General features: G+C 39.5%; 4 protein-coding genes across 15 annotated transcripts; 2 read left to right on the top strand and 2 right to left on the bottom strand.

Annotated features, from left to right (window-relative positions):
• Nucleotides 1-1,965: 1,965 nt before the first annotated feature.
• DCUN1D2 (defective in cullin neddylation 1 domain containing 2) lies at nucleotides 1,966-26,889 on the bottom strand. Of its 7 annotated transcripts, XM_030964271.1 has the most exons (8): nucleotides 26,645-26,889; nucleotides 25,363-25,407; nucleotides 24,035-24,251; nucleotides 20,805-20,973; nucleotides 18,186-18,316; nucleotides 7,114-7,196; nucleotides 5,778-5,874; nucleotides 1,966-5,116 (listed from the first exon to the last, which is right to left on the bottom strand). In XM_030964271.1, exons 3-8 carry the CDS (start codon nucleotides 24,207-24,209, stop codon nucleotides 5,037-5,039), a joined length of 735 nt encoding a protein of 244 aa, XP_030820131.1. In that variant the 5' UTR covers nucleotides 24,210-24,251; nucleotides 25,363-25,407; nucleotides 26,645-26,889; the 3' UTR covers nucleotides 1,966-5,036. The 7 variants fall into 7 exon arrangements, with proteins under 7 accessions (XP_030820131.1, XP_030819807.1, XP_030819969.1 ...); XM_030963947.1 differs by lacking the exon at nucleotides 25,363-25,407; XM_030964109.1 differs by lacking the exon at nucleotides 25,363-25,407 and having other exon boundaries at nucleotides 24,035-24,431.
• Nucleotides 26,883-60,128, top strand: TMCO3 (transmembrane and coiled-coil domains 3). The gene is made up of 13 exons (XM_030963828.1): nucleotides 26,883-27,114; nucleotides 29,699-30,241; nucleotides 34,871-35,050; nucleotides 36,673-36,864; nucleotides 37,652-37,780; nucleotides 40,761-40,853; nucleotides 42,009-42,195; nucleotides 43,133-43,250; nucleotides 43,842-44,037; nucleotides 50,134-50,284; nucleotides 56,574-56,653; nucleotides 57,161-57,310; nucleotides 58,967-60,128. Exons 2-13 carry the CDS (start codon nucleotides 29,795-29,797, stop codon nucleotides 59,078-59,080), a joined length of 2,037 nt encoding a protein of 678 aa, XP_030819688.1. The 5' UTR covers nucleotides 26,883-27,114; nucleotides 29,699-29,794; the 3' UTR covers nucleotides 59,081-60,128.
• Nucleotides 60,129-65,697: 5,569 nt separating this feature from the next.
• On the top strand, nucleotides 65,698-103,950 carry TFDP1 (transcription factor Dp-1). Of its 6 annotated transcripts, none has more exons than XM_030944244.1 (12): nucleotides 65,698-65,783; nucleotides 67,220-67,301; nucleotides 80,001-80,067; nucleotides 90,435-90,541; nucleotides 93,469-93,590; nucleotides 94,988-95,153; nucleotides 95,346-95,492; nucleotides 97,502-97,570; nucleotides 98,870-99,021; nucleotides 99,598-99,764; nucleotides 100,329-100,410; nucleotides 102,616-103,950. In XM_030944244.1, the coding sequence occupies exons 2-12, from the start codon at nucleotides 67,290-67,292 to the stop codon at nucleotides 102,761-102,763; spliced, it is 1,239 nt and encodes a 412-aa protein (XP_030800104.1). In that variant the 5' UTR covers nucleotides 65,698-65,783; nucleotides 67,220-67,289; the 3' UTR covers nucleotides 102,764-103,950. The 6 variants fall into 6 exon arrangements, with proteins under 6 accessions (XP_030800104.1, XP_030800097.1, XP_030800106.1 ...); XM_030944237.1 differs by having other exon boundaries at nucleotides 65,747-65,783; nucleotides 67,190-67,301; XM_030944246.1 differs by lacking the exon at nucleotides 65,698-65,783 and adding an exon at nucleotides 66,248-66,423 and having other exon boundaries at nucleotides 67,190-67,301; nucleotides 95,349-95,492.
• Nucleotides 103,951-113,286: 9,336 nt separating this feature from the next.
• Nucleotides 113,287-120,115, bottom strand: ATP4B (ATPase H+/K+ transporting subunit beta). Its single transcript, XM_030955502.1, has 7 exons — nucleotides 120,004-120,115; nucleotides 118,481-118,609; nucleotides 117,242-117,355; nucleotides 116,196-116,395; nucleotides 114,817-114,873; nucleotides 114,229-114,324; nucleotides 113,287-113,445 (listed from the first exon to the last, which is right to left on the bottom strand). Exons 1-7 carry the CDS (start codon nucleotides 120,113-120,115, stop codon nucleotides 113,287-113,289), a joined length of 867 nt encoding a protein of 288 aa, XP_030811362.1.
• Nucleotides 120,116-141,707: the final 21,592 nt, after the last annotated feature.

Below are 141,707 nucleotides of genomic sequence, written 5' to 3' on the forward strand. Positions count from 1 at the left end.
AGGAGACCATTGTTTGTGAAATATACCTATAAGTCTTAAACAGAGATAAAATACAGTAATTCCATGAAGATGGGTAACTATTCACAATAGGAAAAAAAATCCCTAAGCAGAGCTAGCAAAACTATTTGGTAAATCATATTAAAATGCATCTTTGATGTCTTTTCATTAGTGTACATATTACAGCTTTCAGATGGGGAAAATCCATAAAAAAAGGAATAGAAAGGCAGGACAGAGAAAAGGCTTGTCTGTGTTGGTGACAACCCACTGTTGTTTCAGCTCAACTGCATTTGGAACCCGAGGTGAGAACATGAAAGCAACCTGTGGCAAACGTGGCTCCTGTGCCTTCTCCAGCAGAGGGAGGTGCATGGATGGGCTCCAGGCCCAGGACAGAGCCCGTGCACGCTGCAGGTGCTGAGCTCTGCTCTGAACCAAGGAACTGGAAAATGGAGCTGGACTGATGCTGTGTCCACACAAACCCTTTTTAGGTTAAAAGAGGACTGCACCCCAAATGCTTCCACCATGACTGAGTGATCCTTTGCCAGTCAAAGACACTTGGCAGAGAAATGCTCTTGATTCCAAGTTCACCCATCCAAAGGATGCAGAGCCATATCCAGGAAAAGTAAGGTTGATACCAGGTGGGTGCCAGACTTCTGTCAGAGCTGCATTTTTACAGCTCTTGAAAGTGAAGGATTTTACTTGAGCATCAGGATCATTCCTTTAAAACACATTCATTGAGATCCAGGAAAAAAATAAACTGGTTTTACTCAATTCTTTAACAATGAAGATGAATTATTTCCATACAGCTTTACACCACTGCCTTGAAGGAAGAAGTTCCTTTAACACCACAGGATGGAGTTCTTCTTTACTGTCTTGACAGAAAGCTGAAGTCATGACATGAAACCTATAGGGTTTGCCAAACAATAGAGTAGTTATCTGCTGGGAAAAGGAGGCACAAAAAACCCTCCATGGGAATTAGTCAAATATGTGCACCAACGAGAGGAAGTATCCCAATGCTCAATCAAAATGTGAATGCCCCTGAATTTCCCCAGCACTTCTCGTGAAGAGGAGAACATTGCAGTTCACCACTTGTCTGAAATAGACTATGTTCTGCATGTGGTTGTAGAGGCAGCTGCAGTTGCAGATCCCTCTGTCAACAGTTTAGAACAAAAAAGTTAATTTTAGAGGTGTGTCACCTAGTTCTACCCAGCATGCTGCAGAAGTTCAGAAAACATGTTTTGCTGAACAGGTTTATGGCTGCAAAAACATGACACTTTTTCTCTTTCAGAAGGGCTGTGCCTTTTGGTGAGCGAGATGCTGGCTGGCATCAGCTGAGGGAAGTCAGTGGTGCTAATACTGTAATGAAAACAGGCTTGCCATGGTTCAATTATCATCTGCAGCTTCACTGTCACAGGAAAAGACAAAACTTGTGCAACACCAAAGCAGCCCGTGGTTGGTGAAAGCACTGGAGAAGGATGGCAGCTGGCTGAAGATAGAGGACAACTTATTTTGACATGAACTTTCAGAAGAGAATTAACAATAGGTGAATGCATAACTCTGAAGGTCTTTGCGCAGATTTCTGAGTATGCTGCTTCTCCAACAGAGCTCAGAGCCAGGACTGAGCAGCACTTTCCTGCAATTACAGCTCCCACTGCCAGCACAAACGAATGACACAAATTGTGGAGAGTCTGGTGACCAGCAGATACATGCAGTGAATACAGCACTGCAGCTAAACATGTCAAGCATCTTAAAAGCTTAATGGTGAGGTGACACAGATGACCAAACCAAATATTTATAAAGGCCATTTAAAAATTAATGAGTTACATCCTTACCCCCTTCTGACTGGTGGAGTAGTAACACAAGAACCTAATAAATGAACCAGAAAACAACAACAAAAAACTCCCACTAGACCAAGACTTCCAAAGCAGAAAAGTGACAAGAACCATACTGACTTCAATCCTTTGACAGTCCATTTATTCCTTTTTCCAGTGCCAAAAAATACACACACATGTACAGCTTACTCAGCAGCAAATCTCCCAGGTGCATTGAATGAGCAGATGCCTGCAGGTTTGCTCTCCTTGGCATGACACACATGATAAATTACGTTTAAATTTAGAATTGGCAAGTACAAATCCTATGGCTCAGTTTCAAACCAAACAACTTGGCACCAAGTTTAAAAATACATGCAGCATATCTGTGAAGTAATACTGTATGCACTGAACAACTTGAAGACATCTGTACCATTTAGGATTATAAATGGAGCAGCCTAGGTGTTACCACTGTATCAGCTTACTTAAAATGGAAGTCAGAGTACCCTGTAAAGTGAAACTGCGGACAACAGCAAATGATTAAAATATGTAAGAAACTTGTAAGGTGAAAGCAGTTTATTTGCATTTTTTATGACTGTTCAAGTGTGAAGGTGTTACTTCATACAGGAATGTAAAAATCACATGTGGTTTAAAATGGGTAAAGGACCAGGAAGAAGAAAAGAAAAAGCATAGCAAGCCTCAAAGCCTGGCTCACAAGGATCAACTACTATCTCTGGAGTATTTTGCCCAGTGTTCCACTGTCACCCATGAAGGATTCCCCCAGGAATGAGATTTAAGACTAAGTGTGTGGGTGTATATATATACACGCACACACACACTGAATCCTGGGCTAAGCATCCCTTCCTTCTTGCTCTGATTAACAAGAAAAAAACCCTCAACCCACATGCATTTTTTATGCTCTATTTATTCTAAAAGGTAGAAGGTTCATCAGAATGATTTGATGGAGCTCTCATCATGAGCAAATGTTTGACAAGCTCTAGTGCTATGAAACTTCATTTACATCACATACGAACAGATTAAGCTACTTCTGGTCTGTCATATTTTATCTATGTATTTTAAATGGCAGTTGTGTGAGTAACAAGCATTCCATTGCTTCTGGCTAGGTAAATGCACCTGATGCTGTACGATGTTACGCATTCTGCAAAGCCTGTGGGACAGATATAGAAATGGCTTCTTTTGGAGAGGAGGCATAGATAAATCAAAAGCAGTAAAAAGAGTATAACTGCTTCTAGCTCTCTGCTGACTTCTGTAGAATACTTGGATTTACACAAATGCCCTTCGAAAAGGATGCAGTCATAAAGCAGCAATTTGGCAGAGCCTCAGTGGGTAACTCTGCACAGGAGCTTCAGGCAGCAGCGGGCTCAGACGCTGACACCTGGTGGCTGTTTGGCCAGGCTGACATTCACAAAAAGACAAATATTCATAGCAAATCACTCACAGGGCATTTGTAACTTGCTTACTAGGCTCCTACTAAGAGAAAAATCACTAATTTGTTCCAATTTTCCCTCATCTTGCTTTTTAAATGCCATGCACAACTGAAATTGTAGCAAGTGGAAGAACAAAGGCAGTCTCTGTACACAGAATATACACTTGTCCTTGCACATTGTGTTGACATAATGCTTGTATGAAACTCTAAATATTAGAGTTTAAGAGAATATTGTAAGCTTTTATACCCTGGTAACTATAAAAGAAAAGAGTCTGCTGTCATGCAACACTTCAACGATCCAAACAGATATAATTTATACAACTTAATGCACTATTTTCTCCAAAATTCTTGCATCTATTCAGCCTTAAATACAGAAAATATATTGATCATAACTGTACATACTCTCTAGCAACTCTTCATTTTAACAGACTTGTACAGTTGACAAACTCATTTTGATGAGGTAGCATTTGCAAGAGCCCTGTGTGAAGACACGCTGAATAGTTTCTGGTAAAACCTTTTTGTGCTCAGACATCAGAAGACACTGATGAGAAACAGAAGACTGACACCACTGTGCACTTCATAATCAGTGGCTGGCAAAAGGGGAGAAACAAGTGATGGAACAAATTCAGATTTGGTGAAAAGTAGTCCAATTTCACCAGCCTTGAGATCACAAACTGCATTCATTTGCTTTTTAATCCCCTTAAATATAATTGAATGCACAACACATTCATAGGCATGAACACTTGTAATCATTAATTTAAAGTCTCCTTATCTGTCTAACTATTTCTCCACCATGGAAGTCAAGTAGTTAAGTCTTTGGGCTTACTCACATCTATTTTCTCTGAGAAGTGCCAGGAAATGAATTTACAACTATGTTGCATTTAGCTAGAATTTATGATATGTTTCAAGCTACAAATAAAATACATATTCCACCAGTTCACTATTAAAAATAAATAAAACAGATAATTAGAGACTAACTGAATTATCATAACTAAACATGAATTATAAAAGCATCTTTGGTTGTTTAATGTCTGCTTTAAAATGGTTACTAAAAAAAGCTGGAGTTGTAACACAGCATAGAGCAGCAGCCTGTCCTCAGCAATGCTATTATTACATGTCCAAGCACTTCAAGAAGAAAAATGAGGAAGTCAAATTCACTGGGAGAGAGCAAAAGGCTGGATGTAATCACTGTATACATCTAGGATGTGAAAATACAAATTTAACATTTTGGCAATAAGTTAAAAACAAAAAAAGCATACGTTCATTTGGTTGGGGTTTTTTTTACAATTCTGTATTAAGACAGATCCACAGAACTAACTTTTATAAAAATACAACATACTGCATAAGTTTTATTTATGGATTTAATTTATATACCACAAATACTGCTTTTAATATAAGTACAATATAATACATTTTTATTTATGTAACTGCTGGTGTTCACTTTGGATTATGAACTGAATGGCATGCTGTGCTGTCAAAACTTCAATAAAATGGCCTCTAGTTAAACTTCTCCAAAGTATAAAATCATGCAAAATCTACATCCTATATGATACAACCAGTACAATAACTGAAGCCAATAGCCTACAAACAGCTTGGATCTTCTGAGTTTGTTCTTGAAGTGTCGACACATCCACCATCATTTTCCTTAGGCAGGAAGGAGGAATTGCAGTTTTGTCTGCAGAATGTCATCATGACCACTGAAACCAGCACCAACGTGCAGTTATCAGCTAACAAATCTTCATTACCCACTGCAGTTCACTTAGTCCAGATCAACAAATCTGGGGTTAGGAAGTTTTATGTTTTCCTCCTGTGACTACTGGTCGTGCATATTCCACAAAATCATCTATTAGAACAGGCCATGCTCCTACAGAGAAATCAAGCAATTGAGAAATTAGCCAACCATTACCAGCAGCAAACTGGTGTAGTCTACAAATACAAAGGATTAGAAACTCATTTTGACATTTCTGGCCTTGTCTTTAGCTTTAATAGGCACAAAATAATAAAATACTTGAAAAAAAACCACCTAACTAATAAATTCTACATTTGAATCTCTTCTTTCAGCAACAGTTCTTAAGACAACCAAAACGTATTTAAAATGCAGAACTCCACACTACAAATATAAACATTAGCTGATAGCAAAACCATGACATTCTTATTATAGCCATTCATATCTTAGGACTTATTTCTGCACGCATTCCAAAACAGAATTAGTAACAGGGTAAACTGCATTTAGGGTAACAAAAATTTTGTACAAAACGTTGCTTCACTCAGAGGTCTATAGCAAAACACATTCAAATAACGTGCTCTATAATGGTGTGACTGTATCTTTACCCACTTTCAAATTAATTAAACCAGTTAACCTTCTTATCACTACCATTTTGGCAGAAAGTATGACACAGTATTGGCAGCTGAAACCTTAAGGGTAAACAAATTAGGACACGAGGTAACAATATGTTCTCTTGTTTATTTATAGCAGTATTTCAGTTCTGCTGTACCAATTTTGAAGATATTCAGGTACTGCTTACCTTCTTCATCATAGTTGGACATATCATCTGCAATCATATTTCCAAAATCTAACAAAAGATTCCAAGTATCTTTTGGAATTGATCTTTTATGATGTTCCTGTACAGAGGAATAACAGTACTGTTCAGTCCAAACTACTTTCAAATTCTATAGCAGTATTTTACATTGACATATACAGAAATACACCTATTTCAAACATTTCTTCACCTTCTTTATCTTAAAAAAAAAAACAATAACAAAAATAAATTCATCTGAAAGACTTCCTGCTTGCTTCTTTCTCAGGTTGAAATCTTTTAATTTACGTATTTCTTCTCAACTAAACGTTCAGGTTAAGTATTTCTTCTAAAGTAACACACTTTAATACCAGGTCATAAACTTGCAGATTTTTCTTCAGTTGCATCTACAGATCTGAATTTGGATGTCTTACAGTGTACTGAGACAGTTAAAACATGAAATGGTTTCAGAAGCCCTCTTGATGAAATTGGTACATTATTCAATGATTCAAATAAATAGAATACCAAAAAAATTAGAAAAAAACTACAGAAAAATATTTCAAAAAGTGTACACCTTCCCTATTAAGCACTGGGGGACAAAAATGCAGAAACACTTTTGATTTCTCCTAAACTACAGATCAAAAGATAAAATGAAGAAAATCAAAATAAATTATATATTATGAAACTTCATTTTTTGTAATTATATAGACATGGCAAATGTAGAAATATGGATGAGTGAATCGGTCTTTTACAAGAATATTTTTGAATTTCTAAGGTTTAATTCATGCATCTTCACTGCCCGCAGAATTGCACTGGTAATAAGGAAACTGTCAAGATCAGTTCACTACTATTAGCTAAAAAATTAATCAACCTAATTACTCAGGCAAAAAATTTTGTGGAAAATGGAAAGTCTCTTAATGTTAAATTCTGGTATGACTGATTTAAAAAGACCGAGTTTATGCATTAGTACTAAAAAAGACAGAGCATGGTAAAATACATAGTTGACAATAATCACAGCTGTCTTGAGAATCAGCAGTACCAGATCCATCTACAGTCATGGCTCCCTTTCATGCAGAAACTTCCCTAAGTAGGAGGATACAGGAATAAGCAAGCAGAACACTCTATCACTTCGCTGCATCTTTTTGCATTCTTCTAAATTAGAAAGCCATAAAGAGAAGATTTAATTTGGCTTGAATTGAAAGTATTTTATATCAGTTTTCAAAAAGGAAAAAGTTGGAAGGAAGTATAGAGATATCCCATCTTTTTGTTATTGGAAGCACACAGCTAACAAAAGCCAGACTACTGTGGAATAAGATAGGCAGTAAGGAATGAAGTACATACTTACCAACAAAAATTTATTCCAAAGATCTAGAAATTTAAACCTTCCTGACAAGACTAAATTCCAGTACGCAATTGCCATTTCGAGATCTGCAAAAGATAAAGCAACACAAATACTGCAGTACATTATAAGCAATAACCTCCTTCTGGTTAAACTATTAATGCTTCACCTAGTATATTATAATACAAATAAATAACATTCTTTCAAAAATCATTAAAAAAATATAAGGAATTGTTTTCTACTCTCCCTGACCCAAAAGGTAGAAGAAAAACAGTAACAGTATAGATTTTGTATTGAACATCAAGGTCAATAAAACTAAAATATGTTTGTCGCCATCCACCAATGCCAGATTAAAGCTACTTTCTATCTACAGAAACAGAACACTTAATGATAAATCTCTCTGCAAAACAAAAAAGAAAAATATACACACATGCACAAACATAGCAAATATTGATAGAAATAAACATTTAAATCCACAGATGTCAACGCCTCTTGATTTATCACATTTTGTACTCGCTTGACTTTAAAGGGAATTTAGGGACCCGAGGGGACAAAAAGAGTCATTTATCTGTGGTATTATCCCTTACAGCAATAATTCTGGCATCATTCAGTGGACAAACACCTACACCCAGTACTGAAAATACAAGTCCAAGAAATCTGCATCGTGACAAGTGATCTGAAAGCAGGGTTCCAGGAAGATGCAGCACTGCCCAATGTTTCAGGAGAAAGGCAAAAGCAACATTACATGCAGCTTAAGGGTAGAAAGGATGTTTCCTTGAAGCTCTGTTTTCATCCTCAGCTCACAATACCTAATGGCTTTGGTGCTTGTACTAAGTACATGATCACTACTGGGCAACTATAAAATAAGGCACAGGCTTTCTGAAACCACAGAAATATTTCAGCTTGTGATTTCAGTATCAACAAAGTGTAAACAGAACATGAAGCCTGAGAGAAAGTACTGTGATAGCACATAAAACAGAAGCTCAGCCTGCACCTACAAGAAGAATGGTTTTTGAAATTGTATGTATCACACTACAAACCAAAGGACACTGTCACCTGAAATCAAGCTTCATGTCTGAAAGAGATGTTCCAGATTTTAACACAGCCATGCCCCTAGAGTCCCTGTTTCAGACAGGGCTGGGCCCTGGATGAAGTGCAGCAGTGAAGATGCAGAGAAATGCAATATGCCTCTACCTATGGACACAGGGACAGTGCTGCCAGTGTTTGTCCTACTATGGTCAGCGCTCTTCAGTACAGAAGTTGAATTATGCTCTAATAAACTTCCTTCAGCTCCTCCTGTCTATGCCACCACTTTCTCTCGTTTTTCACAAAATATATGAGAAAGAGAGTAATTAATAGCATTACCTGCTACTTAGATATGCAGATTAATTATTCTTATCTGTTATCCCAAATTAAAAGCAAAAAGAATGAAAAAGGAGAAACCTAATCATTTCTAAACTCCACTGTGAAGTAACTGGCTTTGATCCCACTCACTCATGCTTCTTTATGAAGACTCAAGCTCTCCAAGCAAACCTTGCAAATCTATCATGTGACAACTTTAAGCAAAATGCACTTTGAAGAAATAACACCTTAATAGTTGAAAAGTTTATACTTTGGATTGAAATATTCCTTGGAAAAAGGAAGAAAGTACAGGTAGGGAAAAAAAGATGATTAAAGATACCCCAAAAGAAGAAGTTAAAGGGAGAGAAGAGAGAACACTCCCTTGGTTTTTGTCAAAGTCAGTACTATGTTAAGGTGATTATTGCAAAATTGTGTTTAACACAATGCATGTGAAATAATGCCTTAAGCTGACATTCTAGGGACACTGTGTACATGTGTCTGCCAATGAATTCTCCTGCACAAAGATACAGAAGTGATTTGCTATAACATATGAAAAATGCATATCCCACTGAAAATGCTGCTCTGTAGTGGATCAAACAGGTCCACACTGGAGCTGCTCTTCCCAGTAGGTACATGGAGGAAAGTTCTCATTTCAGTAAATTTGCTAAAGCGGGGGGAAAAAGTCCATCTTTCTCATCTGGTTCAGTGTAATCCCACAAAGCCATCAACTAACACAAGTGTTATTTGAACACAAAGACTAGATGGGACTATAACTTTTGGGAGTGGTGCCACTTTATGCAGCCTGTAAGTACATGAGCAAATTAGGCCTTCAGGTTTGCCACAATCTCGGGGGATATGCCTACACTTCTGTTTGAAGACAACTCCCTACCTAGGTTGAAAAATCTGGCATTGGAGAACAGAAAAAGAGGCTTTTTCTGCTTTAAATGGAAGACCTAGTTAGAGAGTTCAAAGTCTACATTATCATGCTGACAGTAGTATCAATAAACAGTACTGCCGTGGATCTGCTACAATTAGGGCTGCACTGATAGATACTGAAAAAAGAGAAAAGCCCTTATGCCATTAGGGTTCTGCATTCCCACAGGAACATGCTTTTGCAAGGCAAAAATTCCTCAGGCAGTCTTAGGAATACCTCTTTCAATGCTGTATAGATATGAAGGCATCATTACAATAAGAATCAAACTACAACTATAAAATATGCTGGGTTTTTAATACCAAAATACATGCTATCCACATTATAGACCAATAATGTAACCTTAAAAACAGAAGATGCATGGATCTCTGAAAACACCTAGACAAGGATCAGCTTAAGAGAGACTTCATTGCTAACATCCACTTTCATATCCAAAGCATGAAATTGCTAAAAAGTTGAAGAACATAATAAAAAAACCCACATCATATACTGTACATTATATGGTTTGAGCTTTCCTTTCCATCCAAAAATATTTTTAGCATCAATATCTAGTGAGAGTTGTATGTCATGCAGACCCTTAAACTATCAGCTTTTCTCAATCAGAAATAGTATTTTGCATGCAGCATGATCTATCCTCAAACATTAAAACCTCATTCTAAACTGGCTTTTAAAAAAACCTTAGCCTTTTCTATCCTGATTGAACAGGATAGCGATAACAGCACAATTAATGCAGAAGGAGAAATACAGCCTGTGTCTACTTTTAAGATTTGACCAAATCTTGTTGAGAAAGGAAAAAAATTATTAGATTGCTGCATGAAAAAAATAAGAATCAAATTAAGTTCCTCATGCTACGATTTTGGACCAGGGCAATGAAGTTATTGCACACTGGAAATTAAGGAAGTGTGAAAACAAAAAGAGAAATAAGAGATTGCAAGGAATTGGCTGGAGAGCAGGATTTCTGAGGAACATGAAACGCAGCTGATTTACACCTGCTGTGCCAAAACCGCCCTCTGGGACTGCAGCACTCACTTGTCATCCTCTGCCAAACAGAGCTTTCCAGCTCTCAGTCTGCCCTACCAACAAGACCTGTTTGTGCACTCATGTTTGAAATGGATAGAATATTATCACTAATTCACCTGAATTACTAATACAGCTTTTCAGCACTGTGTTGGAACTGATGCACAGGTAAGAACAATGAAAGCTGGTGTCAATCTGTCCCAACAACAGGACTATTATACCTGCCTGACCAATAAGCATCAAGTGAATACTTGCAAGATTCAGTGAGTTAATAAATTCCTTGTTTCTTCATTTCTGAATGATTTTTAAGAGTCTTCTTTGGCCTCCAAATTGCTAAGAACACAGACACAATAATTAGTTTCTTCTTTCCTAATCAGCAAAAAACAAGAATACACCATGAGGATTAAACCTAAAAACACTTAATTGAATTGCCAAAAGCTTAGAGCAAAATAGGCTGTAGTTGCAACTGGAAGCTCCCCCACAGAAGACAGGCAGAAGGGGAAAGAACAAGTTAAGGGGGGTGATACAAGTACAGATCATGGCTAAACTCGGGATCTAGCTGAGCTGGATCCACTCATCCCTGCAAAGACATCGGCAAGGAGCTTCCCAGTGCCCTGCGCTAGGGGACAGACAACGCAGTGTCAGGCTCAAGTGCCTGTGGTGGACAGGAGGAATGGCAAAGCTCAGCACAGGGATTTCAGAGGAGCCCTGCAGGAGCCCAGCAGGATCTGGCTGTGCTCATTGGCTCTGTCTCAGCATCTGCCAGGCTGAGGCAGCCTGATTCCATGCAGAACCTTTCATGTTTATCTGTTTATCACCTTAAGCACTAAAACAGATGAACTGCTTTGGAATGCAAGTTACACTTAGGAGATGATTGTCAGAACACCAGTTTGAGTGCAGCCTAATCAACCTGACTGTAGCCAGTTCAAAAATCCTTTTGCCTCTGCAAATCTCACCATGTACCATTCAGATAAACAACAACAGAAGACTTAAAGTTGACTGGATATTCATTTCCCAAACAAGGCCCAAACATGAGCAAATAAATAAATGAGGCATTAGTAGAACTGGCCACACTTTTACTGATCAAAGCATCTCTTCTATACTAAGTTTTCCTTAAACTGCTGGCATTTTCAACATGGAAAATGTGAACAAAAATAAAGCAAGAACCATACACCCAAACCGAGGTCACTGGAACACCTAAAATACAGCATTTACAGACCTCTTACAAAATAAATATAAAATTTATTTATAGCCCTCAATCAACTTCTTCCATGCACTCACTCCTATAAATTGCCTACCAATCTAATTCTTCATTGAAAGGGGAGGACATTTTGAGAACTAGCTTGGAGGGAGGGCAAGAGTGAAAAAAGAAAACAGAACAGAAAGAAAAAATACCCTTCCCTAATGTCTAAAGATCTCTTCAAAGAATCTTGAGATCCTGCTATGATAAAAGCCCAGCTGATGTTGCTTCAATTAAAAAGAGTACATTATACTCATCTGCTTATAGGAGAGGAAACCTCCTTGAAGTCCACATACCGGATGCAAAGATAGTCATTCTTCTGGTCTTGAGGTAATATCTGATTCAAGTCTGAATGCCCTCCTCATCTTTCATCTCTTGCTTGATCCCAGGAAACTGGCAGAGAGAAGGAAGCACAACCTTTTGAGCCAGCAAGCAGACGAAGGGATCACAAAGAAGTGATGAAGGACCCAATCGGATTTTTGTTTCCATGTTGGAAGGTGAAGACCATGAAAGAATGCATTAAGCTCCTCCCTGGGGCTGAAACAAACTCTTAACGAACTCCTGAGCGTGTCTTTTTGGGGCTCAAAGGGAGACCCAGTAAGAGAATCAAAGCAAGTATCAGGCTCAAAAAGCAAACAACAACAACAAAAAAAAAAGAGATAGAGCTAAGGCCTTGTTTAGAAAGTGCCCTTGGAAATCTGAACTGTTCTGCAGACATGACAAAAGACCTATAATCCTATTCTTTAATACACTTACCAACAAGAGCTAGGATACAAAATTTCACTCAGACTGCAGTAGGAAAGCTGAACCTTGGGAGCAGAATGCAAGATAAACCTCTTCAAATCTACACTACACAAAAGTTAAGGTTTATTGCACTATATACAGTAGTAAGAACATAAGAAAGCAGATTAAAGACAGAATCACAGTTATCCATAATATTTATTTTTAAAGTCTCCTGGCAAACCAGATAACTTGATAAACTGCACCTTCAGAATAAAAAGACAAAATGCAAATCAAGTTTAATATATCTAAATATTATGTACTCCAGGTCCAACATGCAGCCCTTGAGATGGCACTGCTGTGCTGAAACTTGGCTGGCTTTTTTCCCTTAATTCTGTCCACCACTTACAGCATCACAGTTTTAACAGTTATAAGCATTCATTGTCTTCTTGGATAATGATCAAATATATTCAGATGTATTTGAAAGACACTTGACAGTTGGGTGCTTAGTAACATTCATCAGAACATCATTTTCTACTTCAAGATCATCATGGCAGATCCTATGCACTGAGCTTTTGCCTCCTGCCTCTCACTCCTTACACAAGATATCACCCTGGGGCACTGCTACTACTGTCACTTCTTTAAACAGCAGGAGCCCAGGCTGGAGCATTCCACCTGGCAATACTGAGCTAACAAAAGTCAATGCAAACATTCGAGTTGGATGAGACCACAGCGACCACGGAAGTCCCGCAGATACAAGGAGAAATAAAAATTCCCTACTGTCACCACATGAACTGTGGAAGAGAGACTCCTATAAAAGGCAGTCCTATTTCTAGGAATGACTATCGGTGTACTGAATTCTGTGTCTATTTTAGGGCATGACAGAACAGATGTAACTTAGTTTATTGGAGAGGATTTCTTCCCATCTGATTACATAATGGCAGAATTTCTTGCATTGGTTTTGAGAGGAAGTGGAGAAGAAGAAATTAAAAAGCAAGGGAAGACAGGCTAGTCCAAAAATAGATAAAAACACAGAACTACACACACACTCCTACTCTCCAAGACCACTTTCCTGGAGCAAGATCCCCTCTGAATTATGAAAACAGCTGTGTCAGGTATCATCAGAATTCTTCTATCACCCAAAAAACTTCTAAGAAGAGCTTCTGTGCCTTCCCACTCCTCATCTTACAAATGGCAGCTGGTGTGATAAAAGATACTGTGTCCTGCTGATAACTCCAGAAAGTCTGGGACACTCAGGAGATTTTTTCCAAGCTACGCTCCAAGCAAAAAAGATCCAATGAGAACCGACAGTTATTTCAGAAAAAAAAAACTTTTAGAAATTCTGTCTTCAAGCACTGCTGCCCAAAGTGAAGCCAGATATGGTGAAATTCACCTCAGTACACTGAAGCAATCTCAAACTCCTACTATGTCTGAAACTTCACAGTGGTCAAAGAAGTTCTGGAAGAACCTCAGGCATTCCCTGCCAAACTGGGAGAAAGTTACTCATCCAAGTAGGTCAGTCCTGCATCTAACACTGCCCAATACTTAAGTAACTCAGATGATACAACAAAGAAAACTTCTGTTAAATTTGCAACTCAGACAAAACCTGAAAAAAGTCTAACACAACAGAAGACAGGATTAGGATTCAAAATTATTTGGACAAATGGAAAATCATGTGGAAGTAAGTAAGAAAGATTTCATTAAAGGGAAGTGCAAAGTCATAGTGCTAATGAGAGTAATCAACTGCAGAAATATCAAATGAGAAAGGTCAGACTGGGTACATTGCAGTGCTGCAGAAACCCAACAGTAAAACAGACTGCAAACTGCAGACAGTATCAAACTTCAGCAAACTCAAAAGGATGCAAAACAAGAAGCAAAATACTTAAGACACATGGAAGGTTATCAGGCTTGTTTGGGTACTACATGACAAGAGAAAATTAGATCAATTTGATTGCAAAGGAAATGAGAGTTGGAAGACAAAATTCCAGTATCACAGAGCTAGGAGATAAAATTTATCAGGGTAGTTGGTTTTACTCAGTCCAGAGACTAAATGAAGGCACATACATAATCACTATGTAAGAAGTCGTTACTCACTCTAACAAAATGTATATTCTGTATATTTACTTTGGCTGGTTAAAGTATTAAACTGGAAAATTCAGAAACAGAGATTTAATTTACAGGCTAGAAAAAGAAAACATCTAACAATAGGTTTAAGCAAACATGGACAAAGATGTATGAAACCTGCCATCAAAAAGTTAAGATTATATTTTGTGAAGGCAATGGCTCTCAAACTTGTTCAGCCAGAGGACCAGTACAAATCAAACTCCAAATCTTATTAATACCTATTGAAACTGAAAAGGCAATTTAGCATATATTGTAGCATACCACAGAGCATTTGGCTAGAAAAGCATGTGCAAGAATTGGTTTTAGTAGATGCTGACCCTGTCTAACATAAGGGAATATACTATGTAAGTATTTCTCTACCTTCTAAATTTAAAGACAACCTAGCATATTAAAAAGGAACCCATAAATCACTACTTCCTGGTGTTTTTCAGAGGAGAAGGGACAATAAATAAAGTAATAACTGCTGCCTATCACTTCTTAAAACATCAGATACAGATTTTAAAAAAAGTAATCTGAAATGATGGAGCAGTGAACATGACTCATAACCAAGGCATTGCTGCTTGAACATTTTAACGATATTCCACTCATTTCTTATGGTTTCAATATGCTAAGATAATAAACAAGAAAAAAACATTAAAAATAATAGTGTAAGTCAGTCTGCCTATCACAGACAAATTTCTGGTAAGCTCTAGTCTCAAGAGTTATTTCTTTAAAAAAAAAAAAGATGCCCTATCACTTAGCCTGAAGGACCCAACAGAAGGAGTTTAATTACATCTTCTTTTGTAAGAGGTTTCTATTAGCAATCTGCTAAGAATATGAATTTCTTATTTGTCACTGGCACTATGTCAAACTCTGTTAGTTTTCAAATAGGCACATTTATAAGTCACATGTATATCCAAGAATCAAACAATATTCTTGTAGCCTATAGATCAGTCCCCTAACCAATGAGCACAATTACCAGACTTGGTGATTTAAGCTCCCAGCCTAATAAGAAAAAGCACTGACTACTTCAGACCCTAGGAAAATCACATTAAAATAGTCTGCAACTGAAATTTAGGAAATAATTTCTAGATTATTTCCACTCCATTAACTCAAACGATTCATGTATATCCTTTACTTGACATAAACTTACAGACACCTCAGTCTCCTCCAAGTTACAATTCACCAGTAAGACTTTAAGGCAAGCAGCTTGGGCAGGAGCTACGCAGCATCCTATACTGACTGACTATCATCTATGTGCATGTGGGGAAGAAGGAGAGGTGATCACTGTAAGATGACCTAGACAGAGCTAGGCACAGATTTCTACCAGCTCAGATGGTAACAAATATAATTATTCATTCTGTTTAACTATCTGGACATAATCAAAGTAAAGGCTCCAAACTGAGTAGGACAGAAACAGACTTTGTACATGGCTGATAAAAATTTCCACATCTCCTTGACAATATGGCACAGTCATTGGACACAAATACCAAACAGCCCTGGAGACAGGGAGGAGAGATGGACAGTTTCTCATTCCAGGAGAAAATATGTAAATGTATACAGAGAAGAGGATGTGAAATAAAAAAAGAAAAACCAACCTAAACCTGCATTACATGTAGCTGAAGCAACTACAACTCTCAGCTCATACAAGCACCCCAGTAAAATAACTGGTGGGATTTTCTTCCTTGGTTACAACATACTGCTTCCTTCTGTGGCTATTACAAACACCTACCTGTAAATTTACTTTTTTCCTTCACCTCTTAGCTCCACTATTATGGATAATCCCTGTAAAAATTCCAGCTCCAAACTATACAGTGCTAATTTTTATTTGGGTGAGCTATCACTGGCCTCAATCACTCAAAAATGTCTCATCAGTCTGTATGTTTGCTCAATAGTCTCTCTCTACTCAACCTATGGCGATCCAAGAAATGTGGTGTATCTCTACTGAAGTAAGGAAAGTGGCATCTGCTTATATTTCTTTACTATCTAGAATCATCTTAGCAAAACCAGAAAAAGTCTGATGAAAGGTGCCACCAATATACTGCCTTGTAAGAACTAAGTAGTAGAAATGAAGAGACTCTACATATTATTGAAATTACTAAAATTTCTGAAAACTGGAATCGGCAACAGTACCCACCAACTAATTCCACAGTTTAAGTTTTACTTCAGTTTTTGCACTTACTTTCTCCTGCTAATAGATCAACTCTTAGTGCAAAAAGGAACTTTGAAACTTTCTGGCAATAAAACATCTTTCTTACACAACAGAGAAGACAGACTTCTAAATGAAAGGACCCCCAATACAGAATAAAAAGAAGTACTGGAAAACAAGTCAGTTTCCTCCTCATGTCAAATAAACAGTACATTCGGTTCCAAATCTGGATTGTGCTGCCTCTCCTGATCCACTATTCATACAGGCTTAGGTGAAAAGCTTTTGAAATAGAAGTTCATGAATGTCATGTTGGAATGACCCAATTAAAACAGGAAGCTATCTGTAATACTTCTTTAGGTATCCCATAAATTCCAACTTCAGCTGTAACTGACTTACCTTTCCTGCAATTTGGAAGTACTAAGCTTTGTTAATGAAGACCTAGCTAAGGGATAGAATCCTAACCAACCTCACAGAGCCACTACAAAACTTCTTCATTTTCCTGTCAGCAAAAGTGGCACACAAGCCATGAGAGAGTGACAGATGAAATGAAAAATGGAAGTGCTGAAAAAAAATGAAGAAAAATACAAACTGGCTAAAGGCTGTCCATAGTTAAAAAAAAAAAAAAAGACACCAGGAAAGACAAGAGAGATTATTCAAAGTCAAGAATGTGGAACAGACACACCTGGTTGAGGTCTAAATTGATACTCTGCTCTCCTAACAGTTCTTGAGAAAAACATTTATCAACTTTCCAAGTAACTTAGACACAGATTTAAAGTGACTATGCTAAAAAAAAAAAAACCCCAAAACCCTAAAAAAAACCAACAAACCACTTCCTCTCACCCACAGCACAAAGAACAGGGATGATGATACAGTGCTATTCTACATACAAAACATTAATTCCTTCCTACACAGGATCTTCTGGAAGTGGACATAAATTTGAAAAGAGTGGGCTTCATCTTACTGGTTTTTTCATCTATTCACAAACTAGATATTTTTGATTTGAAGAAACAAACGGAATTTAAATGATGTATCAGTTTTACTCCAGCAATACAAGGCATGTATTGGGATAAAGCTCAAACTTTATGAAGAATAATAGTTTAAAACTAGTGAGTAAACATAGGCATATGTTTATACTAGTTTTAAAATAAGTCCATAATACTCTTTTTCTAAACTTTACATAAAAACTGAGCTAAAACGAAAGATTTTAAGAACAGTAACTTTTGCCCAATTTTCTCCCTCTTCCTCAGCTGATATGAACATCTTGTTTCAGTGGTTCTTAACACACAGAGCTCAATAGCTCAGTATTTAAAAGAAATAAAATTTGGCAGGTCTTGAAGAACTGCAGGAACTTCATTTGACAAGAGGTGAGAGAATGTCAATACTGCCAGAGAACCCCATTAAATTATCTGCACCAAGGGGATGTGAGTAAGAGATTAAATGAAAGAAGATGGGAAAGAGAAGTCAGTAAAAGAAATCAATAAAGAGTTTACTATACAATTGCCAATGAGAATATTGTAGTACTGGAAACAGTTGGAAGACTTCACTGACTGCAGACATTTTCTCTTTTTTCTACTTACCTAGACCTTTTTGTCCAGGATTTTTAGCAAAGTTAAAAGTAAACTGATAAAAATCTTTGAACTTTCCTGGATCCTTTAGCTCTTGTTCCAGCCTTGGCAAAAGAGCTTTTAGCTTTTCTGTGGTGTCACACCTGTTCAAAAGAGATTACATTATTTGCATACATTTAAAATTCCTTCGTACTTTCCCCCCCCATTCTTACTGTTTAGTTTAAGAGCAAAACAAAACAGTGGTTAAGATAAAAGTAATTATCTTTGTGGATAGCATTCTGAAAAACATAATGCTCATGTGCCTTTACTAAAGAATTTTAAGTGGAACATTGTATAGAGGCATCCATTAGGTACACAATGCAAGCAGGATTCAGTGGTTTAAGTTCTTTTCTACCTCTTGATGAATTTCTGAACAGATGCTATTCTGTTCTTAAAGAACACCCAACCCTCACTGAACTCTGTTATTCCTTCCCCTGAGACAGATGCTGTAACACAAGTGTGTGGTTTTGCTTTAATCTAGACAGACAATGCTTATTCCCTACTCTCCTGAATAAAGAGCTTCACACTACATTTTTTACAGTTCATCTTAACATTTGAGGACTTTCCAACTACATGAAGTATTATTTGCAGTCATTCTCTCCCTATCATAAAACAATTGAGAATAAAACTGAGGAACAAAATAAGTCTTGAATGATAGCCTGAAGGCTGGCAAACTATTGAACAGCCTGGCACAGGTAAGCTAAGACAGAATCAAGTTACTGAAATTCTAAGAGAAACACATCCCTGAATAACACCACCAAAGCATTTTCAGTGAAAACACCTGAGCTGAGAAGTCACACTTTTAAAAGGGAAAGTGTTTCTGCCACAACAAGGCATCAAATGAATATTCAAGGTTCACAAGGACAATACCAGTATCTTGAATTGTACCTAGAAACTCAAAGTGAAGCAAATGGGTTTCTAAAAGAAGCAGTATCACAACTAACACTGTGTATTTGAAAGTTCCCCATAGTTAAATGTTTGTATTTATTCTAAAGATTCAAGAAAAATTCTGTTAAAGGATGGGTAACTATAACAACATCCATAACACACACGGTCTTGACTGTCTTGCATGGTACAGATAAAAATAAGTACTTCTCTGGTCTCCAGCAGTACCTGGCAGAGAAAAGAAAGAATTCTGCCAACAATCTTCAACTGAGAAGCTCAGTTTGGGAGCTTCTTCTAGGGACTTGATCTAGACAATAAATATACCTACTCATATGCATCCTACAGATGCTATGTGATCTAAGCCTCAGAGAATGTCTTCCCATTTGACTGCTCACTTGTCTTCATTGCTAAAAACCACAGACACTGTGCCTCCTAGTACATAACAAAATCATTCCAAATTCTCAGTTAAGTTCTGTGGCAAGCAGGCACAGCCATATTATGCTCCTAAGAACAGCGGCTGCTCCAAGAACAGGTGGTTTAGCAAAAGCTTTTTAATCACTTCTATGAAAAAAAAATAAAATGCTGGCAACCTTTAATATAATAGCATGAGCACTTAATTTCTGTCCATGGTTAGAAAATCATAATTATTCTTGTCATTTCTACCCAAAGCTACCCAGTGGGAAAAAATAAAGCAGTGAACTTCAGATAGTATCAGAAATTATTTCATCACAATTTCCTAGAAAAGAAAGCTTAAAAAGAAATCAATAACTGATGAGGTCAGTAACATCAGACTGCTACAATCTCTGCTCAAGAAACAACCACTGCATTTCCTATAAGTTTGTCTTAGAAATGTATTGATGAAGGTGCCATTCTAAGATCAAATGAAATTGTTTATCTACAAAAAAGAGGAATAAGTAATAAACTGTACTTATCCACCCATTTAATGCAATCTGTTGAAAAGAGTCATTTGACATCTCTAAATATTAGAAATGCTGCTCCTTTTTCAATGAAAAGTTATACACAAAATACTATTTTATATGGTATGCTTGACTTTATTGGTAAGCAGAGACAACATTCAAAGTCTATTATCCAGAACAGCTCCATAACCCAGAAAGGAATTTTTTATCAGTTACATCACAGTTGGACCAATGGTTTCTACTACCAGTATCCTCATTTTTATTTCAATTCCTCACAGATATTTTGTACAAATGAAGTATCTAGTATGAAAGAGAGGAAAGTATAGGTGGTAAAATGGACAAAAAGAAAGATGGGTCCATTTGTTGGTGGCAAGGGAAAGAATTAAAGGCTCTTTTCTGTTTTCCTATTTCTTTTCTGCATCAACACTGACTTTTTTTACCTTTCATACACCTCCAGTGAATTTCAATTTTTAACAGCAGGAGGTCCAACTCAAATCCTTAACACAAATATGCATATGCTTACTATGTACTACATAAAAAGATACATGAATCATCTGACTCCCTTGCTGTACAGGTAGAAATTGTTTTGCTTCCCCATGCTGTGGTCATTATGGCTTTGCAGTAAAGCATCAATTTAGGGAAGACAAGACACTACAGGCATTTTGCACCTGTTAAGCTTGGCACTAGCCCCAACAGCTTTTTAAAGCTTCACAGAATTTAACTGAAAATGTTTTGAACAGAAACATAGTTCAGGCCTTACATTACAAACTACACAGAAATGGATACTTACCCCAACTCTGTCATGCCATCAATAAATTCCTTTTTACTGAATTCACACTGTGTGGCTGCCCTGAATTTCCATGCCACAACCAGAACACTGATACTGGCTGGGTCCAGGCTTAAATCATCACAGAACTGCTGAATCCCATCAATGCCAATTTTATTTTCATCTTGTGGGTCTGCAATTCAAAATACAAATATGAGAACTATAATTGTTTATAAAACATATTAACAAATAAGCATCTGACAGCTCTGATGTGCTGCATAATACAGGTATACATTTTTTCATAACCTTCACAAATGTTTTCACTTTAAGCCTAGGTATTTTTAAAAGAGAATCAGTAAATAGATTAAGCATTCTGTAAACTTACAGAGAAATTGGTTTGCAACTTTTCCTGAACTTACATGCTGACATCAACTAAATAATTTTGTTTTCCCTCCACAATCCCCTATAAAAGATTTGAGTTAACTCAGAAGATGCTGCCTACATTTAGAAACAGTAAGGGTGATAAACACATCAAAATGTACAACATAGTTATATTGGTCAGTGTGGATTAAGCTTAAAAAAAACCCCAAACCAACCCAAAATCAAGTCCAACAAAAACACACCTACCACATTAGATCCTTGATTTTTTTTTTCCTGATAGTGACATATGGGTATCCACTACATTTACTTAAAGACCACATCCAAACATTTTGGGAGTTTAATTAAAAGTCAGGGAAATCACCAAAACATTGTTCAAACAATGCCTTAGCATAACAGAGTCTTAAGCTAATTAATATAATTTAGTACAAGTGAAACACACTATTTCCCCAGTAGTACCTTTCTGAAGGTTGGTAGATGCCTTATAATAATTCTGTAACAAAATTCTCTCTCAAAAAAGCCCCCAAACAAACAACCCCCTGCACACTAACTTAGATAATTGGAGAAGAAAAAAACAATTGAAAACAAAAGAAAATAAACCCAAACCTCTAGTTCGCAAAGCTTGAGACTTTGCAAACCACAAAACTGTCTTTCCCAGCTTTTGAGAGGAAGACATTTCAGTATCATAAGCTGGGCTATGTAAAAGAAGTGTCCCTTGAATAGACTTAATACTAACTTCTTAAACTGCTACCATTTTCAACCATGCCATTTTTAAGTCCTGATCCAAGAACTTGATTAAAAAAAAAAATCAAGCCTAGATAAACCCTTGTGAATTTTATTTTAATTATTAAGCTAAGATCTCTTTTACTTTTCCAGCCAATACTACAGTGAAAGAAATTGCAAATTCCTGAGAGGAAGTTAATTTGGCAAACAGACTCACATCTATTAAACCAAGAATAACACCCATGGTATAATAATTCACAGACCTTTGATCCCAAATAACAAGTAAATATATCTATTCAACTACTTCTAAGACACGTAAAACATATTTCTTTGTATTTGGGGAGTAATTGAAGAACTGAAGGCAAGATGTGCACTATCTTGAAATCAGTGGAAAAATTCTGGTGGATTTCAACAAGGACTTTTCATCCCTATCATATTTCACATCATCCAGACAAGTAGTAACAAAAATGCAATGGTTGTTTTGACAGAGTTCCTCAGTAAACAGGTAGGAAAACAAAGAAAAAACAGCACAGAAAAAGACATTTCAGGTTTCAAGTATAGTGCACTATTCTATAGGCCTTGTAGAACAAAGGAATCCCTTACTGTTCAGGGGCCAGTGACTCAGGTTTAAGCCTGATATGAATTAAGGTAAGGTGCTTAACTAAAACTTTTATCATCTTCTGTCAAATCTTGTGAAAATTTTTAATGTTTACATCTTCAGTTTTTAGTGCCAGAACTGCAAAGGTGTGCTGCTAACTAAAACACTGACATAACCTGGCTAGACTTGCTTCCACCCAAGTCAGACGGTGCAGTTTGCCACTGCTAGAAATTTATAAATAACAAATAACATTTGTGATAATCTTCTTCCATTTCAGATAGTCTTAACAACACTTATAAATTTGAATATATATTTTTGACCCAGCAATCTCCAAGACTGACATTCAAGAAGCAAACAAAAGATTCAGATATATGCATATGCTATATATATAAAAATGTTCACATAGGCATATATAAACCAAAACATGGTTCTCTGAGTTTTGTCTCTGGGTTTTTGTTTTCACAAAGAAATGCTATAGCATTGCTGCCTCTTTGTCCCTACATAATTTATTACCACACAATAATGAAGTATTAAAGAATGTCTGCACTTAAAATAGAACAGATTATGCAAAGAAGAACAAAAATGGTGGAACAGTAACATAAAAAGATGAAGCGTACACAAAACATGCCATATATTTCAATTAGAAAAGTACATAAAATCATAGCTGGGTAGTGGTTAAGAGTTCATGTTTTCAAACATGAGATGTATGGATTTGAACAGGAGCTAGCAATGATTCCAGCCTGCACTGCTCCAACACAAACAATGCACACTCATGTCAGACGGCCCCAGCTCTGCAAGCACTGTCACCTGGATCACATACTTTATTATATTTAAATGCCTTTTTTTTTGTTGTTCTTTTTAACAATGACATAAAGTGAAACTTGGAAAAGAAACCACTCTGCCTTTAATCCACTTTCCTGTGGTTTTCCCTCCAAATCTCTCTGAAAAAGCACATCACTTTTGCTGTAATACGCCAGCATGAAGGAATTAAAAAAGGCCGTAGTACCTAGTTTTTGAGTTCTTATTTGACTGTTTTGTCACACTCCTAGCTGTAACATTTTTGATGATCTGAAACATTTTTGCTTTTAATGTATAGAAATATTACTGTCTCTGAACAGAACTAATTCCCCCAAATATTAGCATAAGAACAATATGTATTATTTTGCCATGGAAAAGACCATCATACACACTTAAGAGCAGCTACTGGCAAAAAAATCATGTAAATTGCATAATAAACTTTGCTACAATATTGACAGCTGGCACTTTTTCCTCACTGGAAGTTTAATTTCCTCCTTTAAAGTCTACAGAAATCTCCACAGAAGTTGTGTACAGATCATTAAGAGCGTTTAACACCTTTTTTCACTCTTATTACTATAAACACAGAGTGAGGAGCAAAAGCAAGCAAGCTTTACTTAAAACTCCTCAAAAATGGTAGAGGGCAAAGCAGAAAAAGTTGTCACACAACATAATTTACAGAAAAACAAAACAAAATCCACAACAACAAAAAAACCCCCAAGCTGACCAACCAAAAACTCACCAGAGAACGAAACCTTACCTTTATATCGATTATATAATTGTTCTAATTTCTTCTTGTCTACTGAGTTTTTCATGGATTCTTTGTAGTACAAGTCTGGATTCTGGAAGTAGTTGTCTGTTGCCACTTCTAGTTTCCATTCATTCTGTGTTAAGCAGTATATAGCAGTCCTTTCACCAGCCTGGGTAAATGCCATAAACTGGCGGACCTTGTCCTTCTGGGACGATTTAAGTTTGTGCTTTGGGATGCAAAAGAAGCAGGAAAGCCAATGAAGCTAATCCAGAAGTTTGTTTCAGCATTCTACCACTAATGCCTATCTTTTAAAGGTTTTACTTTTCTTGTTGATGACAACTTTCACTTCAGAATTACAGGAAGACAAAGCCTTGTTCTTCTGCAGTTAAATAGTCAGCATTTTCTTCTGAAAATTGAAATGACAGCATCTATATACACATTTTAGCAGCACATATTCTGTCAGTAACAAACTTGTATTTCTGCTTTATTGCTCACATATGCTGACGTTTTTTCTGTTCTGTAACAGCAGTAAACACAAGTTTCGTCATATTACAATATGGTTATCTTCTGAAAGATATGCCTAGTGGTTATAAAAAAGAGAAATTAAAAGGTGCAACTTACAGATTCTCAAATTCTGTGTAAGTCCATACATGGAGAAAAAATACCCAAGAGTTTTCCTAATATTTCTTAGCAACAATTAACAATGCAAAGTTCAATCAGTCATTAGCTGAAAAAGGCAGAAGCATTTCTCATATAATAATGTTATAAAACACTGCCAACAGAAGACATAAGGCAAAAATAAAACAGATGAAATGGACATATCGGAGACTGCTGAATGTTACAATGAAACTATAAGATTGCTGTAAATGTGATGGAAAGCTTTAATCAAACTTTGAAAAATATGTTTATACCACTAACACATTAAACAACAAAAAAGCCTGTCGCAGTGGTCTACAGGAATTAATATGATGTTTCTCTCAATTAAAACAACCACATGGAGACAATATCCCTAAACTTCTGGAACACCCAAGAGGTAGAAATGGGCATTTTATAGGGAGAAAATTTGCTAGTAACATTATTTCAACGTTATTCTTTACATGAAGTTGGAAGCAGAAGGAGATACCTTAAGTCAAACTCTATTTTTTATTATATTCTGTACTTTCCAATTTTGTTAAACCATACTTAACACATGTTCTGGGCCAACAGTTAAGCTGAGAAGTTTGTACAAATTTCCCACTACAGCTTAGTCAGGTATAATGGAAAATTTATACATCTCTTAAAAGAGAACTGAATTCTGATCCAGTGAGGAGTAAACATGGGACCATCTTTCAGCTTACTTTTTATCTCTTGTACCCATATGGACGTCTTGACTATAGATGGTCCTGAGACAAGAAAGACATCATGTAAACAAGATAAGGATTTTGGTCTTTCCTACAGGATTTTTTAATCTAATATAAGAAGAAACATGCCAGGTTTCTTTTTACACAAGAAATGTGTAAAGTGGGAGGAAAAACGTCCAAAATATAACTACTACACACTTTGGTAAGTAAATAACTAATAATCCTTTGGCTGCAAGCTCCAGCTCCAGCCTGCCTCCAAAATTTCATGAAGGTCTAAGGGAGTCTCTGCACCTAGATCTTCCTCAGTTACATAAACTTCTTCTGGGTAACAAACTTAGCGATAATCACTTCAAAACAGAGGGCTCTGCCAACAACGCCAAAGCAAACCCCGCGTCCTCTTTCAAGCCTAGCTAGCGCCAGGCATTTACAGATATTTTCCAGCGAAATGAAGCACTGAATAATTCGAAGCGATAAGAAACACACAGGGCTCTCCAGCCCCCTGCCCTGCCACGTAGCACGGTTCGTGCCGCTCACCCGCGGCCGGTGCCTGCGGCGGGAGCGGCACCGCGCACCTTCCCGGGCCGGGGCGGCTCCGGAGCTCCTGTGCCCAGCGTGACCCCTCGCTGATGGCTCCCGAACACGGATGCGCACCTCGCATCCAGGCACAGCCCAGCCGCGTTTCTGGAGTCCTGTCCCAGCGCTAATGACACCGTACCGCACACCCCAGGGAAGCGCTGGAGCTGCTGCAGCTGCACCAGGAGAGCTCTTCCTTCCCAAAACAGCCCCGGCCGACCCCGCCACCCCGACCCAGCAAGGGATTGGTACCGCACCTTTCCCACCGCCTCCGACTGCACCTGCCGCGTCCCGCGGCGGGGAGGGGACCGGTGGGAGCGAGGGACTCGCAGCTCCGGTGACCTGCCCCGCCAGCCCAATCCCAAAAAAGGGAAAGGTACGCGCTGCGCCGGCTGCCTGCGCTCGAAATACCCGCGGCGGGGCCCGGCCCCCTCCCTTCCCCCGCCGCCCCCGGTGACCTTCCCCGCTCCCGGCCCGGCGGAGGAGGCGGCGGGAGAGCGACTCCGCACAGGGGGTGCGCGTCCCCGTGTCCCCGCGCCGCTCGTCCCCCCCGCCTGGCGCCTCCCCGGGCAGGGCAATGGGACTCGGCGCGGCGGGAGGTGCGGGGGCGCCCGGCTCGCCGGCCCAGGGGATGCCTGGGGCTTGTTCGAGGCTCCCCCTCCACGGTTTCGCCGCCTCCCCTCCCCCCCGGGCTCGCACAACCTACCATTTTATCACCGGCGCTCCCACCAACTTCACCGCCCGGCGCCGCCTCCCGCGCAGGCGCGCACCGGCCCGCCCGCGCCGCCTCCCGCCGGGGAGCGCTCCGGGCACGGGCCGCAGAGGCGAAGCGCGGGGTCGCGGTGCGGAGCCCGCAGCGCTGCCGGGGGGAGCGGCGGCGGCCGCGGCGCTGGGGCAGCTGCGGGGCCGCGGCTCCGACTACAACTCCCGGTGTGCGGCGAGAAGCCGCGGTGACGTTTCCCGCCGCGAGGCGGCGCTCGGAGCGCGGGTCCCGCCCAGCTGCGCTCCGAGGCGCCGCCCCGGCGCTCGAGCACCGGCGCGGGGCGAGGGGCGGCCGCAAGGACGGGGCTCCTCGGTGCCCTCCGCCAGCGGCCGCCGCCCACTGACACCCGTGCCCGCCGCCCTGCGATCCCGCCCTCCCCGCCCCGCCGCTGCGGACCTTCCTCCGTCCCTCAGGTGAGCGTCGCTGCCGAAGCGCCGGGCGGGGCAGCCGCCTCTTTTCCCCCGTCCCTCCGCCGCCATGAGGGAGAGGGAGCCGGCCCGGTCTCCCCCGCGCTCCGCCTATCTCCTTCTCTTCTCCCCTTGTGCCCCGGCGCCCGCCCGGCCTGCCGCGGGGAGCGGCCCCGGAGCTGCCATCGCGCTCAGGTGCGAGCGCACCGGGGCGGAGGTGCCCGGCGGGCACGGCCCCGGCCCCGGCCGGCCTGCGGCTCCCGGCAGGAGCTGGCATTGGGAAAGGGGCGAGGGGAGGCGAACCCACGGACATTCCCAGGGGGGTTCTGGAGGCAGGGTCCGGTATTACCAGCTTGATGAAATCTGGTGCTACAGTGTCGTATTCAGGAAGGAAAAAGGGGGAAGATGAGCTGCCATCCAGCAGGAAGCAAATGCTGTTTAAATAAGGACTCCCCCTCCGATTTGATACTTACTGGTGGTGAATGGAGAGGAGTGTTAGTTTTTTTGCCTTGATTTGGTTTTTTTTGTTTTTTTGGGGGGGTTTTTTGTGCTCATCATCACATAATTTATTTTGGTACGTGAGATCTTTAATCCCTTACGAGCTTTTGAGCACTGCCCCAGGTGTCACTCCTCTAAACAGTTTTTGCTAGCCAAGTAAACAGCACAGAAACAAAATTGTCCCCATGTGTGAACCACAGTGCTAAGTTTGCGCAGCGCAACAAGGAGTGAACTTTGCTGGTGTAAATCTCTGCTCAAAATTTAGTTATGTGGTTTGATGTACCACGTAAGACGTGCAGTCTTTTACTCGCCTTGGATATACACTGGATGTTTTATTCTCCTTCTTTCTTGCAGAAATAGTTTGTAATATATATTTAGCAAAATCTCTGTCCCAAGCCTACTAAACAGGAGGAGCATTAGTTTGTATATATGAAGAAATATTTCCTTAAATTTCACTCTAGAACTCTGCCAGACTGTGAGGATTGTTATTTTCCTGATTCCTTAAAGGTAGTAAGCTCCACAGCTTTATCAAAGTCCTGGAATGTTTGTACTTTATTATTTTATTGAGATTATAGTGACATGCTTTTGCTACTTTGATTGCACTTTCAGCTCTTAAGTTTAAATGTTTTAGCTCTTTGTGTTATTAAACCCTAGCCCACAGTCAGCGAATAGTAACTAAATACTTTGGCTCGCATTTCACGCATTGAAAAAAGAAATAAACCAACCCACAGACAGATTTTCTCATTTCTCTCTGAAACAGAGATGGGAGGGCTTTTAACAAATGAAGGTAGTGCATGACTATGTTTGCCATGTTCCCTTGCCGGGGAATCACAGAATGGCCTGGCTTGGAAACGGTAAGGACCAGTGGCTCCAAGCCCTCTGCCGTGGACAGGGACATCTTCTACTAGACCAGGTTGCTCAGAGCTCATTCCATGTGTTGACGATGGCCGGCTTGGATATCTGGGACTGTGACTGCTACTGTCTTGTAGGAAAACAAGATTCTCTCTTAGGCAGACTGCTTCCAGATGCCCTTGTCCATGTGCTGATTCCTGATTAAGGCTGCTGGCCCAATGATCAAGACTAACTAAATTTTTAGGGAAATACCTGCTGTACTGATGATCTGTTAACATGTTGTGTGTGATGTGAATTTTTAGAAGGCCAAGTACAAAATTTTATATATTATGTGTAACTTTGTGGTGTGAGGGGTTTTTTGAGGGTTTTTATGTTTGTTTGGATTTTTTAAAAGAAAATAAAACTTTATTTTGTGCAATAATGTCAGTAGTTCCTTCTATGTTCTGACGGAAGGAAATTAGTTTTTAAATTCTGTCCTGCCTGGTGTTAAAATTAAATACAGCAGTTTGAGTATAGATTTTCAAGTAGTTGCTGGGAAATGAATTGATGAATTAATTGATTTAGTGTTTTTGTAATTTACTTTAAAATCTAGAAGATCCCTAATAGGTTTAGACATAAAGTACCTCAGGGCCCTGCAGCCCTTCAGGTTGAGGAGGTTTTTGATCCAAACTAGTAGCACTCAGAAGTCCAGGAAGTTTTGCTGTTCTTTCTTCCACAATCATGATTCATACTGTAATCTGATTCAGTTAAGTTTTTTATTTTTATGTTTGTTGAATGTCTGTAGTTGAATTTGTTAATGCTTCTGAGACTTTATAAATAACAAATGATTATGGTACAATGTTTTAGGATAGGTTTTAGAAGAGACAGGAGATTTACTGACAGCTAAGAATAATGAGTTCTAGTGCTGGGTTGAAATGCAACCTATGACATCATGGCTTGATATTTTTAAAGGCTTTTCTTTCATGTAAGAAGTGCAGATAAGCATCATGTAACGTGACTAAGCTTTCCAGTCACTGCTTTTAAAACAAGATATTATCTAGGAAATAGTCAAGGGGAAAACAAAAATCTGTCAGTAGCCTTGGACTATTTCTTGGTTTTCATAAACGTTGAGTGAAGAAAACTATGTGTGTTCTGTTAAGGCTTGTGGTGCAGGTGGCAGTCTTGGATTTATTTTCTACATTTCTTTGATCTAACACTGCAACATTACCATATTTGATAACTGATTGGTACTATCTTGCAGCCTGCTGTGCATACTGGAGATGCAGAAACCATGTAGCAGAAAGCTTTGAGCAGCTGTGGATGATCAGTTTCTCCCAAGAGGAATAAAAAGTGAAGGATGAAGGCGACTGGATTTATTTCCCTGTGGACGTTGTTTTCGCTGCCTTGTGGCCCGTTAGCCAGCCCTGCAGAACGTGAAGATGTGGTGAAACATGCAATCAAGCTGCACCGTGGGAAGGGGGCTGGGATCACTCAGAGGAAGCAGTGGGTGTTGGAGAGCTGCAGAAAACTCTCTGGTCTTCTTCGCCAAAAGAACGTTGTTCTCAACAAACTAAAAAATGCCATAAGAGCAGTTGAGAAGGATGCAGGACTGTCTGATGAAGAGAAACTTTTTCAGGTGCACACCTTTGAAATTTTCCAAAAGGAGCTAAATGAAAGTGAAAACTCAGTCTTTCAGGCGATCCATGGTCTCCAGAGAGCTCTACAGGGTGACTACAAAGATGTTGTAAATATGAAAGAAAGCAGTAGACAGAGGTTGGAGGCCTTGAGAGAAGCTGCAATTAAGGTTGGTTTCCCCATGTTTGTTACTAGAGTGTTCATATTCTACTTGTGATTTTAGCTTTATTATGGCACAGTTTCAGTCTGTTTTAATAAAAGAGGGTATCTACAAAGAACTTGCAATGTTTACTGTTTAATGAAGTATTTGTTTTTATTAGTAAATTTACAAGTAATTCTGGTATAGAGCTTAAAACTTATTAGCAGTCAATAGTTCTTATGTCAAAGCTAAACATAATCAGAGGACCTATGGCAAATATAATGTTAAAGGGAGAGGAATAAGAAGAGTGAATCAGTGCACATAGCAGAGTTGCACTAGACAAGCCAGTGGCACTAGCTGAGTGGAAATAATGCCATCAAATGGTGAAATACTGTTTTTTCCATTTTAAATGAGAATTGCTCAATCAAAGTCCACAGTTAAAACAGAGTGACTTGCTGTCTTTCATTTCCATGTTTGTATAGATATGAGTAAAATGGATGTGCAAAACAGTAGGTGACTAGATTTTTAAACTCAGTATTGCACTTCTAGCCTAAGAAGTGCGGGTTTGAAATGCAGTGCTTCCAAGAAAGAGTTAGCTGAAATAACTTTGCCAAGAAAAAACCCAGATGAGTAACAGTTGAACACAGATACTTCATGGAAAGTTTGAGTTCCTGTGTGCCATTAGGTTGAGCACAATCTGCCACTGTCTTCTGGACTTGGTAGTGCTCAGACTGTGTACTGAAAGTCTCCCATTGAGAGAAAATGCAATTTAGTGTATTTGGTATTTGAATTGCTCTTGTCCTTTCTCTACTCCTCAACCACTGGAGGAATATATTAAGAATTTTCTTTATATTCTGTCTTCCAAAAGAAGAAGCTGCCCTTGCACAAGGGAGCAAGAGAAGGAATAAAAATGTAATTGGCATTTAGCATTTGAGTTGTGAGAGTCTCTGAAGGGCATTTGTTCTAAGAAATGTGCAGACCTTGACAGGTGAAGTTGGAAAGAAATTATGTGCAGTAAAGGTGTCCAGTGAATTGTGCCAAGATAGGCTGGTGGAAGCAGAAATTAGGATGTAAACTTGGCAGAGTGGAGTGATTCTGTGCAGTGGAAATGAAGACAGAATTACAACAAATTTGAATAGGAGATAATTTGGATCTAGATGTATTCCAATGAACTGCTTTATATGACTTGTATAGTGATACTTTATATAAGGTAGTGGCAGCCTCTGCTGCATAGAAATTGTCATTGGCTTTACTTGGTTTTCCACCTTTTTTCTTTCTCAGAACTTGTAAAAGAGCAGCAGTGAGGCATTCCAGAACCTTCTTTCCCATTTACCTAATTCTTGGTAATGTTACTGTAAAATAATGAAGTCATTTATCCTTGAACTTGAGAATGGTGCTTCTTCTAGAAGGAGGGCTTTGTGTACAATTATGTGTTTTAGAGCTGTGTCCTGTCAAAAGTTTACTTTTGCTGAAGTGGATTGTGTAGGCTTTTTTTTGTATTTTCAAAATATTTACTTGAGTGAGCAATCTGTTGCACCTTCCTTCTTATGCCGTGCATGTGGTTATTCAAACAGAATATTTTTGGTTCTAACCTTATAGTTGTTGTATAAAGAGAAGCAAAAGATATGGAAAAATGCATGCCAAAAAGATTAAAATGGCATGGGATACATATGTTTTGGACTTGTACTTAGTTCATAAGACAGAGTAGGTCCAACTTTGTCCCAGTTTCATTTTGCTGTAATGATATTGTTGGTATTCTCATAGAACATCTATTTTTTAAACAGTGAATGAATGGAAAATACAAATAAATGTAGGGGGTGCTGGACTCCTCCCTTTATTATTTTATTTGTGTTGAGTAGAAATGCTTGGAAGACATTAGTGCTGGGATATGTTTGTATGTCCGATGCATTTCTTGCTGGTTCTGCTGCTGTGGAAAAATGTAGTGGGATCATTCAGAGTGTAGGGCAGGGGGACGTAAGAAAGAAGCACTGAAGATGGTTTCTGCTGTCTTTTGCTCCAGGATCCTCTTTGGAAGTTCAGGAAAAAGCAACAAAACCTTACCTACTTTTTAATTAGTTTCTAATTTTTTGGATGCCTTCTAATCAGACATGGGTGGAAAAAAATTACTTGCAAGTATTGCAAAGATGCAGCCTCTTCTGCATATGCTTTTGTCTCTGAATACACAGTGGAGAGCAACAGCAATTCTGTATTCTGAATCAGCATTGCCCCAAAGTCTTAATCTTCATTTTGCTCATATGTTTTCAGGTGTACACAATATTAAGTACACAATCCTTATCTGTATTACTTTGCTTAAGAGATTGCTTGTTATCCTCGTGATCGTGTCTCCCATCCCAGCCTGAGTTGCAGAACAGTGTTTGTACTGTGATGCACTTCTTCTTAGCATGTAGCAGGTTGTTTGAATTAACATTTTATGGGCATCATTGCCTGTGGTTGACCCAGTCTACTGCTATCACATTTGTCTCTTGGTGGAAACAGATGCCACTTTAATAGACTACAAAAACCTTAATCTTCATTAAGTGAAGGAACTTGCAGCTAAACTCTTATTTTTTCAAAGCTTTTCTACCTTGCTATTCAGGGAAAGTTGAATTCTTTGAAATTAGACATTATTTTTTATGTGGTTTGCCTTTAGCTCTGTTCACCCTGTTTGTCTTGGCCAATGGAAAGGACTAAGATGGGCTCCTTGCACCCAAAACCTCTTCCATTTTTGAGGGGAAAGAATCTCACCATTATCAATTTCACCTTGTGTTCTAAGCTGTTGCTGAATTAGCAGAGAATCTGCAGCTCATATGGGGGCTGTTTCTTACATCTTTTGAGCTGTGTCTGTTAGCAGAGAGCAACAGATAGGAAATGTTTTTCCTTGAGGCTGTATGAGAATGACTGTGTCTCCTATTTACGTGTTGCATAAGAACTAATTGTTGACATTGGGCCAAACACATTACTAGTTACATTTTTCCCAGCTCCAGCTATTTTGGGCTCTGGGTAGCTTTCACCATGAGGGTGTAACTATGATAGTTCTAAACACCAGCAGACACCAGTGCTGTGGTTTCCTCACAACCAGAGGCATTCATCTGACTGTCAAGATTTCAGAAGGGTTCGGCTACAGTTACTGGTTGTACTCAACATATTCTTTTGGCATCAAGGAATTGACTGAATTTTGTGCATGTTCTTGCAGGTTCCAAGGGGAAAAATGTCCATCTGCAAATGTGTGAGGGAGGAGACACTCCAGTTATTTAAGCATAGATGTTTAGGGCCATTTTATAAGCTCAGGTTATTGAAGATATCTATGGAGGGTAGGCAGATAAAACACACACCTATGGGAGCTCTGTGTTCTCTGATTTCTAACTGAGCATGGCAGGGGCAGGGCATCTGGAGACAGCAATTTGTGTTTTCTGGGAACTGAGTCAGACCTATAGGTTGCTTGCATTTTTTTGCCTTTTAAAATTTTTCTTCTTTCTAATAATATTGGCTCTTTAAAAGAGCAGAAGAAGGGTCTCTCTGATCCGGGTATTCTGGGAGTTGGTCAGGCCTATAGATTATTTGCAATGTTTTTTGCCCGTTTTTTTTTTCTTTCTTTTTAATTATATTGGCTCTTTAAAAGAGCAGAAGAAGGGTCTCTCTCATCCTGGTATTCTCAGCATCCAGAATCTAACTGAAAGGAGCCCTGCCCTTGTGTGTGTTTCCTTACAGCTGTTCTTTCAACAATCTTTAAAAGAATAGAGGCATATAAAGGAAAGAATCTTTTTTCCCCAAAACCCTCAAGTTGTTCTGTCAATACACAAAGTATTCTGCTTGGTTACTGTCATGGTAACTATGTAAAAGGTGTTAGACCCAGTTGTCAGTAAATTAAGCTTTTTAGTTATCTTTTTGAACCTGAAACATCATAACTTTATCAGGGAAATTACTGAAATATTTTCACACCATATCAAACCTTATCAGCATATTTTCTCTTTTTACTTCAGAAACCTAGTAATTTCAGAAGTTGTCACTGCAAGTTGATAAGAGGCCCAAACTGAAATAGGGTGAAAAGTCACGTGTTTTAATTCTGATTGGAAAAGTGCTTTTTGGGAAACATGAACAGGAAGCTTGGCTAGGGTGATTGGCTGCTCATCTCTACCGCAGCTCTTTTTTTCTTCCTGTTTCCACAGTTACTGTAATTTTTGAAAACCATAAACAGACCTCTTCCTATGTTTATAAAAGGGCTTATAAAGTTAAGATGCATTGTGCTTTACATTTAATTTGTTTGTTGTAGATAGTATAGCTGTGCTTTCAAGGTATTATGCTTCACTTCAAAAGCACGAAGTTCTAAACTTTATTTGGCTCTAAAATGTTTCCTAGAGTTTCTCAAAGTAAATCCTTTCTTGTATTTTCTGGATCATAATCTTGGGGCAGGTCTTATGTTTAATGTAATAGAAAAGGCTATTGGTGGATATTTTGTTTGGTTGTTTTGTTTTCTTGCCCACTTACCCAATGAAAATTGGCACAAGAAAAAGCAATCTTTAAATATCTTTATTATGTTTATATTGCTTTTGCAATTCCACTGATAAAATGTTTTGTGTCAAAAGAAGCACACATTTATGTCAGATGTTTTTTCTGCTCAAAGGCCTGCCAACACTTTATCTATGTTGTAAAATTCAACAGGAAGAAATGGAATATGTTGAACTCCTAGCAGCAGAGAAACACCAGGTTGAAGCCCTTAAGAACATGCAGCACCAAAACAAAAGCCTGTCAATGCTTGATGAAATTCTGGAAGATGTCAGGAAGGCAGCTGATAGATTGGAAGAGGAAATAGAAGAGCATGCCTTTGATGACAACAAATCTGTGAGTGATGCTTTTAACTCAGTCATTTCATTGGAGTGCATTTATTTGTAGTTGATGTTTGCCGTGTGTTTCTCTTGTGTTATATAGTTGTTAGGATTTTAGTGATTGTTAAAGAATGAGCAAACAGGAGTAATTGCTCCTTTTTGCTAGTGATTTCTGTGGTTTTGATTTGAAAGTGTTCCTGAAGCTGCCACTTTGACAGGGCCAAGTGTGGTACATCTGAGTGATGTACCTGTGATAGATATGGCATCTCTGTGGTGATGGGGACTGTGATGGTTGAACTTGCAGGATATGGAGTTACCATGTTCAGCATCATCTCCACTTTTTAATTTTCTTGAGAAAGTTATGGGAGAGCAAGAATCTTGCAGTTGGTTTTCACAGTCTGGGAAAAGATACATTTTTCAAAGGAAAGACCTGAAATGTGTTTGTGATGTTACATTCTTCCACATCTGACTTCCTTTGCGTTTTGTACCTTGGCCTACCTGTGCTGATCCTTGTTTTTATGTTGCATGATGGCACAGTATCCTTCAGGTAAGGCTATATGTCTCTAGAGCCAGGATTACATCAGTTTATTCTTGTGTCTCATTTTTCCATCCTCAAATAGACTCCCTAAATTGCCCCTGTTTGCATAATCACGGGTTACAGTTTATTTGGCTTCTGCTCTTGGGACGTTTTTGTTGATTTCCAGGTTGACTCCCGAGGCGAGCATAGAGCATAGCTCTTGAGTTCTGCTGAGGAGGCAAAACCGGTTTCTCTGTAGCAGAGAGCCAAGCCGTGTGTGGTTTTTTTCGGGTTTTTTGTAGTTGAGCTCGATCCGAGAGGAAGTGGAAGCAGCATTTTTATTTGATGTGCAGCGGATCGAGCGGCCGTGCCCGGGGGAGCCGCACCGGGCGGCGGGGCCGGGCCGGGCCGGCGGAGCGCCCTCTGCTGTCCCGCGCGGGTGGAACGGCCCCGTCGGAGCCGAGCGGGCGCTCTCCGGCCGCACCGGGAACTCTCCCTGCTCTTCTGCTTGAGGCTCCATCCCTGAAAGGAATCATGAAGTGCAGCCTTGAGGTCTGTGTGGTTCTCCATCCTTGCAAGGAACGTTTTTTAAACTACACAGTGGAATTTTAGAATAGAGAAGCTTTAATACAGTAATCAATATGCTGATAAAGACACAATCTTCTATTAAAATATAGTCAAATAGTGAAGCGTAGCAGGTAAAAATAAAATAAAAAATCTGCACTACAACCTGTGTTCAAGAATTGCTGTTCTGAGAAAGAAAATCCTGAAAATAACTAGGTAGGAACAGCTCTTATAATATCTCCTTCAAATTTACAGGATAGTGACCTTTTCTTAACTTGGAATGCAGTCTTTAGTTCAGAATTTTGTGAACTGAATATCACTTCGTAATCTCCAGTTGATTTTGTTCAAGGTAAGAAAATGTTACTTTTAAAGACATCAAGTTTTGATAAAGAGATTGAAAGATTTTTAGAGAAGAAACCTGCAGTATTTTTAGTTGGTGTCAACAAGTTCTGTAGAAACTTCAAGCACAGCTAATAGTCCTTCTGTTATTACAATATGCTTAATTGACTCCCCTTTTTTAGTTTGTTCGATGATTTGTTTTCTTTTTTTTTAAAAAGGTAAGAGGTGTAAACTTTGAAGCTGTTTTAAGGGTGGAAGAAGATGAAGCCAACTCCAAAAGAAATGCTTCAAAAAGAGAAGTAGAAGATGACTTAGGACTTAGTATGCTTATTGATTCTCAGAACAATCAGTATATCCTTACTAAACCCAGAGACTCAACCATTCCTCGTGCTGACCATCATTTCATAAAGGTAATAATTTTAGAGACATTCTTATTCACTTTTGGATTTAGTCCCACAAGTTTGCATGTCAGTACTACTTGGTTGGAGTGAGTATAGTTTCAGCATTTGTCTGTCTGAAGTTATTCCAGCATTCGTGACTCCCCCATCTATGGTGATTCAGCCATGTCTTCCCTACTCTTAGGTTTGTCTTCACAAGACTGATCACAATGCCACTCTCTGTTTTTATTTTGCTTCTCTTGTTGCACCTTTGGGGCACTGTCCCTTCTCTCAGACTACTAAGTGTTAAAGCTACTGCTGTGCTTAATAAGCCACTTGCGTGTTGTCAGTAGAGAGAATTTACCTGGTTGTGCCTTGTGATGAAAAAAGGATACTGAAAAATACATAGACATGGTAGAGGTTTGATTGTATTTGTGCTTTATATAGAGTAACTGGATTGAGATTTTTGTTTTAATTATAAAACCCAAACCAGTTCTGTTTCACCATGTTTAAATGCAAGGTGTCATTCCACCCAGGAAATTGCCTACTTTCTATAATATATTTAAAATACTTATAAATTGATTCAAAGTCCCCCGGTTACTTAAGGTCAGTACCTCATCTGCTTCACCTGAAAAACTGCTGTGCTTACACCTGCAGCAGCACTGAGGTTGATTTGCAGAAGTTTTGTTTTCTTTTCACACAAAGCAGTCTGCATTTAATTTTACAGTGCTGTTTGTCTTTTGAAAGATAATAGTCTTCAATTTCATCCCAAATTTATGTGTCCTTTATATTAATGCCTTTGTACCTCTTACCTATTTAGGATATTGTGACAATAGGAATGTTGTCTTTGCCGTGTGGCTGGCTGTGTACAACAATAGGATTGCCAACCATGTTTGGATATATCATCTGTGGAGTACTCTTAGGACCCTCAGGACTAAATAGTATCAAGGTAAGTGTGCAAGTTAGTTCTTGACTGATTGAATTCATTGAAATCTTTAAAAGTAGTTTTAAAAGGATATGGTATTGTCAGCCTCAAATGTAATAAAAAAAAAGATATTCCCAAACCTGAATCTTTACAAGAGGAGAGCTTCAAATTTTGTCTTTGAATAATTTTGTTTTCAATCTTTTTTTCTCCTATAAAATTATGACAGTTGTTGAAAGTGAAAACTGAAGGTTATGTGTTGTGGATGTTTTATGTCAGGTGGTTTTTTTTTCTTTCTTTTTGATTTTAATCATAACACATCACAATTGGGAGCCAAATTATTGAAATGACATAAAATATATTTATGTCATAAAATTTATTATTATTATTTGTTTATGACATAAAACATACAGAAACTTGCAAAAAGTTAATGTTGACAATGGAGGAAGCATTTAAAACAAAGAGTTCCTCAAGGAACATAGCTTGGCTTTCTGGAGAGTTATTTTGCACCTCTGTAGTGCTTTCATCCACCCTGGTCCCCCTGTTCCTTTCCCAGTACCCTGCCCACATTCCTGAGGTCTTTTGAACCTTTTTAGCTCCATCACGTGTACCCTGATTAGTGGCTGCTGTGGAACCGTGAGCTGGGGCTGGCTGGACATGTTTTCATTAAGTGCTCCGGTGTGCATTAACAGATTGTTTAGCCAGCAGGCAGAACAGAACACATGCTAGGGCTGCACAGTAATGCCTGCTTAAGTTGCATGCGTCTGTTGCATTGATATCCATGAAACCACTTGGAACTTACTGTCTTTTTAACATCTGCTCCTATGTGGGCTTCTGTTGAAAATGACTGTTGAGCTCAAAAGCAGGGATTAGTAGAAATTGTAGGATTTGGTTGATTGGAAGAGATGAAATAATCTCAACCTCTGTGCTGTACATAATTTCTGGGTTGAAAATGTCTGGAAAGTTCAATCACTTAGACTGAGAAACAAGTTTGTAAGCTTGGCATGAGAAAGAGACCCAACAACAAATTTTCAGGACACTTACATTGAAGAAGATGATGTGGTCAGAGCAGATATGAAAGAGGTTTCTCAAGGACAGTTTAAGTGACTTGCCTTTTTCTTGTGAAGCGGTGATTATACATTATTGACCTGGATAATACTCTTGTTGACTGGGTCTCTTGTGTTTGGTCTCTTCTCCATTTCCTAAAAAAGTTGAATGTCTGAGGAACTGAGAAGGCAGGCAGATTCTAATCTGGCAGAAAAGACGGTTTCCATCTCCACTTCTGTAATTGATGATAAACCTTGTTTTCATCTACTCTGGCCTGTAAATACATAGAAAAGAAATACTAGGATTTTAGAATAGAATTGACTATTCCAGTCAACTGCCTGAACACTTCAGGGCTGACCAAAAGTTAAAGCATATTGTTAAGGGTATTGTCCAAATGCCTCTTAAAACACTGGCAAGCTTGGGGCATCAATCAGCTCTTTAGGAAGAGTGTTCCAGGGTTTCACCATCCTCTTCACTCCTAATGTCCAGTCTGAACCTCTCCTGGGGCAGCTTAGAACCATTTCCACTCATCCTGTCAGTGCGTACCAGTGAGAAGAGCTCAGCACCTCCCTGTCCAGCTCCGCTCCTCAGGAAGCTGTAGAGAATGATGAGGTTGCCCCTCATCCTGCTTTTCTCCAAGCTGGGCAAACCCAGAGTCCTTAGCTGTTCCTCACAGGACATTCCTTCCAGCCTTCCACCAGCTTTGTCCTCTTCTGAATGCATTCAAGGACCTTCACATCCTCCTTCCATGGTGGGGCCCAGAACTGCACAGAGTGCTCCAGGTGAGGCCACACCAACACTGAATACAGCAGGATAATTTTGAGTGACTGGTGATGCTCTGTTTGATGCACCCCAGGATGGGGTTTGCCCTCTGGTGTCTCACACTGAACCTGCTGTCCACCAGCACCCCCTGATCCCTCTCTGCAGGGCTGCTCTTCAGCCACTCCTCTCCTCATCCATACTTGTGCCTGGCATTACCCCATCCCAGGGGGATCAGAATCCAGCATTTTGAATTGTTACATAATTCCTCCTTAATCATTGCCTAATGCTCCAGTGTATCTACATCCCTCTGCAAGGCATCTTGTCCTTCAAAAGAGTGAACAGCACCTCCCAGCCTGTTATCAGCAGCAAACTTGTGAGTGGTGTGTTCACCTCCTCCCTTCTGATCACTGATACATGTCTGCATCTATTGAACAGAACTGGCCTGAGAACCCTGAGGGTACACCAGCTGCCAGCCAGAAATATCCCCATTTTTCTGTTGTGATGAGGAAGACCACCACTTTTCTTCCTGTTGAATCCTTCTCTCTGTAGCACAAAGGCTGGTTGGTAATTATGCTGGTCTGAGAGATGGATGTGTGGAGCCTGTAGGATGGAGAACCACAGCAACCACAGTCTAGCAGAAAGATTATACCAATAGACCAATAAAATAACTAGCAAGAAGCAGCTTGTGGAATGCAAGCCTTGGAGATCTAATACATGCATAAAACATAGCCTATTTTTTTTCAATCAGCTAGTAAGCTTACTGTTAAGGAGATTTTCCAGTCTGACCATTCAGAAGGCTCTCTGCCTTCTTCATCTTCGTGCCCTTGGTTATCACAAAGGTTGGTAGTTCACTGACCCTTGTTGCAGGCTCCCACTGAGAGTTCAGTCTCCATCTCAATCTGCAGCTTGCCAGCCAAGCCACCTGGATCAGATGTATTCCTCCACACTTACCAAGATCAATGCACATGTGCACATTGGGTGACCAGCACTCTCCCACCAAATTACTACCTAGTATCAGCCAGGTGATGGGAAAAATAATTGCACTCCAAAGGTGCTCTGGGAACTTCTGTTGTCATATGAACAGCAAGTGAACTACCTGTGGAAATGTAATGAGAATCAATTTGTTTTGTAGTGTACTTAAAATTTTGTATTATAAGTCAACTGCTGTGCACTAATTTCTTTTCTTTTTTTTCCTAAGTCTATTGTACAGGTGGAGACATTAGGAGAGTTTGGTGTATTCTTCACTCTCTTTCTAGTTGGTCTGGAATTTTCTCCTGAAAGACTAAGAAAGGTATTTTTAATACTGTATCTGCATTAAGGGATTTAATTTCTAATTACTGAAACTGCAGATTTCAGTTATATTTTAGATTTTTACACACTCCCTACAATACACTGGTGTAGCTTTGTACATTTTTGAAAAGACAAATGTGACATTTGCTTCTGCACTTTGGAAAGAACAGAATGCATTATTTATTCAGTGTCTCAAAAAAATTGCATTTACTCCCTATTTTAGTAAAACAGTTTGATTCTGAGAAAAATCTCTCACAGTTTGACAGTCCATTTCTGCTTTATTTTAACATGCAGTAATGTGCAGTTGCTGTTATGGAATGTCAATGATGTTTGCCATTCCTGTTATAAAAAAATCTGAAAGTTTATGTACTCCATACTGAATTGATAATACATAGTCTGCTGGCTAATAAACTGATTAAGCAAGTATGTTAACACAATCTGGAATATTAAATTATGTGGCCACCAGAATTCAGCAAAAACTACAAGTTTCTTTTGGTCTTAATTTTAAAAGAAAAAGTTATAAACTAGCTAGAATTTTAATAGTCGAAAGTATGGCTACAAATATGTGAAGACTGTATATATGTAGAGAATTGCACTTTCTGATCTGTTCCTAAACCGATGGTTGTGAGTTTATGATACTACAAAAGCTTTAATTATGTTGCAATTTATGACCATTTAGCCTTACCTGCTATTTCTAGTCCATCTAAAATCCAAGATAAAAATCAGTAATTCAAGGGTTCCTAAACTGTAGTAGGTAAATTGCTGCTTCAGATTTGCTTCTGCACTAGTTTGGGGTGGGTTACTGGTATTGGTGACTGGTTTTGCCACACCCATTTTTTCCTCATCTTAGAATCACATCCAATAACTGGTCTTTCATTTGATAATTTTAATGTATTTCAACCCATGCTGGACCATTTGGCCCATAATTTGTCTGTAGGCTTTGGGAAATTCACCTGGTTTCTGGTAGGGAGTCTTTTGGGGTAGAATATCTACTCAGTGTTGTAAATTGGGAGTAGGTGATATAATGTGACAGCCCATTAATCTGTGCCCCAGTACTACAGCCCCAAATCACACATCTTAAACTGCTTATTTGCAATGAAAAACATTGTAATTTAGCAGTGAGAAAGGTGTCATAAGATCTTGTTTTCTTCCCAAGGTATGGAAAATATCTTTGCAAGGACCCTGCTACATGACAGTTCTGATGATTGCCTTTGGTTTACTATGGGGGCACTTGCTCCAAATTAGACCAACGCAGAGTGTCTTCATTTCCACTTGTTTGTCTTTGTCAAGCACCCCACTGGTGTCCAGATTTCTTGCAGGTAGTGTTCGAGGAGATAAAGAAGGTAAATATGACTTTAACTACTGTAGTATCTAATAAAATTTGAAAGAAGTTGACTTTGTAATATTACAAGAGAAGCTAGTTAAAAAATGAAAACAAAACCCACTCTTAGCCTGGTTTACAAACAATGATCCTTATTTAACACTGGCCAGTGTTGTGTGTATTCTTGCCAGGAAGTATACTTGATTTGTACATAGCCAGTCATCTTTGGGCAAAGACAGCATAGTACAGCCATTGTAGTACTCTCCACTGAGAACTGACTTTACTGAGTGTCTGGAATCCTTGAACTTTTTAAGAGGTTACCAGATTAGCCCACTGCTACCTGTCATCAAGGGAGAAAGGTTAATTAAAAAAATTCACATCCTTCTTCAGGAAACAGAAACCAGTTCTGATGCTTTTTCATAGCTAACAGCTTTTCAAATAAGGACCTTCAAGGGCCATATTTCTAGCCTCTCAAATGCTTCTAAATGTTTCCTTTTGAAAGTTTTGACATCGTGCTTTCTTCCACTTAAATCTCCCTCATACAAATTGTGTTAAAGTACTCCTCACCCTCTAGAATATTCATTCTAATGCCAGAATTCAAGGTGTATATTTTACACATGCTGGCTCGAATGTGTCTTCAGAATAAAGCTTCTATACTCTCAGTAGAGGAATTTCACTCAATGTGTAACTAGTGCTTATCTGCTAAGCAAAATCTATGTTTTTATTGTGTAACAGAAATTTCATATTAATATTTTGTTTGTATTTTAATACATCTTTATAGATACATTTTAATTTACCTACTAATGGGGAAAAAAAGTTCGTAAACTGCTTTGAATGACCTTCAGCCCATTAAGAGCTATATTAGTCTTCCATTTGATGAAGCCTTTTCTAGATTTGAGTGTTTGCAAGCATTCATATTTTCTGATGACTGTTTCCATGACCACTTTGCTGGTGTACAGGGGATATTGACTACAGCAGCGTACTGCTTGGCATGTTGGTGATGCAGGATGTGCAGCTTGGTTTATTTATAGCTGTCATGCCTACACTTATTCAAGCAGGAGTGAGCACATATTCCAGGTAAAAAAAATCATTGTATGGATCTTCTCTCTAGCCCTTGCAATTAGTATGTAGATTGCCAATATGAATGTGAAAGCACTGCAGTTAATGTCAGTTCCATGGAAAACAGGCACTCTGTTCAGTGAGATTTCCTCTACTGGTCTGCTTGTTGTGAAGTAGAAACCTGTAGTAGTCATATGAAAGTAGTTGTATGAAAATAATCTCTTTGCTATAGCTGCTTTAATCCTGTATGGTAATTAAAATTTTCAGTGAAAAGTTTGTTACTGTAAAAAAACAAATTAATTTCTTCACTTCCTTTATTCCTGCAGGGCATGTTTTTGTCAAAGGCTAAGTGATAGTATTATTGTGCCTAATGGCTTACCTTGGAGATTAGTCAATGAAAATCTTTGTAAGTCAACATGGAAGTAAATTCTAGACTGTAAAAGAGGTTTCTGGGCACTCTGCAAATTTAGTCTTAATAGTGCTTACTAATGTATCTAAATACCTTCCTGATTTGAACATTTGTGGAATTCAGTATTTTCATGTACAGGGAGCTGGTTGGGAAGTATGAGAGCACTTGAAAGAAACTTTTTGTTTGTTCTTCTCTTCCAGCATTTTCAAGGAAATTCTGAGAATACTGATCCTGATTGGCCAAATTCTGTTTTCTCTGGCTGCTGTTTTTCTTCTATGTCTTGTTATAAAGACTTATCTCATAGGACCGTATTACCGCAAGTTGCACACAGAAAGCAAAGGGAATAAAGAAATCCTCATTCTAGGGATAACTGCATTCACCTTCCTTATGTTAACGGTAATCTTTGAATTGATAAAACATTTTTATACATGGGATAGTTTATTTCATCAGTATCACAAAAGCCATCACACTTAGTGTTATTGCATATACATGTGCCTCTGTAATTGTCTGGTTTTAAATTGTTTTAAAACAACCCCAAATGTGCAGATGATTCCTGCATTATAGCACAGATGAGTAAGAAGAGATACAATTTGAATGCAAATCAGCTGAAATTCTGCTGTTAGCTTTTAATAAACAGCCAGTTTAGGAATCATTATCTGAGTTTTAATTGTAGGCTACTTCATGCACTTGAAAACTATTCAGGATGGGTTTTGAGATACTGATAATGACATTTATGACATCTGCTCATAAATTTCTTTTCAATAGCAAATTCTCAACATGGTTGTTACTATAAAATAATCTTCTTTTTGTGTGAGAGACACATTTTAGGATAAAATCAAGAAAGTAGAGAAATGCCTTAAGGTTTATGGATTTTGATTAACCCTGTTGGGTGTAGTGAATTTTCCCTGAATTCTCCTTTTTTGTTTCTATCTTATGTTTCAGCCTTCTGAAAAACTATACTGCTGGAGAGCAGAATGTAACAGTTCCTTGATAATGTTGTGGGTTTGACACTCCATTATCCTGATTGTGCAGATTGTTACATCCCCTGTGAATAATTAAGCCAAAAAGTTCCTGTGCCTGTTTTCTGGGGGTGTTAGCTTAGTTACTACAGTCCAACAGGAAAACCTGACCTTCTATCAGGAAGAAGGTTAAAAAGAAGTTAGTGAGACCATTGCTTTAGTTAGTGACTTTTACTGTATGAGTTAAAAATTCCATTGCTCTAAACAGCTATTCATATTTCAAATGTGTCCTCTAATAAGAGAAGAAACAAAACTAGTTTCACCTTTTTACTTTTTAACAAGAAAACATTACACTTGTAGAACTACTTTAATAAAAAACAGCAAAGAAACCACTGAAGTTGTGTAAAATATTATGGTATCTAGAGCAATTTACTTTAATTAAAACCGTGGCCTACATAGAATTGGGCTTCTTATATCCAAATTGCATTTCAAATACACAAGGAGTTTGTCTGTGTGACTTTACACAATACATGTGCATACACAAGCGTGGTGGGGGGGAGTATGTTTGAGTTTGTTGGATTTATACTGCAAACTCAGAAGGCTTCTTCAGCATTTTCAAAATTCTTTCCTTTTAAAGTTGATGAATAATTTATCAAAGGGAATGCTACCAAGGATACTGCAGGTAACTTCAGTGAACTAGTTGAGATGCTTGATATTCACTGACATTTATAAATTCATTATAGTAATGGTACAAATTATAGTTTGAACACATAAACTTTAAAAAAAATTAAAAAGTGAAAAAATGTTTGCTTGCTGATTTGAATAGGTGAACAAACAAATCTTCTGGAAAACCAATCTTAATTGGTATAGATGCTGTACTTTGTCAGGAATACAAACACAGGATGAGTGATTGCCATCTTAGCTAAAAGTATTGCATATCTTTGGAAAGGTTAAAGTTAAGTTTTTGGATGCCAGGTAGGAAAACAATTAAACTCTCATGGATTCTGCAAAGATTTTCCTTAGAAAGCTGAAGGAGCTTGTGTAATTAATCTGCAAATACAGAATTTTCTGTACTGGTGTAATTCTAAAAAAGCTTTTGAATCTTTTAGAGGAGCAATAAGAGAGTGCCTATTTTAGCATCCTTAACCAAAGATGACTCTGAGGCTCCATTTAGAAATTTGAGATATGTTTTTAAATAAAACAATTTAACTCACTGTTTAGCGTTCTGTGTTACTTTGCAGGACACATTCTTTCCAATACACAAAAAAGAGACTAGGAATGATAAGGTGTTCCTGCCCCATGCATATAGTTACTTATTACATGCTTCAGTGTTGGCTAAGCTTATTCAGTATTTGGATTAATGTGTAACACCAGCACATGTAATGCTCATTATATATAAAGTTCATTTATTTTGCTTGGTTCCTGTGTTTGAAAAATCTCAGATGATTAATTAAACAGGAATTGCCATTTCCCTGCTGATAAGGGCAAATTGTGTATGGGAGGAAAGAGGGGAGGTGAGACAGAAGAGGTTCCTATACTGCAGTGTGAGTAAGCAATTTTCATATAAGGATTATCATGTCAGTTGAGGAGCTTTGAGTATGGTTGTGACTTTTGAGCATTTCTGAGCTTGAGTCACTTGGATAACACTGCAACTTGTTACACCTGCAGATATTTAATAAGACTTGGAGCTTAATATACCCTTTCTGTTCCCACTATTCTCAGGAATAATTGAACTTCCCCTCCCTTTTATCCTTCAACTAGTTAGGCAGATCAGGGCTGGGAGGTGGGGATTGTGTCAAGTGCCAATCCTGTAATAGTATAGATGACGCTGAGACAAAGTTGTGCATCTTTGAATCATGTACCTTGTCTTCAGTAACAAAGGTGCAGTAGATCATTATTGTTCTTTCAGCAACTCCTTTTCAAGCTTTGAGTTATGCAGATAGTGGTTTGATTGTTTGTTTGTTTGTTTGAATTGGTGAACTGTTCTCCTGAATTGCAACATAAAGGACAAATCTAACTTAAACATGATCATTCAGATCAATGGCCAAACTGGTAGTTGTAAGTCAAGGTATTTGCCAGGATGAGCTGAAGAATATGTCAGCCTAAGCATTCAGTGGTGTAGTGTTGCTTTTTCATGTTCTATATGTAAAGAAATATTACAAGGAAAATTGTTTTAAACACTGTCCTGATGATGAAATGCTGTATTGGAAACGTGTGGAACAACAGTAGTCAGTTTTACTGTTTTTTAAGACTGAAATTGTGGAGTGTTATAAGAGAAATGGAAAAATATAAAACCTGGCCTGACAAGAAGGACAGCAGTTACATTTACACGTTTATAGGACTCTGCATACATGGGGGGGAAAAGTGACTTCTCGTTTCACTGCCTGATGGTTGACCTGGGATGCTGGCGGCAAGTGGAGGCAAATTGCCAGTTTGCTTTATAAACCAAAAAGAAAATACAGTGATGTTATTGCAGTACTTTACATATGAAAATATATGAGGTTTTTCTGCAGTGTCTTACGGATATCATTACTAGTGTTGGAATATTGTTCTTTGCTTGCCTGAAGCACTTCTCAATGGCTAATAAACTGCTTATGGACTCTTTTCCATCAATTAAAAGAAGATTAAGGAAGAACTGTAATCTCAAATATTTTAGTTAATTATTTCATAAAACACACTTGAGGTAGAGTTTTTGCAAGGTTCACTTCAAATTGTTTCAATTTCCATTAAAGCTTCGCTTTCTTGAAATGCAATCTTAAAATTCACCTCTTTACTCTTGAGCAGATCTAAGTTACTAAAGCTTGAAATTCTTTATTTCTACCAAAATTTTAATTTTACTGCATTACCGTATTCATTAAGCTTCTGTGATGATTGAAGAGTAGCTATAAGATAGACATCATTGGAGAATATAAGCAAAACAACTGCTGAACAGATGGCTGAGATTCACCCAGAACATGTTATAGTAGTAATGTTTATTTCTTTATTTATTGATGTGGTAGAAGATTTGAACATAAAAATCCATTATTCTAGTGAAAGCAAACCAACCTTTCTGAATTGGAGTAAATTCAGACCCTTGAATACAACTGAAAACTTAGTTGTGCTGAGAAAAGCATGCAAATTGACAAAGTTTTTAATGTAATTTTGACTGAAAAGGCTTTCTGTAACATAGGAGTTGAGAGGAGGACAGTGCAAAGCCCAGGGATTAGTAATGGCTGAAGCCCTGTTTAGTAAAGGCTGAACATTAGAAATGATGCAAGCAGAGTGGGAATACTAAATGCTCAATACTCTCCAGGTTTTGCTTATATAAAAAAAATCTGTTACAAATGCCTTCCTCCCAGTGAAACAAGTCCTCTCCAGTATGTGTGTGCACATGTGCCCATACATTATATATAATAAACTCTGATGCTACAGTTTAGCTGAGAAGTGTGTCCACTTGTAGGTAATACTATGGGACAACTGGCAACCAAGATGGGAATTTTAAAAGGAATTTCTGTAAAAAGCTACCTATAAAAGGTTGGACTTGATAATCTCAAAGGTTTTTTCCAACCTAATTGATTCTGTAAATCTGAAGAACAAATTGGAGGAGGGAAGAGAGTGTTAAGAAGATGATGTAATTTGTGGTTCTTTTCTTGCCCTCTGATATACTTGACACTTTTCTGTATGTAGAGTGATCTATGGATTTTGTAGAGCTGAAGTTGGGTAGTACCCAGAGACTAGACAAGAAACAGTAAAACTTGCCTATTTTTTTTACCAGGCCCTTGAGCTTATACTTGGCTTGCCATAAACTGAAGGAGTGTAATTCAGCTTTTATGCTGTGGGAACGAATTCCCAGCTAGACATGCAGTTTGCTCCAGTTATGTCTGATGCTTTCTCAACAAACATGTTTCTTTCACACTCAAATTGCTCTTTGCTTGAAGAGTGATTCTCACAACAGTGCAGTATCCTGCAATTCTGGTACAAGATTTGCTGCATGTCTTCCTTTATGGTAACCTAATCCTGTCCAAGGGAATGTTTAAAATACTAGCTATAAAAGTTTTGATGTAGAGCTCTGTTGCAATTGATTGCATTAAAGTATGGGAAGATTATAGCTGAGTAGTAAAAGTAATTCCAACTTCATTTGAATAGGCTGTATTGGATCTTAATCATCCAAAAGAGGCTGTGACTTTTAAAACAACTAATGTATGGTTGAGAAGAACTTAAATGTTTCTTATTCATAACTGTTTCCTTAATTTTATTCATCTCTTGGTGACTTTAAAGTCCTTCATGTATATATTGCCTTCTTCCCTCTTACAATTTCAAATTGTTCTAAAAAAAAGGCACTGAAATTCCTTTTGTTTTAAAATGAGAATTACATTACCTTGTTTGCTTTGCATGATCAGCAACTAATTATATTAGTTGACAGAACCAATTTATCACCTCAAATATCTTGGAATAAATTACAGAGTGTTATCACAAATGCACTTGTGTGATGAGCATTCAGACATTATTACTTCAATACACAAAGGTCTTGGGGTTATTTTTAGGTGCCATCTTATGCATAGTGTGGAGACTCATTTATTGCGTCTTTTGCACTCCTCCACTGGAGGAGTGGACACCATTCAAGATACAATGAATGATGTCCATAAATATCCTATACTGTATTCTTGCTTAATCTAAATTAGAATAAAAATAAGTCATTGGCTTTAAATGTTCTATTAATATTAATAACATTGTCCTTTCTCAGCAAGATGACCATCTGCAGCTGCGTGATTTTGAAGTAATTATTTTTAAATATACTTTATACTATACCATACATCAGAGGTGCAGTTTGCTTTTTCTTAGTATTCCAAGCATTGCCTTAAGCAGTTGCTTTGTGTTTTGTTTAGTCTCTTTACATGTTTTATCTCTTCTTCTAGTACTGCATTAAAATATTAAAAAAGAATGAAGCACGATGACTACTTGAATTCTTTCAAGTAGTCATTGTGCTTCATTTCAGCAGTTTACTTTACACATTTAAATGAATCCCTATTCAGTAAAGCACACAGGCACATTTGAATCAAATTTACAGTAATAAAATATAATTTATGCCAGGGACTTCTGCTAGATTGAGACTATTCTCCCAAATACAAGCTTAGATTTTAATTTTTTTCCCTCTTGTTTGACAGCTGGGAAATACCTTGGTCTTACTGCTTTATTTCACAACCTCAATGTATTATGTTATCCTGGCTCCAAAGCTGTCACAGGCTCTCTCTGACTTGTGAAATCAGATGCTGTCCATAAGGGTCACACAAAGCATTGCAATGTAGATTAAGACATTTATTTTTGTTTTTGTGGGAAAGGAGGTAACACAAAGGGAGAAACTAGATTAGTGAGTCTTCAGTATAAATACAATACTGCAGAACATTGAAAAACATACACTGAATTCTGTTTGTTGTTGAACTTGCATAAAGACATAGTAATTTCCTGCATTTGGTATAATGTAAAGTTTTATAGTTTTACTGTGAAATGATATGTAAAGTCACTCAGCAGTAGATTCTCTGTTATTCCTTAACAGATCACAGAGCTGTTGGATGTTTCAATGGAGCTGGGATGCTTCTTAGCTGGAGCTCTGATCTCTTCTCAGGGTCACATGGTTACTGAGGAGATTATGTGCTGTATTGAACCAATACGTGACTTTCTTGCCATCATTTTCTTTGCATCTATAGGTAACTGCCAAGAAATCTTCCTTTAAAATATTTGATATTTATATGTAATATTAAATAATTTAAAATCTATACTATATAAAATATATACATTATATATATAATATATAAAAGCATTGCTTACAGTGTGGGTGAGGAGAAAAAAATGGTGTCTGTAATGTGAGGGAAGGAGATAGATTTTATTTTGTTACAATACTGTTAATTGACTACAACATTGGTTTCCCTTTGCTACTACTTCTAAATGTAACATTCAGTTTCAGAAGCCACTTCAATGTTGTACTTCCAAGTCTTGGTTTAGTGTCAGTTTTTCAGTGTTAATTCTGAAATCACCCTGTTTAAAGCATGTAACTAAATATATTAAAACAAAAAGGCCTTGGTTTGGTTGTTGATTCGTTGGGGTTTTTTTGAATGTTCTTTTGTCTTTCCAGCAGTTGTATATGTAATTTATACTAAAATTGTAGTACTGTTTGAGTCAATTGATAGATTGCAGATTTTTGTGACTTGGTTTTCTATAGAAGCAGAATGTCATAATATCATAATTTTGTATAGCTTGTTTCTTTAGAAATTTAGTTGGGAGGGTGTGATCTGCATGTTCTCAATGTAGGGAAAAAATAATTGAAAGAAGATGTATCTCAGGCACTACTTGAATGCCAGCTGAAATGCAGCATTGAGGTATAAGAGGGAGTAACTCATTATGGTTGATATTCAAAAGGAGTTAACTCAGAATACTTACAGTAAATCAGTAACCTCCTTTTGAACTGCTGCATTCTCCAGCTGTCTGTGCATGCCCCAATATGCTCTGTCTGAAGGAAAGGCTAGAGTGGGTGAGCAGACAGGCCCTGGGAAAGCCCTGGCCTCTCCCTGTGGATTGTACAGGAGGTGCATGTCCTGATGCTGGGGACATTGCGGTGCCCGAGAGGGGGTTTAGATGTGGCCTGGTGCACCAATCCAACCTCCTTCAACCCATATTTTACACAGAAAGTCCTAGGGTTTGGGCTTGGATTTTTTCAATACTACTTTTAGTTTTTCTTCTGCTGTTATTTTAAGTTTTTAATTGTTCTTTCTATCTTCACATATTTATTCAGATAACAGTAAAGTCCCATCGTCAGCGTAATTTTAATGTTTTTCCTTATATACCATGTTTGATAATGTTTTTCCTTATATACCATGTTTTCCTTATATACAATGTTTGATACTCATCGCTTCGTAACAGAAACTAAAACTGGTGTCTGTCAAAACAGAAATGAAATAGCTATGCTTGCCACTCTTAACTTTATTTTCATTTCTTTTAATCCAGCCCATGATAATAGTTTCTGGTGATAAGTCAGATTACTTAGTAATAAATATGTTTATTTGAATAACTTATTTTTTAATAATGGAAGGAAAGTGGTGAGCTGTGATGAAACGTGGGCCCATATAACTGACAAGTTTGCATGAGTAATTGCTAAATGCTTACAGATGTAAGTTGTTTATGTGTTTCAGTAAAGATGGTGATGGAATGGATAGTGTTATCAGGAATACAAAGCCTGACAAGTGATTATAAGTCCAAAGTTAATTTTACGAGGGACTGAACAAAACTATTGTCCTACACTCTTTTGGCTGCATAAATTAAGACTAGAGATAAGACTTTACTAGAGTAAAAGAAAATAGCAAGACCTCAGTTGGCACACTAGCAGCACTCCATACAGCCTATATTGTACTCTAAGGAAATTATTTTAGTCATTCTGCTACAGAATTAAAAAAAATCTTTTTAACAAATTTTGCCATTATAATTACAAGAAGGGGAGGAAAGAAAATTGCATAACAAATTGGTGTGATTTTACAGAAAATGGATATTACTCCTGCCTCAGAAGAAAATTAGCTTAAAAAATCAGGAGAGCTATGTTATAGGCATCTGACAAAATGTGATAACGCTTGCTTGTTTAAAAAAAACAACCAAACAACAACAAAACCCCCTCCAAAAATGACAAGAAGACCCAAACCCTAAAAACCTGCCACCCTCAAACAAAATCTCCTTCCTCCCCAAAGAAAAATTAGCTGCCACTCCCCCCTTTACTTTCAGTTACTTTTAAATTTTGTGCTTAACAGGAAATTCTGTGGCAAGGAGGTAGGTTTTAAAAGGAGTGATGTGATATTGCAAAGAAAACCTGAGTAGAACAAAAAGTATTCCTTAATTTTTCTTCTTACTGGATTTCTTTTAAAGACTTCTTGCTTGCTCTCTACTTACATACGTACACATGCAAATTATATGTATATATAAATATATAGAGATTTACTGTGTGAAATTATGTAAAAGCCACAGGGAAAGATTCTTCTCCCCTGCCTAAAGAGAAGTTGTTTGTTACCATATGCAGCAAGCACCTTCTAGAGAGCAGAAACACTTGAGCTCCTGAGGAACACCACTGCAGTAGTATCATTTCTCGTCCCTTTAGAATAAAGGCACAAATGGAAAAAAATATCTTAATTGAAAAGTGACTGTAAGTATGTCATTTGGAAAAGTTCATTCCTGTTTTGCTTGTCTTAAATGCCTGCTTTTCTGTTCTTACTGCAGAAATCCTTCTGGTGCCTTAAAGCTGAGCTGAATATTACTTGTTCATGTAATATCCATAGCAGTGGGCCTGCCCTTAGCTCAACCTGTGCAATGGTGCTGCTTTAAATTTGCACTTGTGTGCATTTGTGGGAATAATGCACCTCTGCAGTTAGGCATTAACAGCTGCACTTTGAGTTGCTCTCTATCTGTACATTCATTTAGGCCTCTGGGTGCTCTTCAAGGTTCCTGGCACTCTTTACGCCGCCTCCTGAGGTTAAAGAGTTTCTGTTCGTCTCTGTCCTTACTGATAGTTTTGAGAGAACATCGTGACCAAATCCCTTAGAGCCACATTTTGGGCACTTTCCTTCTCATTTCTGTTTTTGTACTTAGTGCACAGATCTTTACCTATACATCATTTGATTTTGTTTTGGTTACTTTTTGGAAAGATGGAAGTCATTTTTCATAGACTGTTTGACTATTTTAGAAAAGTTCAATTTTTTTTTTTAATCTACATGTGGAGTATAGAGTTTGAAACTGTGCATCAAGACCCTCTCTGCCACTGGTGAGGTAACAGATTACTTCCACTGCCTGACAAGTTGTGTGTTCTCAGTGTGCTGTACAGATGTAGCCACCTGCCAGGTTCCACGTTTCCCTTCTGGGTAACTCCTGTGGTCCGTGTTGGACCTGGAATGCAAGATGCTGAAAACCCTTTAACAGCTCAGTCTTTTTCTTCAGAAGATGGGTGATGCTGACACTGCCTGCACCACCACTGTCCAGAGCAAACATGCACACAAGGATTGTCTAATGAGCCTCTTTACTCTTCTGTTGAATCTGAGAAAATCAAAAGAAGATCCCAACTGGAATTTATTAGGTGGCATGCATCCATCCATCTCCTTATCCATCCAGCTCTAGTGCTTTGTTTTTCTGCATGGAGCACAATGAAACTTGGCGGTTTCATGCTCTCAGAACTGACAATGGAGTCAAAAGGACTTTCCCCTTTCGAGAAAGATTAAGAAGATTGGTTTTTCCCTCTGCTGCTTAATGATCTAGCCAGGGCTGTAGTATTAATTGCATTTGCAGACTGTCATTTAGGTCTCTTAGTAGACACAGCATCTCAATGCATAGCTGATGTGATTTTTCTGATGTCCTATCTTGAGGATGTGTCAGAATTAATTCTACTGGCTCTAGTTTGACCCCCAGAGTTCTGATTTTTGTACTCTTGTTTACCATCAAGGATCTCCAAGATTGCTTTTTTGGTGTTGGATCTAACCAGAATGTGGTCAAGACGTCTGGATCTTCACATGCTGTTTAGAAGCTATCCATCAGATTGGTATAATCTGCCTAATCGAAGAAAGAGGGAGTTTACTTGTTAAGAAAAAAGTACTTTTTAAAAGATTGTGCAAAGTCTTGACTGTAATTGTCCACAGAATACATACCAACTTCTGTGAGTGAGCTGTGCTTTTTGGCTTGACAGTGATGCACTCCAAGGCCTCTGTTCCAGGTCTTGGCCAACACTGCTTGGAGCTGAAGGTCTGGTAGCTTGTGGCCAATTCTGTAAAAGTGTACCTAAGTGTTATCCTAGCTGTTGTCTGCTGGCCAGTCTGACATGTGCTGATGACACTGCTGAAGTTTTTGAGTTATTTGAAGTGTTTCTTCCATGTTAGAGAATGATTGCAGAATTAGTGCTGAGCTTAGTCAAAGTCTGATCAAAACCATTGCAATAATTGGCCATATTCATGCACCTTCTGCCTATGAAGTAAATCTTCCTGATGGTGTTTGTATTATCAGGAAGGCGCCATGTGCTTGTTTAGAAGTCTGATATCACTTCTGGCCTTATCCTGGGTTTCCATCTATGAATGGGGCAAAGGTCTGTACTGACCATAAAAATACCTTATGATGGGATTTTTTTCCTTCAAAAAAATGTCTGGTTTCTGCCATGTTGATTTGTCTGCTCAGAATAGCATATGTGACAGGCTTGTTTTCACCTTGGAGACACTGTTCTCCAGGAATTGGTATAGAAATCTGCTGTAGTTTGTGCTTCAGCTCTTTGGAATATGGCAATAATCTCCACACTGGGCAGCTGTTCAAATGGACTTCAGACTGCCTGTGTGCTCCAGAACTGAACACATATTAGTGATGAGAGCACTAGGCTTTATTTATAGCCTCTCTTGGAAACCTTCAGTTCTAGATCTGGCAGAATTGTCCCTCTTATCAAACATGCCATTGCTATGGGCTGTATTTCTCTGATTGCTTTTCATGTATTTTCTGAGGTCGGCCTAAAGGTGAAGGAGCACTGTGCATGTGATATTGCAGTGAAGCTACTTCCACATGCATCTGTGCATATATGTGAATTTCTTTTTTTGTGTGGTTTTTATCTCTTATTCTGCTGTCTCTCCTCTTACTTTGATAGTTTTTTGCATTTGCGCTTCAGTAGTTGGAAGGAAATTAAGGAATAAAACAGGGTGTGTGCATGCTGACTGGGTGGCACTTGTGTAAAGATCTCTGGTGTAATTGAAGAAGGTTTCCATTGGCAATTGAATGTGCATACAGACAAAACCCTGTGAAGTTGCTGTAAGTCTGGAAGAGATGACAATTCTTTGTTCTCTAAAGCTCATCTTGATCTGCAGCATTACAGAGAGGGAAAATTATTGGAACTTTGTCCCACATTAAAATAAGAAGTTATGCCTTGTGCTTTAGAAAGCCAAATTTTTGTCCTTCATCAGAAATAACTGGGTTGGAAAAATGCCAACTATTATGAATTTGTCAGGAACATCACTGTTACTTTGATTTCACTTTTTAGAAGCTTTTATGAAAAAGGAACAAGCTTCTGAAGATACACAGTTATGTTTGCCTGCAGAAGTTCTGCATACTTCAGGAGATAAAAATGGACTTATTTGTAAGATTATTCCTCGGTGACTCTAGGACTTCTCCAACAAATAGTTCTTTTTCTTGTGTTTAATATTTGCAGGATTTAGTTTTATGTTCCTGAGTTCTTTGTGGTTCTTGTTACCTTTCTTTATATAATTACCAAGTTAAAATGACCAAATACTGCAAAAAAAAAACAAAGACAATCCACTCCAACAAAAGAAACCCCATCACCATCATAGCAATGGGTTTTTCTATAATTCCTTAATTGTTAGACCATGCTCAAGGGTTTATGGCCTTACCTGATTCCAGTCTAAGTGACTTTTCAAGTTCAGGTGACTTTCGGAGTTTGGAAGTGAAGGTCATAGAATGAAAACACTTTGGATTTCTGTTGTAGCTATAGTCTATGCACATACTGAGTATCATGTTCCTCCCACTGTGATAGTCCATTACCATACCATAAAAAAAAGTTAAATGACCAGAAAATGTTAGAATGACTGTGCCTAACAATGGAATTCTTTTCTTGCAGGATTTCAATAGGTTTCCTTAGATGTGTTTTTCAGTTCAGATTTTGTATTGTTGACTGGTATGGAAGATAGAAAGCTTTAGAAATTAAAGTGCTTGTGCATCAGTCATATGCAACTTAATTCAGTTGGAAATATTGCCTGTGCTAAACCTTCCCAAAGTGAAAAAAGGGCTGGATATTGTGGGAAATGCTTTTGTGATCAGGTAGATAGTTAGGGCTTTAGTGATCAAGTGGTTGGTAGGTGAGTTAAGGCTTTTTGTTTGATTTGTTTTGAGAATACAGTCTTGCAATTAAATATATTATTAACCCAGAAAATTACCATAGTAAGATATTGGCCTCAAATTGTGCTATGTTGTTTTCTTTCCTTCTAGGACTTCATGTTTTCCCCACTTTTGTAATATATGAACTCACAGTCCTGCTATTCCTTACGTTGTCTGTTGTCATAATGAAGGTATTTTCTTTTACTCTTTATAAAAATATTTTAATCTTCATTAATCTAAGTAATCTTTGTGCTGCATGCCCTAAAGACAATTTATGCAAGAACTGAACATTTGATATAACAGAGAATATTACTGTAAATATATATTTGGAAGAATCTTACTGATTAGAATACAGTTTGATACAATATTCTCCAGGTATTTAAAAAGAAAATTATTTAATGTTAAAAGTAAATTGCACATGGCATAGCATCTATTTCTCCAGCCTGGGATTTGTGACAGTTATCAAGTGTTTTAGTATAGTAAAGAAGATGCTCCTTTTTACTCTGCAATGTACATTTGTCTCTTTTGACATTAATACAGAAGACACGCTTGGAAGTCCATTATTTTATGTTAAGTTCAAAATTATTCTATTTGATGCTATGTATCTTACAGAGATCATACTATTTTATTTATTGCACTTTATTTAAACAAACAAACAAAACAAACCCTCAATAAGTCAAAAACCCCTGTTTTTAAAGTTTGTCTTGGCAGTGCTTGTCCTTTCTTTGATTCTTCCAAAGACCAGCCAATATATCAAGTGGATTGTCTCAGCAGGACTGGCACAAGTCAGTGAATTCTCTTTTGTTCTGGGAAGTAGAGCACGCAGAGCAGGGATCATATCTCGGGAGGTAAGCCGTTCTGTGGTTATTAACTTCATTTTTTGCACCTGAATAACTTACACTTTAATACAAAATCCCAGTATTTAAAATACCAACACACTCCAATTTTGTGGCACCTCTCAACTGTTAAAAAAAGTAGAATCAACCCATACAAACGGATACTTGTATGTCCCTGACAGGGTTCTTAGTGCTGGTTCTCACTTATTTCATACTGTAGCTTAGTATTTTAGATAACTTAGTTATAAATGCTTTACCTTAACTTCTTTCACTTACAATTTAACTATGTCAACAGTTGCAGATAGCACCCAAGTCATAAAGACAGAGGAGGCTTTGCTTTTAAAATCTTGATACAGCTATTGAAAGAGGTATAGGAGTGTACAATACAGAGAGAATATAGGATTTGAAGAAGGAAATACCAGTAAATAAGAACTGGAGAGCAGATACTGTGAAAATTGCCTTAACATTTAGACAAGCAAATACACTTGTAATCACTTTGACCTGTAAAGCTTGTTAATTTAAAATCCTTCACATAAAAAATAACCAATGTTTTTGGTAGTCATGAAAAAAGTCCCCCGGGAAAGAAGCCTTAAACTTAGTTTTATACTGAACCTGTGAGAATGTTACCTTGTTTTTTAAGATAAAGTCTGATTTATGAAATCAGGTAAATTATGACTATAAAGATACAGGAACTGACCTCACTTTCTCATAGTTGCTTTATCCTCTGTGCTTCTGCTGACAAAACATGCTCTCCTGGGTCTCTGAGGTTTTCATTTTCATTGATCAAATGGACTGCATAGTGTTGGAACCAATTCCAAATAAAACATATGTGAAAAACTTACACAATGCTGTTCACTTGTAGGTAAAGGTGATTCACTTTCATGTTCACTCCTTCACATAATTAAGAGTTACAAATATTGCATGTTTGCATAGAGTTTCAAGATATCTGTATGTGATCACAGAACCAGTTTAGGGGCCCACCCACTGAGCTTGGAAGCTTTTAGGCTTTCCTTTTTTTCTGCCCTCACATGATTATCTAATGTATAGGTTTGTATACCTCTGAAATTTCCTAAACCCATTCTTTTGCTTGAGACCTTGAAACTACTTCCTGCCACTGTTTTCTAAGACTTATTCAAACTATATAGTTAGGATCTTTTTTTTTTCAGAAGATGTACGGTATGACTTATAGGGATTTATGTTTGCTTTTTTCTGTTGATAAGTGAACTAGCAGTAACCTTTGCCATTATATCGTTAAACCAGAATAGTTTAGAGTGGTGGTGGTGGGGTTTTTGATTTGCTTGATTGACTGAGGGTCTTTTTGGTTTGGTTTGTTGAAGGATTTTTGTTTTGGTTTTTAAATAAAGTCATAATTGGCCTTTGACTTTTTAACAAATACTGAATTTTCAAAATTGATCACATAAAACTAATTTTTTTTATAAGCTCATAATGATGTTTTTGCAATTGTATCTTCACACCAGGTAAGCAGGTAATTAGATGACTTGAGCATGTATTGTTTGCTTTTGTAGCAATATGCAAAGTTGCTTAGAAAGACAGGTGAAGTCTCTTGACAACATGGTCTAGAAGAGCCTAATCTCCTCAAACTTCTAGATACTTATTTGTACTGCCATGTAACCAAGAGAAGTAATGGCTTTTATTTGCCTTTTGCAGGTCTATCTTCTTATTCTGAGTGTGACTACTCTGAGCCTTTTACTTGCCCCTGCCCTGTGGAGAGCTGCAATTATGAAATGTGTTCCGAGACCTGAAAGACGCTCAAGTACTTGATGAAGATTGCACAAATTGAAGGATATGTCCTCTTGCAAGGAAAACATCTTCATTGCTCATTGTATTTCTATGCACTCAGAAAGCAAGACCTGTTGAGTAGTCAGTCCTCTTAATAAGCACTTGGTTATAAGCCTTATACTGACCTTAAATCAAAATTCAATACTAAAAAATAATTGCATAATATGAATTGCACACCTTTTACAAAATTTACTTTGACTGATTGGAATCTACTAGAACATTTGTTTCTGATCCAATCTGTTATTCAGAGCATAAATTATTATTTTTTTAAATATAGTCTCATGCAAACTATGTTTATTTTTTTTGCCTGAATGTGCCTTTTAATTTTCATCCTGTTAATGCTGGTTCATCACCAGATTTTGTTCAAAAAGGAAAATATATATATATATATTATGGTGCCTATGGTATCTTCTTTCACTAAATGACTTAAGTCATTTTCACGTTTATGATTTTAATATAGCAGTATAAAATTAACTACAAACCAAATTTCTAATGGTGAATAAAAGTGTGATCCTCTGCACAAAGAAAAGGTTTAACTGTTTAGCAATCAGTTCCAAGCAGTTAATTACATATTCCAGTTCATGCAGCCAGTACTGCATGATATTTTATTTCAAATTGCAGCATATAATGTATTTTCTTATAGTGGTATATTTTGTGTTAGCTCTTGTATTTATTTACATATTTGACTAAAAATGAACAGTAGGAAAGGGCATAATTTATGTTTGCAGACTGACAGTTGTTACCCATTCTTGTTGCTAACTGCTGCTACAGTAATGGTTTACAGGGTTGTTTTCTTTTAAATAAAAAATAAATGTAGTAAAACTGGGAAGTGTAATTTCAATTAGATGTGAAAAATAGTACTTCTGTAACCTTGGAGGTTGGATCTTAGTTGACACTATTCTAGATTTGAAATTATTTTGAGTAAATTAACTTGCAGAAAACTGGAAACGGCAGACTGGATGTGTATTTGCAACCCCATGACCTTTTAAGTTACATTTACATTGAATAAATTGTTAGTCTTTTTAAAATACCATGATATTTTAGAAAACAGTGCTTTGAATGTGATCTTAAATGTGTTTTTTCTTTAAAATGTTGTATGTAGTGAGATAGGTCTTGTAAAAGCCCATTATTTAAGTGTCATAGAGAAAGCTTACTCATAGGCTATAGTCTACTCTGTGACAAAGCATTTAAGAATCATCTTGAGGTTCATCTGCTAAAACCAATACTATTTAAGATACATTAATACTTCAGGTCAGTATTGCAGTGTCAGCTGAAATAACATTGATACCCACAAAATGGTCAGAAAAATGCATGTTATGAGGTTTAAATTGTCAATTAAAATGAAAATTGTCCTCCAAGTAGCAACACAAAGCTTTGGATGGATCTCTATGCTCTGTACCTCTTTCCCCTGTAGCAGCCTTAGTTTCTTCTGTGTTTTCTCTGACATCTGATGGGCTTGTCCAGATGAAACTTGGATTACTCTGGAGTGTATGTGCTGGTGGGACAGGGTAGAGATCAACATATTTAAGTTCTTGCTCACTGGATTTGGGGCTTTCCCTCTATGCACTAGTGCTTCATAAAGATTGGAGGAATGTATGACAAATCCACCTCCCCTTAAATGGTTTCAAAAGTTGTCACAAAACAGACAAATGCAGAACAAAAAGCTGCTCTATAAATAAAATATTTTAAAATAAAATTAATCTGTAACAGAAAAGAAACTCAAAACTGATTTTTTGCTATATTTCAATATTTTTATTCAGAATAGAGGAGCAGTTCGGGTTTTATGGTTCCATTTAGCAGTCTACTAGCTCAGACCTTTTACTCTTTTCCAGGGACCTCACTGAAATAATTTGTTTCTTAACTGTCCTGTCCACTCTGTCCACTCACCTAGCTCTTTGTTTCTGGGTGAAATACAAGCATCTCTCCAAAATGCTTCATTTTGGCTTTGAAAGATGCTTATTTCACACATAGTTTGCCACCTGTTTCAGGGAGAAAAATGCATGACAGGTCATGGTAGAGACCTCTGTATGGTTTCCATTATGTCACTTAGTTAGCCCTTGAAGCAGTTATATGACGTATTGCAACTGTGATGAGTCAAACTTTTATCTAAATAAATTGCTGTGGGTAGTTGTAGTTCTCTAGAAAACTCTTGAAAAGTCAGGAAAGACACTAGGAAATACTGATGGCTTGTGTGTCTCAAAAGAAATAAAATATTTTCCTTAATATCTTTTAAAAGATTTGGGTGAAAAGCTCATTTGGTACCATGTTCAAAAAAGGAAAGCAAGCATCTAGATACCTTACTGGTTGCCTCATCTCTCTCAGTCCTCTCCCAAATAAACTTTGTCATGGTTTAGGAATGGTATTCCCCAATTTAGTGCTCTCACCACCACCACACTGTCGTTTCCCCTCTCCCCCCAGCTGGAAGCACAAAAGGCAAAGATTGTGGGTTGAGATAAGCACCAGTTACTGGAAACAGCAATGAGATAAAAAAATAAACAGTAACAGCAACAATATTAATAACAAAATTGTACAAAGAGGGACCCCAGACAACAACAGTTCCCCACCAGTTTCTTCCTGAAAGTAAGAGGTGGGAGTCCCTTTTCCCTGCCTCTGGCAATGAGGTGGGATAGTATAGAATAACAAGGTACACATGGCCACACCGCTCCAGGTTCCACCTCCGCATGCCTACTGTGAAAAAATCTCTGGTTTTGGCCAGGACAACTTGACTAGGTATTAGGAGAACTGGGGGAAGAGAAATAGATTTGTGTGACTACCAGTGTTCTGTGCCTCTTTGTTGACACAGATTTGGATTGCCTGGTTCAATATTAGATATAAGTGCAAATTAGTAATCTTAACAGACATATGGTAAGTTTGTTTGCAATCAGACATTTGAGATTGCCTCATAGAAATCTGGAGGTATATTGAGATACTGTAAATATTTCGTGAAATGCAAATAATGGCTCCATGCATAATTCCATGTCCAAATGAGGTAGTCTCATGATATGATCTTAGGACAGAAACAGCAGACCTTATTCCTGAATGATCACTCATTTCTGTATGAAAAATGGGGAGAATATTGCATAACCAGCCCACTTAGATATAATTGCAGCTTTTCAGAAACCTTATGCTTGTACTGTGGAATATTCTCTTTCTGTGTCAAGCAGATAAAATTAAAGCAGAGTTCCAGAAGCGCTGCAAGGAAAATCTACTGATTTGTTGAAGATTTCTTGAAAAACAAAGGTCTTTTTCTGGAAATTCTTGTTCCAGCTTGTTGGACAGCAGTTCTATCTCATTCATTAACTCATTCATTAAGCAGTATCATTTTAATACAGAAAAGCTGATATAGAGCAGAAGCCTTATGAAGGGATGAGAGTATATTCCTATGGTCACTCTGAATTTAAGGGAGTGAAAAGGAGATCTGCTCTATGCTTGACTTGCAACTCATTCCGCTAACCTATTTTGGGGTTGAGATTCAGGGGTTTTCTTTGAAGGGAGGGGTTGTTTTATTTATTTTGTAGGTGGATTTAGCTGTGCTTATTTGGCATGGCTTTCTGAAAATTTGAGTTCTAGTGTGTTACCCCTTAATTGCTATCCTTGATAATTCTGTGAAGATAAAAGGAACCAAAGCAGTTTAAAAGCTGGTAGTGTGGGCTGTGCTTTGTGAGCCATTTCCCTGGCCCTGGGGTCAGATTGGTATATATGGACCCACAACCACCCTACTTGTGGCTTATCCCATACAGAGCAGGTGGCTTCAGTTTGTCAGTAGGAAGGTATTTGTGGGAGCTGGGAGGTGGTTCCCTGGAATTGTGACTGATGTAGGTCTAGGATGGCTCAAGAATGTGGTGATGGTGGACTGAGTCCATGCCACTTCATAGCCTTTTAAAAGATCTAAGAATTTATACTTCCTATCATTCTCAAATATGAGGAAAAAACATCCTGACAAAGCCTTGTACTTGTTTTATGATTGGACATCCTCAGCTTTGCAGGCAGGAAGATGTGGGGGTGCCTTGTATGACAGAATATTACTGTACGATGATGCTTGATGGAGAGGGTGAGAAATCTAGTGTGGTCTTGCCTGTTGGAACGAACCCAGGAACAATCTAACCACAAAAGCACTCCTGGGGTTTGTCTAGGGAAGGAATCCATAGTTCTGCTCAGTAACCAGTCCTGGCAGTGTTCCAGCATGTGGGCAATGCCAAAGGTGGAGGAAACGGGATCCCTGAATGACAAGAGGCAAGCCACACTAACAGCGTTGCTATTTTGTGGGAAATGCAATAGCTTGTAAGGAGCAGCAAAGTATCAGACATCCTCTGTTGATGACCTGACAACGAGGGAGCCAACACAGCTGCTGCAGGGAGAAGGAAGAACAGTGAAGTGTCTTTAGAGCTCCGAGGTGTGTAGCCCACTCAACCCCTAAGGGCAGGCGGGAAAGGCATGCCTCTACAAACTTCGCTCAGCAGCCCAGGAGATTTGCTGCTTGGGTTCTCCCACCGCCTCTGCTGAGTGATTACTACTCCGGGTTGGACTTACTGACTTTGAAGACAGTGGGACCAGAAAAACCTTCTGCTGGCTGGAGACAATAAACTGGACGACGTTGTGACAAGACTGACTCAAGGATAACTGATCCTGCCTTGTGGGAAAAACCTAGATCAGAGAGTAGTAAAATTTTCAGTTATGGTACCAAGCTGTATTTTTTATTTCCTAAAATAGAGTGGAAATTTGAGAGTTGGGAAATGGTACCTCCTGACGAGGCCAGATGCTGACAAGGCGGCCAGGTGACATTAGGTCTTTAATTAGGTCATGAGTTTGCACAGATCACAGTGTTCAGATTGCATGGCTCCCCGTTCCCGGGCATTTCTTCTGGCATCTGTGGAAGCTTGCTGCCTGTAGACTCCATGACCTCTTGAGACAATTTCCTCGCGTCTGTCATGCACTCCTGCCGCACTGATGCTGTTTAAAGTTATGATCTGTTCTGCTTCTCGTGAACCCTTACAAGGGAGAGGTACTCCCCAGAAAACTGTAAAGTGGAATAGCCTGCCACCACTACTATCACAAACGAAATCCTAAAGCTCCAAAAGGTGCGCTCAGAGATTAGAGAGGTGTTGAAAATTTTTTCACTGGTACAAACACTTCAAATTAGTTGTGAACAACCCTCGGCTGAAGGAAAAAAAAACCCCACTACCCAAGAGTTGGGCGTGTTTGGGCAGTTAGTATGTATCAAAATAAATTCTAGCAAACTAGGACGCTCCTTGTTTGTGCTTGTTCTGTTGACTCGCAAGTGTTTTTCCTACAGGAATTAATGTAAAACAAAAGAGAAGGAGGTGGGTGGGTAGGGACGGGAGATACACAGACGGTTTGAACCCTTAGGCACAGTATATATGACCTGCAGGGTGGAGAGCGGCACTATCAACTGGAGATGTCTTTCAGGAAGCAATTTTTTTTCTGCAGCTGGCTTATGGGTTTTGTGTGTGAAACTTTTTTGCTGCTTTCTGAAAAGTTATAATGTTACAAACATAATTTCATTATCACCTTCTTTCTTCGATGGCCACTGCCGTCCAGCTAAACCACGGGGAATGAAGAAATGGTAATAACCCTAGAGCAGCACGGGGGGCGGGGGGCTGGCGAGGGGCGGGCATTGTTAATAAAAAACTCCAAAGATTGCTATTTATCAGGAAAATGAACGTAGTGTTTCATTACTATTGTAAAGCACAAAAATTCAACGTCTTTAAAAAAAACAAAACACAACAGAGGTGTAAAAGTGAATGCTAATGTCGTGGACTCGTGAAAAGCATCTCCTCCAGCATTCTCTCTGCTGGATTTGTCTGCTGCTGCAATGTAGCGGCTCAGTGGTGGCGTGTTCTATTCCCAACTAGTCTTCGTTCCCAGGAAGCAGCATGAATTTAGCGAAAGAACGAGCCTTTTACTTCCTGCTCCCCTCTTCGTTGCGTTATGAGCAACCTTGTACCGTGCAGGCTTGGTCTGGCGTGCAGAAGTGTGTGCAGCTTCCTCCCCATCGAGCAGCCTTGCATCCACCCCTGGGAGCTCCACGACTCCGGAGCTTCCCTTGCTGTCCCGCATTTTCCACTAAAACGGCTCTGCCTTTGCAGCCCCCCAGCAACGCTGCAGGTTTTGGAGTTGTTTTGTTCCCCCAAAATTTACAGAACAACGATGTAATTACATCACATAACCCTCGCTAACATGCTCTGTTCCTGCGGTCGTCATTGCTCGCAGAGGCTGCAGCGCCCCGAGATGCTTTTTAGTTTTGGGCGCAAGGTTAAGAGCTGCAACCGCCCGAAGGAAAACTTTCGCTTGGATTACCACAAAATCCCTAATTTTAGCAACGATCGCTGCAAGCGAAACTTTGCTCGACTAACGGCCGGACAGAACGCGATGAGGAAGCGCTGGCAGCAGGATGTTGTGGCAACGAAACCGCACCGCCCTGCCCCGCCGGGTCCCGCTCCGCGCCGGCAGCGCGGCCGCGCCCGCGGGCACCGCGCGGCACCGCGGGGCGGGCGGGGAGTCGGAAGAAGGCGCGAAAATCCCGCGCATGCTCTATGCCCGGCTCCCTCCGCGCCTTGGAGCGGCGGGCGGGCGGGCGGGTTGGCTTGGCCGCTCCGCGTGTGCCCGTGCGAGGCGCGCCGCGCCCGTGACGTCAGCGCGCAGCGTCAGGGGGACGCACAAAAGTGTAAGTTTCAATTTTTTTTTTTTATAATTTTATTAAAAAAATAAAAAAAAGAAGAGACGGGGGAAGAGTGGCGGGGTCGCGCGCGCAGGGTCCGTGGGAGGGTGGGGGGGGATCGCTGCGCTCGCTCGTTCCCCCTCGTTTACCCGCATCGCCCCCATTCCCGCCGGCAGCCCCTCGGCGGCAGCGGCGCTGGGCAGGTGTGCGGGGCCGCGGCGTGCGGGGGCGGTCGGCCGGACAGGAGCCCAGCGGGCTGGCGGCCGGCGGGGGCAGAGGCGCGCTGGGAAGTGACAGCCCGCCGGGGGAGACCCTCTTGTCCCGCCGCCTCTTCTCCGTGCACCCCCTCCCCCGGAGCGCGGGGGGGGAAGGCGGTCCCTGCCGGTGCCCTCTCCTCCCTCCCCGCTTCCCTCCCCTGTTCCCGGGCTGGCGATGTCGGTGTCCCGCCGCCTCCCCCCGCCCCTGCCCCCTCCCGCCAGGCCCGCGCAGCCGCCGCACATGTGCAGTCGGGCGCCTCCGCAGCGGCAGCAGCAGAAGCGGCGGCAGCAGCGCGGCGGCGGCGGGTGCTCCCGCTCCGCGCTCCGGGTCCCTGTCTCGGGGCGGCGGCGGGGGATGGAGCCGGCTCTCTCTGCCTTCGGCCGCTCAGGTGCGGGCAGCCCGCGCCCGAGGATGGGAGCACCGGGGCTTGCGTGGGACGGCGGCGGGGGGCGCCGCCGGCGGCGGGTCGGGCACGATGGGGATGGCGACGGCGCGGACCCGCACTCCGCCCGCCGCCCCTTCCCCCGCGGCCGCCGGCGGTGCCGCCGGGCGCGTCCCCCTTGCCCGCGCCCCCCGCCGCCGCCGAGGCGATTAGCGCGGCCCCTCGCTGCCGGGGGGAGGCGGCGCGGGGCTCAGGGCTCTGCCCGGGCGGTGAGGCCCCGGTCGGGGGCGCGGGCGGGCGCGGGGTGCCCGGGGCGCAGGGGCGGCCGCTGGTCTGTGCCGCCCGGTGCGGCCGCGGCCCGTCCGCCGGCGAGGAGGAGGAGGAGAAAAGCGGGGCTGCAAGGCCCCGGGGGGAGCTGCCCCTGGGGCCTACTTGTGCCTGCTGCTGGAAATGGGGGTGGGGAGGAGCAGGAGGCCGTGATCGCTGCCCGCCCTCGGTGCTGGAAGGGGCGCAGCTGGACAGGGACCGGCCTCGCGTGGGATCGGGCACGGGCGGGGGAAGGGCTCTCTCTGCCCGGGCACGGCTCTCCCCCGCCGTCGGGAAAGGAGTGCCCCCCACACGTGAGCGTGGGGCTCCAGGGACGAAAAGGTGATGATGGGAAACTTTTCCCTTTTTAAAACCGTGGGCTTTTTTCAAAAAGAAACCTAAATTGTGCTTGGTAGTATTCAATAATTTCAATTGTAAAAACTTTCCCTCCTTTCATTTTTTATAGCTGGTGCTGTCTTTGCTTTTTGCTTTCCAGAAAATAGCATTGTCCCTGTGTCCTGCAGCCATCAAGATTTTAAGACAACTGGTTTTTAGTCTTTGGTAACATGGCAAAAGATGTAAGTATATTTGTAGCGCATACAATGTGGAAGCATAGAATGTTTTTATTAACAAAAGCAAATGGGGTCATGCTTTATAATAGCTGGCATTAATGAATATGTGGAACTTTATCTACGCTGTGCATCAAGCCTAGGCTGTTTTCCTGTAGACAGTGTAAACCAGCTTCAGATCTGCCATTTTTTCAGAGTGATTAATCTTGAGAATTCCCTATGCTAATAACAGCACTTGGGCCGTTGTCATTATGTGCATTCATACTGAACACTGAAAGAGCTTGGGTTTGGATTGGATTGAAAGAAGACCCAGCACGTGTTGTTCAGATGGCAGGGCTGTCGTTGACTGCCATTGTCAACTAACATTGCCTTTCTTGAGTTCAGGAAGGCATCAGACATTTGAGGGAAGATGGTGCATTCTCCATATGCGTTCATTGTTTATCTCTGTCTACCAAAAGATGCTTGTTAGTGTCTGTAAAAACCAGCTTTGGGAACTTTTCACCATAGATTTGCATTACTGCTGTCGTTAAGGTTTGCAGCTTCGATTCGATTCTCTGCCTCATGGAGAACTTTTGCTCTTCACCCCTTCCAGTACTCATTAAAAAAGTTCCAGTTTATTCTGCCTTTAAGATGTCAGTCATTCTTCATACCTAATATAATTGGGCTTTCATGTTGTCTTATTGAAAATAAGGCAATATACTGGTCTGTATTCAAATTAGACCATATCTCCCCCTTCAAAAAAACCCAAAACTCCTAAAAAACAGCAGCATGCAAGCTAAAGAAAAATGATACAACTCACTGGTTAGACAGCAGGTTGCAGCCTAATGTGGAATATTGCAGACTTCAAATAGCGGGGATTTCCATGAAAGTGTGATTGGTTTAAAAAATGATCCTGTAGGGAATTTTAGTAGTTCAGCTGAAAAACATCTTAATGTGTGGAGAAACAACCAGACATACGTAGTCACTGAAAGCTTGCCTGGAAGAGATAAGGGTGGCCAAGTGCATTACAGATAGCAGAGTTCAGGGAATGATAGGCCATATAAGCGGGAAGAAAACGAAAGTGGAGTGTGTTAGACTAGGAGATGAAATTGAAACAGTTCAAAGTAATTGAGATACCAAAGTGCATTTGTTTAATACTAGCTTTTGGGAGAGACATCAGCTAAGTGAAGAGTTGCTAGCACCTGGAAATACAGATGAATGTCCTATAAGTGAGAATGAGACATTTAAGAACAAACCTTATTTTTGAAAGATCTAGTTTATTCTAGGAAAGAGACTAGTTAAGGAAGAAAGGAAGGAATAACCAACCTCATAGTAAACTTAAGAAATGGGAGAAGATGCTACAGATCCAGAAAGAAATTGCTTTCAATATATTTATTAAAGAAGTAGTAAACTGAATTTGGAAAAATGAAAATCTAGGTCAGGTTTTAGGTAAAATTTTAAGTGTACTTGAGCACTGGAGCAGGGTAGCTAGAAAGGGTATGAAATCTTAACTGAATATTGTCTAACCTGTTCTTAAAAACATCTACATATACTTCAAACCTGCCTCAGGGAAGAAATATGAACTGCTTACCTTTTTGCAGACTGTACCCACCATTACATGACGCCTAAAATGTGTAGTGAGTGTTGGGAAGTTTTAAATTTCTAGGTCTGAATATGGGCCCTATGAATTGTGGTTTAATGCTATAACATAGAGATGTTAATTGGTATAACACTTATTTTAATTTTCAGAAGGGAAGAGATTTATTTCCATATTTTTGTTCAAAGTCCAAGTTCTTTTTCAAGCAGAATAATGGAATTATGATGCAAACAGTATCACTAAATTTCTGGGCACTGAGTCTCTGAAAACCTGTGTTGCTGTAAATTTAAACATTCTGATGTGAAAATATTGCTGTGATTAATGGCTTGTGGTTCTGCCATGTCACCCATCAAGTGCTCTAACTGTCTGTGAGATGTAGTGGCGAAGAAGATGGCATAGTTGGTGATTGCTCCTGCCCCTTCCTTCCCTTTTTCTCAGCAGAGCTGAGATGGCTAAACTGTGGGAAGGGCTGTGCTGCTACAGTCCTAAGTCTGGGCTTCAGGTGGCATTTCCATGGCCAGGAATGTTCAGAGTGCTCCAGCCTGGGAGTGCAGGCGAGGTGTGCATCCCACTGGTGTCCTGTGCTGCCAGGCCAGTGTGCCCTGGTGACAGTGGAGCAGGGAGCCCTGCACAAGGGGAAGCTGTGGAGACAGTGCTCCTGCTTTATGCTTCTTCCTGCCTGCTGCAGGACAGCACTTTTCCTTTTATTGTTTCCATTCAGTTCTTCTGATGCCTCTTTTTAAAAACTAGAATTTGATAGGACCTGCTAGAAAAGTCAAATACTTATAAGAGTTTGCAGACTGAGACTTTACTTGGTAATTGAACAAATGGGGGAATTTGTTCAATGTGATGGAGAGTACTGGCAAACCCAGTGAAATGTTTTTATAAAGTATTAAAGAATTGCAAAAGTAGTGATCAGGTAAGCTAGCAGAATAAAGTTTATGAACTATATGGTCCAGGTCTAAATTCTGTGAAGTATTACTTTAAAATGTATCTCTCTAATGCTTTTCAGAGCATACAATCAAGAGAAAATAAGAAGCAAAACATTGATTTTAATTTTATTTTTCATTTATATTTTGGGGTTTTATGCAAAATACTTTGATTTCCTCAGCAGTAGTCAGGAAGCTATGAGGTGGGGGGAAAAGGATTCATTCATACATAGCACCTTAATTAAGAGCCTGCAGGTGGAGTTTAAGTGCATAATCACAATGTTGTAGCTGGATAACTTGAAAAATGGTAATGTAAAAAGAAATACTAGCTTGTGAAGGTTAAAGTATCCATGGGTATATCAGTTTATGTTTTGGGTAGGGGATCTGAAGTGCAGTAAAGATAAAGGACAAAAAAAAAGAAGCACTCATTTTCCAGTGTGATCTGGTAATAACAATAAACACATCCATTTTTGAGTTTATGAGCACCAGTGAAGCTAAGAAGCAGTTCTAACAGAATCAGGCAGATGTGGTATATCACATTCAATTCAGGCCATCTTTGTTCCTAGAAAGACTTTACTGTTTGTGCAATTAAAAAAAAAAAAAAAGACAATGAAAAAATAGGTGTGGACAGGAGAACAGCAATTGCCGTATCTCAAGGACTTGGATACCTTGAGCGTGGGATCATTGCGTTGCTTTTCAGAGTCTGGATGACAAGTTGAGGTCAGTAGGTTTTGGTACAGTTTTACATCTACATTTGAACTGTGTGGGAAATTTCTTGGTCGTTGCATATGGGCAGTCTCCAGAGACTTCATCTTAGCCAGAGCTCCTCTTTCTGGTTAATCAGTGTTGCTCTGAGTTTGCCTCATCTCCTGTGAACTCTTCCACTACTTACAAATGTGGCACCTTCCAGGCAGGAGCTGAAGGAGCCAAATGTACAGGCAAGGTCCTCAGTTTACTTGTTCTCCTTATTGGATTCATGGGAGTAATAGCGTGGGGGGAAAGCAGTTCGCTGTGTGTCGTGGTCACCTGTCCACCCTTGGCATGCCTAAAACTAGCCAGGATGCTGCTTTGAATGAAGTAGAAGGAATTACTGTAGCGAGAAAGCAAATTTGATACATTAATTTTTTTTCCAGCTTCCACTGCTTGCTGGCCGATTTTATATTCAGTTATATGCTGAGAATTATCTATAAATTAAGATGAAGAATACTTTTTTTAGTAGCATTGGTTAATGTACCTTCCGCCATTAAAGTAGCAGCTTCTGTAGCATGGCTGAAGATCCAGCTTGTGGTGACCATGTTTCTCCCCTCAGTTACTTCTGTCACTGCTGAACTGTTGAGGCCTCTCAAGGAGCCATAAGCAAAGAGAAGCTTGGGGATCTTTTCTCCAAGACACTCAGTGTTACATAGGAGAAAAAAAGCAGGAACAGTGGAGTTTATTTTCTGCCAAATTTCTGTGCTCTTAATACAACCAGGAACTAGATCTGTTGTTAAGGATAGTCTAATGCATGGTGTTATAGTGAATATTGAAGAGAAAGGGGCTAGACAAAAGGAATGAGTATGGTTCCTTCTGATCTCCAGAATTACACTTACCAGAACAGATGAGTCATGTAAATGAAATATTCTTATCTAGTCGTGTTGTTTGTGATTGTTTCTGTTGTTCACCATTAGTGGATGGACTGCTTCAAGCCATTTAAAAATAAATTGTGCACAGAGAACTTGAAGTTGGGAAAAAACTCTCAAAAACTTTTGAAGCCGACATACCACTCTTAGCCTTCCGAATTTCTCACAGACTAAAATATCTTTCTTGAGAATTGTTCTTGAGTTACTGTTTCATAGGTAACTGACAGTGGTGTTGCCTTTGGAACTGTTTGTTCTAAAATTAGATTTTTTAATTTATTCTTTAAAATTATGTTCTACTGTCATCTTCTGCTTGAATTATTTTATGAGGGATTTTTCTCTTGATCCCTAGTTTGCATAAAAATTACTTCGTCTCTTTAGTTTTTTATGGTACTTACATGAATCTTAGTAGTAGATATGGCACATATATCCAGTTTTGCAAAGGAAGCCCTGTGAGCATGTGAAAATATGAGGACACACCATAAAAAGTGCAAAAAATTCACCTGATCTAACATTACTGTTCAAGAGATGTACAGATGTGGGAATTAATGCTGGTGGTCTATTTTAGTGAAGTATTCAGAATACATTCAGGTATGTAGCTTAATCTAGTGAATTTATTTCACAATATTACTAAATATTTTGCTCAAAGACTATTTTAAAAAACCCACAGCAAACTGGTTTCTTCACACAATTTTACTGGTTAGGTTAATAGGGCTGCTGTTTTTGTGGAAAGTCGAAATCTGTGCTTTTGTATAATTTTTTGCCAGAACACTACAGAGGTTGTACTTTTAAATAACTTCCATTTGATGTTTCTACATCAATCTTGAGCAAGTCTAAAAATGTTAAGTTTGGTATGGATTGAAAACAAGAACCCAGCGGAAGTAGGAAAACCACTTTTATTTGGACCTTTTTTACATGATGCACTTTTAATCCCTAGAAAGTATTAGAAGTCTTCAGAACATTTTTCAGACTTTTCCTAAAATACCAGCATGCATTTCTCCTTTTGTGTTTATTTTTGGGTTATGTACTGGAAATTTCGTTGAGGCAGACTAGAGAAGTTAAGTCTTTGAGGAATCTCAAGTGGTCATGCACCTTCTTTGATATCATTTTAGTTCAGTAGCTTGATCTACTTCTGTTTGCCTTTAGTGAGTTCTAACATGTCCAGAAGTTTGCAAACTATTGATCAAATAATATTACGAAATTAGGTCATCTAAAAAGGCATCTGTTTGGGATTTTGAACGTTGCTAATTTTTTTAATTTACCTTTTCAAAGAAGGCAAAAGGAGAGTGATCTTTAAGCTCTCTTTTATACATTCCAGGGATGCAGTCAGAGGTGGTTTTTCCTACGTTGGTTTGTATTATAAAATCAGGAAATAACAACTCAGAAGTTGCCTGTCACCTTGCCAATTTATTTGTCTAAATGAAGCATTTTCTTGTAGCCTGTAAGTGTTAAACTTTATTAATTGTATGTGCCAGTTAATAGTAGTGGTATGTTGCAGTATTTTACTGAATAACTACACTATGATGGCAACAGGCTCAACAAAAATGCAAATTTTAGAAGTTAAGTTACGCTGGGGATCAGTTGTTTTAATGTTTGCATTTGATTGTGTGATTATCTATTAATGGAGATTTATTATGGCTAATTAGGAGTGTGAAGAAGAATGGATCAATCTTTGCTAAATGTTGTCTATATTAAAACATTTCTCAGGTAGAAGACAACTTGATCTTAAAGATGGGCAGTGGTCCATGTTCCCCAAAAATGCTTGTGGCTACTTGTCTTGTGTTACATTACGTTTGCTAAGAGTTCCAATATTGCATTATTGGTTACACAGACTTGGTTGAAAGTTGCACTGTGGGCCACTCTAGCCTTGTAATACACTGATAAGAGGTTGGTGGTTCTGGAATGGTCCTGTGCAATGTTCTTTGTTGATTTCAGCTGTGGTTCAGATGCTGATGGAGAAGCTGCTCTGAAGTCTTGGTTTGAGTCTCTTATGGTCAAACCTAGAGTGGTTGCAGGATGTAGTTGTGGAAGTGGCTGCTGCTGGTACCTCCACATGTGGTCATTTAGTCCAGGAGGATACTAATGATGATTTTATTTTCTAGTTAATTTATGTGGTAAAAGTGGAAAAGCAGTGCTTTGTCATACTCACTGCTAGGAGTCTCACATTCAATTCTGCTTCGTTCTTACAGCTTCATGGTTAGTGCTGGGGACATCAGCTTTAAGTTTTGCAAGGGTTGTATCACTTGAGCAATTGAATAACTGTAAGAAGCAACACCATGGAGTGACTTTTCACTCTTGAGGTGTTTTTGATCTGTTGGCTGCTTAGACAGGACCACCATTTGACTTGTCTTCAAAGTGAGTTCTTAATTTTTGTTGCATTTTGGATGTGTTGCTCTTGTCAGAAAGAAAGGCCAAGAAGCTAATAGTCTTGACATATTCTGCAATAAAGGAGATCTTGGGTGTCATTTTGTGTATTGCTCAGATCCAGCTTACCTGCAGTATCAGTAGAGCCTGTATCAACAATGCTTGACTGAACTTCTCACCTGTATTTAGCTTTTTGCCTTCACAATTCTCTGGTATCCAGGCCTTTGTTTTAGTGCTTTGGCTATGCCTTGTTAGTTAAGGTGCTAAAAATTCAAAAATACTCTTTGGAAAGCTCATTTCTGTGGTGTAGCTCATTGCTGAGTGGTTGGCAGACACATTAATCTTGAAGATACTGCCATGATCTGAGGATGTAATATGATTATCTCTGTTCCAGAAAAAGGCTACTAAAACACAGTAAAACAACACATCTGAGAATTTTGAACAATCAAACTCCTTCAAACGTTTTTATGCAATTTATACAGTAAAGCCCAACTTCAAACATTTTTATACAATTTATACAGTAAAGAATAGTTCTCACTGGCTTCATTTTCAAAATGAAATCCAAATGTTTTAAATTTAAGAACTTTTTACCCTTTTCTACAATATTCCTCTATTAATATCTTGATTGCCCTTTAATTTTTGCAAAAAAAAATGAAATGGATGTCTCATAGTAATCTTTTGTTGTTGCTTAATAATTCATTCCCAGAGCATGTTTGCTCTGGTCCCTGCATGAGATGAGAAACCAATGGGGAAAGTAGTTCATTATCATCTTCTTATAAATGACATTTGCATATGGATAGGGATGAAAGAAGAATAAAGGTTGTTTAAGCAGTCTTAAAATAAGGTTGTTTATTTCTGATTATAAGCTTTATTCCAGTTCCACTTTGTAACTTTGCTTATTTTCTGTTGCTTCCTGATATTGAAATAAGGTAAACAAAAAAAAGGAACTTTGCATTGTCAATAAAGTAGCCCATAATAAAATGGCATGGCATGGAGCCTTTGGACGTGTTGCCTTTAAATTGACTGGGGACCATAATGGATGGAGTTAGTTGCAGTTTTGCACAAGATGGGTGGTTGTTTGCTAGTTGGCTTTGCAAATGCCTGTAGACAACAGAGGCATCATCCTGGTCATGGAATTGTGGAACTGTTACGGTTGGAAAAGACCTCCAAGATCAAGAAGTCCAACCATCAACCCAACAGCACCAAATGCCTTGACAAGCTCTGGGCGGAAATGCTTTTCTTTCCCAATTCCTCCATTTTCTGATTCTGCCATCTCTACTTCTTTCCTAATTTATTTTGAACTTCTCTGTCAGAGTTCCAGCTTATTTCCCCTTTCAGTTGTAGTTTAGGTTGTGTTCGTTTTCCCACTTCCCATGTTCTTCCCTTCTCACAGCATTTGATCTCATTGTTCCATTAAAGCTCTCTTAGGTTCTCATCAGTTGTATTGCCTGTACTTTTTCAGTGACTCAACAGTTTCTCTACCTCAACTCCTAATTCTGTCATCTTCCATCTGATTTTCTAGCTCATTGTGTGTCTTTTCCAGCCAGTCCCAAAATTGTCTCATTTTCAGACTGTCCCATTCTGACTCCCATTCTTTAACCATTCTTGTATCTGTGGCACCTGTATCTCTTTGTCAAACGCAGTCCTGTGCCTCCATGCTCTATGGGCTTGATCTGCTGTTAACAACTGAAAATTTCTGTTCTGAGAATCAACCTTAGAGCACATACCTCTGTTTCCATATATCTCTACCCTTTTTTGCTCTTCTTTCAGCACTTTTTCAGGTAGTGTTCTTAAAATGGGCTCATTACTTAGAAGCAAAGTAGAAGGGGTATTTCTGTGGCACAAAAGCCCCCTTCTCTTCCCCATACTTATTCAAAGTAGTGTGGGGCAATGTGCCTCTTGGGTTAAATCTGATATACATAGCACATGTACTTGTTCAGTCTTGTTTTTGTCAGATAAACTTCTTGCTTTTATAGTTTCTTTGTCCTTTAGTCCATATTCACCTTGCCTATTTTCCTGTTTAGTTTAAAGGTTCAGTGAATAATTTGGTGCCAGTTTTTATTAACAAATTGAATTGCAAGGCTGGAAAGCTGTGGAAGAAATTTTATTTTTGTTGTAAGGATGTTGATTTTCTAGTGCACAACTTCAGAGACTGCAAATAGTAGCTTGTTAGTAAGATACTAAATTATTCTCTCGTAATCTTTAGGGATTTTTTAATGACTGAAAATCTCTGCATCTTCAGAAAATTTTGTTTCAGTTTAACTTCAGTCCTAGCAAAAAGATACTTCCCAGTTTACTGATTTTCAGGCTGAGGGCACTTGTAGTGCTTTTCTATTTTGACTTGTAAACAAAACAGAAATAGACTTCCCAGTCCTTAGGACTGCCAATGATCTCATAGCAGGCTAAAGCTAACTTTAGTTGATTTTTTATATGTTTAGTTCTTCAGTTAATTTCTTTTCCTTGGGAGCTCTGAACAATGAGCTGAGACCAAACCTCAGTGATGGTTGGGATCTCTGCTCCAGCATGGCTTCTGCAGTTCAAATGACCAGATCTACTGATTTGTCCAGTGGGCTTTACCCTCATTCTGGTGCTCTGTGGGAAGATACTAAGTTATTACAGCTTAGATGCTGTGTTGGATGTCAAGAGCTATTTTTTAAAATCATTGTTGGTTTTGTTGTAGTGTGTGAAGGATGAAGGCTGTATCTGTATCTGTTGCCTGTTTAGGGTTTCAGGGGTTTCTTTTTGTAGCTGTAGAGAAGTACACATAGCCAAAATGTGTCTTCAAAGAGGAAAACTGTGCTGAATTGTGAAGTTGAACACACTTAATAAGCTTTCAAAATCACATGTAAAGAGCATTATTATTTTAAGCAGCCCCAGGATCACCATCAAAGGATGTAACACATCTTGAGATTGAGGATCGTGAGCAGATAAGGAGAAACTGTGGAATACAAAAAGAATACATAGGAAAATAGTAAAAATCCAAATACCTTGTTACAAGTACCTTGATAAGGCCTAAAAAGTAAGTGTATTTTCTCATCAGAAAATAGAATTTCCTTGGTGTCTAAACCCTTACTGACAGAAAGTTACCTTTCCATTGGGGAAAATTGAATACTTTTTCCTGGGTGGGTGTTTTTGCGGGGAGGGAGGGTGTTGGTTTTGGTGGTGTTTTGGGTTTTTCTTTTTTTTTTTTTTTGGTTCATTGTGAATCTGCAGCTATAATAAATGGAATGGGAGCTATAGTCACGTTTTCCTCTGTTTTCTTTCTTTTGGGTGCTGTGCTACATAGGTCCCAGGGGAGTAATCCTGGTGCTTCCTCTAAAATAACCTGGCTTGAAAAACAGGGAGAATGTCCTCAAAATGCATACTGAGACATGTTTTGTGTAGTGTTTCCATTTCAGAACAGAGACACCAGAATTCTGTATGGGATGGAAGTTTTGCTTTTCAGTTTTCTTTGACCAAAATTTGTCCCTTCGACCAGGGATAAGTTTTGCTCACCTTAGAATTAAAAATGTATCCAGAAGTGTGAAGAGCATACTGGGGCTGGATTAACAGAATTTTCACTAGAAATGAGTTTTCACTATGAATAATAGCAGCTGGGGATTCTGTTTTGCTGTGAAATTCATGGTTTTCTTTCCAAATAGCTTTCTGGGGTCTTTCTTGGTATATGCTTACAAATGAGTTGAATATGTGCCATTTTCACTGCTAGAGGTGAACCTTTACTAAGACAGTGGTAGAAAGGTGGTGGAACTGTAACTTCTGTATTGGTCATTAGTATTGTAGTCCCTGAGGAGATCCTGCTTGTTATTCAGTGATTGCATTTCTCTGAATTTTCCCAAATTGCTTTCTTTTATTGATTAAGTGTGGTGTTTTTCCTTGAATGTTCTCTAGTTTTTCAGTGACTTTTGTACTTTCAGTCTCACAAAAGCATGGTATAGGGCATGTATCATTAACCTGAACCTTTGTAATGCTAGATAAAATTACGGTTTTTGGAGTTACTTATTGTTTTGGGTAATATTTTTTCACTGTATGTTTTAATTATGAAGAAGAAGACTTGAAGCTTATGAGATTATTTGATAGTATGATGTTGGTTAATTTACTTAAATTAAAACAAAAAGATTCTACTAGAGACATTCTAATTTGAAAAAAATAGAAAATGGAAGGAACCAATAAGTAGTTGATTACTGAATTACCTAATTTTTCAATTACTGAAATAGTGATTTGCATTAATACTTGAATTTGCTGAATATCACAGCTTAAATATTTGGTTTTGGAATATCACTGTAACTGACATGCACTTGGTGCAGGTTTGCCTTTGCATATTAAACCAATGAATGGATTTAATAACTCAAAATTATTAACTTCATATGCTTAAAAGAAAGACATTACAGATTAAAATAGCCATTTTCTTGGTGGTTTTCTGATCAAAACCGCAATATATTAAATGCTTTCCCAGTCTCATTTATAATCATTATTTATTCTCATGGAAAAAAGAATTTGCAGGTGTCCTGAGTACAAGCCTCTTTCTGCTGTGGAATACAAACTTAAGTACTGCATTGAAAGAAATATGACAATGAGACTGCACTTCCTGTGTGGTTTAATACTTCTGGTTTGAAATTTAGATAGAATGGGAGCATAAGGTAACACTTAGCCAAAAATTTTCCTTCATGTTTTCTCATGGAGTTCCAATGTTCTGGAATGTCATGCTGCCGTATTAGCCCTAATAACATCTCTGTACACAATACTGGTCTCAAATTGATGAGTAGACCTTTTACTTTGGAAGTGTCTGATGTAGTCTGTTGCCTTTGTGAATTATGTGGTTGAGTGTGATAAAGAGTGAGGCTTATAAGGAGTTCTGGTGCCTGGGAACAGGGAGGTAAAACCATCCTTTGTTTGAGTGGATCTTAGAAATCCCTGCCGTGGGCAAGGAGGACAGGCAGCGTTCTGAAACAGCTGAGAAGTTGTGGCAGCCTCTCTAAAACTATGCTGTTGTGTTACTTTTTAGGAGTGGGGAATGGAGCACAGAACTGCCACAGACTTTTCATTCTATCCATCACTTCTACTCTCTTCCCACTTACGGTTTCTCTGTGTGTCCAGGTCCTCATTGCTGCCATGCCATTGCAGGCCACTGCTCTTTATGCCTTTATTCCAGCTTGTCTCCTATGCTCCATCATCTTCTCTCCCCATTCACTGAGGAAAGTTTCCTGTTTCCTAAAGTTCCCTGTCTTTGGTAAGAAATCCTTGGTGTGATATACCTGGGTAATAGTGGCTCCACAGCATCCCCTAGTGGCTTCCTTGTTTTCCCAAACTTCTGGCAGATCTCAAGTCGGGCTTTTCAGGTAGAGTTGTTTGTAATGGTGAAGGTTTTGCTGCTTTGGCTGACAGCAAAGCCCTTGATCCTTGCTCAGGGATGTCAGGAAGCCTGCGTGTACCTGCAGTGCGCAAAATGCGGCTCAGGACTTTTCAGCCTCTGAACTCCATATGCTACACTGTGGTTAAGTACAGGTATTGACTTTCTTGCTGTTGTTTCTAAATGGAAACAGTGTGTCCTGTGTTCATGAAATTTTTTTCAGAACTGTTCTGTCTGCAGGTACAAAGAAATTACTGCATCCTCTTCTCTATTCAGTTAACAGTATTTTGAAAGTAATCACCACTGTGAGGCTTCCCAAAGGATGGTGATGACTTTGTAAACCTTATGTCACCCTACAGCTCTTTTCATTTTAGAGGTTTCTATTCTGATTTTTAAAAAAATAACAATTGAAAGGCTCAATATATTTCTTATTAATGATATTTTTCCCTGATTAGAATGGCCCAGGCACTCTCCACTGCCTGTGCTGTTTTTGCTGTAATGTTTTTACCTTGTGTATTAGGTGAGTAGTATCTACAGAGAGAAAGGTGTAGTTGCAGTTGTTTGTTAAAACAGTGCATACACACTGTGAGAAAGGTGTAGTTGCAGTTGTCTGTTAAAACAGTGCATACACACTGTAAGAGCTTAGGACACAGATAGCAAAGTCGGTGAACACTTATTTTCTGCTTGCTCTTAAAGAATATGGCATCTATAAAATCAAGACCTTTAAATTTGACAAGTACTATACTCCAGACAGTTCACAGTGGCAGGTTTGTGACAAAATGAGAGTGATAGAGGCCACTGGTAAGATACCTTTCATCTTTACCAATAAAAGGCTATCTGTGTTTGTAAAATTAATAAAAATTGTTTCTTTAACAGGCTGGACTAATTGAAGCCAATGGAGAGCTTAAGGTGTTTATAGACCAAAACCTAAGTCCTGGAAAAGGTAAGAACACAATTCTTAGTAAGATGCTCCATTTCTTGATTTTTAGTTGTTATGCATTTTACTGGCTTTAAACTGCTTTCTTAGCATAGCTTTTGTAAAGTTTTTCTTAAGTTATATAATCACTAAGCAAACTGTAGATTTACTGTGGTTTATAATTGTCTTAAAACTACAGGTGCGGTTCAGTGGTGGTTTGTCCTACATGTGATCTCCTTAGTGTAGCTTGTGTTGAAGTATAAAGACCAGGATGTTCTGAAGCATCTTTGGGGCACTGTGTTTTAGTAAGTGGAAAAAAAAATGCAGGGGGGTAGAAGTTTAAAATGGGTTATGACAGTTTTTATGATAGTGCATCCACTCTCCTGCAAGCTTATCTCAAAATATATTGTGAACAGAACTGTTTTGGTCTTGCAGATAATGCCTGTGCATGTATGATAATTTAATGCCATTAAGCAATTGAATAAAACACAAGATATACATTTGAACTTGAATTTTATATGTGAGCTAAAGGACTGAGAGTACCTAAGAATTTGGGGAGCTAGGAGGTGCACTTTCCCAGTTAGGGGAAAAACCAGAAGGACACTGAGTTCCAGCCACCTGCAATTCTGGACAGCTATGGCATGTAACCTCTTCTGTAAACTGATCATGCTACATTTGAAGACTACATTTCATGTATTCTTAGAGGAGGGCTGTTTCCATAGCCAGGCTGTAGAACTCTTCTCTAAATCCACTGAAGTGTATTCTTGTCAGTTTATGCATTCTGCTGGTGACAACTGTTTATCAGGTTAATAATTTTCTTGGGCATGTTTGCCTACTCTTTGTAAATAACAACTGAGTATCTTAACAGTCATTACTAGTTTGACAGCCAACTAGCCACTGTTTCCTAGAATGTCATCAGATATGCTCTTTGTCCCCTGTTTTCCTTATTGTATCCTTTGAGCCTGTTTGATTGCTTTCATCAGCTTTCTTGAATACCAGTGACTAAAACAGCATGTGTGACTCTCAAGTGAAGTATCAGTCATTTTTGTACAGAGAGATCAGTTCTTTTTCTGTGCAACATCATGTTTGGTTCATAGGCACCTCACAATATATTTTGGTGAAATGGCCATTTTCCTTTGTTGTGTCTTCCAAATGACAGTTTGCTTTATTCTTGTGTGTGACAGACGGTGTCCTTTGATAGGCTGTATGAAGTAAGGTGAAATTAATATTAGCACAGTCATTTGCTTACTGTCTGTAAACCTTACTGTTGACTAATCTACTGGCTTTAAGCATTGTTGGAATGCTCCAGTACTCTCAGATTAACCTGTAGTCCAGCTCAGGTGAACTCCTTTACTGCTCTAGTATTTTGTATACCATTCCAGGAAACAATTCAGCTTCTGCCACCACCACTAGGTACAGCAAGTATTTTATAAGCATCTCCCTAGACTCTGTCTTGGACATTTCCTTGTCTAAAATATATATTGCCTTGCAGAAGGAGGGTATCCCACTAATCTGTCCTGTTCTGCATTTGTTGGAGGGGGCACTAAGAGTTAAGACAGGTATTAACTGGCAGAGGTGTATTTCTGTAAACACAGTCACACCCCCCTGAGCTAGACAAGTGTGCAAGTAGGTACCTGATCCTTAACAGCTGTACTGTATGTCCTAACCCTGTGGGCAGTAACAGTGATTTTTTTGCAGGGCAGATACTTTAGGAGGGTACATTTTACACCCACATAGGTGTCTAGACCCTGTTGCAGTCAGTGGAGATCTAGTCATAACAGTGCAGTCTAGACAGCGAGAACTGGAAATATGACTCTTCCATTATTATATACGTCTTTAAGTAGAACTGCTCGAATTGGAGGGCATTTTATTGCTTATAGAATTTTGTAAATAAATTCACATTATTAAATAGTTTATTATAGCTCGGCACTTCGTCCAGTATGAGAGTCAAGCTCTCTACTCTCAGTGTTTGACACAGCAAACTGAACTGTCGTCAGCCCATTTCTGCTGCTCATTGCTTTTAGGGGAGTTCTGTGAAGTTAATAGACAGTAACTAATTCTTAATATTGAGAAGAAACAGCTATTTCTCTTAGCTTCATCAGTTTGTGGATTTTGTCTCTAGCTTGTCTGTGTTTCATGTGCAGGCTCTGTAGTCTTAATCAGAGCTTAAACTTGCAATTATTTGTCACTGAAGTACTCAGATATGTATCAGGATTTATTCACTAAAGTAGTACTTTTTTCCTTTGCCACCTTTTTTTAATTTTTAGGGGGTTTTGTGCAGTCTTTAAATGTTGATGTTGACAACCACACAAAAGTACTACGCTCTCTAAAAGTAGCTGTCTACATTGCATGCCATCATATCAACAAAGTGCTGTCCTCTGCTATTTCTTAAAATCTGTGCAAAATTTCTCTTAATTTCATGATGGAGAGGATTCAGTCCAGAGCAAACATGGAGTAAGCTTTCCATAGGGTAGCAGAAGTGTATCTGGTATACTTTTTTAGGGGGAGTTGAAGGTGGTTAGGGAAAAAATCTTTATGTTCTTATCTGGTGGTCAACATCAAAAGGTCTTTTTGATGTTTTTGTTTGTTCGTTTGGGTTTTTGTTTTGTTTTTTTCTTCATCTTCCCCTTTGGATTTGTATTTCTTTTAAGGAAAGAAATTTTGTATTTTTCTTTATATTTATTTTCTGGAATTTGCAAGTCAATCACAATAAGAGATTGAGAGTACATTGCATGATTGATCTTGGTTGTGGGGTTGAATCTCCCTGCTGTGTCAGATGAGGGGTTTATTTAGCCCAGCCTGCTGCCCTTGACAACAGTAATGGGGCAGGCTCTTGAGGGAGAATGCAGGAGCCTGGCTACTTTTTGAAGTTCGTTCTTCTTAGTGCTCCTACAGCTCTCAAAGTCACTGGATTAGTAATACCAGAGAGTGCATTCCATCATAGTTTTGGAAAAGTCCAACTTTGAAACTCAGTGAATTGAGGAGAAAATCCAACAAGAAATCTTTTACTTGCTTCAGTTTCTACTTGTTGCTAGCCAGATGTGAAAGGAGGAGGAGTTCAGCTGTCAGAGGAATAAAGGTTTTAGGGGGATTGTAGAGGACAAAAAATTACTTGTGTGCTGGGTCATAAGGACGTGCTTGCAAAAACAGGGTTAAAGAGAAAGAGCAGAATATTGTTGGTGAAACAGTTCTATAACATTGTGGTCAGCAGTCTATAAAGTACGTGACTAAGTGGTATATGACTATAAGGTATATGACTCAAGTATGAGAGATAAGCAAAGATTGGCTCTTCTGGTCAAAACCAGTTATGATGCAAAAATTCTCACAGCCTGAGCAGATTTGTTGCAATGCTTTCAAAATGGGCTGTGAATGAGCTTCTGTAAATTTTTAATCTGTACTAGCCGAAGTATGGTAACTGGATAAGTTCTTTTCAGACTTGAGGTTTGGTGGTAGGGTTATGTTGCTGTTGTTTCTTAGACGAATAATAAAGAGGGGACATCATCATCTTGCTGAACAGTTATGCTGAAAAACCTCTTGCTCAAAAAGTCCTAAAGATTTGGAATCAGATAGAGAGGGTATGTTACAGAATAATCTCTGCATGCAAGTCTTACCCATACACTCATTCCCTGACTGTTCATTAATGTCTGCTGACAGGAACAGGTTTCCAGTGTAGAAAACCTTTTTGCTTTAGCAAATGGGGACATGCTTCCAGTATCTCATGGAGAGACTGATCTCAGAAAGACTGGTCTCAGCCATGAACTCCAGATTAGGATTTGTGTTTTAAAGCAGAGACAGACTTTATTTGTTTTAAGAGGAGAAAACAGTATGTAAAAAACCCCAAACAAAAATCACAACAAGCCCCAAAAACCAAAACAACAACCCCACGAAGGTTTGTTTATAATGAGTAATGCATGCAATTTTGAATAAATTAGTCATAAAATACCTTTCTAGAAAATACTCTAAAAATTTGTTGCTTCAAAACCATCTCTAGTGTGAAGTAAGAGGTATCAACCTATTTGTGGTAGAGATGAGATGGCAGCTTGTGTTTCCCCCAGGGCTTGTGCAAACTCCAGAAGTAGTTGCCTGTAAATTTGCCCATGTCTTCTGATACCCCTGTGTATTTCCATTACTGGAGTGTAACACTCCATATAGCCCTGAAAAAACAGTATTACTGTGAAAGGTTTGTTTTCCTTGGTAACCAGGAAGGTGGGGTTTCCAACTGGCTAATTAATTTTGAGAGTTAGCAAATATATATGGTTTGGAAGGATAGAAAGAATTTTTAATAGGGTCTGAACTAGTAAAACTTCCTTATGAGTTTGTCTTTTCTATTGGTTATTTGGCAATGAATTTTAGAAACTTGAGAAATTTTGCAGCTTCTGGAGGTTACATTTTGAAGAAAATTGTTACATTCTCATCCTTGCCATTTTCAGATGAGTGTTGATATTTAAGTATTAAATAGAACACTATTCGAGTCTAATCATACCCCTCACTTGTGGAGAAATTTGGATGAAAGAAATTATTTGCTTCAGATGAATGCGAGGGAAAAGGTAACCAGTGCTATTACTCTTGTATTGAAATTAAAGCTCTTAGTTTAAAAGTTACTCAGAAAGAAAAGTTGGATCTTCTCTTATGCCAGTAGGTGGCATTATTGGTACGTAACCAGAAAATGCTTGTAAGGTATGTCTCTAGCTCCTTTCACTGCTTACACTTTAAAAAAAGGGTTCACAATTTATAGGATAATTATATGTACATTTCAGATTTGAAAAAATCAAACATGTAGCATTTTAAGGTGTGTTTAGACTCTTATTTCAACACTTGCCTAACTGTAAGATTGTTTTGTTCTTTTTATTTCTGTGACAAGAAACTTGCAGAGTAGTGTTATTGTTACTTTTACTTGAAAATTCATACTCCTTGATTTTTAACAGTGACTGGAATTGTTCCTCTGGACTAGAACAAGAGATCAATTTCAGAACCCCATGAATTATGCTTCAGCAAACAGATGCTTGAAATTGGTTATAAAATCTATGTTACTGCAGCTGAGGTAAATCCAATTAATATTGTCTAAAGTCAAGCTAAGGAAATCAAACTTTCTGGAAGTAGAAATGGAATTTTGGGAAGTCTAAAAGTAGACCCCAGTTTATTTCAACACAGACTTGGAAAAACTGGTTTGTAATAGCTGAACTATTACTAGTCGTATGTAAAGAGGGTAAGAATCATGTAGGAGTCTGAGTTGTGAGTGAGTACTACACTGGGAGACATGGATTTCTCTACAAAAGTTCAGAATTGCTGTATAACACAATGGTATGGCTTGTTCAGTAAGTAGAGGTGCTTTTACTTGACTTGGCACACAACTGGAGACAATCATTTGTGTGTTGTCACACAGAGACCCTTAAAAAGAATTCTGTATTTTCTGAAAATTAGCATATAACTAACTAATAAAATAACATGAAATATCTATGGTGTTCCTGACAGAGATGTTAACAACTGCAGTGTCACAGGAGTGACATGTGAGGAATCAGCTCCCAGGAGATAATTGTCACCTCTGTTGTGTGACAGAACTTTGTTAGAGACTGCATTACGAGGGTACTGAGTTGTTTTTCTGTTGACTGCTCTCTTTTTCTCGAGTAAAGAAAACATAAAGGCAAATTACTTCAGAAAATGGTTGAGTATCTAGAATGAATGGGATTTCTGCTCCAGAGGCAAGGAGTACTTCAGCCCATCCTCTCTATCCTGAACACCAAATTCAAAGTCACTACTGTTTCAAGAACTGGAGCAGTCAGCTTTTCAGGAGATCTACCTTGCTGTCTGCAGAGGGCACTCGTTTCTTTGATACTTTGTCTTTTTTCTGTGTCATCTTAAGATTTTTAAAATGTTCTTAATTAACCTCATCATCTGTCCTTTAAACTGTCAAAATTCTGCAAGGGATTCCTTCTTTTTGGTAAAACTCTTTGGTTTGTTTTTATATGCAAGCAAAGGCTCAGTTAACCAGTAACCAAAGAGAGCACTTACTTGTTTGTAGACAGGTAATAACAGGTTTTGTTAGAGTGCTGCTCCTTCTGATCTGCAAATTTTTTATGCCATTACTCCTTGATTCCACCTGCCATCATTATTATCTTGTATTTGGAGGTATTCTGGAATATCATACTGATGAAATTCTACTTCCCTTTAGGTTTAATGATTGCTTATAAGTTACTAAAAGTAGTTTTCCAGACATTTGTGACACTGAGAATATAAGTAGTAGTAGTAGTAGTAGTAGTTATATCCTTCTGTATACATTGGGTTTTTTTCTGCTCTAAATGGCATTTTCCGTGGTTCTCAAAGTCTTTAAGGGATAAAAAAGATGTGTCAGTACTAGCAGTATTAATAATTTGTTTTGAAAAGGAATAAGAGTTGATGCCAGTAAAACTGTTCACAAACTTGTGTTTTTAATTTTTACATGCTGTTATGTACACTGTATGTTGTCTACAAAATAGAGGATTATAGGGATTGCAGTGATTGCTGAGTAACAGTAATTAAAGAATTTGTAGTAAGATTTGTTTGAGAAACTGAGCTGTCAGTCACTTGCAAATATAAGTTGATAAAATTACTTCTGCTTGTATTTAACAAACAAAAACCTCCCACATATTATGAGCCTTTGAAAATGCAGATGAATATGAGTAAAATGTTTGCATGTGAGACAATCGAGAAAATAGAATGCACTTGGACAGAGACATTGAAAATATCCTCTTAAAAGTTTTGTTTTCTGTATAATTGAGCAGTTATACTCAAGATAGCTTTTATAAGTTGACTTTGCTTTGAACGGTGATGCTTGTGTTACGATTCTTTCACTTACATTTATGTTTCCTTGCCAGTCAGTTTGTGCTGTACAGAAAGATGAACCTTGTAGTTTCTGTTTAGAGCCAGGTTGGCTCAGTTGCATGAATTAACTCTGGCACAGCACTACAGGAAATGTTAGTGTAATTAAAAAAATTAAAGAAACATGGTATGTGCTCTTTCCTTCCCATGGATGTTTTAGTTGCAAGGTAGCTATTTCTGTTCAGAAAATAAAATTATTAATGACAGGAGGCTGGAAGCCATCTAATAAACCTTACCTTCAAAGCAGGATCAGCTTTGTTGCACAGAGCCTTCAGTTCTTGAATTTTGCTGTGTATCACCAAGGAATCTCCTATGCAGCCTGTTGCTGTGCACTGCCATTGGCAATTTCCCTGGCTGGAATTTGCCATGTAACAACTTGTGACTGTTCCCCCTTTTCCTTTTGTTATGTCCTCTGTCATCTCTATACTTCTCTTTAACAGTTGAAGGCAGTGATTTCTGCAAATAACACCTCTTGCTCCACTTTACCTCTTCCAGAGGCTGAACGCACCAAGCTCCCTGAGCTTCTCCTTGTACAGGATATACTCCAGTACCCAAGGCACACTGGTGTCTTCCTGCTGCACTCTCTCGTTTGCCAGTGCCTCTCTTGAACCTTGGGCCCCAAGACTGAGCAGAGTCATCCAGGGACAGTGTAAGGAGTGCTGAAAGAAAAGGAATAATCACTTATTGTTGTATACTTCCAGATGTAGCCCAGGATGTGGTTAAGTCTTTGTTAGCATAGGGAAGTGCCTCTGGGTCACACAGAGCTTATTGTCTGCCCAGGCCCCTGATGCTTTCCTGAGCATCTGCTTCCTAACCACTGACCCAGCCTCTGCTCTTGTCTTGACTGACACTGGCACATTTTTGTCTTCTTTGACTGCATAAAAATTTTTAATGAACAACGTGATAACATAAAGAATTATTTTATTTTAAAACATACCAGAATAATTAAGTCTCTTGAGTGAATCTGAAGATTAGAGGGTCTGATGGGAGTATTGTTCTTTATGAAGTTGTCCTACTGAAGTAATATTTGGAAGCTGTTGTAGGAAAAACTCATAATGTGAACAGGTAGCACTCATTGTAGAAAACTGTGAAACTACCTTTGAATTTTGAAAGGAGCTAGCAATGGTACTTCTATCCCTGTAACTCAGTATGTGTATAATTGATATAATACCAGAAGGAAAGAGAGCAGCATAGCCTGCACTGATTTGTGAAGGGCTCAGGTAATGGCAGATGAGTAAATCAGACTTCTGTGGCAGCCCAGTTGAGCACCTAACAGAAAAGCAATACATGTGTGGACAGATGTGATAGTGGCCTTCAACAAGGGCTTTTCTAGAGGGAGGGGAAAAGGCAGAGTCTGCAGTTATTTATTTTCAAAGTCATGCTTTGAAACAGTCAACAACCATGTGGATAAGGATTATCTAATCAGAATTATGTCCTTGGATTTCTTAAAAATAATAAAAAATTTGATTATCAAGGTCCTTAATCAGCCTGTTAAGCTAAGGTGTGATAATTAATTAACCCCATGGTCCTCCCATGGGGTTAATAATTGGTGAAAACTGAACTTGGTACGATGGGTATCTCAAGTGAGCTATTACCACTGAAGAAAGGTCTTGAAGTCATCGTAGGTTATATTAATGAAAATGTGGTACCAGTGTTTGGTGGGGAATTTTAAGAATTACTTGTAAAGGAACAGGGAATAAAATAGTAAATGAGCTATAAATAGCGTACTGCATTCCTTGGTAGTGCATGGATGCCTGGATCTGCAAAAGAAAGGGCAGGAGAACTAGAAAGCATGGGCAGCAGTGACCATCAGAGGTAAGGGAGGGTTGGTTAAAGCATGGTGCTTATGATGCCAGGGTTGGGGGTTTGATTCCTGTATAGGCCATTCACTCCAGAGTTGGAATTGATGATCCTTGTGAGTCCCTTCCAACTCAGAATATTCTGTGATTCTGAGATGATCAAATAGATGAGGTGTCTTAACCTTGGAAAGCAGTCTTTCATACTGGAAATACAGTCTTCAGATTGCGCTGAATTTTTTAAAGCAGTGAGGAGAAGTTAAAAAAACAACCTCCAGGAAGCTGAGAGAAGCAGCTACACAAGCACTATTAGCCAGGGTAGTTTATATTGATTTATTGTATTCCACAGAGAGGAAGAACAAACACAATTCCAGTCATGACAGTGATGGCTGTACTTGGAGGGACAGGAAGGTATAGCAGACGTTACAAACTGGGGGGTAGCTGCTAACTTTCTGAAAGAGCACTGGGAAGCTGGTTAGTAATGGAAGAAGGACATGCTGCTGCATCCTGTTTGGGAATAGATTGATCACAGAGAGTAAGTTCTTAAGAGAAGCTATCACTTTGACATGGTGTAGTAATAGCAGCTGGGAAATACCAGCTTTCTGGAAAGCAAGGGCTTAAAGAAGATTTGAATTGTCCTCAAATTTCCTGTAGACTTCCTGAATGTGTAAAGAGGGATGATAGGCATCAAGGACCAGTTACAGCCCTCCTGATACAACCCTTGTAAAAATGCTTATTTATTGTTTCTGTATTGGACAATGGGAAGAAGAGAGAGGAATGAGAGTTGTACCAAGTCCTTCTGACCCCATTGGCCTCTTTAAAAGTCATCTCAGAGAAACAACTGCTAAACCTGACAACCACTTGACAATTGATTTGGCAAAAAAAAGTCTCTAGTATTTTAAGACTGGTTTGTTCATAATTTTCTTACTGTAGTCAGTCTTTGTTGCTTTTTTCTTTGCTCTGTTTTGTTGTTGGTTGGGGAGTTTTTTGTTTTGAATAGGTGGGTTTGTGGTTCTTTGCTCTGAACTATATCGTGGAACATCAAACTGCTAGCGGATACCTGGGTTGTTATTTTTGTAGTTGATTTATCTTTTGCCTGGCCTAAGTCTTGTTTACCTACCAGTGCTGATTGTGTATAGGTTATGAACAGGGAGAGAGAGAACAACCTTTCCTCCAGGGTCAGTCTGCTGAGTTGCATGTATTTTTCTGAAATAATGGGGTTGTTTGTTCTTTAATTCCCTGCCTTCAGCTGGGAGGGGACACTTAGAGGAAAGTTGGGAATATTCTCTTGGAAAGACCTGTTCCAGCCAAATTTTATCTCCTGTAGATCAGCATGTTTCAGAAGGCTATGCCATATGCTATGGCATTGGGCATGTTTGTCAGGCGGTACTGAAAATTATTTGAGTAGCCACAAAGTGTAAGGGTAGAAGAAGAGAGGATTATGCTTCTTGTTAAATGCTGGTTGCCTCTATTACTCTGCTTTAAGAGAAAAATTGGAATACAAGGAATTAAAACATGCTCATATTAAAGCAGTGACCTGTAAGGTTTCATTGAAGAAAGTTTGAGAGAACATACTGTGAAATCTAATTTCTTTTTTTGCTTCAAATGTGTAAATACTACATTTATATTGAGACTACGTGTTTCAGGGCTAGTTTCCATTAATATGCATTGGTAGTAGATGAGACTATTTGCTAAAATAATACCATGTGCTGACCTGAAGCTCTCTGCTTGTATTTGTTTTAGGGGTTGTTTCTCTATTGGCTGTTCATCCTTCTACAGTAAATACGATTGGAAAACAGCTCCTGCCAAAAACATTTGGACAGTCTAATGTCAACATTGCACAACAAGTGGTAAGGAGACTTTGTGGGGTTTTTTTTGTTTGTTTTGTGGGATGTGAGAGTTTTTTGGTTGTTGGGGTTTTTTGTCTGTTTTGGGGTTTTTGTTTGTGTATTTTGTTTGTTTTGTTTTTATTTTTATTGCTTGTCCTATTGTTTACACATACAGCAAATCTGAAGTAGCCTGGTAGTCTGTATCACCCATCATGAGCAGATAATCTAAGTTTTTTTCTAATTTTAGTAGACTTAGGTTAAAAAAAATATGTATTGTGTAAAGAAGTTCAAAGGTGACTCTCAAATCAATGTGAAGTACCTCACTGTTCAGGAGGCTTTACATTTTGTTAGTCTTGCCATTTAAAATCAGTGTCTCTTTCAGATTCTGCTCTGAAATCTGGCATAGGGAAATGTAAATTAAGTCCATAAACATGTTTTTACAGAGGTTTGAGCTAGGTGGAATAAAATTGAAAGCATAACTATATTTTAGTGCTTAATTTAAATATTCTTTTGCTGAAATACTTATTTTGAGCTTTGTGTGAAATTAGATGTTCTAAGGAATCTTATAATGCAATAGATAATACATAGGTTATAGTAATTGTTTCAGTAATCAAAATTAGAATTTGGTGATCTGAGTAGAATTGGTCTCAGTCTTCTGGAAAGCAACTGTTGCATGTAAACATCTGAACTAGAGTGTCTTATATTTGGGGTTCTTCTTGATAGGAAAGCAGTAGAGTAGATTTTGAATGTAGAGTAGGTGTTAATCAGACTTCTCTGTCCCACTCTAGAAATGAGCATGTGAACTTGTGCACACTTAATTTCTTCCTTTGTAGAGTTGAATATTTCAGGACTCTTCTGAGTGCAGTACAGGTTCGGGATTTACTGCTGCCAGTTTGTTTTTTCTCCAGCTGTAATTATTTTCCTCCTCAACCCTGCCCCTGTTCTGGTTTGGCTTTCATCTTATTGCAGAGTGATACAAATTCTAGAGGTACCATGGTGGGGCTGCTCATGGAATTAGTAAGGCAGGGAATTGGAGAGCAGACTCTCTGCAAGCAAGGTGTTCAATCATCTCTTGCAATCTTCTGCCAATTCATGTAGGGAATAGAAATCAGCTTACAGCTTTCTTAGGTCCCCATATAATCTATTTACTTGAATAGCACTCGAGTGGTTTTCACACTCTTTGGAGACATTTGGTGAGCCAGACCAATTGGTATCAGAACTGATAATTTTTTTTTTCATGGGGATAAAGTGAGCAGGTTCACATGTGTCCTGTGCCAGCATTCCCCACCCTCATGCCATTTCCTACAATCCTCAGTTGTGTTTATGAAAAGCAGTAGAGGAGATTATTTGGCTTTTCATAAGAGACAGAAACGTTTCAAGTACAGTACAATGCTCCTGGAAAGGAGTACCTAAGACATTCTAGCTGTCAGAAGTGGATATGGGACACAGTCTCAAGCTGTGGCAGGGGAAATACAGGCTGGATATTAGGAAGAAGTTTTTCACAGAAAGTGTGATAAAATGTTGGAATGGCCTGCCTGGGGAGGCAGTGGAGTCACCATGCCTGGATGTGTTCAGAAAAGGACTGGATATGGCACTTGGTACCATGGTTTAGTTAGGGTGTTTAGGCCATGGGTTCGACTTGAGGATCTTGAAGGTCTCTTCCAACCTAGTCATTCTGTGGTTCTGTGATATAACAAATTTTTACATTAACTGCTCAGAGAGATGGCATAATGTAAAGAGAATATTTGGGAAAAAATACAGCTGTTTGTCTTTCCAGACAGCTGAAATCAGGGACATCCTACAGTCACTAGACTACCTTTGGCACCATCTATGTAACTTTCACACATGAAACATTTCATTTTCAGTTTTTGTATTTTACTCTTGTTGAGACTTAACTGTTGAAGATGGCTGGAGGAAGAAAAATTAAGTTTTGCTGCTCAGACAGGATGTAGCTACAGGAAAATATGGTGAGCTTGTGGGTGGTTATGGGTTTAGGTTATTTGATGGTTTTTTTCATTTACCTGATGTCAGGGATGCAACCAGCTGTCTCCACTGGGAGGTCAATGTACCCCAAAAAAGTAGGTATATCTTTTGACAAAAGAGTAATCTATAGGATATAATTTTTCCTCCTAAATCCATATTTTCTAGAAAGTTACATTTTAAACAAATCAGAGATAAAAATCGTCATCTGGAAGGGTGGGTGTTTTCTTTAGCTAGTTTCAGAGGAAGGAAGGCACAATTCTGATGTGTGCTAATGTATGTTATTATTACTTATGGCCAAATTACCACATCTTCAGGACAGTTCACATGGAAGCTGGAAGACTGTGCTTAGCCAAGTGTGTGCTCTGAACATGTTTGCAGTGGAATGGTTTTGCCTAATTTGATGTCACTCACTGCAGCGATGAAGAAAGTTCACCCTTATTCTTTCTCAACTCTAATGTGGTAGTTTTGACTCTGGTGATAGAAGCTGTCACCCAGGAGAGAGGGTTCTTGCAAAAGCTCTGCATTTTCTCTCTGGTTTTACTGATTTTCAGATTTTCTTACATTCATATTTTAACTGTAATTTACTGCAGCATCCTTATACATAATTTGGTAGGGTGGGGAGTTTTTTCCCTCCCCCTTTCCCCCATTTTCCTTGGAGGGAGAGAGTGTGTGTGTGTGTGTGTTTTGATCTTGTCTATGTTAGTGCTGAACAGTGATAAGAAATCCACCAGGCATGAAAACCTGATTGAAGGAGGTTAAAATATAAATGCTTGTATCTTAGGGTGTGCTCTAACTATATTAACTGTAGTCAGAAGTTTTTTATGCAAGTGTGTATAAATTAGATGCATCTAAGAGAAGTATATAAAGTACTAGTGTTTGGATAATGCATCATTTCAATTGTGTCACTTACAAATGGACTTCTTGGAATTCTTACCATTTTCCAAATGATTTTATCTTCACTGTAGGTTATCGGTACACCTCAGAGACCTTCAGCACAGAATACCATCCTGGTAGGAAGTCCACACACACCTAACACACATTTTGCATCACAGAACCAGACTGGAGATTCTTCACCTTGGTCTGCTGGGTGAGCAAAATGAAAGCTAGAAAGGATTAATAAAGTGTTGGAACTTTTGTTTTAAGTGTTGTGATAGTGTGTGTACTCCTCAGGCTAGCAGTGCGCCAAAGTCTTTTCCTTTTCATCAAGAGCAGTTCACCACTGAAGTCTGCTGTACTAAAATAGGGAGTAGTCACACCATGAGTGCCTCTTCATTTCTTGTAAAAGAATGCAGAGTATTTTCTATAAGCTCTGGTAGATGCTCTGACATCACTAACTTTTAGAGAATGTAGCTCCTAAAAGGACACAGGAATTTGTCTGACTTGATTCTATGATTTCTCTTATGCTGATGTATTTTCAGAAAAATACGGTGTATTTCTGATTGAACAAGGATATCCCAGAGTGTCCTTTGAAATAAGAACATAGTCCTTTTTGAGAAAAAAGTATTAAATACAAGGAATGCATTCTTTTGGTGTGGTTTTTTTTCATGCAAGCTTGTTTTTAAGGGTATCTTGTTAACTGTAGTTGCTTTAAGACTACATTTATTATTGGTGGCCTGTTACTCATAAATAGATTTCTGCTTTGGAATTATACAGTGAAATGAGATGTAAGAGCTGAGACTTCCCCTTGCTGAAACTAATTTTGTTGATACTTGTATTTTTCCTCTGGTTACAAGGAAATTTTTATTTAAAAACTTCGCAAAGCAGAAAACTTTGTTATACTTCTTGTAACTTTGAAGTTCTAATAGCAATTTCATATACTGTATAACTTCAAATCTGTGTTATAGTAATAGTGTAATATTTGGTGAATTCAACCAATACCAGACTTTATCTGTTCAGTCAGTATCAGTATCACATTGCATAGAAAATGCTCAATCTATGTGCTACTTAAAAATAAAAAAATTTTTAAAAGGACAAAAAATTCTCTCCTCTGATTCAGTTTTCATGTTTTAGTATTTATCCCCTTATCTCTTCTTGTCTTGAAGTTTGGAAAGTTTATCTGTTGACTTCTTCAAGTAATATCCCTGTTGTTAATTTATTGTCTGCTACTGGAAAGAATTCAGGCCAGGCTGGATAGAGCTTTGGGCAGCCTCACTGAGTTGAAGATACCCTGGCTCAGTGCAGGGGGGTTGGACTAGATGGTCTTTATTAAAGATTGCTTCCAACCCAAACTATTCTATGATTTTGTGATTCTACTGAAGCTATAAAAGTTGGCAAAAGAATAAATTTATATTGTGTTTCAGCATCAAGATACTAGAATTGTTTATAAATATTGTAAAATGTAGGAGAGAAGGTTGGTAAGGGATAAGAAGCGGAAGAAAAGGGAAGGCTTGGGTTTTTGACAGCAGTGTGCCTGTATTTGAAAAAGAGACATCAAATATTCCAAAGTTTAAATCTTCTTAAAATATATATTATACGTATATTTAGGAAGCGGAACAAAAAAGGCGAGAAGAATGGCAAGGGTTTACGTCATTTCTCTATGAAGGTTTGTGAGAAGGTACAGAGAAAAGGAACCACCTCATACAATGAGGTGGCAGACGAGTTGGTTGCAGAATTCACTACCACTGATAATCACATTTCACCAAATGAATCAGTAAGTATATGGGAAGTCAATTACATGTGAACTGAATGGGGGAAGAGAAATTTCTCTTGAGATTTTTCTGTTTTTCCTACTGCTAAATGAAACAGTTCAGATATTAACTGAGTTTACCCATTTGCTGTAATATGTTTATTTTCAAATATTTTTGACACAGGTATATTTTTGATTAATGCACTATGTCTACAGCAGGCTTATGACCAGAAGAATATTAGACGACGTGTCTATGATGCCTTAAATGTCCTTATGGCCATGAACATTATCTCTAAGGAGAAAAAGGAAATCAAATGGATTGGTCTACCTACTAACTCGGCTCAGGAATGTCAGAATTTGGAGGTATATGCATTTGGAACTTCAAAATGGCTTTGTGTTTGAGTAAATGTTTACGGCTTTAATATGTTCTGATACAATGTGTGCCTGTAATCTTTTGAAGTAGCAACATAGGCCTCTTTGGACTCTTTTTTTATTTTATTTTTTATATACTGAACACGCACGCTTCAACTTCCAGATTGTTCAAATGTCTTTGTTTAATTCTTCTATGTCAAAAATACAGCTTTTAGAAGTACATGTGAAGTGGTTCTGAGTGGAAGGTAGTAAAAAATTAATGTGTATTTCCAACATTGCAACAGTGGTACTCAGGAGTTGGGAAGATTTGTTTTCTCCAGATGCCAAACAGACAGTAGATCTGTGATGATAGATGTTGCATATATGTCAGTACATATAGGCATCTCCATTGCTGCAGGTCTTAGCTTTTTGTGACAATTCTTTTAAGTGGGTATGTCAGACTTTCTTATTGTGCGTCGTGGGGAGGAAGTGAAATGCTTTATACTGAAAGAGATTAGTAAGTTCTGTCTGACTGGATTTTTTTACTGTCTTGAGATTTGCAGGATAATAAAGTTACTGAGGTTTACTGAAGTAAATTCACTTCATCTGAATGGAATGAAATGTTGTATTTATTCTGAATAAGTCTAAACTCCTGCAACAGGACAAAAAATCAGTGAGAAGGTGCCAAAGTTAGGGGAAAAGTGGAACAAAAGTGTTTGGGAGCCTTATCTACAAAGGGATAGTTCTAATCTTTGTTTGATACGGATAATTGATTTTTCCTCTAAATTTTTTAACTTACTTTTGTGGCAGTGAGTTTCAGGTGCATGAGAAGCTTCTTATGAAGTACCTTTTGTTTGGTTTTGAACATCTTGATATGTTGATATCTCTGAATATTTTTTTTAATTGGAAGTGGTGATGACCTAGGCATTCCTTACTCACTTTCTCCATCCTGTTCATTGTTTTATAGGGACCTCTCATGTTCTTCCCCATTATTTCATTCTCCTTTCAGTACAGTCCTAATGTATTCATTATTCTCTTGTGTAAAGTCTGTTCTGTATCACTGATGATCCTGATTGCTCTTTCGTATGCTTGTCTTGAAATAGAACCATCAGACCTACAGAATTCAAGATGTAAACATTCTACTTCATAGAGTAATGTAGTGATAATTCCTGTTTGGTGCTCTGTTTCTTGCCTAATTTGAATTTTTGGCTGTCACAGTATAGTGAGCTGATGAATTTTGCAGACACTGCAATTTTAGATCTCTACTGAATGTAATTTTGTTTCTAAAGTATACATGGATTAGATTGTTTTCTCACACATACCTCACTATATTTACCAGAAATAATTTAGGTGATGTAATCACAATGTGCTATAAAACACTTTGAGTTTGCTTTATGGCATACTCTCTTTTTACTATGCCAGGTAACCCAGCATTGCCAGCAGATTCTGTCACCTTAATCTGATTGTCTGTTAGAGTAACAGTCTGTCAGTTTAATCCCCTTGGGAATCTGCTGGGGAGATGTGTGTATTCCCTAGCTTTTTGTCTCTTACCTCTTTTGTTATTATTTAGTACATATTAAATACTGTGAGGTCTTAACCTTGGGCTCCATTGCAGCTTCCTGTCTTTAACCATCTTTGATGGATCTTCTGCAATACCTCCAATGCCAATAAACTCTACATAAATAGATCCTTTTTGTCTATCTTTGCCTCTTTGAGAGAATTCCAATAACCCTTTGAGGCATAACTCAAACATTCTCTTTGCAAAGATGCTTTTATCTTCTTCACAGGTTGTTGTATTTTATTCCCCAGGGCTTTAATTTTGCTTTTTGTTCATTTCCATAGGTAGTACTGATGTGTCTTGATAGTTAAGTCTCTAAATTGTGTGTAGAACCTTAATGATTGATTGCTATATTTCCTACCTCCACTGCTCTGGTATTGAAATTATTTTAAAGGGAGAAAATGCTGGCATAAAATGCTACTTAAAACCAACAAACTGACCAGTCCTTTTTATCTATCTTAAGGTGGAGAAACAGAGAAGAATTGAAAGAATAAAGCAAAAACAGTCTCAGCTACAAGAACTCATTCTACAGGTACAGTCAAGGTACTCTTGTCTATAGGGCAAGGTAACTTATATCTGTATTCCTCTTGTTTTATCCCAGTCTGAGGGATGTGAAACTTCTAGGAAGACTAGAGGTGATTTTCAGGAGAAGGTGTATGCAGCTTTATTTAACATTGTAGTTTAGCTGGGACCATGCTTGGCCATTGCCATTGGGGATGCCATCAACCTTCCATCAGTTATGATGAATTTATCTGGAGTTTCAAGTATGTTTAAACAGGGTTTATGTTGATAGGAGAAGTATTTCATACCATACCCTCTGAATTTTCCAATTCAGTTTAGGAACTCAACTAGATACAGGCATCTAGAATTTTCTTCTGTGTTAGCATCCAGAGATAAAATTATGTGACTGTAGAAGTTGTCTGTCATAGTGCTCTGCATTGTGCCTTGCTGGAGACTTGCTGCCACTGCTGTGGAAGTGGCTGGACCACTGTGAAACTGTGGCTGAACTCCTTCCCAGATTTCCCTTACTACACCTGGGGAAGCAATAGTCTATTTCCCAAGTCACTGTGCTGCTGGTCCACAGAAATGTGTTCCTGGGTAGCTGTGTTGCCTACACAGTAGGAATGAGAATCTCAGGGATGCAGAAAGAAAGTCCCACAGCTGCCTGATTTTTATCAGTCTTTTTGTTGGCTTTGGGTTTTGGTCTTAATTCTTGTTTATTTAATTTGATTTTGTGACCAGAAAAATATTTTTCTTTGTTCAGTAGCTTACTGTATGATTTATAACTTGAGTTTCTATGGTTTTTAATTATTCAAATCGCTAGTTTTTAAAATAGGAACATTCCATTGTAAAAAGCAATTTTGGTAAGATATTAAAATCACTAATCTTAAATGGGTAATTCAGAAACCTAATGCCAGATAGTCATATCCCAAACATTAACTTTTTTTGCATATAATTAATTTCAGTATTAACATTTCTTGGAGTGCAGCAGCTAGTACGGAAGCGTAAATGGAGAGGAGATAGAATGCTATGAGAGAATTTATTTTTCCAATCGTTGTTCTCTCTCCATTCTGCCAGGGATCTGTCCAAGGAGCTGTGCTGGTGTAGTTAGTAGGATATGGGGTTTTTTTCCTCAGTAAAGTTTTACTGCATTGCCTTTTTTAATACTGTGATCTGTGACTGTTCTTGCATCTTCACATGCAGGAATATGGTAAACACTCTGTCCTTTTCTGCATTTACTTCTGCAACCATTGCTGGAATCCTTAGGAGTTTTGATAATGTGATCCTAAAAGCTTCATTCATGCTTTGATACCGCTGTTGCTTTTTCTAGCAAATTGCCTTTAAGAACCTTGTCCAGCGGAACCGTCAGGCAGAGCAGCAGGCAAACCGACCTCCCCCTTCCAATTCTGTCATCCATCTGCCTTTTATCATTGTGAACACCAGCAAGAAGACAGTGATCGACTGCAGTATTTCAAATGACAAGTAAGCTAACAAAGTTTGCCATTTGGCCTTTGGTAGAGCTCTGAGTTCATATAAATGTTCGTGTAGATTTGTTAAAGGTTAAATACAAACTTACTTTACTTGTGCCTTTTGTATATTGAGAACATGCACTTCAGACGGCTGTTTTATATACTCTTTTAATCAACAGATTAATTGATTCACATTTGATGTGAAGACTTAAAAGTCTTCACATTTAAGACTTGCTATGTAGAGATATTAGGTATCTCTCTTGACATTTTATGTCTTACTTAACCAAGCAGTGTTTTCCTTTGTCTTTAACACCATGAAATGAAGCCAGCAGAATTGAAAATGGATTTCGCTTTCAGGGCTGCTGTTCTCCACTTTTGCTTCAAAAAGCTGTATTTTTCATCAGCTAAATAAAAACTGAATGTAAGCAGTCACAAGCAAATACATAAATCTTGAAAATTTGATTGCTTAATGTGATGTTTCACTAGCATACTTAACACTGTCTGTAAAGCTTTTGAAATGCTGCAATTCCTGAAAATGGAAAGGTAGTTAAAGTTGTTGAAGTTAATTGAGACATTTTTTCCTCTCCAGGTTTGAATATCTATTTAATTTTGACAATACTTTTGAAATTCATGATGATATAGAAGTACTAAAACGAATGGGAATGGCTTGTGGGCTAGAATCTGGAAGCTGTTCAGCAGAGGACCTAAAAATTGCAAGGAGTTTGGTTCCTAAAGCTCTGGAACCATATGTGACAGGTTAGTTACTCCAAAAAGAGTTGATTTTTTTCCTCCTTAATATAGGATCTAAGAAAACACATGAAAATACCTTAGATCAAATAATTTCCACGGATTTGTGGTAAAGATTTCTGTCAAGTTCTCAATTTTGTCTGCTTTTTAGTGTATCTTAGAGAGCAAATAACATAGTAATTCATAAAGAGTGGAGTGTTGCTCTTTGCAAACCATTTTGCATCAAACCACGCAAGTAGATCTTTGCAGTGTGTAATTCTTTTAAGAGAACAGTATTTATGCTTGATTCACTTGCAAAGGCAAAAGGCAGTAAAGTACAAGCATATGATGAATACTGATATTATCTGTCTTGCTCACTTCAAAACAAATGGGTTTTTTAATTGTGTTTTGAAATTTTATTGCTGCTTGCACTAGTCTTTTTTTGAATTATGCTGATTTGGATGTAGTACATAAATATGTTTTGTTGTTTGGGCTGCAAGACTCCTTTTCTGGACTTTAAGGATGAAGCATTTCCACCGAATTAGATGGGTGTGTTTGGAAGGATTCCTGAAGAGCATGTTGTTTGTTTTACAGAAATGGCTCAGGGATCAATCAGCAGTGTATATGTCACATCTTCATCAGGTTCTGCGTCAAACGGCACAAGATTTTCAGCCAGGTGAGATGAAACTTTCAATTAGTTTTTAAAATCTGTGGCCATCAAGAAAATTGGTTATTAAATGCTTCATGAAGCAAGTTCTGTTTTGATTAAATGTGCTGTGGATATGTGTTTTAAGTTTCTTATCATACATTACTTCTGTGGTGGTTCGTAGCAGTGTCATTAAGGAAATCCTTTCCTCTATAGTGGAAAGGTGTTAGAGTGGTGTTATTCTTGAGTGTGTTGTTTGTTTGGGGTTTTTTTTCTGTTTAGAGTTTGTGACAAGAAAACAGATACTTCTCTAAAGATAGAGTATTGGAAAGATTACCCCTTGATTGTTAGTGTCTAACTTTAAAAAAGATTTTGACCTTTGGGTTTTAAACAGCAATCACAGAAGCTGGTAGCATGATAAACCATAACTAGTATTCAACTTTGTTACTCACTAGTTTCTTATTACTGTATTAATCAACAATATGCTCTTCTATGAGCTCCACAAGGTTGTAAAATTAGTCAAATATTCAGCAGCTGGATTCTGTGATCTCTGAGGTCTTTTCTAACCTATTGATTCTATGATCATTGAAACGCTTGACATTCGTAACAAATGCTTGAATTAAGTTCTGCATGTTTTGTGCAAGGGAACTGAAGCTTGAGTGAGAATTCTGCCAAAATATCTTTAGAGATGCTGAACAGTACCTAAAATCTCTGTTTTCAGTAAGTTTCCTTCTGTGGTAATGAGCATAGGGTAGTGAAAAAGAGTACCATGTGTTTTTAAGACACTGAAATTTGAATAGGCCACTGTTAGTCAGAGACCAATAGAGAACCAGAGGCTGACTGGGGTTCATTATCTTGGTGAGAGTACAAGAGCTTCTAACATTTCCATTTCTTAGGAGTTTGGAAAAGGGCAGTGACAAATTATATTTAATTATAGGATATATATGAATATTCATGGCAATAGCAATGAACATTCATGGCAAGACAAGTTGTGCTGCCAAGGCAGATAAAGGCTGTACATTTATTTAACAAGGTCTCTGAAGAAAGTTTGCAGAAGTTTGAAGATGCTGCTACCAATACCTTCATCCCAGTTTCTTTGCCTTACTTACTAGGATACTTGGGTTATGAAATCCAGTTGTTTTTATCAAAACGAGAGGAGAATGGATTTTGGGTTTGTACTTTCAAAGTTTACAAAAGCCACAAGAATAATCTCTTTGTTTTGTTTTCTTTGTTTTTGAAACTGCTTTTGCAGATAATTATGGCAGGCCTATTGTAGGTCATCTGACTACAGCTAGACAGGTATCTTAATATCTTGCTGCTGAATAAGTGTGCAGAACAGCAGAAATGCTTGAATGTGTCTTACTGGATATGCTTTTCCTGTGAGTTTATAGGGTGTACCCTGGCAGTTTCATTCTGTGTGATGATAGACCATTGAATTGGCTCCATACAGCAGCAAGCATGCATGATTGAATGTGTGCATTAGCTGGATCAGCTAATTTAAAAAATTAGTAGCAAAAAATCAGCAATTTAAAAAATTACTAGCAAACATATTTTTGAAAGCAATTTTTAAATGATGAATGTCTTTCGAGGGAGATACTTTTGTACCTTTGATACTTAAAAGGGAGATATTTTTTGCAAATTAAAAAAACTCCCATTTTGTCGTGAATTTGTGGCTAAGTTTAATAGTTTACTAAACTATTTAGAAAGTCAACAATTAAATAGATTGGCAGAGTAGCAATTAATAATGGAGGTAGGAATTTTCTGGCTCTATTAAAACAAAATACTGCACAATGAGAAAAAAAACAGTTTCAAATTAAGAATATGGTAAATGACAGTTTGCTATGGAGTATCAAGGAATTAAGGAAAAGCTATTCCTCAGTTTTCCAGGTCTTTGAATCAAGATTAGTAACTCTGAAAGACATGATTCACTTCCAAGCATTCAGTGCTACACAAAAATACTAAAGAGCTTAGCTTTGTAGCCTTAACACTAAATGTACTTTAGAGGAAACCTGAAAAACATATTTATAAAGTGCCTGTGAGAAAGTTTAATCCTTATATTAAAAACTACAGTAAGAAACCTAATAAAAACCACTTCAGAACTACTTGAGACTGTTTCATCTTTTTGGAGATGTCTTGGACAGTTTATAAAGTGGCAGTGGCAGATTCATTAAAGGAATGGACAAGATATGGGAGAGATCATGAAGCAATGACAACTGGATTTTTTTTCTTTTTCAGTGACTTTTCCAATGGTGGAGATGGAATGTTGGCTACAAGTTCCAATGGATCTCAGTATAGTGGCTCCAGAGTTGAAACACCAGTTTCTTATGTTGGGGATGACGATGATGATGACGATGATTTTAATGAAAATGATGATGACGACTGATGCCCTTTGCTTGTAGACTATTTTTTTGTTAAAATTCAGCAGGCTTCAGGAATAAATTGTTCTAGGGAGAAGTGTCTCAAATTACTTTGCCCCATCCCCCAAGGAGAATATTGGTAAGCAGTTCTGAGTTTAGAAATTGCACCTCTGATAAGCAAACAAGGATTGTTTTATGTAGGATATTTTTAAATGTGGTGTGGATGTGTGTTTTTGATACCAGTGTGTTAATGCAGAGCCTTTATTTACTCTTGTTTTAGGGGTTTTTGGTTTGTTGGTTGTTTTTTGTTTGGGATTTCTTTTTTACTTGAAGGAAAAAGAATTTTGCCCCAAATGTTCTTTCAAAGTTTGCTAAAGAAAATGTAGACACATCATTGAGAAATAAAATACTATCCTTCTGTGGAAAATGAATACACTGAATGGCAATTTATTTGGAGTGTATTTTGATTATGCCACTTTTTGAGGGATAGTGAGCTAATGTAGTAGTGTTTTTTGTTAATCATGCAGTGTCCAAAGAACCAAACAAGAAAGATACGTCCTACTTTTTTACATGTTAAATTCCAGGAATGTTGTTGTGAACTTATTTTCCCTTAAATTATATCTAACATTATGATTCCATCAAGTTTATATACTTTTCACTGTATGTTGGGACATACGAATTACAAAGTTTTTGGCAAATGTTTACTGCCAGTTGGTGCAGCTATATAAAATGTCTTGAAGGTTTGGAATGATTTATTGCTTATGGTAAAATTTGCCTGATTTCTTACAGGCAGTCTTTGGAAACTTTTTATTATATAGTTGTTTACATACTTATAAGTCTATCATATAAAGACATGTACTGAAACAAATGTTTGTATTTGTTTCATAAGCATCTTCCTGTAATCTATTATAAAGTTGAAATTAAATATAGAGAATGTTTTAAGTTTTTTAACTCAAAATTTGTCAATCATTTTTAATAGTTCATTTTTATAAAAGGAATTTCAGGGCAGGTGGTAGTCTTTTTAAATTTATTCACAAACAATTAACTGCACAAATACTGTCAGCTGCCTATTCTAAGACAGTAGTCTTTTTATTGAAACACAAATAAACTTTTCTGTAATATTTTATGAAATATAAAGAGACTATAATTGTTTGACTTGTTTAACCTTGGCACTGTTAGTTTTTATTAATAAAACGCGCATGGGCATTTTTAACAAGCTCTGTGGTTTTTCTAATTCTAGGATTATTTTAGAGCATTTCACTTCTCGTCACAAGACCTAGAATTAGCTGTCTTGGGATGCTGCATTTGTGCTACAGAGGGCCCAGAGTTTTTGCTTTGATTTAGCAATTTGCCCTTAGAGCTCATGATAACTTGTGATGCAGAAGGCAATAACTTACCTGGTATATTCTCTTCTTTCACACCTCCTTATTTCATCCAGGTTGCTCCTCAGCATGACAGGTCGGTCTTAGTACTCCTATCTAGCTTCTGTTTAAAATCCCATGCCTAATGTCCTAACTTTCCATCCCATATTCCTCAGTCCTAACTTTCTGTCTTGTATTCCTATGTCTTCCAGAAAGGTTTTAATCTCCTTTTCATATCTTTCCTTTTTAAACTGTTTTGTCAGATCACATCCTCTGCTCTCACCTGCAAGAGGGTACTGAGCTGGCTCAGTCACTGCAGGCCACTGTCACAGGCAGGATTTGATACTTCCACAAAGTCCAGAGAGTCCCTGCAAAGTATTACTAACTGTGCTGACTGTGGTAGGGGCTCCTGGATGCACTTAAACCCTGTGGTAAATGTGAGGTGTGTTACATCTTTTTTTTCTTGAAGGGATTATGCATAGACAAATCTGTGTGGGGATATGTGTTATTAATATAGAACACACTGAAGGTTTTCAAATTGTATCACACCTTGTAACATGAGTGAATGAAACAAATTACTTTGTGGGACTGGGGAAAAATCTGGGGGAGAGGAGGGTAATTGGATGTTTTGCTTCTCAGCGAAGAGGCAATTCTCTGCAGTGCTAATGCTAAACACAGGGTTCTTGTTGTGGATGATACAGTTGATCCAAATTGTCTTTGATGTTGAAAGGCACTTCAGTTTGCAGAGGAACTTCAATTATTGCAGTTTTCCCTTGCATTCTCTAGTGTATGATCCAAGATTTACCTGCAAAGAGTGAGTAGAGGGATGTTAGGGAAAGAAGGCTGAAAGAATCTGACAGTTTTCTTTTGTTTCTTATTGGTGGAATAGTCTTCAGATAAGATAAGGTCACGCTGGGAGTGAAAATGTGACAGAACATACATTTTTAAGATGTTACTTTTCTCTTTTATTTCTTTTGCTTGGTGATGAATCTGAAATGGTATTTGATAATTTAATAGTTGGAGTGCTTTTGGGGAAATTATTTTTTATTATATTTGTGGTTGAACTTGATGATCTTAAAGATTTTCTTCTAAACAATTCTACAATTCTGTATAACCTTTGTTTTGGGAGAGCTTTCTAATAAAGGCAGCAGTCAATAATGAGAGAAAGTCTATAGTTGCTTGTTTTGGAGCAGTCAGTTGGTTACAATGTTCAGGTGAAAGAGGAGAAAAAAAGAAAGAGAAAAGAGACCAATGGTGAGGGCCCAGGTTGAGATGAGGAAAGGAAATGTGAAGAAGTATGTGCAGGGAAGAGTAAAGAAAGAACAGATTATAGCAGGGTCTTTGCAGAGGAACATAACAAAAGAAGGTGTAAGTTGGAAAGAATGAGAAAACAAGAGAAGACTAGTCAAAGACTACAAAAAGGAGTAGTAGTAGAAACTTATTTTAGAAAAAGAAAGGTAGAGAGTATAAGTATTTAATAATGTCAGGCGTAGCATGAAAGGAACTGGAAAGTGAAAGATAAGTTTAAACTGTATGGTTCTAATCTCTGAAAAAACTGTACATGTACAGATGGAAAATGAAGATTAAGAGCAGGAACAGAACATAACAGGAAATTGTGACAGGAAATTGTTGAGGAAATCTCTGGGAGAAAATACTGTAAGGAGATAAAAACTGGAGTTTGGTTTGAGAAAGATTACATGATGGTATAGGGAATGGGAATTGTTATAAGGGCTCAGTTTGGGGTGAAACGTGGCAGGAAAGGAATGTACTTTTAATTCCTTTCCTTAGACAGCACTTTTTTGTGACATGAAGAAGAGGAAAAGAGGAAGAGTTGCAAAGTGTGTATTTCTGCCTATGAAATGGTCCTGCAGATAAGTCCTGGGAGGAGTGTGCATCTTTTGTGCTTTCTGAAGTGTTCCTGAGCTGTGAAAGACTGTCTGTTTTGGCATGTGTAACAAGTTAAGGATTTCTTGAACTGTTTCACAAATAATCTGCTTTTCTTTTCCCATAGGAATTTGTCTTAACCAAAGAGAAGCAGTTACGACTTCAGAAACTGATGGGTTTTGATTTTTTACTTGAACCTTCCTTCAATGAAAGGTGGCAGCTGTTGCAGAGAACAAAAACATAAATGTAGCTGATAGAGTACTGACCCTTGACAGATATCCATTTATTTATTTGAATTAAAGGATGAATATTTAATGAAAGGATGTACTGTCACAAATCTCCTCATTCCTTAATCAGTGAATACATAGGTTGTAAAATCTTCATATGAATGAGAAATCTGAAAAGTGGATGCTGCTTTAATGTAGAAAGGGCAAAAGTTTAAAAAAAACCCAAAAACCTAAAACTAACCGTGATGTAGCACTACTGGAATAATCACCAGTACAAAGGACAGCATATCCAGTTTTTCACAGATAATTGTTTGCTATTGGGATTTCCTTTCTCTTGTCTGCTTGTGAAGAGTGTAGTAGGCCATTTGTCTTTACAACTACATTGAGTTAACAACTTGTCACCGTTTCTCAGCCCTGTCTATTTCCAGACACATGAGGCTACTTTCACACACACTTTATTGTTGAAACCTTAATTGTCTTAATTCATTTACCAGGAAAAGCAAAGATGAGCCAGCACATTGAGAGCAGCCTTTTCATGTTTAGCCTTAGGATTTAAGGTTTTTCCAGGGTTTTTCCTGACCATTGGTTTGTCCTTGAGCTTCCATGGATTCTGGTGGGTTGCCCAAATGTTCATTGGGCTGGGGCAGCTTCTGCGTGAGGAGAGGCTGAGGGAGAGCAGCTCGTTCAGCCTGGAGAAGAGGCAGCCTAGGGAGACCTAATGGCAGCCTTGCGATGCTGCAGGAAGGTTATTGCAAAGGTGGAGCCAGTGCACAGGGGTGTGTGAGGACAGGATGGACAGACAACACGAGCTGAAATGGGAGAGTTTCCAGCTGAGTATGAGGAACAACTTGGGATGGTCAAGCTGTGGAACAGGCTGCCCAGAGAAATTGTGCTGACTCTTATCCTTAGGGTTTTTCAAGACCAGACAGGAGAAAAGCCCTAAGCAATGTAGAGTCTGACCTCATGGCTGAGCATGCTTTGAGCAGAGATTGGACAGGGGACAACCTGAGATGCCTTCCAGCTTGAATTACCTAATGGATCCCAAAACAGAGAGGGAAAGAAAAGAAAAACATGGTAGAAAATGTCAGTGTTGGGAACAGACTAGCAAGTGGTCATTTGGCTCATCAAACTTGTCAGAAAATGAATGGAAGCTCAGCTCATCTTCAGAAGCTGTCAAAAGGTACCAAACTGATGGAAAAGGTGCTTAAATGTGCAGGTAAAAGTGAAGACTGCTTCAAGATGAGGTTTCTAAGACTGATGCTGAGAGCAGAACGAGGAAGGGTCGACAAGCAGCACTGCATGGTTTTTTCTGACTTCAAACATTTGGTTACACCGGAAATTCCTGTGTGGTGTGATGATGGTTCTCACCTGGCACCATCTGCCTCTCACTCAGTTGGGCCCTGCTGTCCTCACATTCAGTGAATGTCAGCACTTTGTGAAACAACAACTGGAGAAAATCATGATGATTATTGATGCACAGCTTAGCTGTGGTAAAGGCAGAATGTTCTGATGTGGAAGAGGGCAAAGAAGAGAGGCTGGTGTTAATTGAAAGTCACCCCTGTAATACCATTACAAGTGCTTTTCTTTGTTCTGCCATGACCTTTTGTTAAATTTTTACGTGTTCAACATGTTGAAAGCCCAACTTAGGCTGAAAATGTCTATTTTATTTTATCAGATTGCTGTGTACACATCATGGTACATTGCTATAAATTGTGCAGTTTCACCAGCCCTACCTGGTCAGAGCATCTGCACTGTAGCATGTTAAAAAGACAGCAAGGTTGCAGACTTCAGGCAGATTCCTATTCTTTATTCTTGTAAACTTGAGAGAATTTATTAAAAATAGAGCAGAACATAAAGCATATACTCTTAAAACAGGCAGCTTCAGTAATTAAAGTCGGGCAACTTCTGATGCTGATTTTTAATGAACCTTGGAATAGTTCTTACAAACTAAAATAGTGCTAGAGTGCCAGTTCTTGAAGTGTGAAAAAGTAAAAAGTGTCAAAGATGTGAGGAAGTCCTGTCCAAATGTGTGTGGTCTAGACAGCTTGAGATCAGTCCTGAATCTTGTATTAGGAAAACTGTTGAAAGAAACAGCTAGAAGAAAATTAGAAGCATGGAAGATTGTTAATGACAGTTGTTAATGGCAAAGTACAAAATAGGTCATATCAAATGAATATGGGAGGAGACTGCAAATGTTTAGCTGATTAAGGAAACAATGGGTATGTTTCAGCATATTTAAACCTTTTTAATTTCATTGCATTCTGATTTTAAATACATTTTACAGTATCTCCAGATTGTATGTTAAGGGGTTATGAACTATTTACTGCTGAATCATTTTTGTGGCATTATCACTGACTGAACAGCTGCAGCAAGCAAGATTGTACTCCTGTTTAACAATTTCTTCAATAACCCAGAAGAAAATTTAAAATTACTCTGAAGTATTTTTGGTTAGAAAAGAAGTAAACAATGAAGAGGAGAGATTAATGTGAATTGTTTGGCAAGCAGGTCATGTCCAGAAATGTTGTGGTTAAACTCCACATCTTGTGAAGAAAGAATTCAAGGTACACTTACAGGAGGAAAGACTATGCTGGAAATGTAGGATCCTGAAAATGATCCAGGGTGTCAAGGCAGCTTTTAACTCCACATGTGTCCTACACTGTTTTGTAAGGAACTAGCTAATCTGAATTTGGATGTGTAGGTAAAACTAGTAATGGATCGGAAAATGGTGTTACAACCAGATGCGTTCAGTGAGACCAGCAGTGAGCAGCTGTATATTTGTTAGCATCATCATTTCAAAAGGATGTTGGAAAAATCAGGAAATACTCAGGAAAAAAGCCCTTCCCCCAATTATTTTATTCCTAAGGTCAAGATCTATTACTATGAGAATTAAGGAAGTCTTATTTTGGCTTGTTTAATAAAAAAGGGGGGAAATGCAGAAATTAGTGGATTTGTGTCAGGTCACACAACAGATACCATTTCAACAGGCTCATCAATATCTGGGGGATATTTAAGAACTGGAACTTGAAATCGGAGTAATTAAAATGACTTACCTAGTTCATTATAGTAATAAACTGCTGGAATGTATTTTTATTGGAATGATCACATTCCCACACTGGTAATAGTAGGACTACGTGTAAATATACACATTAATGAATGGAGTTATGCCAAGTGTTTCTCCAGAATTCAGTTCTTTCTCAGAGGTGTAGCAGGATCCTAAAAAGGGAATTTTCAGCCCAATTTATGCTCTTGAAATAATGAGAACTTCAGTGCATCCATTGTTATCGCTCTGGTAAAAAAACATTGGAAGAAAAGTGAAAAGCCTTCCTCCTCCTTGAGAAGAGTCTTTCTAATCAAATTGAAGAAAAGGGCACCTTTTCCTTCATGTACATATCTATTTTACTTTAAACAAAATAATCTTGTTGGAGCTTGAGCTTTTGTGCCTGAAAGAAATGAAGCTTGTGAAGGGAGTTGAGGTGCACAGCAGAAAATACTTTCTGTAAGCATTATTGATGTAGCTGTTACTTTACATCCAATTACTGAAAGTAGCACATGGTTAGACAGCTTTATTTGTTGCAGAATCAATTTCTTCTTGACTTTTATTACAGGTAAGAGATTAAAAACAGCTCTGTGAAATGGTGGGAGGAATTCCCAAGTGCAGTAGCAATGGCATCATATGAGACCATTAAGCAAAGACTCAATTATTAATATCTAGTTCTGAAAGGTAGAGGAGGCTTTGAACCTGCTGTAGTCTCATAGCTATAGCACAAAGTCCTTTAAGCATCAAGATGCTTGTATTCAGTGTTTTTCTCCACTCATTATTTTAATAATAGACATTAGGATTTTACACCTTAATAATTTACTACTGCCATGAATATTGAGAAGAAGGAGGTGTGGAAAGTGCATCTCAAAGCAACTGCTGTGCTTCTTTTCACACTGATCTTCGAGAGTTTTATTTAGCACCTTTAGCAGATAAGTCTGGAAACTAAAATTTATTGGATATAAAATTCATGGTGTTAATGCATTGGTTTCATGGCCTATTTTGCCTTCCCCATACCTCTTCTCCTGGCTAACCTTGCTGTTGCAAAGCTGGTTGGAAAAAAACGGCACTGAGAGCCACTGTGTGGTCTCTGATACTGCCTTGCTGGCCCCTGCACTGCTCCAGAGGCATGGACTAACCACCCATCCCCATCCTAGTTGATCTGCATCTAACTAAACTCAGGAATTTGCATTTGCTTGCAATTCATTCTTAAATCTGCTGCTTCAGTTTCCTGTGTAGCCTGATGAGGTTTTTTCCCCATTTATATTTGGTCTCATCAAATACTGCTACTATTGCTGCTGAATTTATGTATAATCTGTCTATATGATTATATCTGCATATACCTAGATCTACATATGTATGTATTTATGTATGTTTTCAAATGCATGTGTATCTCTCTCTCAGGGAATTGGACTCTTGCAGTGAAAGTGCTCAAAAGACTGATAAAAGTGTCTGGTTTGAAATTTGAAAACAAAGCTTTAAAATTAATTCCTGAACACACTTTGTGCTAATGTTAGCTCCTGCATAGCAATAATTATTGCTGTGTGTATACAACTGTTAGTCTGTAACACTTGTCAGTTACTAACACTAAATTAACTGTGACTGCACTGTAACTTGCAGCTGCTGCTGTACAGCTGGCACTGGTGGCCGAGGTCCTCTCTGTCTCTGGGTGACCGTGATGAGGCTGGAGGGCTCTTAGAGAGAGGAAATTAATCTCCTCTCTTAATTTTCTCTCTTAATTTCTTCCCTCTCATTGCTGGTGTTTCCTGCTTCTTGGCCTCCTTCCCTTGGATTCAGCTGCTTTTTAGCTTGTTTAGCTTTTGCTAGCCATGCTTCTTGTGCCTTGGGCAGGATGCCCTGCCTGTTTTCCTTCCCATGTGCTTATTTTGGTCTGTGTCTTGTAACTTCTGTCATTTGTGTGCCTCCAAAGTGCAGCTGTGATCACTAGATGACATGCTTGTACATAGTGTGGGGCTGTGCCTGTAACTAGTGATTAGTATTAGTGCCTGTAATTAGTATTACAAAATATTTGCATGATGGGCATTCTGCTATTTAAGTGTGCTTGCATTTGGGGTTTGGGCAGGCTAATATTAACTACACTTTTCTACTACAGCTACACTAACCACAAGCCTTGCTCTTTGTTGCTTCATTTCCAATTTCAATCAAGAAAGGGAATAATCTCAGATGTGCTGGAAGTTCAAGAAACATTTAACTTCAGGATGGCAATCTTTGTACTTAGAGAACCAGATTTGGTGGATCTTTTTTTGATGTCAGAATGCATCATCATTTGGTCAATACAGGGACACTTCCCTTTCCCTATTTATCCAATCACAGGGCTTTGTGTGAAGCTGGTCTAGGCTGTTGTTCTGAGGCTGTGGTTTTGCAGGCACACAACCCATAGGGAATTGTTCAGCATATTCCTGTGCTGTGGCTATAGGGCTGACTGGACTGTGAGCTTGTGCCACTTCATTCACCAGCTCAGTGCAAGCTGTAGATACTAAAAACAGTCAAGCAGAGAGTCTGCCCTTGTTATAGCATCAAGGGAAGAGTTATTGGTTTTCTTGGAAATATTTAAATGTTCTGTTGTAGACAACATTTAACCAATCTTGAACATGACTTACTTTTTGTTATCAAAAGTATTTTATTGTTTTCCATGTCATTTTGGGAAGATGCACAGGGGGAGACCTGTGTTCCAGAAAGGATATAAAGTTGATTTTCATTGTCTCAGAAGAAAGGCAAAGCTGCACTGTAAAAATTGAAACAGGAAAGGCCCGGGGAAAAAAAAGTTTTTATATGAAGAAGCATTTTCTTACTGTTTTTGAAATGCAGAATGTTTCTAAGAAAGGCTCAAATATAATTTGTGGCTTTGGAGATGAAATATTCCCCTCCAACTGGATTCTGTCTACAAGCTGGCGGGCTGAATGCTGCTGTGGTACAGGAGGTGATCTGTTACATCTTCTTGCTTTCTGAAATGTTCAGGCAGTGAAGGTGTAAAATGATTTCTGCTCTTGTAGGTGTTTTGGTTGGTGGTTTTTTTTTGTGTGTATGCAGCTCTGGCTGGAGCATCCTGGACTTCAGGTAACATAAATCTAGTATACAGACACAACAATGGTGTCTCTTTGTATTATATGTGATACAGTCAGACTTCTCAAAGCTCAGATTCATTTAAAGATTTAGTGTTGTTTCAGCATCTTCCAGATTACTCCAAGTAACCCAAAATTTATCATTACAATATGGGGCTATTCTACTGGATAAAACAATAAAACAAATAAAACCATCACAAAAACAACAAACACTAAACAACAACAAAACACCAAACAAACAAAAACCCCACAAATTACAGCCTCTAGTTAAGTGCACAGTTTCCTGGATGTAACTGGATGTTACAGTCTTACCAGTCATTTTTATTAGGTTATATACATAGAGGTAAGTGGTACGGTGAAATCTGTGAGCTAGAGGACAGATTTCAAGTTCACTTCTTTTGCAGTCTTTGATTTGTACCAACTTAAATAATCTGGCTCAGCTGACTAGTGAAAAAAGCCAATGCATTGGGATACAGATAAATTTAATACTTTTTTATACATCCTATACAAGAGAGATTGAAAATTTAATTGCTTCCTAGTATTTCCAAGTATTGATTTCCTTTTCAAGCTATCTAATTTCTCAATAACCAAGATTTAGTATCATACATCCATTATTTATTATGGTTTGAAAAGTGATTGAAAATGGTTGTTTGAGTGTATACTTATGTTCTTTGAAGGCACAGCTGCACCCTTTGGGGGAAACTTATTTTGCACAATTATTTGCATGAAGGCAGCAGCATCCTGTAGCCATGAAATATTAAGCTATGTACATTGAGATAATCTTCATCTTTACACACTGAGAGGAGGATCTTGATTTTTAGCTCTACAGTCCATCCTGCAGTATGTCTCCTTGCACTGTAATTTATATCTGAACCATAGTGAGAAAATAAATATCAATGAGTGTGTAATAGTTAAGTTTACTGTTCATACATTTTCCAGAGGTCTCTCTGTTGCTGCTCAGTCTTCTATTTTCAGTTTAAATTCCACTTTGCCTTCATATGGATCATGAACATTGAAGGTAATTCCAGCTCCAATGACTTTGCACACTATTTTAAATTCTACATTCCTCGTAATGTTGAGAAATTTCACAGCTACCAAGGGATTGCTGTAGCTGGGCTAGGAGGAGAAAAAAAAAAATTAAAAGGAAATACTTAAATTTTACACTACCAGTTTGAAAATAGCCTCTCCAGTTCTCATAGGATTTCAAAGATGCTCCATACGTTTCACCTGACGTAAAAAGAAAGAAAAGTTAAGTACAGAAGTGTTGGAACCCAGGAAATTCCTCTGGCTGCCCTGGAGGACTCGAGCCCCTGCCCAGGGGGCTAAGAGACCTTGGCACAGAGACCAAGACCCCTGTGCCTTTGATTTAGCCCTTGGAAAAAACAATTACCAACCTTATATGAAGAATTACAAGCCACGGAAGTTTAAGTAGAATGATAGTGAATTTATCACAGGGTGAAAAAATAGGTTTTTGGGGTTTTTAGAATGGGAGTTCGGGGGGCAAGATGAAGGAATCTGGGCCTGTCCAGCCTTTCTCGTTCTTGGCCTCCATCTTCTGCTGTGATATGGGTACTTTTAGATTGGTTTAGAGTAGAAGCTCACTGTCTAACATAGGTGATAGGTATTGGGAAGTAATTGTAAATATTGTACAAGTCGTTTTTAGTATAAAGACATAACACCGCCCCGGGGGCAGGCAGAATGCCTCTGACTGTCTTGCTGAGCAGACCTCGGCAGGACAGGAGAGAAAGAATTTTATAGATAAGATACAATATACAACCTCCAGACCGAGAAATGAAGAGTTCTAACTCCTTCTTCGAGCGCTGGGCTGGGAAAAGAGACTTTCTAACATTTCTTGGCGTCACTCTGACCAGCGAGAGACCCTGAGACAGGAGCACCCACCTGGGCCTTTTTGCCGTAGTAGGGGAAGTAGTGCAGGCTGAAGGTGCCATTCCCAGGGTAGTAATCCGCGTCCAGCGGGCCAGACTCCTCCTCACCCTGGGTAAACCGAGAGAAGAGAAAGCTCTGATGAGGGAGTCCTCTGCCAGCCCCAGGCAAGTGTCTCAGGGCTGCTAAGTGTGTGTTAAAACTCAAGTTCAGCAGGCTGTTAGCAGCACTCTTATTTTTCAAATAAAAGTGGGAATCTCCCGCTGTTACAATTGCCAAGAAAAGCAGGCAAGTGTCCTCTGATAGCAGCAGGGAATTCAGTGAGCTGGAGCTGCTGAGCCTGAGGGAGCTGCGCTGAGGTGAGACCGTCACTACGGGGAGCTGAGAGCAAACAGCAAATGTTCTCTGCAGCCCGGAAATGCAAAATTTCAGGTGATTTAAAATAAAGCGAACTTGGAGGTTTTTTCCTTAGCATGTCAATTAGTGCAAGAACTGGCATAGAACTGAGAATATTCCAAGTATTTGGGATCTGATTTTCAGAGCTGCGAGGGTTTTTTCTGGTCAGTGCTTGAAATGTGTGAGACCCAGCCCTCATAGCCTTACCACGTATGTGCAGTTCACCCTTGGTGCAGTGCCATTGCCGGGGTAAAACTTGATAATCTGAAAAAGAAAACACATTTGGTCATCTTGGAAATTGTTTTGAGATAAAACTGGGCAATCAATTATTTGAGAGCTGAACTTCAATTGAGGTTTAATATGTTCCTGTGTAAGACTCTCTCCAACAAATAATCTAATTTATGTAGGTGAGAAACTGTTTGGGCTGGATATTTAGGAGCAGGACTCGACATTACCCGGGATGAGCACTGCTGATAAAATCTGGCCTGGCCAGAGCAAGTAGCACTGCACCTCCTCTGGGTCCAGCTCATTACCCACCGATACCACCTGCCCCTGCAGCCAGGGGTCTCTTAAAGCACTAATTGTGTGTTAAATTAAGGAAAAGCTGAATGCCCATGCTTTTGATCTTATCTGTCTTAGAAAACCTTGGTTTTGGCAGAAAAACCCTTGGGCTGGTTTGATACTACAAAACTGGTGGGGTTGTAATCTGTAGAGGCAAAAGTAAAGGAGGTGAAGCCCCCTGGTCACTCTCCACATCTTTTCCCTGCTGGACATAGCACCCACTCTTGCTAAAGAAGGCATTTCTGGAAAGTGCTTGTTTCACCAGCCAGAGTCAGAGATGCAGCTCCCCTCTTGGTTAGGGCTTGCACAGATTTTTGGAAATGCCTAAGGTGCAAGCCAAACAAAAAATACAGTGGTTTTGTCTATCAGAAACTGGAGGGGAACTTGAGCTCTTCAGTTTCTACCGAAACTGAATCAGAAGGCTCAAAATTTCACCCAAAAAGAAATATAAAGTGCTTCTGCCTTTGTCTACATCCTGAAAAAAAAATTAAAGCATTGAAAATTCCCTTTATTCCTCTCCAAAAAACGTGTTGGTGGTTTTCCCTGAGAAAAATATCCACCAGGTTTGAATTTTGATTTTATAGGTTCTTCTAAAGATTTTCTTTGCCACCTGGAGAAATAAGATATCGCCTCTCTGAAACCACATCAGTTACTGTCACATCCTGGTGCCTTAGCTGAAGGTGCAGGGCTGATGTATTGCAGGAGGAAACTCTTCTGGTACTAGTTTGTGGGATGAGAGCCCCTGCAGAGGCACCAACTAAACTAAACTAAACTAAACTTAACCTAATCTAAGCTGTAGAGAGTCAGTTCAGAGACCATGGTCCTATTTTACTTTTGCAGGAATGGTGAAAAAGTCTGAGGATTTCCCTGGTAACTCTAGTGATCTGTCAGAGAGCAGCGCATGGTTTTTGGTTCCCAGTAGAAAGCAAAGTTTAGAACCCATGGCAGTAGAGACACAGCAGCTCCCAGCTGGGGCTCAAGCTACTCTTAATTCTTTCTGCTCAGCACCTTGACCTTGTACTTACCCTGTTCATTTTTATAATAAAACAGGGTTTTCCTTCCGGGTATCCAAAAGTTGGATCTGTGATGCCAGAGCAGTTTTGAAGCATGTCTGAGGTGAATTTGCAGGATAGTTTTGTGTTATTTGGGCCATCAAAGGTGTCCTGGATGAAGTAGGTATTATTGGTGCAGTTGATGTTCAGATGCTGAGCAGCTGGTGTATATGCTAGATGTGTGAAGGAAAAAAGAAAAAAAAATCCCCTCTGAAGCTTTTCATATGCAAATTATACATCACAACATCAGGCTGGAGATTCTGTCATGGGAGACTGTACTTCAAGTGAAGTTGGGATTAGATGGAATAAGGAAAGTTTAAACTGTTTAGGGGTTTGGTTCCGTTTTGTTGTGTTTTTTTTTTTTGTTTGGTTGGTTTTTGTTTTTATTTTGAATATCCAATCAAAGCAAAATAAAAGAGATTGAATTAAGTCTGGCAGCTTGTGGTGGTAGTGCCATATAAAGTCAATTTCAACTATAACTTTTCTCAATATGTGTGTGAGAAACATGAAGAATTATAATATTTAGGCTCAGTAGGAATATAAACATGCTAAGATATGAGCAGGCAAATGGAGCACATAACCTACTTTGTTTCCTGAAGACACCATGCGTTATGAGATTTATTGTGGCACTTTGATGTTTGTAGTCATAGACTAATTAGATTACTTTAGATGAGACTAATTTTGAAGACCTTTTGTCCTCCCTCTTCCTTCAGACTTCCTATTGGTCTATTTTATTAAGGCTGTTTAGGATTAAATGAAGTAAAAGCCCTAAAGCAGAGCCTGGATTTTAATAGATGTGTACATACATTTGATTTATAGATTCATGAGGTGATTTGCTCATCTCTTTCAGAAGATGAGCAAATCATCTCATCTCTTTCAGAAGATGCACTTTCCACTCAAAATCTGTGATTTGAGAAGGACAAATGTAAAATGGAAGTACTAACTTAAGGTCTTCTGACCAAGTATTGGAGATAAGGCAGCACCTTTCTTCAGTATTATGCAAGAAACTTCATTTTTACCTGTCAGAAAAGTGTGAAGAGTTGTCACTAAACCTTCCCAGGTTTTGTTGTCCGATACATTGTAATAAATTCGTAGTCCTCTGTCCCCATAAACATCGGGTCGTAAGGTTACACCTTTAGGAGGAGGAAAGGGGAAGACAAAGCAGAGGAGAGGTGCCAGGCACAGATGTGTTTATTTTAATTGACAGCAGCAATTATGCTGCATCAAGACTCATTCTAAGTGTATAAAATCCTCCAGCCTTTTTGGGGAGGGTTTAACTGTATTCAGAAACCACCTCAGCTGTGAGTTGAACAACCAAAACCCTAAAGCCTGTGCTGCTGCTGATTATTTTCTTTTCATATACATCCATGCTGTTACAAGAACAGCTTGTAAAATCTTTCCAGCAATTGCACTGGATTTCCCCAGGACTTGTTAGTAATAACAGTCATGTCAGGTTAAAGAAACAGATCATACAGCAGCATAAGAAACAGTTTTTGAAAAAGCCACACATAATATGTCACAGGAATTATTTTCCCAGCAAACACCAAACTTACTAAATACTGGGAGTGGAAACTTCAAAACACAAAAGCATCTAACAGAATAATTTTTAGGGCTGTTTTTTCCCCTCCCATTGTGGAAACAAGCCATTGGGGTGTGAAGTTTTATCAGCATGCACTGATGGTCTCTGATCATCTCCCCTATCTCGATTTTCATGTCCCCCAAATCTGAATTCCTAATCCCACATCTTCATTTTATTTTTACTTTCTTGACTACTGGCACAGCACATCCTGCTGGCAAAGTATTCCTGCTCTCCCAGGGACTTTCCATGGTGGTGGTAAGCATGGAAATACCCACCCCAGGCTGCTCACCCCATTGCCTCTGCATCTTGCTGGGCACCCCAAAGCCCTCTGTGGTGCTTGGGGGTTTGGAGTAGAACCTAGGACTTCCCCAGGGACTGACCCCCGCCCATGGGGAGAGAAGGTGACCTGCTACAGGCAGGCACTGATTGTCCCAATAGCAAGGTGAAATTTTTCATATTATGTATTCATAAAGATATGGATATAGAAGTATATCTATGTAGTACGTAAATAAATGTGCCAGATTTTCTTTTAAAGCCTGAAAGTGTTTTCAGGCAGAGGTTAAACTTTGAAGGGGTTGTCTGGGCAGAATTGACCTGATTATTCCACATTGGTCTCCCCTCAGCCCTGGGCTCTGGCAGTGCCTCTCAGCCCAGCCCAGCCCTACACAGCTGGCAGTACCTGGGGATTTCAGCTGGTCCTGGTAATCCGGCTCGTAGGGATTGATGGTCCTCATTAAGCAATAGATGGAGAGTGCAAACAGCCCCGACATCACCACGTAGAAAGCCAGGTAGTAGAGGCTGATCCACACTGTGGAAGAGGGACAGAATTTCAAATTTTGAGCAAGGCCGTGCAGTGCTCTCTCTGCAGCCAGGATGATCCTGGCAGCAGCTGTTGTCTCCTTTCCACCCTTGTCTCCAGGGAAGTTCTCCCTGTAAAGGGACAGGTTCTTTGGAGTATTTTCTCTACGCTCAAAAATATTCTTCTAGAAAAAATTTGTATAGTTCTACAAGGATTTTTGAAGGAGCTGGTACTGAGCTCAGATTATTTAGAGCTTAAAGGTTATGTGGCATCTTGAAGTAATTTCACATATTAAGACCATTTATCTACTTATTACGCATGGACTAAGCAACACAGATGATGAGGTGTTTCTTTGACAAACCCAAGTTGTTCCTTGTGTTATTTGGATGACAGATGACAATACTTCAGGCATGTTGGTTTTAGACCCATATCATTTCACTGCCTTATACAGCTGAAATCACCAACAGCAAAATATGCCATCTTGCTACTTTATTGTCCTGTGAGATAGTATAAGGTTAATGTTGTGTTTCTGTCTGTATGTACATGAAGTGTCTTACACATGGTTGGTGCTGGACAAGCAGCCAGTGTTTGTTACAGAGAGCTATTAGAAACCTCTACTTGTAATCGTAGGTGCCTTGTAGCACCTTCTTCTCTACCAACTGGAAAGGCTCACATTCCAGTTGCATCATCTGTCAAATTCTGGTTTTAGGAGTAGCCCATAAACTACATGCACAGGCAGGAAAAAATCACCTGGAAACTTGCAGCTATAGTCTGTGGGAAGAGTATGGATCTTCCTTACAATGGTCCTGGCTGCCCTTCCCAGAATGTAGATCATAATACAGATCAGCATTGTAGACACAAGTTTGGCTGTGGGAAGGGAGGCTCAGCTGAAAGATTTGCTAGTATAAAATACATGCTGGTATGAAATACCTGCTAGCATGAAATGCAAGCTAGCATGCAGTGATAAGAAACAAGATCAATGGAGTAGAGAATAATTCAGAAAGGAATTTCAGAAAAACAAAACTTGTTTCCAAAGAATTGGACAAACTCAACGATTAAGCAAATTTCTCCATGTACCTGAACCCCCTTTTCATTAACAACATCAAAACCACCCTGTAACCATCACCCCTAGCTACTAGTAAGTTTCCTGTTAATGTGTTAATTTTTCTCCTTTTGAAGTATTTGGTTCAAAACCACTTTGAAGTTATATATTTTCATGAATCAATGTTTTGATCTACTTGATCCAGCTCACAGAGCTGCCCAAAAAGTGGCTTAGAAGCACATATGAGAACTGCTGGCTTCAACACATTTACATTGTGTCCCACTCATTAAGATGACACCCCCCTGCCACAGTTTTTAAGCATACCAGAAGGAAGAGAAGAATCTTGCAGGTGCAAACCTACCCCAGTTAATTAAGGACCTTCCCATGAAGAGCTTTGTTTCTGGATTCCAGACAAAACGACGGAAATCTGCCATACGTTCGCTGCAGGTCTTCTTCTCATTTAAAGTTGCCATTTTCTCAGAAAAGTTCCCAAAAATGGGTCCTTTGTGGAAACTAAGAAATTCAACCAGTGCCCAGACAGTCGACCAAGAAAAAGACTTTGGGTTTTATATCTTCTTTTCCACTGAAGGTGACCGAGATTGCTTCCTGTGCCAATGAAAGCCCCTGCTCACCACTATCAGCCTTTATAAAGGGTGCTGATAGCGCTGGCAAGGGAAAGTTTGTTCCTATCAAATGCCCTTCTCCTTTCTCTTGAGTGCCTTAGCAGGTCAGCAGAGTTACACATTTTGCCAATTGCCTGTAGGGTTTGCGATAGACTCTTTGTGATAGCTGTTATCAGAACAGATAAAGCAATGGAGAACTTGTTTCTCTCTTGGTTTTCTTTTTTTTTCTTTTTTTCCGAGTAACTTGCAAGTAGTGGATACAGTTCTCCTACTACAATGTGTAGCCATTTGTTGAGACATAGGGTATTGCAGGGTGGATGGTTAGAAAATAAGTAATGACTTGTTAAATCTGCAACTCCTTTTGGGAGCTCTTTGCAAGCAGATGGAAGACAAGGAGGTGGCTGGGATTCACCACATCCACCAGTCTGTGAGACAAGAGGACTGGTTGGCAAACATGGAGGCTTTCCAATTCCACACCACCCAGTTTGACCTCAGCAGAGCTGGTGACACAGCAGCCAGGTGGGGATCTGTGCTTTGGCTTGGGAAGGGCTGGGGATGGCAACTGGATGACAGCTGGAACCACACTGCAGCGCTCAGCACGTGGACATCCAGCTCCAGCCAGTATGGAGTGGCATCCCTGAGAGGCCAGTGCTGACACTGGAACACAGCCCAGCTCAGTCAAGCCAGAGTCACAGAATCACAGAATGGTTTGGGAGGGAAGGGATCATAAAGATTACCTAGTTCCACCTGCCCTGCCATGGACAGGGACGCTTTCCACTATACCAGCTTGCTCAGAGATTCCTCCAGCCTGGCCTTGAACACTTCCAGGGATGGGGCACTCACAGCTTCTCTGGGCAATCATTTTCATTGTCTCACCACCTTCACAGCAAATAATTTCTTCCTAGCATCTGATCTGCACCTGCTCTCCTTCAGCTTTAGGCCATTACCCCTTGTCCCTGAGCATGCAATAGGTCTCCCCTGTTTCATATCACAAAACCCCGATGGGCTGTCCTCCCCTCTTCCAAGGCCTGGACAGACCAGGGAATACATGCAAAAATATTAATTATGTCTTCAGTGAGATCCAAGTGGCAGCATGAGGGGCTCAGAGGGGACACTGGGCTGTGTGCTGCATGCTGGGTATGTGGACATCCTGCTCCCAAGCCATGTCTCCTTCATGGACTTGCCCCCTGTCCCTCCTCTGTTTTGCAGCAACAAAGACCATGAAGAGAAAAGGGCCATCAAGAGCAGAACTTTCCTAAGTACAAGAGTTCTGGGTGTAGAAGTTTTCCATTGGGAACCTGGGGATTTTTCACCACCTTACAAACAAGCTGACTTGGAACTTGGTGAATTGCCAGATACTTGGCATGGCTGAGCCACGGGCAGCATCCATGTGCAGCTGTGACAAATCTGGGATTCTCCTGAAAAGTTTGTGCGTGAGTGAAAATGAACGCTGCCTGCCTGAAGTGGTTCATCGAGGTAGGATGGAGCAATTGCTATTCCATGGGCTCTGTTGAGGGGCTCCTGGACACTGCAGTAATTTGTCAGGACACTTGTTACTGACCAGTGGGCAACTCTTCGTGGCCCCATAGGAGAGATGGTCTAAGCTCATTCTTGCTTTATAGTCCATTAGGATTCATCCATTAGGATTTCCTCACCTGCCCCTGCAGGGCTGTCCATCAGTGTCCATCCCTGCCACAATGCCCTGGCCTTGTGGCCATGGCAGCCAGCCCTGGTCCCATTGCAGTGCCAATCTCTTGACCCAGAGCCTTTTGTTGTGTTTAATGTACCCCAAACTGCTTGAAGAGGGACTAATGTTTGCTTTCCTTGGCTGGTTTTTAATGCCTGCACCACTGACCTTGGGCTGGCCACCAAAGGGAAGGACAGCAGAGAGAGAAGGTCACACAGGAGAGAGAGAAGGTTGCTTAGGAGCCTGGAGTGGCACAAGGCTGCAGGTGAGACTTGGCCTGGCTTCCCCTCCTGCACAGCCCAGGCATGGCTAGGGCAGGGCTAGGCAGGATTCATTGCACTTTTTCTCTCTTGCTGACCAAGGCACCAGCAAGACAAAGCCTGGGCTCAGAGAGACCGAGAGGCTCCAAAAGAAACCACTGGATAATGTGTATGCAAGGGTCACGCTGCTGTGACCAGAGGTAGCTGAATGATGTGTACAAGCAGGGACGTGAAGCCACTTCCTCTTTCTGTGGTTTACACAATTAGCAGCATGAGTAATAAGCTTGAATGCTTCTTTTGCAGCACTGTGCCTAAAAGGTTAGTCCCAGGCTGAGATGTTATCCCTTGGAGATGTTGTCCTGAGCAGACCTGTGTGCCAGCACTCCCTGGCACTCCAGGCCTGGCTTTATCCTAGGCTCCTTACATGCCACTCCAGCTTGAACTGCTCTAAGTTCACCCAGCACTGACTGGGAATTCGATGTCAATGTTAATAAAACATTAACTCTGTTTACTCATGATAAGGCACTTACAGGTTCCTCCCTCTGGTGGAGGCTGTGCAGGAGGTGCTGGTGGTGGGGGAACACCAGGAGAGACAGGTCACTGCCTGAAGCCTCACTGCCAGCACTGTGATGGGTCAGCCTGCAGGGTGGTTCCATGGCTCTGCCTCTGCAAGCACCATGATTTCAGCCTGTCCTGAAGGAGCTGTTCATGCCTTGGTGACTCCCCAGTGTGCAGCACAGACCGCCTCAGCTGGGAGGAGAATCTATCCTGGTACAGCAAGCTGTGGGGGAGGATCCATGGGCTCCCTCCTTCATGTACCTGGGGGTTGTACACTAGGCTGCCATTGGAAGTTCATCTTCCTTCCATGGCAGAAATGAGGTTTATGCCTTTGCCTTTGGCCCAGTCTGTCTTCTGTATTAAAAAGTCAGAGGATGACTGGACATGTCGGGCTTTCTCTGCCTTTCTCATGGAGAGGGCAAAAATTTCCCCTGAAAGTTTTCTGAAATAAAAAAATTAGCATGTAAGAGAACCCCAGTCCCTCAGGCAGTGTGGCACAGTGAAGGAACACTCTTTGCATCCAGCTTTCTATCTAGTTTCAGAGTCTGAGGGGTGATTTTTTGTGTGTGTTATGTTTTTTCCTTTGCTGCATTGTGCCTCACTAATAATCCCTCTCATTTGCCTCTCTCCTGTATTTTGCAGTTTGACAGAAGAAAACACACTGGCATTTTTTCAAGCATAGGAGCACAGTATTTATTTTGTGTCTGAAATAAAGACATCTGATCTGCAGCCTGAGCAATTCAGGGAAGCAAAACTGGGAAAACATCTTGGAGCTGAACTGAACTGATGCTCCCACTGTTTTCAGCCTCAGAGAAAGCAATAACAGCAAGGAGGGGTATTTGCAATAGTGCTGTGCTGGATTTATGATAGCACAGCATGATCAGGCAGTGGAAAAGGCCAAGCAGCCTCTCTTCAGGGCTTGGCTGGTCTCTGCTTTTCTGTCCTGCTCTTGTTTGTCAAGGGCTGCAGACCCCACCATGAGCCATATCCCTCTACTCCCCCTCTGCCTCCTGGGAATCCAAAGGAAATTACTGCTGTGAAAAACTGCTAAACTGACTGCAAAAATAAACCTAGCAAAGCCCAGTGGTGTTTCTTTCAGACATGGTTTAGTGCCAAAGCCTGCTGTTTTGGGGCAACTTACTACTGCTTATGGTGTATTTCAGAAGATGGCAAATTAAACACATTGGGAACATTAAACATCCCATGAAACATCTCCAGCAGTTTGACCTCATCACCTTCCACTGAAGGGGTATCTCTGTCTGCACAGGCTATCACAGGCCATAGAGTTTCAGGTGGTGTTGCAAGAAAATAAGCCACATGCCCAGCTGAATGCCCATCTGCAAAGCTGCACCCTAGCTCTTATTACGCTCGAAGTCTTGTTTGTGGACAAAAGGGATGCTCATCAGGTAAAGCCAAGAATTTATTGATAACATAAATGAAATTTTAAGAGTCTAATCATTATTACTCCAAATCTAGCTGTTACAGGAAAGAATATCACATAAAAACCATACACACATTTTCAGCCTCTGCACTTTTTTCTTGATTTTTGCATTCCTCTGTCCACTGCTTCTTGGGGTCCTAAGGTGCTGGGGTGTTGTGGGTGGCAGGGGCAGCCAGAGGCAGGGACATCCAGAGACATCCCTCAAGTGGCTCAGCCTTCAAACTTGGGCTTCTCCCAGCCTGACCTCACCATGGCTGTTGTGGCGCTGTCACCTTGTGAGATATGGCTCCTCTCCCCTCTTTTGCTCCTTCCTTTATGCCTCCCTACTTCAAAGACTGTTGAGATCCTGCTTAGCCAAGCTATTAATAATTTAATAACTCTTCAGTCTTACTTCCTAAGCCAGTTACCTTAAACTCTGTTACTGACATTTTCTTTTGAACTTCTCTCAGCTTGTCTGTGGCTTGAGGGTAAGAAGGTGTCCAAAATTGAATGGTGCTCAAGATGTGTCCTCACCAACCTCAAATCCCCTAAAATCCATGGCAATGTGCCCGCTGGCTTAAGTTTACTTTGGGATCTGGCCTAAAGAGAAGAATACTGCTTTGTCAGCTTGGTAACATCATGTCTCAGCATGAGCCACTCAAAATTATGTATGGATTTGTTTTTTTTTTTGACACAGCTCTATTAAGTTGTATTTAGAGGGTGTAACCTGGTGTCAGCCAAAGTGGACACTCCCTGACCATGATGGAGCCTTGCCAGATCCTGGTGAGAAGATAACTAGTTTTTTGGTCGCATATTCAGAGCCTGGTCCCCAGCAGGCACTGAAAGCTCCTGCCCCACCCAAGACCACAGGGAGCCCAGCTCAGGTAAGGAAGCCTGGAGCTGTCAGGGTTTGCCTGCACACAGTAGGTTTGCAGAACCTTTGGCTGTGTTGGTTTGCGCCTTAACTCTGCATCAGACTGTGCAGGGAAAGGTCAGCTCCAGCCAGGTGGGAAATCAATACCAGTGGAAAGCATTGTCTCAAGCGGTGGGTGTTAAAATGCCACTGGGAAAATCTGCTTTTACAGATGCCCCTCTTCACTGAAAATTTTGTTGAAATATGCCTGGCTGATTCCTGCATTGATGTCAGTCTGGTTAATACCATATTTGTTAAAAGATAAATCCCCACAGGCCTTATTTCCACTACAGATAACAATCAAGTTATCAAGTATATAAATATTTACCAGATTTTTAAAATACATATATATATTATTTTGTTTTTTCCAGGCTGATATCAGGAAGCAAGGGCTAGAAACTGTAGAATTACCTTCCAGTACAATCACAGTGGCTGTTCAGCTGTTAATGAGCTCGCTTTAGCATGCACACATCCTTTTACAGTCCTTGTCCCTCTGGAGCTGCTCAGTTGTCCTCCTGGCTTTGTTACAACAACCAATGCTGTTTTTATTGATGTGCATAAAAAGATACTTGGATAGACAAAGTATTCTGAGCTATCAAAAAGCATATGGAATGATGCTATGCTATAAAGGACCCCAAATTCTTTTTTTTTCCCCCAGAGACTCAACTCTCACTGCCTCTCGCTGCAGCAGGGGTGACACTGGGCTGTGTGGTGCTGTCCTGCACCCCTACAAGCAGTAGCAGTGGGGTGCTGGCATGGGCAGCCACCACAGCATCCCTTGGGGGCTGTCCATGAGGATGGAGTGCAGGGGGATCAGCCCCAGGGTCATCTGTGGTGACCTGCACATCGCTGCACAGCTCTAGAGACCATGGCCAATCTCACCCTGCACTTCTCCAGAACAGGGGCATTTTAAATGCTCAGGGCCATTTTTAAATGGTGTCTAAATTATTCAGGAAACAGCAAAAATAATGCATTCTGTCCTCATCCAGGCACAGAAATATTTCTCTGGCTCCAGTAAATGTTGGTAAGTGGGAAAACATGATGGAGACTTTTCCTGATAGAGTGACTGTAAGTGCTAAGATCCTCAAGAGAAAAGGAAGTGAGAGAAATTTGAGGACAAGGGCTGAGAACAAACAGATTTTAGTATCAGTTTATCTCTGTGTTGTACCTGCTTGTACAGCCATTAAACCACCAGCTTAACCTACCCTTTCTTCTGAGAAAATCTTATCTGTAGCAACCTGGCATTAAAAAGGCACGTGGTTAAAGATGAAATAGTTCTACTTTTGGCTGCTTAGCTACAGGACTTAAAAAAACGGGTCTTTAGAGAGACAAGGTGAACAGTTTTAATGGAGATAGTATTAATTAGAATGTTGTCTGAATCAACATTTCAAAGGAAGGCCAGAAATTAGAAAAATTATATAGAAATTATAGAAAAATAACTATAAAACTGAGTGTTTCACTAAAACAGGTTAGGAGTATTTACAGAACTTTTATGTTTAGCTGTCATCCTGCTGGGATTGGAACATTTCAGAATATGACTATGCATTAGAATTTCAGTATCAGTACATCTTTATATTGATCTGAATGCCTGGGATCAGCATCCATAATGGATGATGACACTTATGAACCCAAGGTACCCTTATGAAACACCACTATTTAGACTTTACCACTGCTATAAGCAGAAATTTTGGAGATACCTGTGATAGCCAGGCCTGAGTCTCAAAATATATTCCAGTTGTTATAAAGAACTTGTTTTGTTCCTAAGCTATAATACTGGCTCAAAGATGTATTCACTGCATTTATAAGTTGCTGTGAATGTAGAGTTAGATTTATTCTTTCCTAGAAATAAGTATTAAGATTGGTGTATTTGGCAGGATGCATGGCAAAGATCACCAACCACCTCACAGAACGATGAACCTGCTTCTGATCTGACACATACAGCATTGCCAGAAAGCCAAACTTGAACCTGAAACCCTCAACTGAAGAGAAAAAAACAACTGATTCAGCCTTCAATCTACCCCAATGGCTTCAAAGACCCTGTTTGAGACTCATGACACAGAGTTCAGTAAAAATCCCACTCCCCCCACCACTCATTCTCCACTCCTGCTGGGTAGGACTCTTCTTGCTGAGGGAATTCAGTGAAGTGAGAGACATCTGCATAATGACAGTTCTCAGAAAGAGAGATCACAGAATTGTTCATCGGTCTCTTTTAAACAAAGGAGCCTAATTTATCTTTTTAAATAGTTTATGCAAACTGCAATCAACCAGAGGCACACAGAGACATGGCAGGTTTACAGGGGATGGGGAGGATGACACAGAGACAGTGGGCATTCATGAGATCATCAAAAACTTATTTTGACAGGGTTGTGTTTGATAATTCTAGAAAGGCTTTTTTCAGCCCTAAAACACACTTGTCCAGAAGCCGATTTTATCTAGTATTACTTTCCTCCCTGGCCAGATTTTCATAATGTTCTAAAGTTCAATTCCAATCTCCCTTCTTCCGCTGTGACAACAATAGCAACACTTAGTGCACCAGGCCAACAGAGCAGAGCAGGCTATTCCTTCCCACGGCCCCAGGACAGCAGCACCCTCTTAAGTGGAGGGGTACAGGGCAGAAGATCTCACTGGTGACCTTTGATTTCTATGCCCCTGTAAACAGCTGCTTTTTCTTGACTCAGTAAGTCACTGTAAATGCCAATATTGCAAAAAGCAGCTATCGATATATGAATTATTAGCAGGTGGCTCTGAGATGGGTGACATGATATGGAGACTTTCAGGAAGAGTCAAAGGACCTGACCTGTCCCTCACAGTCCTCTTGGGGACACATAGCACTGTGCCTGCCTATGTGTGGGATGCGGCTGGGTGGGTGCAAAGGCTGTCAGCTACTCCTGCAAACCATGGCTGGGGTCTGAAGCTCTACAGCATTTTTCTGCTCCCCTCCAGCCTCCCAGAACTACTGCACCTGAGACTGTTTCCAGGCCCTCTTATGTCCCAGTGACTCCATTTACCTCAATGCACATAATGGCCACTTTTTCCTAAGCTTGGATTGTTTCCACAGAGGTGTTTCTGCTGCTGGACTGGGAGAGGCAGTATCTGGCCACTGCTGAGTGGATGGAGAGAATGTTCCCCCAACGTTTGGAGCAGCAAGCTGGCCTGCAGCCCTGACTGGAGCTGCAGGGGCAGTGCTGGGGGCTGCAGCATTTCCTCACATGCCTGGTCTTCAGTGCAGAGCCACAGGGACACTTCCCCAGGGCCCCCTCGCAGCAAGAGGCACCCTGATTACAATGATCACATTATGCCTATGTGGCCAAAAACTGGGGAAATGTGGGTTATTTCTGATTTCACACATATCCTCAGGGACCCTGAGCTCTGGCACTGAGACCTGGATGAAGCTGATAAGTTTTGAAAGAGGAAGGAAAGCTTTCAATGCACCTTGAGGATAGCAAAGAATGCAGTTTGGCTGCCTGATAAGGTTGCTCATGCTTTCTCTTCACTTCTCTTACTGTTGCTCTGTTTCTCTCCTGCATTTCATCTTCTACTTCCTTGACTCTCCTGCTGTTTTTACAGGTGCTCAGAGATCCTGCTGCTCATCCAGTGTTCTGTCCCACCACATATCCCACTGGTCTTTGCCTGCCTCCAGCTGTGCCTCATGCTGCTGCCAGTGGGGTGCTTCTGACAGGGGCCACTGGCCTTGTTCCTGGACACAGCAACCATCTTCACATCACACGTTGTTGTTGGTTGCTGGTTTTGGGGATTTCCATCTCAGTCATATTAATTGTTCCAGGGGCAGTCAGAGCCCAGACCACAGGGCAAAGTGCATCATCTGTGCTCAGTAAGCAGTGTTCCCCATGAGCTGCCACCCAAAAGCCCTGCACAGGGGATGTGCCTGGGCTCAGCAAGTGAGAAAATGCTTGCTAGGCTTATGATGAAAAGTGTTTATTGTCTAAGTGCCTGAAAAATGTGGGCTCACTGAAACTTTGTCTTATTTAGAAATTAATCTAAAATAATTTTTGGAAGTATCCAGAATATTCCTAGATGAATATCTATTTATATCCTGAACAGTGCACTGCAGGACTCACTTACAGATACCAGCACTCACCCAGAGCTGCTGCACCCCCTGGCCATACTGGACAGAAGCAGGGTAGCTGTGTGTATATGTACACACCCACTGCTGATTCCTGTGTGGTGTCATTCCACTGAAATGCCAAAAGTCTAGCTGTTTGGATTCTCTGTTGCTGGAGGTATGGGAGGGGGATTATGGATTTAGGCTAACACCACTTCTCTATTTATGTCCACAAGGAATGCATGCACATGTGTCTGGACCTTCCTAAACATTTCTGCAAATACATTTATAAATCGATGTCATTTCAGCCAGACAGACAGGACAATCAATATTCACTCTCACTCAGTATCCTGGACAGCATTGATCCCCCTTGTACATTGATCCCCCTTGTATTGTACCTGCACAATAGAGACTAAAAGCTGAGCATGTGGCAGCTGCTAGAAGCTGTCTTTCAAGCTGTGTGTTTTAGGGATGCACATGTGCGATTGCACTGATCTGAAGGATTAAGGGGTAACTTGGTGAATATATCTGTATATAGTATATATAGAGAGAGTATACCTTCCTCCTAGACAGTGACAGTGGATGAGACAGCAGGTTGTAACCTAGTGTCACATCTCTTGCCTGGTATTGTACTTCTAGACCAACAGCATTAGTAAGAAGGTTCAGGGTGAAGAACAGCAGATGGAGAAACCTGTCAGGTAAATTTTTCAACATGGGAGTCATAGCTGCTGTGGGAGGACCTGCCAGCAAAATCAGACCTGCTTCTGGAGGTGAGGATCTGCCTGTACAGGTGATCTCAGCGCAGAGCAGGGAGAAGAAAACCAGATTTTTGGTACTGATGTGTTTGACCCTTAATTATTGGTCACCTCATAGAAAGGACATGATTAATAGAAAAAAAATCTGTATACTTATTAAAAATTGTACAGTCCTTTTTACAGTGAAGCTGCTTTTACTGCTACTTAGGGGACTTTACTGTGTTAAAGCTAGGGAAATTGAATTTCTCTGGAGCTAGGTGTGAAGTACTGAGTATCAACATTTTATGTGCTTATACTCTCCTTAGGAACTTTATCCACAGTTTTTCCATTCAGTTGTAGATAGCTTCTGAAACTGTAAGCTATGTGCTCACTGACAGAGACTGGATTAAGTTTCTTGGTGTGTGTTGTGTAGCAAGGAATAGGGGCAACCAGGGTTGCCCTTCTCTAGCCTCCAGAAGCAGTGTGAAGCCATATGGAAAGGGGAAGGAAGAGCTTTTCAGGGACAGTACTGAAAGCACAGCCTCTCATCATCCCTCCCTTTTGGCTCTCAGGGTTGATCCTGAACAGCCTTTGCTGTTGCCAAACCAAACCAATACAATCAGTAAATAATGCCAATCTGACGATTTGAGAGCAACCTGAGCAGGGCTATAAGGTGTCACCAGAGCCTGTATGGGGTGCCAAATGAGCTGAGCATGATCATATGTCCTTTGGGTGCCAGGAGCGGGGCTTGGAGGCTGGGATGAAGGGACAGTCTCCCCAGCACACACACTTTGCATACAAATTACCTTTAGGGGTTTTTGTAGCAATGGTTTGCAGGAAGTCTCATAAGAGCACTGTGGATTTTCCCAGCTCAAGTGGCTGAGCCTTGTGGGGATTCTTGATCCAGCACTCCCAGAGGGGGAACTGCTCTGCATCCTGAGACCACTCCTGCAGTTAGAAACACACGGGACCCCTCTGGCCTCATCAAGCCCCACGTGTGCCATGGGGTGGGAAGCCCTGGAGCTGGTTTCTCAGTCCCTAAGTTCAAGCAGCCACCGCAGGCTGGGCTGGGGGTGAAAGGCAGCATGTCCGGACCCAAATGACTCCAAGGGATAAGCAGACAGACACTTCCATCATCTGAACCAGTGGTGACGACCCTGTTTTCAACTGGTCTGTGTCTTTCTGAACCCAGGTGACCTTGGAGCCTACAAACAAAAGGTCTCTGCCAAGGCAGCCCACAAATGATCTGCATATTGTGTGTATAGGTATTTTTCTATCCCTTGAAGCTTCTGCCTGACAGGATCACTTGCTGCCCTGTGCTGCTTGGATTAGAAGAGACAGCTGGCAGCTGTTCCCTGCTGGCTTTCTTACTGCCATTCGTGCTCTTATTGATCTCCCTCAAGCCACCCCCTCTTCTCTTCAAACAGAAGAGCCCTCCTGGATTTATTGGTTTCTGGTTCAGAGGCCTTTCAGTACCTTTGATTATCCTCACTGATGATGCACTGGTACATCAGGAGCATCTTCACATCTTTTCCAGTTCTGCTGTAGCTTTCTGGATGTGCGGAGAAGTACAGAGTATCCAGCTTTAGAAACATCTGCCCCTAAAATCAATGTGTCTGTTCACTGCAGTAATACTGGTGCCTGTTGGCCATGTACAGAGCAGAAAGCAGGATGCATCCAGGAGGGCCAGACAGATATTCAATCCCATTAAATCCCAATAAATAAATGATACATTGCCTAGCAGAGCAATCTGAGCTATCAGATGTCCTTTCATTATAAGGGAGTGTAAAGCCTTCTCTCCTGCTGGGAGGAGGGCCCCCTGTAAACTGCGTTAACATGCCTGGGAGGTATCATCAGCTGCTGTGTGTCACTTTGCTGGGCTCTAATGGGAAACTTCACCTCTCCCTTCCTATACCTCCATAATTTCTCTAGATGAGTTACATTTTTTTCAGGACACTGATGAAGTGTTGTGTCACAAATCAGCATATCTGCTTTCTATTCAGGAAAACACCCATTATGCCATCACTTTTCCTCAACATATGCTATATGGACTGTGTAGAGAAGAAAAACCATCCTCTTCTTTATAGTGGGATAAACTGAGAAACACAATCTGTGACAAGAGAGGAAGGAAACTGACTTACTTTTTACTAGATATCTCTTTTCTGGAAGTGCTTGGTTGTAAGATCTCAGCAACTGATTCTTGTAGGGATCATTGCCAGGGTTGCCTTCTGAACACTGTCTATTAAAGTTGTTCACAGAAGATCAAAACTGATTTTGTAGATAAAAGAAAACTGAGCAGGACTGAACTGCTTCAGGACACCCATCTGTTTGTGAACTGATTGGAAAGCTGGATGGGAAGTTCATCTACGTGCAGATTTGATGCTGTCTGTGTGAATGGTCCATCGGGGTTTTTGAAGGTAACACTCCTCAGACAAGCTCCTCCATGATGAGCAGAGTCAGCAGTGTCTGTTTCCCATGTTTCTCTGCCTGTATAACAATTCTGGTGCTTCCCACTGTGATTGACCTCTCCTTGAAACCCTTCTGCAGTGAATGCATTTACTCCCTCTCCCTTTATTGTCCAGTTGCTTTTTCCCTCAGATATGTTATCCTTGAGATTGCCAGCCCCCTGCAAAGTGTGATTACATTTGGCCACTGGGTTCAAGTGCTCTTACAGGGGATTGATAGGCAGCACAACTCCATAAGTTCCAGCTTCAGGAGAACCAAGGAGAAAAATCCCCTGGAGAGAACAAAAAGGAGAAAAATAAGCTCATTCAAGAAACCTCCATGCATTCATTGGTTAAAAACAGAGCCCTCCTGGGCAACTCCCACTTCAAGGAGTGGAAGAACATCCCTGCATTGAAGACAGAGTTATCACATGAGGCTAAACTTTCAGATGTTGTATTAACAGATATGTTATATGAATACCAGCTAATAGCCTGCAAAAGAAAAGGGCCTAACAATTATTCATAACATAGAGACTTTAAAAAAACCTGTCTTTGGTGCCTCATGTCAATTTTGGAGACCAAAAGAATGGTAGGCATATTATTTAGTGGGACCTCAATTTAAAAGGGGCCAAATCTCTCCCAGGTTTGAACAGGCAGATCAGCTGCCTGGAGGAGTTACATTTGTAGCTGCACATGCAAATCCCAGTACTTTATTTACCCCACCTAACCCAAGCCCACCAGCCCTGCATAGTGTGGGTGTGCCTGTGTAGAGGCTGGTGTACCACACACCACACACTCCTGAGGTCTCCTCTCAGGGGATGTCTCCTCTTAGAATGCATGGGTTTGCTTTCTCAGTTCAGTCAATCTGAGTCTGGAACCAGGGAACCAGAGCATTTCTGCAGGTGAGCTCAGCTTCTCAGTGACTGGCATTCTGGGAGGTAGGTATCTCTGCTTTCACCCAGGAAAAAGGGCCTAAGATCTCAGGTTTCTTCTGATACAGGATGAAGACTAATTTTTTCCATGCAGCCAATTCTTGCTTTCAGGCCTTACAGCCTCTTTCTTCAGTGATGCCCTTTAGAGCATATAATGTATTAAATTAAGGTTTTCTAAAGGAATGAGATATCACCACAGATAGTCTTAGAGCTCCTAACTGGCAACCTAAGCAAGCCAGCATTATTTATAAATGAAAGCAAAGTAATTGATAGCAGCAATACAGACATGGTATTCAGTTTCTCTGTCTGAAATTTCTGGCATTACTGTACTCAGCACTGCAACTCAAAGCTGGCTGCCACAGGGTATTTAGTGATCTAATAAGCAATATTAATTTTATTTTCACTGAGTATTTGCTATCTATTTGTGTAGCATACTGGCAGTACCTACGGATTTGAGGTATTTTTGCTCCTCTAGAGAAGTCTTGCTCCGATCTTTCTTGCTTGTTTCTCAACTTCCAGACCAGTTTCTTACATGGCAGATGCTTGCCAGTTTTTCCCCTTTCATGATCTGTAATATGAATAGAGGGATTTATTATCTCTTTCATTTATTCCTTTACTCTGCTCCAGACTCCAAGTGATGGCCTAATGATTTTCCTGGCAAGAAGATCTGTCTGTCTCCTAGGATTTTAAAAGAGAAAAGTATTTACTTCAATGATGTTAAGGCGATTCATTCCTGTCTGGCTGTGTGGAGGGTTGATGTGAGGGTTTTTAGAAGACAATAACTGCAAATATGAAGCATTTCTTAAGAGTGCATTTCATAACCTGTGGCATGCACTGCTTACACTATGCCAGAGCCTCTGGACCATGATTCAAAATCATTGCTTCAACTAACATCTGTGGGCTGGCAGCCACCACCGCATTTTTGTATTTGCCCTGCTGAGGACAGGCAGGCAATGATTCCCATTCTGTAGCTCACAGTAACTTGGCTGTTGGGCCTGCCCAGCTGTTTGAAGACAGCTACCACATGAAGGTTGTGCTGGTTCAGAAACCTCATCCACTATAGCCAGTGCCTGTAGGAACTGCTTCTGCTCTTGGCCAGTGCTGGATTGCAACAAAGTCAGTTTCAGGAAAGAGGTGAGCAGCACTGTGATGAGTGGAGCCACCAAAATCCCCCAAACAATCTCTTGCAGGCAGGTCAGCTGCAGTTACAGAGAAGCAATGCAGAAGATGAAAAGCAGATAAGGGAAGAGATGGAGCATGATCAGAATCAGTTAATAATCAGATAGAAGGTACAATTAAGAGTGACTGTTCTGTGATGCCAAGTGGAGGAAGGGAGATAATCCAATTCCAGTAGCACTGCCAGAGCACCACAACACTCTGCCTTCCCTTTATTTAGACTGCAGGAGTGCACTACCAAATACACATCATCATTATAGAAAGAAGTGCTTATTTCTCTCTCATTCACTGTGCAATTAATTAAAAAGTTATCTTTTACTTGCAAAATCACTGTAAAAGTTTGGGGGCAATTTATGTCTTGCTGAAAGCACAGTTGCTATTTGAGGACTTAAAAGAGCAGAGAATTTATTACCTGTCTCCCACCTGCCTCTTCCTCTAGCATTCTCCTTCCCTGCCAAGGTCTTGTCCTGGCCTCTTGTCCCATATGACGCTTGGTCCCTCATGTCTGTGCCTGCCCTCACACATGTACACCCTAAACATCTCAGAGGATGTTCAGCCACTTGTGTTATGTGCTCTGAGCTAAAGTCTGGGCATCCCTCTTTGGCCAGGGTTCAAAAATTTTTAGGGAAACACCTTCCAGAATGCACTCAGAGGCAGCATGACTGCTTCAGTCACATTTCCAGATGAAAAAAATCAAAATTGAAACCTCTCGAGTGAGCAGCAGCAAGTCAAGATTTTCATGTCCCATTTCCTTTCTTTCCATTTGTATTTCTTCTTGGGTTTAGGTTTTCTAAAGCAGACTCTGGTCCTTTTATCCTCACACAAGAAATCAGTTCATGTTGGGTGCTGCATTTACAGCAAATAAGCCGCAGACTAATTCTATGTGAATGCATGAATTCTATGTAATTTAATGTGAAGTTTCCACAAAGAGCCATCATATATAAATAAATGAAGGGGTAATATTTAGATTAAAAAGCTGGCATCCTTCTTGGTAGGGGAAATGCAGGATGTTGTGTAGTAGAACATTTTTAATAGAATAAGAAAATTGTGTCTTATAAATCAACAAGCAGCTTCTAGATAAAAACTGAAAGTCTAAGTAAGAACTGAAAAACATAACAAAATATTCTAGAAAGGAAAATTTTTCATGTTAAATGCTTCATGGTTTTATTTATGTCCACTATAGTTGAAAGGGCAATAAAAAGGAAGACACAGATATCCAAAGCACAGCTGAACACCCAATGCATGCACATAAAGGATTTGCTCATAATTAAAATCTCTGAAGGCTGGGTTAGAATAAGCTTTGCTGCCAATAGTCATAATCTTCCAGACTGATGAAGACAGTTTTGTCTAAAATGTATGGAAGTCTTCTAGATTTATAGGGATTCTGTACTAATTAAAAGTATTGAATGTTTATGTTCAGAAAGAACTACATAAATAAATCCAAATGTTTTATATTTTTATTTGACTTCTTCCAAAAGTTGTTTTCATTGTAGCAGGAACCTTGGTCTCATCTCTTGTTTTATTCCTATAGTTCATATTTCTTTGATGTAATTTTTCAAATTTAATGGTTTTTTTCCCAGTGAGCTGGAAAGGCCTCATGTTTATCTTAGATAACAAACACATACATGATACAAGTGAGGAATCTGATGCACAGATAAAATTTAAACTCTAGTTCAAACCACAGTAAACCTGATGTTTCCGCATGAGCTGAAGATCCTTCAAATTCTGCCCAAATTTAATTCAGACCTCTGACAGAGAGGCAGTCCAGGGACTTTTGTGCAGAGTATATGGAGTTAGACCTCCCCCCATGGCATGTCAAATGTTGAGCACACTGAGGAGGGACCATGTAGAGTGGTTTATACCCCCCAATGTAGTTTCAGTTCCAATCCTTAAGCTGATTCTTCTCATCCTAAAAGACTTTGCATTTCATATTGACTACTCAAGACCAACTTAAAATGGCCAAAGGAACAGAAGGAATTTGTCTTTGCAGGATGGATTTTGCAGTCACCATTTCAGATGTAACACAGAGACATCTCACACGAGAAGGGACCCATAAGGATCACCAACTGCAGCTCCCTGCTCCTTGCAGGACTACCTAAAACCAACCCATATGACCAGGAGCAGACGTTGCTTGACCTTAAGCAGGCTTGCTACTCTAACTACTGGGGAGCCTGTTCCAGGGCCTGACCACCCTTGTGGAGGGATAGAATGTAAGAGAATAGTGCAGAAGGTAATCTCACACCTGAGGAGTTGCAGCTGTACTAATTACCAAAGATTAGGAACAGGCCTGCCCTTAATAGGCCACAGCTGTGTCCAATAAGAAGAAGAGTGCTACAAAAGAGTGGGTGAGCTGGGTAAGAAAGGGAGTTGGGGTTTGTTGGTTGTGCTGTGAAGAAGGAGTCAGTGCTGTGAGGAGCTGCCCATGAGAAATCACCGAGAAGGTATGGGACCTCTTGCGATAAGATGACAACACACCCTCTCAATGAAGAAACTTTTCCTAATCTGAACTTCCCTGACTGCTTCATTCCATTTTCTTGTGTCCTATAGTTGAGCAGCAGAAAGAGGAGATCAGCACCTCCTCTGCTGATCCCTTGAGGAAGTTTTGGACTGTGCCAAGGTCACCCCTCAGCCTTGTCTTCTCCCAGCTGAGCAAGCCAAGTGACCTCAGCCACTTCTCCTGAGTCTGGCACTCAAGGCCTTTCACGACTCCTGGTCACCCTCCTCTGGACATTTCTCCTCTCTTGTACTATAAATGAATGAAAATGGGGCTGAGTTTCTGCCCAGAGATGCTTGTGCCAGAGACATGTTCCAAAGGCATCCAGGAGAGAGAAGTTCTTGTATTTCTGTACCTCACCACAGCCAAGGGTTACTGAGGGCCTGAATCAATAATCAATGTGTGCTTGCTGTTAATGGACAAACTATTGTCCTGTTGCTCTGAGATATCTGCTCATAAGAAGGTAAGTATGAGATTTGAGGAAATAATTACTTGCAGAGAGGTTTTTCCCATGTGCTGATATTAAATAACTTTCCCAGTAATACCACAGTTTATGAGTGATTTCTGTTGGTGTTCCAGGACAGATGTCTCTGAGTGCATTCAGGAGACCTGTGTTCAGTCTGAACCCTGAACACCATCAATACCTACTCTGTTTTGTTCTGACCTGTGTGAAGTTCTGGTTTCCAAAGATTTAGGCTTACCTCATTTCATTTTGCTAATTTGAAGTGTGCCAAATTCTGACATCATGTATAAAAGCTCCAGTATAGAGAGAGGGCCAGAATCAAAATCTTGAATTATCCTTATGTACTGTCAGAATAGAGAGGCCTGGGAACTTATGCCACTCCCCTGATGCGTGCCATCACACTTAGCAGGAATTTGGATGCAAAGGAAATGAAAAATAAAAGCAGGCTTGGTTTATGACATAAATTGAGTCACTAAAAAGTGATGTTGGAAATGTGCATCTTCAACCTATCATCAGGAAGCCTTCCAGGGACAAGAGTCAAGTGAATCAGTAAACTTGGTTGTTACTAAAGGAGTTGTGGTGAGGGAAGAGTGCCTTTTACTTGAAAGAACCTAAATCTAAATTTGACAGTGAAATGAAGGCTCTTTTGAAAATTTTATGAAAGGACAAAGCACTAAGAACCTGTTGTACTTGAAATAAGCTGGTATATATAGACAGCTGTGGTCGCATCTACTGACTAATTTGGACCTTTGTGTAAGTATTATTTAAAATTAAGGCATATTTGAGATCTGGCTATTCAAATGCAGAAAGTAGGTATTTTAAACTAGGTTTAGTCCCCTTTCTATCTTCTGCAGCCCAACAGATACAGTGAACCACAAAACTGCACCCTTACCCAAAATCAGAGTGCATTTTTTTGTAAAGATGGGGGCAATTCAGTGATCTTAGTGATTGAACTCAATGATCTTAGTGGTCTTTTCCAATCTAAATGATTCTGTGATTCCAATTCAGGATTACTGCAGGGTTCCAGTTTCAAGATCAGCTGGGTTGGTCTTCTTAACTGCTCAATGTGTATCTTCTGTTACATGTTCGTAACTTCTGTGTGGGTGAGGTTTTAGTTTGCACAGGTGCTCAAGAAATGGCTTTCTCTGAACAAACATGCAGATTGATAGGCAAAGAATAGCATGTGGACTATGTCCAATTATTATTTGAGTTAGTCTTCAAATTTTTATTTTCCTGGACAGGGTGCCAGAGGCGCAGGGGCAGGAGCAGGTATGTCTGTGCAATGCAGGCTGAAACCTTGGGTTTGGGAGCCATCAGGTTATTCCTAGCATTAAATTGTATCCTTAGGATTAATTATGGTACCAAATATATGTGTAGAACTTAGGATCAATTAATGAAGAAAAAGTCAAAGTAAATTCAAAGTTTTACAGTTAAAATAAATTGTATTTGCTGTGAGGCCAGCTAAGGACTTATGGTATGGCTCATGCTTTTATGAATCCAACAGCACATTTTAATGGGACATGTGAGCATGCCTGTACACATATTTAAATAGAAATAGATATGCCTATATAAGGGATTTTTGGCAGTGTGGCAGTTTTAGCTGTGTGAAATTACATTTCATTCACTGGGCATTTTTGAAGCCTCATCTGCACCCTGTCCCAGTTATCGGTATCCTCATGGTCAAGTGTGGACACTGTAAACTCCTGACACTTCCAAACTGCTGCTGCCATAGAGGCTGAACAAGCAAAGCCCTCACATTATCATGAGCTCTCAGCAAATGTTCCTTCTCCAAAGACAGATTTTTCACTGACTCCATCTCCATAATGCTTTTCTGCCTGTCCTCACAGCCTTCCCCATCTCTGCTGGTGACTCAGGCAGCAGGGCAATACAGTGTCCTTTCCTTGGAGTCACAACATGCTACAAAGCCAGGACTGAAGGCTCTCTGCAATTGGAAATGGAGATTCCCACCTTTATAGCTGATCTTCTGACAGATGGCACAGCTCCTAACACCAAGGTACTACTGCTCATGGAACAGCAGCTATAAATAATTATCAGGGAAGTCAGAAACTTACTGGTTAGCTTCCAGACTCTTTGTGTTCTGGTACCTTGGTAGCAAGGCAGTGAAAACTACCCTTAGCATAGTTTAAGTATCTTTGCAGAGAACTGCTTTTTCCTACCACCATCTGCTATTTATACCATACCCTTTAGATCCTGCTGGGAGATGGTTCATGTTCTGGATGACCTACCTGGATGCCTCCAGGCCTTTGCTACAGACCAGTAGCTCAGACATTTGCCCAGTCATGCTAGTAAAACTTTATTACTTCTCTTTAGACAGTCCTTTCTGTATAGATTGTGAAAATAAAAAGCTTATAAGATTAGAGGACCTAGTTCTGCACTGAGCAATGTTCAAGGGGCATTTATATACTTTACACAGCCTCTGAAGCCCACTGGCCACTTGAAGTCAGAAGAATTTGCCACTTAGTTTGAGGGATCTGCTTTTCTCACAGTACAGCAGAGTTGGTGGGGAGGTGTCCATGGAAGTCAAAGGGATGAATTGTAGGGCAGGACATTAAGCAGATATCTACTAGGTTGCTGTATCAAGAGTTTTCAGTATCTATTTCAATGGCTTCATTGATAACAAAAATAATTTTTAAAATAACACTTTCAAATGTGACCTGAAAAATATATATAGGAAATCAAGATGTTACAGAATTGTGTGATAAGAGATATTCTCTGTTTTATAAACTCAGAATTTCACAGAATATGGGAAGATACAGCAAAACATAATTATAAAGACATACTGCTGACATGGCATAACAGTCATTTATGAAAACTGGATAATATCCATGTTGCTCTTGGAAGGGGAAAGATATGTGAATGTTAGCATAAATAAATATAGAGTGTTGTATTCTTCTGAAAGCAGCCAGCATATTTTTCTAAAAGTTCCTTGCATTATTTGCATAACAAATCCATTAGGGAAAAAAGACAATATGTTTGAAGATGACTTATAAAAAACCTAGATTTATTGCAGCTTTATTTTCCTTATCAACATACACAAAATCTCAATTCACAGATAAACAATCATGGTCTTGTAGATCCTCAGAAAAAAGGGCCAGAAATCTGTGAATCATCTGTTGCTGTTGCATTTATGCTGGAATCAAGCAGATGCAGTGTCTAAGGGAATCAGCCTGGGAATGATGTCTTGATCAAAAGCTGGGAAGGACCAGTAAGGGACTCTGGAGGCCAACCCATAGTGGCTACTTACCACCTCTAGTCCCCACTTGTTTGAAGGAACTGTCACATGACTGGACAAAGTTAATGGGATATAAGATGTAAACCACCATCCATGATCTGTGAGGCGAAAGGAATGTCCCATTTATCATGGAATCTGCTTACTACCAACAGTCACCTCATCACCAAATAAAATCTATTTTTTCCTTTAGAAGTCTATGAAATAAAGCATGAATATGGGCTCCATTTGCATGTTTATGTTCACAGGTGTTTCAGTGTATCCAGCCCCACACAGCTTCACCTCTCACTCTACTTTTCCCCCACCCATATTTCAGTGACTTTTTTTTTTCATTGACACTGAAAAAACATGTTTGGGAGACTGATTTCCTGCTCTCATTCCGTTCCTCTTACGTATACGCTTTCATACATCCAGAGGTGAAGAATATCTCTTGTTTTGCTACCCAGTGCTGTCGTTTGTTTGCTGAGGAGGAATAGAACAACTAACGGGGCTCTCTTCAATAGTGGCACTCAGAGTCCCCAGCTCCTCCTATGCCACAGCATTTTGTCAGATTTTGAGCTGACCCTCCCACTCCCCTGTGCAGAGCTTTATTCCAGGGCAGCAGAATGTTCTCCATGGAGGCCAAGCAAGACTGAAGAGCTTTGATTTTGTCCTGCTCTTTCAGGAGCACCCTCTTCACCTCTGCACAAAATACATCTGGTGACTTGAGGGCTCCATCTCTGAGGGTGCACAGATAGGAAAGGGGTCTTATTACTGAGGATGCAAGCCTTGCAATAACTCTTGGTCATTTTAATCCAGTCTCAGCATCTATTGATGGCTTAGATCTTCTCAGTTTAGAGAGGTTTCTCTTGGTTTCTTGTGTATGCTGTCCTGTCCAGTTGAAAATACTGTTTTTGTGGTCTAACCACACAAGGCACAGGGACTCTGCTGCTTAAATGACAGCCCTGTGGTCAGGGGAAGTGTCTGTGACTGACATCCAAAGGAAACAAAAAAATTAGGGGAAGAAGAAACATAGAAGTGATAACTGCTTCCTAGACTGAGTTTATTT

This window comes from Camarhynchus parvulus, chromosome 1 (genome assembly GCF_901933205.1).
Source record: "Camarhynchus parvulus chromosome 1, STF_HiC, whole genome shotgun sequence".
NCBI classification, from domain to species: Eukaryota; Metazoa; Chordata; class Aves; order Passeriformes; family Thraupidae; genus Camarhynchus; species Camarhynchus parvulus.

What these genes read in the sequence shown, in the direction of transcription:
- DCUN1D2 (XM_030964429.1), bottom strand. Translation starts at nt 25,632, where the DNA reads ATGAAATTTTGGAGGCAGGCTGGAGCTGGAGCTTGCAGCCAAAGGATT. An exon ending in CCACTTTACACATTTCTTGT is followed by an intron (nt 24,252 to 25,509) that starts GTAAAAAGAAAC and finishes TGCATCCCAAAG; the next exon opens with CACAAACTTAAATCGTCCCA. An exon ending in TTTGGAATAAATTTTTGTTG is followed by an intron (nt 5,875 to 7,113) that starts GTAAGTATGTAC and finishes TCCTCTGTACAG; the next exon opens with GAACATCATAAAAGATCAAT.
- TMCO3 (XM_030963828.1), top strand. Translation starts at nt 29,795, where the DNA reads ATGAAGGCGACTGGATTTATTTCCCTGTGGACGTTGTTTTCGCTGCCT. An exon ending in CTGACCATCATTTCATAAAG is followed by an intron (nt 36,865 to 37,651) that starts GTAATAATTTTA and finishes TTACCTATTTAG; the next exon opens with GATATTGTGACAATAGGAAT. An exon ending in CTCCTGAAAGACTAAGAAAG is followed by an intron (nt 40,854 to 42,008) that starts GTATTTTTAATA and finishes TTTCTTCCCAAG; the next exon opens with GTATGGAAAATATCTTTGCA.
- TFDP1 (XM_030944244.1), top strand. An exon ending in TACAAGAACTCATTCTACAG is followed by an intron (nt 97,571 to 98,869) that starts GTACAGTCAAGG and finishes TGCTTTTTCTAG; the next exon opens with CAAATTGCCTTTAAGAACCT. An exon ending in TCTGGAACCATATGTGACAG is followed by an intron (nt 99,765 to 100,328) that starts GTTAGTTACTCC and finishes TTTGTTTTACAG; the next exon opens with AAATGGCTCAGGGATCAATC.
- ATP4B (XM_030955502.1), bottom strand. Translation starts at nt 120,115, where the DNA reads ATGGCAACTTTAAATGAGAAGAAGACCTGCAGCGAACGTATGGCAGAT. An exon ending in TCTTCACACTTTTCTGACAG is followed by an intron (nt 116,396 to 117,241) that starts GTAAAAATGAAG and finishes TCACACATCTAG; the next exon opens with CATATACACCAGCTGCTCAG. An exon ending in TTATTATAAAAATGAACAGG is followed by an intron (nt 114,874 to 116,195) that starts GTAAGTACAAGG and finishes TTTCTTTTTCAG; the next exon opens with ATTATCAAGTTTTACCCCGG.